General features: G+C 41.3%; 12 protein-coding genes across 21 annotated transcripts in view; 4 read left to right on the forward strand and 8 right to left on the reverse strand.

Annotated features, from left to right (window-relative positions):
* The window catches only part of LOC102787603 (endonuclease domain-containing 1 protein-like), a 1171-nt gene extending 885 nt beyond the window's left edge, over positions 1–286 (reverse strand). Inside the window, exon 1 of the mRNA XM_035912319.2 lies at positions 1–286. This exon is cut by the window's left edge and continues 14 nt beyond it. Coding sequence (XP_035768212.2) covers positions 1–286 — 286 coding nt within the window.
* A 5578-nt stretch (positions 287–5864) lies between these two features.
* On the forward strand, positions 5865–12437 carry LOC102787299 (zinc-binding protein A33-like). The gene is made up of 6 exons (XM_006781987.3): positions 5865–6469; positions 7194–7289; positions 9025–9258; positions 9431–9453; positions 9790–9905; positions 10601–12437. The coding sequence occupies exons 1-6, from the start codon at positions 5945–5947 to the stop codon at positions 11164–11166; spliced, it is 1560 nt and encodes a 519-aa protein (XP_006782050.2). The 5' UTR covers positions 5865–5944; the 3' UTR covers positions 11167–12437.
* A 4703-nt stretch (positions 12438–17140) lies between these two features.
* Positions 17141–30295, forward strand: LOC102787015 (calcium-binding protein 5-like). 2 transcript variants are annotated; one of them, XM_087829591.1, is made up of 8 exons: positions 17170–17221; positions 17761–18036; positions 26625–26816; positions 28098–28128; positions 28232–28366; positions 28461–28570; positions 29706–29853; positions 29930–30295. In XM_087829591.1, exons 1-8 carry the CDS (start codon positions 17189–17191, stop codon positions 29953–29955), a joined length of 951 nt encoding a protein of 316 aa, XP_087685717.1. In that variant the 5' UTR covers positions 17170–17188; the 3' UTR covers positions 29956–30295. The 2 variants fall into 2 exon arrangements, with proteins under 2 accessions (XP_087685714.1, XP_087685717.1); XM_087829588.1 differs by lacking the exon at positions 26625–26816 and having other exon boundaries at positions 17141–17221.
* Positions 30296–32199: 1904 nt separating this feature from the next.
* On the reverse strand, positions 32200–34024 carry crybb1l1 (crystallin, beta B1, like 1). Its single transcript, XM_006781385.3, has 6 exons — positions 33960–34024; positions 33674–33771; positions 33449–33567; positions 33236–33368; positions 32996–33138; positions 32200–32906 (listed from the first exon to the last, which is right to left on the reverse strand). The coding sequence occupies exons 2-6, from the start codon at positions 33764–33766 to the stop codon at positions 32735–32737; spliced, it is 660 nt and encodes a 219-aa protein (XP_006781448.1). The 5' UTR covers positions 33767–33771; positions 33960–34024; the 3' UTR covers positions 32200–32734.
* Positions 34025–35028: 1004 nt separating this feature from the next.
* Positions 35029–37404, forward strand: cryba1l1 (crystallin, beta A1, like 1). The gene is made up of 6 exons (XM_006781384.3): positions 35029–35093; positions 35461–35543; positions 35643–35761; positions 36110–36251; positions 36347–36489; positions 36708–37404. Exons 2-6 carry the CDS (start codon positions 35469–35471, stop codon positions 36853–36855), a joined length of 627 nt encoding a protein of 208 aa, XP_006781447.1. The 5' UTR covers positions 35029–35093; positions 35461–35468; the 3' UTR covers positions 36856–37404.
* A 1655-nt stretch (positions 37405–39059) lies between these two features.
* Positions 39060–46253, reverse strand: LOC102786707 (uncharacterized). Its single transcript, XM_087829600.1, has 6 exons — positions 46065–46253; positions 45419–45609; positions 44058–45319; positions 42823–43863; positions 41297–41401; positions 39060–40796 (listed from the first exon to the last, which is right to left on the reverse strand). Exons 2-6 carry the CDS (start codon positions 45573–45575, stop codon positions 39918–39920), a joined length of 3444 nt encoding a protein of 1147 aa, XP_087685726.1. The 5' UTR covers positions 45576–45609; positions 46065–46253; the 3' UTR covers positions 39060–39917.
* Positions 46254–51206: 4953 nt separating this feature from the next.
* On the reverse strand, positions 51207–68902 carry LOC102786405 (catenin delta-1-like). 7 transcript variants are annotated; one of them, XM_087850200.1, is made up of 22 exons: positions 68612–68902; positions 63226–63351; positions 61659–61822; positions 59525–59593; positions 59316–59435; positions 58943–59205; positions 58062–58343; positions 57721–57958; positions 57382–57604; positions 57022–57217; positions 56790–56907; positions 56511–56664; positions 56296–56313; positions 55947–56015; positions 55714–55841; positions 55394–55544; positions 55099–55291; positions 54732–54940; positions 54596–54637; positions 54427–54494; positions 54185–54239; positions 51207–52822 (listed from the first exon to the last, which is right to left on the reverse strand). In XM_087850200.1, exons 3-22 carry the CDS (start codon positions 61815–61817, stop codon positions 52764–52766), a joined length of 2814 nt encoding a protein of 937 aa, XP_087706326.1. In that variant the 5' UTR covers positions 61818–61822; positions 63226–63351; positions 68612–68902; the 3' UTR covers positions 51207–52763. The 7 variants fall into 7 exon arrangements, with proteins under 7 accessions (XP_087706326.1, XP_087706339.1, XP_087706329.1 ...); XM_087850213.1 differs by having other exon boundaries at positions 54137–54239; XM_087850203.1 differs by lacking the exon at positions 63226–63351.
* Positions 68903–69777: 875 nt separating this feature from the next.
* LOC102797884 (uncharacterized) lies at positions 69778–75647 on the reverse strand. Its single transcript, XM_006781383.3, has 4 exons — positions 75248–75647; positions 72592–72692; positions 72432–72510; positions 69778–72109 (listed from the first exon to the last, which is right to left on the reverse strand). Exons 1-4 carry the CDS (start codon positions 75540–75542, stop codon positions 71298–71300), a joined length of 1287 nt encoding a protein of 428 aa, XP_006781446.2. The 5' UTR covers positions 75543–75647; the 3' UTR covers positions 69778–71297.
* A 591-nt stretch (positions 75648–76238) lies between these two features.
* Positions 76239–79958, reverse strand: smtnl1 (smoothelin-like 1). Its single transcript, XM_006781382.2, has 5 exons — positions 79714–79958; positions 77815–78404; positions 77601–77715; positions 77333–77484; positions 76239–76964 (listed from the first exon to the last, which is right to left on the reverse strand). Exons 1-5 carry the CDS (start codon positions 79804–79806, stop codon positions 76580–76582), a joined length of 1335 nt encoding a protein of 444 aa, XP_006781445.2. The 5' UTR covers positions 79807–79958; the 3' UTR covers positions 76239–76579.
* Positions 79959–81404: 1446 nt separating this feature from the next.
* LOC148106192 (uncharacterized) lies at positions 81405–83060 on the reverse strand. Its single transcript, XM_087852000.1, has 6 exons — positions 83035–83060; positions 82899–82954; positions 82614–82841; positions 82471–82518; positions 82126–82299; positions 81405–82033 (listed from the first exon to the last, which is right to left on the reverse strand). Exons 1-6 carry the CDS (start codon positions 83058–83060, stop codon positions 81405–81407), a joined length of 1161 nt encoding a protein of 386 aa, XP_087708126.1.
* A 3357-nt stretch (positions 83061–86417) lies between these two features.
* LOC102797399 (uncharacterized) lies at positions 86418–87928 on the reverse strand. The gene is made up of 5 exons (XM_087852008.1): positions 87903–87928; positions 87770–87825; positions 87653–87700; positions 87139–87531; positions 86418–87046 (listed from the first exon to the last, which is right to left on the reverse strand). The coding sequence occupies exons 1-5, from the start codon at positions 87926–87928 to the stop codon at positions 86418–86420; spliced, it is 1152 nt and encodes a 383-aa protein (XP_087708134.1).
* A 7375-nt stretch (positions 87929–95303) lies between these two features.
* Positions 95304–110953, forward strand: slc43a3b (solute carrier family 43 member 3b). 3 transcript variants are annotated; one of them, XM_087850230.1, is made up of 14 exons: positions 95304–96087; positions 98957–99424; positions 99896–100162; positions 100283–100412; positions 101868–101914; positions 102017–102093; positions 103462–103554; positions 103645–103784; positions 104924–105030; positions 105153–105296; positions 105564–105671; positions 106067–106253; positions 107878–107998; positions 108087–110953. In XM_087850230.1, the coding sequence occupies exons 3-14, from the start codon at positions 99976–99978 to the stop codon at positions 108207–108209; spliced, it is 1464 nt and encodes a 487-aa protein (XP_087706356.1). In that variant the 5' UTR covers positions 95304–96087; positions 98957–99424; positions 99896–99975; the 3' UTR covers positions 108210–110953. The 3 variants fall into 3 exon arrangements, with proteins under 3 accessions (XP_087706356.1, XP_087706355.1, XP_087706359.1); XM_087850229.1 differs by lacking the exon at positions 95304–96087 and having other exon boundaries at positions 98871–99424; XM_087850233.1 differs by lacking the exons at positions 95304–96087; positions 98957–99424 and adding an exon at positions 99477–99528.
* Positions 110954–121896: the final 10943 nt, after the last annotated feature.

The raw sequence follows: 121896 nt of genomic DNA on the forward strand, positions 1-121896 counted from the left end.
TCCAAACGGATTTGGGTCGTTTGCCATCAGCAGGACTCAGTCTGTACGCAGAGAACAAAGGCACTCGATGCTGACGATCATACAGGCTGGCAAAGTGGTACTGGTTTCTATAGCGCTGGCATATTGGCTGATATCCTTGTGCCCTGACACCCTGTGGGGGAGTTTGATTATAGAAGAAATTAGGGCAGTGGGAGAAATCGTTGCCGATCTCGCCAACAACCAGGCTACAAAGAAGAAGTAGAAACAGAGCTCTGATGGAGGGTTTGAGCAAATTCCTTTGAGACATCTTCTGTAACAGATGAGCAGGTCAGCTGTAGATCAGAAACAGATTCTAGTAAGCAGACGAATCCCCGGAGTAAAATAATCCACAGTTGTTGTTTGTTAGTTCTGCATCTGCAATCTAACGCTGAGGTTTCCTCATTTATACCAAGAGCGCGGTAACAGTTCTTACCCACCCACATCGACGTTTACAATCAAACTTCCCCTGCTAACGAGCAGTCAGGCTCCCTTCTGAGAATCAAGTTTGCGTCACAGATTTAAAAAAAAATATCTTGGATTCTTTTCAAATTTTAATCATTTGGAAATTTCGTCAAGGTAAATGGATAAATTTGGACCTACACACTTGTAGGAACACCTTGAGTTCTACAAATCCTGGGATTTTATTTGTCACACTATGTCAGTCTGATGACACACAACATGCACGGATGATATTAGTTTTAAAAAGAGCAAAAAACGTGTGGTAAAGTCACAGGAACTGACATTGCCTTTCCTGTTTGTTGTCTCGTACAAGCTGATTTTTTTATCTTGAGTACACTTAGTCCAGAATTTTTAATGGCCAAGAGAATCTCCCTTATTACACTTTGTACCTAAAAAAAAGAAACATCATGGAAAACTTTGAGACGTGTATCTCGTTTGAGGCAGAGCGGTGTGACATGCGATGCTTTCCATAATGAAAATCAAACACTCGTTTCTGTTACCACTGTCCTAAACCAGCTCCAGCACATGTTTAATGCAGCATCAGGTGTTTATTGACAGTCATTTGACAAATTATGTATTTATTTAATCACATGCTGTCAAATATTTCTCTTTCTCTTTCTGTCTCATTGGTTTCGGTGTAATGCAGTTTTTCCTTCTGTCATCAAAACTGCGCTTGATGTCAGAACCAGTAGGATTCTGAAAGACAAAAAAAGATCCTCGCAGAGCTTCCCCGATTTCTCAATTGCCAAAATAGCAAATGTTTACTACCAGTATGTGGCTTCTTTATTTTGTTATGTGCTCAATTTGTGGGGGAATTCTCAATTTTAGTCAGTTTTTAATCAAACAAATTATGATTCACTACATTTAGGGATTGTCAGAATGCAGAAAAAGCAAAAAATATGAAAGAAACCATGATCACAGCAGAAAACTACAGATTAGATATTTTTCACACATCTAAATGAAACACATCCTGATACTTACGTGTGAAAGGAAAGTTTGTTTACTACAAGCTACTGGTTCTGTGTTGTAGTAATGGTTTTCTGTATGACTTTATCAGTATCTCACATCACTGTGGCGGAATTGTGGTTCACTCTTCTTTACAGCGTTGGTTGCAAAGAAGACGGCTTGTGTCCATCTGTTTAATCATGGACATCAATTTAAGGTCTGAAATTTCTCTGGGACATTGCAATATCTTGATGCTTTTGTTTTTCTGCCATTCTGTTGTAGATTTGCTGCTGTGCTTGGGATCATTGTTTTATTGCACGGCCCAGTCATCACAAAAATGGGTGCTTCCATGTTCTTTTAGAGGAAAGAGGCTTTCTCCTGATAGTCCTTCCAAACAAGACAAACTTGTTTATTCTTCTTCTAATGGTCATGACCTTTAAAATTTAACATGCTAAGTGAGGCCTGTAGAGTCTGAGAGCTTTTAGGTTTTCAGCAGTTTCGCATTGTTGCAAATTTTTGGAGTGAATTTGCTGGAATTTCCAATCTTGGGAAGATTATGGCATTGTGTTAACCAACATCTGAATGCTCTAAACCTCTGCTTTTATAGAGCCGGTCATACTGTCATGGTCGGACGGTCCTTCCCGGGGCGACCTGCCTGTGTGTATGTGTGTGTTTCTCTCTCTCTCCTCCTCCTCTGCTCAGTGGCTGACACACCTGCACCTAATTTGCCACTCAGCTGTCACTGATCATCCTTCGTTGTGGGCTGAGGTATTTAACTGTGTGTCCAGATGGCAGTCGACGCTGGATTGTACTTGAAGCTCGGTAGTAAAGAGTGTTTTTTGACTTGTAGCTTAGCTTTAGCCGGCTAGCCTCCTCACCTGGTGTTTTTGCTCATTTGTAGGAGGAAGAGATACAGAGCTGGAGGTTGGAGAGAAGGAGCCCGCGGGGTTAAGCTATTGGAGGAGAACACACACTTGGATATCACTTTGGAAACTCACCTGCGCACCACTGGGAGTTTGGAGAAGATCACTGTTGGACTTTGCACTTCACTTTGTGTTTTGAAACTGTTTTTTGGGCACTGTAAATAAACGCACTGTGTACTTTGCATCCAGAGCTCCGCGACTGAGTCCGTATTTTCCCATTACCCGTGACACATACTTGCATTTGATTAGCAGTGCCTGACAACTTCACTTTAAAAGTAGAAGGGGAGGCAAAACTTTCAGCTTCCTGGCCCTCTTCTGTGGAGCCAGCTCCCAGTTTGTATTCAGGAGGCAGAACCCCTCTCTACGTTTAAGATTAGTCTTAAAACTTTTCTTTTTGAAAAGATAGATTCTTCCCACTGTCGCCAACTGTTTGTGTGATTTGGTGCTATATAAATAAATTGAAATAATTAAATTACTTCTTACCCACTTAATTCCAGTAGTAAGGATGTATTTAATTTTTCACAGTACTGCACAGGTGAAAATATATTTACATAATAACTTAAACTGACTAAATGTATACATATTTAAGATTATGCATATTGAATACATATTACCTCTGGTTTTAGTAAGCCTGACCGCATATTACTTGGTATTATTCAGCCATCAAACCTCATGAAATTACTCTCTCACTATCTACAGCATTTGTGGGCATTGGGAAAATGTCATATTTACTGGTTTCAGTTTTCTATGATTTATAGGATTTTAAATGTGTGAAACACACTGCCTCTACATCTAGCCATGATTGATCTGTTTCTACAGAAATGCAGGATGTTACGGTGTAGTAAAAAATTAACACAGAACCCACACAAATGCAGAACAAAAACTATAAATGCCATATTTACTTTCACAGTGTTTATGGAGAAGTATACAAGTACAAGGACCGGTGTCTTTGTGGATCTAAAGAAAGCACATGACAGGGAGCTTAGAGCGGAACTGTGGGACTGCAGGAGGAAGTCAGGAGTGGCAGAGAAGTATGCGAGGCTGGTGTAGGACATGTATGAGGACAGCGAGACAGCGGTGAGGTGTGAGGTAGGAGTGAAATTTGGGGATGGCATTACATCAGGGAACTGACCTTCCTACTTAAGATGGTGATGGACAGGCTGACAGATGAAGTCTGGAGTCTGCTTTGACAACGGGTGTAGGGAGTAGTTGGAAGAGAGCCTAGGTGGAGGTATGCTCTGGAGAGGAGATGAATGAAAGTCAGTAAAAGCGAGACAGAATAGGTGTGTGTATAAGGAGACAGGTGTAATGGGGAAGCAGCAAAAACATAGATAAAAAAGATAAGTGATCCAAAGCTGTGGACAGTGCACAAGAGATGTGAAGAAAGGAGTGCAGGCAGGGTGGAGTGGGCTTCAGGTGTGATTTGTGGCATGATAGAAGAAAGACTGAAAGGGAGGATTTACAAGAAGGTAGGAAGACGTGCTATGATGTATGCTTTGGAGACTGTGGCACTAACAAAAAGACAGGTGGCAGATTTAAAGATGTTAAGATTTTCTCTGGATTAGAAAGGAGGGCATGCAGAGGACTGTTGTAGCAGATGGGGATGCTAGTGACAGGGTGAGATAATCTACTGTAGCGACCCCTAAAGGGAGAAGTGGAAAGAAGAAGAAGACTCACAAGCTGTTTGAGTTTTTGGGCACACAAAAGTTTAGACGTAATCTCACCTCGCTGAGAAACCCCTAAATAATCTTAGGAATGAGACCATTTGTTGAGAAAATGTTTTTAATATTCATGAGAAAACCACCAGAATGGAAAACTTGTTATAATATTTAATATATCGCCTCCCTCCCAAAATATTCTGATAGTTAATTTGCGAAATGGATACAGTTTACAACAAGCTGGTCTCAAATTTAGCGTCTGGAGGAAAAAATCCAGGAGAAAAGGAGCAAATACTGCATCAGTCCTTATCTTAAAAATGCACCTGGTAGACTGATCATCAGGGCCATCTAGTGAGCACTCAGAGGAACAACAGCAAGTGGCAGGATGACCTACATGACCCTGACATTAATCATGCAAAGTGTATAAAATTGACTGAGACTAATAAGGCTTTATTTGTATTAGCGTGTAATCCATGGACAGGCAGGGATATAATTTTAATTGAAGAATGCTGGCAAGAGTGGTTTTTTTTCTTGGTGTCAGCTACTTTCCCTTCCCTTTTTCCTTGCTCTGAGTCATGCTTTGCTGACTGGAAGGCTGTGTGTGTGTGTGTGTGTGTGTGTGTGTGAGTGTGTGTGTGTGTGTGTTCTTGGGGATAACCTGGAGAGGCAAGTTTAATTTAAAGCCCAATTAAAGGCCAAATTAAAAAGCCCTTATACATGTACGCTAATGCTCTCTTACATGAGTATTAACACAAATTTATTCAGTGTTGTCTATATTAAGTAGCTGCGCCTCTACAGTGTAATGCAGTCAAATCCATAAATGCCATGAATGGGACTTGATTACATCGACACTGTGAAAACATGTAGGGTAAAACCTGTGATGTATATGTGAAGAAGGAAACTCAAATGCATTACAACACTTCAAAACTTAGTTTCAATCTTCAAAAGCCTTTAAATGCTTTTGATTCTGTCTGAGATGGGTGTTGTTCCAAAAAGCGATCATCCGATTTCTAATGTTTCTGTATGTTTCCATGTTTAATGTCTCTACTTATATTTGTAAATAGACTGTGATCAATAGGATTTAAGAAGAGATTACACATAAAATATAGAAATTAGTAAAAGTATTTCTGCGTTAATGTAGCTACATTGTAATGAATCCAGCCCCTTTTGGCCACTTAAAACATCTTTATAGAGCTGTGATGTCATAATTGTTGCAATTTATGCTGCCTTCTTGGCAAGATCTTTAAAAAATCCTACATTTTTAATGTCAATAAAACTTTTTCGCTGGATAAATAAAGGATAAATAAAAGCAACTATGGCAAAAACTAATTGCAGATTTTACTTTATGACAGGAATGATGTTTCTGTCTCAAAATGACTCGATATGCTCAAAGAGAGATAGGTTTGCCATATATTTGTATGAGTTTATAAGCCAACAACTTATTCAGAGCTGTTTATATACGGGCAGTCGTTTTTTGGAAAATACGGGAAATCACTTTTTGGTTTGTGTCTTTTACCCTACTACACAGACGTTTCCGCTCACACGTTTCTGATTTATTTACTGTAAGTGTTTAATAATTTAAAAACTTATAAACCAACAAGTCAGCCAATTTGTTCCTGGTACAACCCCCTTTTAAAAATTCCGCGTATATTTCCTCGCACCAATAACGTGACCTTTCTTGTTACTGTTCTCTTCCTTCTAAGAAACCCTCTTTCGCTCAGGGCAATCGTAAACACACTGCGCCCTTTAATGGAGCCCTTCATCACGCCCAGCCGAGCCTGTTTCTACACGCCTTTGGTCGCTTCCGTGAAAAAAGTCGTACTGCTGTCAGCGTCAGACCACTCCCTCTCTGAATGTGAACGGAAGAGCAGTTTAGTCTTGTTTCCCCGTCACAGTGTTTCCCACAGACGTGTCTTCTGAGAAGTATGAGCGCAGTAGACGATGGCGGAGGCCAACGCGCTTGAAGAGCTACAGTCGGAGCTCACCTGCCCGGTGTGTTTGGAACTCTTCCATGATCCCGTGATCCTTGAGTGCGGGCACCACTTTTGCCAGGTGTGCATCATCCAGTGCTGGGAAGCTAAGGCGGACGAGCTCTCGAGTTGCCCGAAGTGTAGAAAGTCGTGCGCCCGGAAACTGCGACCCAACTCGCTCCTGTGCAACGTCGTGGATAGTGTGCGCAGAGCCCGCGCCATGGACGCGGCCGCGGGGATGTGCGTGTGGGACCACGAAGGTACGCTGGAGATGCCCGAGGACCGCGAGCGGGGTTCCAGCATGAGCAGCGTGGCCTCGTCCATCGGGCACTGGCCACGCCTGGGAATGGGTTTGGATATGTGCGAGGAGCACGAGGAGAAGCTGAAGCTCTACTGTGAGGACGACCAGCTTCCCATCTGCCTAGTGTGCGGGATGTCTCGAGACCACAAGAACCACAATGTCATCCCCATTACAGAGGCGTTTGAAAGCTACAGGGTACTGTTTTGTTATTGGCTCGTTTTTAAGGCTCCCGGTCTTCCAAAACCTTAAATCAGGCATATACAGACATTGTATTGAGATTTGACCAACATAATCACCAAATTTGAATTATTTTTCTACTGTATTTTTGCTCTATAGTGTAACAGCTGGAGCTTCTAGATAAAACAAGCAATCAGAGTTTCAAGGAGTGCCATACTTTACAATGCTTATTGGACACTCCTCTTATTGTACTACAGTACTGTAAGTTTCACAAGTATTCCTATAAGTCAAGTCAAAAGTACTTTTTTACTAAAAAACTCAATTGCTCTAATGTAGCAAGCAGGCTTTTCATAGATGTAGCAGTTGTGCTTTAAAGAGCACACTCCCTGTCTGCCCCAGGAGCCTTTGGGAATTTTTGTGCGTTACAGGAATTCAGCAGGCCTCTGTGAGCTTCACTACCTTTCAAACCTGGCAGCTGACCTTCATCACGTTGTTTGGCGACCCGCTCTGAGAGGCCTCTCTGTGTGTCTTAACATGTTTAAGCAGTGCTAAATTCCAGCTTTGTTAGATTTTTTGGGTCAGGGCGCTCAGTTGAGGATTGCCGGATGTATGACTCCCATTAAAGACGGGACGTTGTTCGGACTGACGCACGAATCAAATTAACTGTTGATTGAAGCGTAATCTGGTTTACATAACCTCTTCTCAACAAACGTTTTTATGTGATTATCTGTTTGTCCTGCAGGGTAAGCTGTCTGTGGCTCTGGAGAGGGTTCAGGTGCAGACAGAGGAGGCCACACTCTTCCAAAAACAGACCAATGAAAAGATCCTTCTCATTAAGGTATCACGTCTCTGTGTGCGCTGGCTGTTTCTTTGTGAAGCACTGTGAAAGAAAAACACGCCAGTGTGTTTGTCCTCTAAATATAACCAGAAATTCTAGCGGGCAGGCAACATTCTGACGCATTCCTCCACCTTTACCTGTCAAGACAGAGGGATGACTGGCGGTAGTAACGACTGGTGGTACTAACGACTGGTGCTGACACACCATGTTCTTACTCATCTTTTCTTTAGACGTGATGATGATCAGGAGCTCATCCTGGACTAAAAAGGGAGGATCATGAGCATTCATACACATCATTTTGTGTTTATCTTCGTCATGCGCTCTTCTGTCACAGGCTGTGCATGTGCCCTAACTGCTTCATGTCACACAGCTTGCAAGGGAACTCAGCTGATAGAGTTTCGACAGGCACAGGAAGAAGTTCACTGAAACGCACGCTGTGTGTGTTAAACAAACATATGAGGGTAGTGTTAGAGAATGCACCGGAGCATTTCTGCCGTGGCAGATAACTTCGTCTAGCTCTGCTCCAGGTTATCACAGACCGTTTCCTTTCCTATCTGTGTGTTTAAATGTGTCAGCGGGTGTATTTTCCTGTCTGTCTGTTTGACCCAGTTTACATGCAGATTCACAGATTTTTTTTCTTCACTTCTCCCTTTCTCTGTCAGTATGACAGGATGTGGTTGAGCAGAGGAAGTTTGTCAATTTTTCTTTTCTGTGTTAAAAATACAGACATACCTCTATCTATCTATCTATCTATCAATCGATCGATCTAGTAAAAACTTTTATATCTCAGTAAGATATAAGATATAATAATTTGTGCCACATATGACATAAAATGTATCGTCTCCTCATAACAAATACTGATTTTTCCTATTTGATGAACCACTTCTGGTCTGAATGGCCACAGTGTAAAGTTGTTGATTTAATCTGTTAAACATAAGATTGTAGTCATATTTCCAGAGAAGAAAAAAAACTATATTTTTTATTCAATAATAACAGTAAAATAGGACACTTCCGGTTTTAGTGTCACACCATTACAGTCAATGAGAAGTAAGTGTGTCCTCATTTTCACTGACACGCAACAGTTAAAAAAAAAACTTGTTAAATAATAATAACTCTCTAATAATAAACCCTATTAAAACAACAGTATGTAACAGAAATTTCAAATGTGACAAAATAAAACTGAACCCCACCGTTTGTCACAACATAGCTCGGTATTTTTCCACCCCAGGAAGAGCTTAAAAAGACTCAGAGATCGTTATCATACAAACTCTAAAGCAGTTAAGCATTTTGAAGACAGACTTGGTTTCTGTCAGCTTTAAGGGGCATTTTTGAGTCGTGCTATTGCTTTAACCTCCTAAGACCCGAACTCTTTCATGGCATGCATTTTTTTATTTCTTTTTGCTATTTGGGGGACGTGATTTAAAAACAAAGAGTTATCTTTTTATCTAATTTTGCTCTACAACGGCCAGAGATCCACATATGGGGACATTCGTTTTCAATTTCGATAGAACAGTGGCAGTATAATGTCCTCGTAAGAGATATCAGGCCCTTGTAGAGCAAAATGTAGTATTGTGGTCTAGACAACCCAAAATTGTATGTCCACATATGTGGACGCCAGGTCCGAGGAGGTTAAAAAAGAAAAAAAAGTTGTACAAATCAGCTGTGCTTTACCTATTGACTGGCAAAGTTATCTGAGTTCTTGCTCTTTGTGACCAAATTCCTCGCTGCATTTCAGGAGCGAGCGGGAGATTTGGAGGAGCTGGTCTCTGCAGAGTTTAGCCGTATGAGGGAGTTCCTCGTTGAGGAGGAGGAGCGCATAAAGGAAAAACTGCAGAAGCAGAAGGAGGAGAAGCTTCAGCAGCTTGAGGAGGCGCTCACTCAGTCCACGGAGCAGATCAGCCAACTGGAGATTACAGCCGATAAACTTCGGCTCAAACTTAGAGAAGAAGAAAATCCCGAGCAACTCAAGGTGAGAGAAGAAGAGGCGGGGCAGAGGAGAAGGATTTATGGATGAGCCACATATTTCTCATAATCTTTCAGTATACTTTGCTAATTATTGGAGCACATATAAAAGAATACTGAATAAAGAATGAATGAAAGTCACATGTTTGTAATCACAGGCCTGTTTTTATCTGTTTCAGGGGATCAAAGATTTTATTGGAGGGTGAGTACTACTGTAATCTTATCCAAGAAGTTCTGTCAGAGCTAATCAAATCTCATTTATCTCATCATGACTTTTGTCCAAAAGTCACAAGGCAATCACGTCCGTTTTGAGTTGTTTTCGAACAGAATGAGAGGTTGTGATTGTTCCAGCTAGAAACACATTACTGGTTCAAATTTCATTTTAAATGTGGAGAGTAAAGGTTTCGTTAGTTTCTTCTTAAATGAAGGTTACTTGTATTTAAATACTCCGAATATGCTATAAAACACAAGTTCACAAGCATATAGTTTTGGATGTTTCATAATCTTTAAAACGACTCTCTTTCCCTCTCCCTCTCAGGGCAGAGAGCTTGTTTGAGCGCCCTGCAGAGATGGCTGTGGACCTGCAATCTGGAGACTTTCTGGGACCTCTCCAGTACAGGATTTGGAGGAAAATGAGCTCAATTCTTCAGCCAGGTATAAAGATAACACACGTCATGCAAACCAAGGTCAAGAGAACAATAGTGCTCATTAGTCATTAACTGTCTAGTCTGGAAAAAACACTGACACAGTGCTTGTAGCCTCTAGTATCCTTCAAAAACCAAAACCACAGGCCTCAATACAACAAATCCAACTTCAAAGCCCCCGCAGAGCAACAGGAGGCCTTATACAACTGATTTCACAGACTCACCAATGCTTTTTATGACAAACAGTGGTGTGACATCAAAATTTGTTGGAATACTCCTTTAAAAAGATTTGGCTGCGTCTAGAAAAGACATATTTGTGGTTCAACTCATTGTTCAGTCTCGTTTCAGCCTGCTCTGACTGGCAGTGAGTTTCAAGCGTGACGCCATTTGTTCTCTGAACTTAACGTCTTTGTTACCGACACAAGTCGAGCGTACACATGCTTACCTTGGGTCCGTGATGACCTCAAACATCACCCCTGTAAAACCAGGCTGCTCTCCAGAAATTTATTTAATCTCTGGATACATCGGAGCCACGTTATTTATATTTAATTTGCGTCCATGTAGCTGATGCTCGTCTTACACTAATTGCGCAGGCTGGTATTCAGTATCTTGCTGAAGGTCACTCCAGAGGAGTTCGGGTGGTGTCAGTTCTTGTAAACATGTTTCACCTTCATTGGTTTGTCTCTGTTTTTCATGTCCTCCCAGCTGTGACACCTGTGACCCTTGACCCAGACACAGCCTACCCTTGTCTGTGGGTTTCCCCGTGTCGCACCAGCGTCCAGGTGGGAAAACTACAAGCGAACCTGCCCAACAACCCCGAGCGCTTCACCCGCTACAACATTGTCCTGGGCTCGGAAGCCTTCTCTTCAGGCAGACACTACTGGGAGGTGGAGGTAGGCTCTAAGACGGCGTGGGGACTGGGCGTGGCCACAGTTTCCGTCAACAGGAAAGATGAGATCAGCCTTTGCCCGGATGATGGTTTCTGGACGCTGGTGCTGAGGGACAGCGGAAATGGCACCAGCGAGTATGAAGCTTGCACTGACATAGAGGAGAACTTATTATATCCCTCCAAACCTCCGAAGAGAGTGGGGATATACCTGGACTACGGTCGTGGCCTAGTGTCGTTTTATGATGCTGGAGACATGAGCCACCTCTTCACATTCAATGATGCAAAATTCAAAGAGCCTGTTTTCCCCTACTTCAATCCCTGGCCGATCATCAACGGACACAACCGGGAGCCGCTCACCATAGTAACGCCACACTGGGGATAGATGGCCTTGTTTTTTCATCAGAGAACCGACACTGCGCATCAAACAGATTCAGGATCAAACTGCAGACTCGGCTGCTAATAACTTTAAGGGACTTGTCTCATTAGCATTCACACATCTGTCTTATTACAAGGACTTTTTAGGGGTATGACGACGGTCTTGTAAGGCTGTCAAGCTGTGGATGAAACATCAGAAGGACAAGAAAGGCGACACTTCAATCAATCTAGCTGCAAAAAAAGTACATGAAAAGATAATCAATGAACTGTTTAGCTAAAACCTAATCTGTTTGATCCATTATTCCTCTGTGTGCCACCGAGCTCCGTTGCTGTTTGACAAATACTGTTATAAACACAACCTGACACAGTCTTTTATTATGGTGAGCACACACACTGGTTTTATTCTCAGTCAGTCGAATGCACATCTTCCTGCTGATGGATATATTCAGCAGTGCACCAAATGCAGATTAATCTGCACCTAAACTAGTTCCAAACAGATGACTGTGTCTTCTTTTTGAGTAATTTTTGCTGAAACACAGACATTTAAAGAAAACATTTTTAACATTTTGTATTTTAACACAAGTTTTTATAACTATGATATCAAAACATGGTTTGTTTTGGCTTTTTTAACTGGATTTTCTAGCAAAGTTTTTAATGCTTTTTGTATTTTTTTTAAAGTACTTTACAAAAAGCACATCTACTGCTATCATTCAGCACATTGTTTGTGTTTCATCTAACAATGCAATACCAATTTTTTTAAGGTATTCAGTTGTTTTATCTCTGTGCCATTGAAAACATAATGGGTGTAGTATGTTATGACAGTATGAGTTCTGCAGTATGATTCATCCACCACCTTCATATTTGTCTAACACTAATCTGAAATGTAGTTTACTAATCGTCTGTTTGTATCCTCAGAGTTTAATGTTGTAAAGCAAACGTAATGTGAAGTGATAGTCACCAATGTCTGGATCAGGGGTCGGCAACCTGCGGCTTCGGAGCCGCATGCGGCTCTTTTGTCCTTATACTGCGGCTCCGCATGGTTTGGGAAAATAAATTAGAAGTATTTAGCTGAAGTGTATTTTATTTATGTTAGTTCTTTTTTAACTTGTAGTTCTAAATTGGAAAATTATTGTGATATTAAAATATAAAAATAAAATTATATTCTATTATTTTTTTCATGCTCAAAATAAGCGTCACACTCGCGGAAGCCGGTGTACCCGCCGAAACGCCGTGCATTTATCGAGACTTTCGACCCCAGGTAGGCCAGTTATGGATCTTCGGATCCACATTATGTCAGCAGCTGTTCTCAACCGTGAACTATGTTAAAAACAAACGCCGCTCACGCCTCACAGATGACAGCGTACAGTCCTGCGTAAAGATGAAAGCCCCGATTTGCAGATGCTGTGCGCAGAGGTTCAGGAGCAGAAGTCCCATTGTAAACATATCACGGCAGACCCGACGATGTTTGCATGAACACGCTTTTCAGCATCTCTTTATTGACCACTTTTCACACACGGTTGCTGACGCATACAGCCGGCTGTAACTTTTCAGCTCACAGCCCAACACATACCAACACAGCAGCACAGACGTAAAGGCGGCGAGGCGCGATTGCGGGTGCCGCTCAGGTGCGTCCCCCGCCCCTGCAGCAGCGCTGCAGACCACGCCCCGCCACACACATTAAGCAGGTAAAATACATATTTAGGGAGAATTTTGCAAATATCTATTTTTCATTTTTTAGCAGCATAGTGCTTTTTTCCAATTACTTTTTAAAAGTCAGGTCAAGGCTCCAAAAGCCCAAAGGCGATATAACAGTTTTTGTTTGCTACATGGATCATTTTAGTTCAGCTGGGCGTCTTTTAATTTTTGTTCTATTTCTTTAAGAGTTCAAAATGTGTTAATTACATAAATAAAATGTAATTTTCTCTGTAGCACTTCAAGGATTTCATAAGCAACACACCATAGTCGTTCAAACAAGGCATAAAGGTAAAAAACAATATATACAGTGTTATCTTCATTTTAGATGTCAAAAAGTATTTGTGGCTCCCAGTGTTTTCTTTTGCGTGGAAACCGAGTCCAAATGGTTCTTTCGGTGTTAAAGGTTGCTGACCCCTGGTCTAGATAGCTGACATGAGAGTTTTAGGGTATAATTAACGTTGATTGCACATGTAGTACCAGCAGAGGGCAGCCAAAGCTAACTTCGAATGAAGCAACTTTAAAGCATTTGTGCAACATATGAATGCCACCCTCGTGAAAATGCGACCCACTGGAAGCTGTTAGATGAAGATTTTAAAAATGATCAGCTCAGACAAATCAGAAATATGCTTCAAGTGGTAAAACATAAACTTAAATATAGAGAACTATCCACAGACTGTATAGGAAATATGGTTGACATCTGAAAGTGCCAGTATGAATGTGAGTCCGTTGCTTTTAAGAAGTGATGTATTATAATGTGTAATTTTAAACACTGCCACTGAAATACAGTGCTGTGCAAAAGTCTTGAGCCACCCCTTGATTGTTTATATTTTTCTAGGAATTTGGGGATTTAATGAAGAAGAAGGAAGGAAAAACCAAGTTTATACAGTTCTAACAAGATTGAAAGTCAACTTATGTCATAAAAATCTTTATTTTCTAACACAGCCTGAACTGTAGTAGGCCAGCCTTGTTGTAATTTCTTTAAGTAGTATTCAGGAACAGTTCTCCAGGCTTCCAGACATTCAGACCTCTTCTTTGGATGTTGACTGGATTTTTGTGTTGTTCTCTGTTGGGATGATCCCACACTGCTTCAGTTATATGCAGGTCAAGATGGGACTGCATCTTGACCTGCATTTACCATGTTTATCGTTCCATCAATTTTCACAAGATCTCTGAAACCTGAAAACCATGACAGAGCCAACGATGTGCTTTATGGGTGGCTGTAAACCAGGTCGACAATTAATTTGACCAAGGGGCTCCATGAGAAACTGGAACTGTTGTGGAGGGCTGCACCAGTGCAAAAGTACAGTTTCTCATGTGACCCACTTGGTAAAATGAAGTGTTCACGTCTGCTATAGATATTTACTGTTACCCTGCTTTCCTGATCTCCTCCGTACATATTGATAACAATCATTTGAAGGTCCAGAAGCATCTCTCTGGTCCTGTGTCATCTGCATCTACAGTTCTTCTGCTGTAGATGGTTTTTTGGCCCAATTTTCTCAATGTATTTAAGGACACACTGCACAGCATGCAGCGAGTTTGGTGCCATCATACTATTTTATGCCTGCCAAACTGTGATTTCTTTTGCAAATTAAAGAACAACGTGGTGTGTTTTTGTGACAATCTGCTTGTAACCAAGTGCCTTTAAGGACTGGGCTAAAACGGATCATTGAAAGACCTTCAGAAAGCTTGGAGAACTATCAGTAAGACTAAGACTATTGCTTAAACAAGATAGTGTGGCTCCTTGGAACCAAAATAAAAAGAAATTAAGGGAGTGATTCAAGCTTTTACACAGTGTTACATTCTTCAGTATTACATTATGATCAAAAACGAACACTGAAACTTCAAAACATTAAAGCAAGGATGAAAACTCACTGGAGAAGAAAGCTAAATGAAATAAAAGTGAATGAATAAAAAGACAGTCAATAGTTTCTGGTATAAAAACCTTTGTGGACTTTATTGTGATTATTTCTTTGTTGCTGATGTATCACAATATAACACAACAACCCTCAACCAGTGGAAACAAACGTCATTTTTGACACAAGCTCAACAAAAGCTGAACATTTGAGTCACAACATTGTGTTAATCAGTTGATTACCTGTATCCTACCCGTGGTTGAGTTTGGTGTTTACCTGTCACAGATACGCTCTGTGTTCTTCTTTCACTCTGCAGTTAAGCAAGGTTAATGAGTCCTCTCCTGCCAGTTGAGCAATTCGGTAATCTGTGACTACCATTACGACCAAATAAGTAATGAGAATTAGTCTGGCCTGAATAAAACGTACCTGTTCTGCCTGTTTAATCTCTGTGTGTCATCTGCATACATTGCCCACAGACTGCGGGACTGACCTGTCAGGGCTACGTACAGCCTTCAGTCGAACCCTTCTCTTCTCTAACTGTTCTGATCTGTAATTAGATATTATTACAGGCTGATCGACACGCAGTAACACAAGCCTTCACTTCTACATTACTGCTCAGCTGGCCCTCCCACTGCCATTCATCACATCTTTGAGTTTCTTTAAGGTCAGATAAGCCTGAGATGAAAGAAAATGAACAAAGACACACACACACACACATTTTTTCCCCTCTCGTCTCTTGTCCATTCATTCTTCATCTTTCCTCGATCAGATGACGTATCTGTTCCCAAAATATGAGCCGCTATTTTTAACCCTCAGTCGTGTAACTTGGCTTTTCTGTAATGGATCTCTTTTCTGCCTCCACTCAAGAATTTGTCTCTCCATCTTATCAATAATCAATGAGGAGAGGGGCTAAAGAAAGACAGCCGAAAGACAGGGTTAAGATGATTAATGGAAACCTCATTAGGAACTGGAGAGAAGTGAAGCTATACATTATCAGCGCGTCTGGAGAACGCACACGATCGGAGGTTAACTGGAGATGCGAGGGGCAGAGCGGCGATGGAGGGGGCTTTCAGGGGAGGCAGTTAGGAACAAAATAGGGGGGGGGGGGGGGGGGTGAGCTGCATCATCAGCTCAAAGCTGCTAGTGAAATGGACGGGGTTGATTGATGGGATTTATTTATAGAAAGCTGATGCTTTTAGTGGAATTAGTTGCTTTAGAAGACCAAAAGGCTATGGAGTTGTTTCTAGCGAGCTGAAAAGCACAACATTACATGCTTATGAGAACATTCGTGTCTAAAAATAGGGGTCAGTGGTTACATGTTCACCTGTGCATGCATGTGTGTGGGCTCAGCCATGCTTGGTGGATGAGATTATGCGTGCAGGTTTCCCTGAGGTGATGTGTTATTGCTCACTGAAAGCCTTTCATTATCGTATGGCTGCTGAGGTTGTTTTTTTTGTTTTTTGTTTTTTGCAACTCTTCATCTCTTTCTATCTCTCACTGTTTCTAAATGAATAGCTGACCTGGGCACTGCAGAAAAACATCCAATTTGTTTTACAACAAAGGCTTCAAATGTGACAAGGGGATTGAGGGCAGATAGATTGGGCGAAAGAGACGAGAAGAAGGAGAAGCACAGGGAGCGATGAGGATTATTGTCAGGGGGAAATGATGGTGATAAGAAAGAGAAAAAGATGGGGGGAAGAAGGATTCTGGGAAAAAGATTGAGATAAGATGGGAAAAGATGAGTGTAAACGACCAGGAAAACACGAGAGAATAACGAGATTACGGGGAAGGAAAGGCATGTTTTTATAAAGCCTGTGTTTGAGGTAGAGAACCCGGCAGAGAGGAGGGAAGTCTACCTGTGATGAAGGGGAAAAGGTGGAAAAAGGGGAGGAAGAGAAGGAGAGAGAGACGTCAACGCGCTACAGGTAGAAAACGCGAGGGAGCTAAAGTTCTGGAGGTATAGAGTGTCACCTAAATTATCTGGAGATAGCAAGTGGGGGCAGAGGTGCTGGAACTCAATCCCGGAGCCAAGACATCAGCTGATGATAAAAACCTCCTCACCTGAGAGAGATGGACAGAAGCTTGATGAAACTCTGAGGAAAACAACAGGAGGAAATACTTGGAAGGAAAGGAGGAAGCAGGAGAACATTTGAGCCGTAGCATTTTAACTCCTTTTGTGTTTCCCGGGACAAAGAGACAGCTGCAATCACTGCGTGAATGGGACTGAATTTTTAACACATTTTTTCAGAGTTTAAGAAAAGAAATCCGTCCAAGCTGACTTTTTTTTGAGGGGGAGTTTTATTACACTTAAGACATAAAGAGCTAGAGCAGAGGAGAGGAGAGGAGAGCAGGGGAGAGGGAAGCGAGAGGGTGAGGGAGGGGGAGGGCGAGCGACGAAGAGAGAGAGTGTGTGTGTTAGCCCGTGACACCGAGATGTTCATGATCATTCGAGAGCCGGCATCCGGGGCAGCCGCTGGAGCGATGAGCGTGCCACCGGAGAGGAGCGCGAAACAGGTGAGTGGGAGTGGGTGCGGATAGATATATATATAATTGTCTGTGTGTGTGCGTCCTTACATGCTGTGTGCCTATATCACATTTTATATTGTGCATGCTGAAGTTTTGTTTTGCCGAGAGAATGATAAGAGTCATTGATACAAAAGATGAACTGTTGATTTCTTGTGGAAAACACCTGTTACCCATATGTGACAACTTATTAAAGTTTTAAAACAAACTGGATTACTGTAAATGGGTTAAAGGATGTCTATGTAATAGGTTAAAAATAATCATTTTAAAAATATTTTATAATGCATGCATTTCATAACATTTTGACTTCTGCAAGTTGTGTATTGTTCTTATTTTGGCATCTTCCTTACAAAGTATGTTCATGTCACATCTTCCTAGACCAAATGTTATAAACTAAACATCTCACGTTTCAGACAGTGAACGCTGTGGCGCTGTATTTCATCTACAGTCTCAGTAGTATCGGTCATGCTTTATATTGATATAAGTTTGAGTGCACTGTTCTACTCTCCTCCACCCCTGCCTTCCCACAGGTGCAGGCTGCCATCAAGAAGAAGGTGGAGAAGCAAAAGAAGCGATCCAATGACCAGGGCGGGGGTGGTGGGGGTGGCGGAGACGCTCAAGCTGCTGCTCGCAATCAAAAATCCAAATTACCCCCGATGACGGCAGCAGAGGCGGGTGAGGACAGCGAAGCGCTGGAGGAACAGCTGGAGGAGTTGATGGAGGGACCGCGGAGGAGAGAGAAGGAGAAGGAGAAGGAAGAGGAGCCCGTCGACCTGCTGCCCATAGTGGACTCGGTGTTTGGACAGGTAGGAGTGTGTGTGTGTGTGTGTGTGAAGCTCATCTGTTTCATACTCTGCAGTGGACGTGTATGTGTGCGTTCTTGTGGGTATGTCTGACACTTTTGTTACTCTGTGTGTGTGTGTGTTAGAGTGTGTGCGAGGGAATAAATGTGTGTGCATGTGCATCAAGTTCTCTGGCTGATTGAATGTCTGGCTTCACAGAAAGCCTAAGCCTAAGCCTTCACTTCAAATTTAAAGGGTGACTGTGGTCCTGCTTTTGTAAAGTAGCGGTCTCTCTCGCAGCCCTGCTCTCTTTGATCTGGCAGTTCAGACAGACACAAAGCTAAATTCACAATGGCAAGGTGAACATTAACCATTTTGCCTTGTAGTTTAACCCTGGTGGAAAAAGCCAGAGCTGCAAAGCGCAATGAGTAGAAGGATGATAGCGTGAGTTTGAGACGATTTAAGCTCCTTTACTTTGGGAAACATTACCAAAGTGTAATCCGTAATAGATACCAGTAAAGTCAGCCAGAGATCTGATGGACACCCTATCGCTGCAGCCATTCTATCAGCTCCATATCGCATCACATCCCATCAATCACATGCTAAGAGGTGACACATGACACGGCACGGTAGGCCACACCATTACAGCGCTGTAACCCGAGGGCCAGACGCGTGGGCTCGCGGTGTGAGACAGCGGTTTGTGTGTGAAAATAAAATCAGAAGGGATTACACAGAAGTTAAATCCCTACCCGCTTCCTGCTGCCGACTTCAAGCATGGCTTGTGAGTCAGTCAGTATTTTCTTTTTTTCTTGACATGAAGAAAGAGTCATGTCCACCTCATCGCGTCAGCAAACTCTGAGGAGGGCGAGGATGAGTGGGGCTGAGGTTAGAAACAGGAAAGCAATGTAAAAATAAAAAAAATGTGATGTCAGTGGTGATGCAAGTGATCCAAATTAAGAGAGAGCAGCAAGTGAGTGGGAGAAAGCAGCCAGCAAAGTCGGAGAGAAGAGAAGCTTGAGTGCTCAAGTGCAACAATATGTAATATAGCCTCAGATCACGCTTGCTTACATAAAATAACCTGAGATTTTAACACCAGTGTTGAAGGAGCGACTTTAAGAGCTGTGAGTGAGTGCACCCTCGGGCCCTTGGTCACATGAATGTGATCTTGGTCAGAAACTGAATTTCTAAATGAATCTGAGCAGATGATTTATGTGAACAAATCCCAATTAAGAGTAATTTCCCCCTCACTAACCGAATAACAACTATCCATCAACAAGACGATATGCTCAACATGAATTTGATAACAATACATGAAAGCATCTGCTTATAAAAGCATGCCTAAAATATGCAAATGGTTGCAGAAAGTTGCTCTGCATGCACCGCAGCACAAATTGAACGTTAACTGACGTTGAACCTGCCGGCGTTCTAGTATGAAGTTCATGTGATGTAACCCAGCTCATGTGAGAACAAAACAGGTGACAGTCCAATGATTTCATGTGCGCGAGTGGGCACCATGTGCACACGGTGCAGCATCCTCACTTTAAACCAAACATTTCCTGCACTATGAATGTGTCTGAAGCATGAATTGTATATAAAAGATGGTTACACCATAGTAATAGTTAGTGAAGTCACATTTTTGAAACTTTGACTTCATCATTATCATCCTGTCAGCTTTTTTTAAAGCTAGCCGCCACATGAGAAGGGTGAATCACAAACGAAGGGACACGGCATTCTGTGACAACGAGCACACACCGCTTTATTGACATTGATGTTTTGGCTCTAATAAGAAACATCATGCACTTGAACTTTCCAAGTGAGATGATAAACTCATCAGAAAGTTTTCACTGAGGTCACAGACCAAGTGAGCTGCAGGTTTTATCGTCTAGACTTACAGTGCTGTTGACTTCATTTTGGAACCAAAGCAGTCGCCCTCTGCTGGCCATTAGAAATGAGGCAGGCTTAATAGACTTCTGCACTGGCCTCTATTTTAGACAGTCTTAAGTCTTAAGGGAGCTATACAAGTATACTTCCTTCCTTCCTTCCTTTTTTCATCCCTTCCTTCCTTCTATCCATTCTTCCTTTCCTCCTTTCTTCACTTTCTGTCTGTTCTGTCTCTTCTAGTGTTTCCCGTGTGTCTCGACAGCTCTCATTTCTGGAAACCCGCTGATGTACACCTGACACCAGATCACACTCACATCAGAGATCAAGAGTATGTTGAGTCCAAAACAAAAGACAGAGTCACGTTACCTGAGTATGGCACATCTCTATCACACACACAGCACACACGCACATATGCACGGCGTGTTAAGTTAAAAGTGTGTGTGCATTCAAATTAACCACAGACTGCAAGCATGACAGTCGCTGAGCGCTGATGTCCTGAGAAGAGCAACTTAAGAGTATTCAGGACCCAGGAACAGTGTGTGTGTGTGTGTGTGTGTGTGTGTGTGTGTGTGTGTGTGTGTGTGTGTGCGCCCACTTCTCAAGACCATCTCATTTACGTGATTAATTAAAACCATCAGTAAGAGAGACCCAACCTGGTAGTTGATCAGATTTAATGGTGTCTTCAGTTGCAATTACTGGTGTTAAGTTTTGTTTCAATGCGCAGCCAACAGAGTGAATCATGCTGGAGCTCACAGAAAGAAGTGATTAATCTGCTAATATTATGTGCTGAAAAGCTGATGCTCATATTTATCTATTAAATGTATGTATGTAAGTTTGAGGGTTGAATTGTTTATACTCTACTCAAGGTTTGTACTAATTTGTACTAATACTAATAGTCTGTACAAGGTTGGTACTTTCTGAAATATGTTTTCCATCTCAGACAGCTAAAAATGTAAAACTTAGAAATGACAGTTAATTAATTAATTATAATAATAATAATAATTAATTAATTGAGTCATTCATTGCAAATTAATTTTGATTTGTAAGTACAAATCAAAAATACAGAAAGTCTTGCACTGAAAGCTTTGCAAGCAAAATCACAGCACATCTGCACTATAAAGCGATGCTTGGGCTCCAGTTACAGCAGTGCTTGAAAGTTAGTGAACCCTTTAAAAGTTTGAATATTTCTGCATATTTATTTAATTAAAACTCAGTAGATCTTTGCACAGTTGAATGAAGTAAATGAAGAACATGATATGTGTTTATCAGACTTCTGATACCGACTGTCCACATGTCCTCACAGATGTGTAAAACTGGATCTTTCAATTAAAAAATAAACGACGTCTAATATTTTTGTCACATTTTATTATATTGACTTATTAAGGAGCCAAATCACAACAACAACCACCTAAAGGTGCATTATATTATAAAGGAAAAGACCCTATAAAAAACTCCCTTTTTATTGTTTTCTCCCTGTAGAACCCAGAACAACTGGTGTGTGTTTTAAGATATATTATATATTATAAGAACCACTGCACAGAAACGTGTACAAAACCCGCAACTGTGTTAAACAGTTTTCATGTGACCACCACTTTGATGAAAAGCTTTACATCCCAAACATCTCCTGTAGTGACTCACGCATGTACCTTTGTAAAATGAAATAATCTGTTTCTATCAAATCACATGAAAGCTCTTTGAGAGAAGTGATCTATCTTCATGCCACAAAAGCGTTCTTAAGCTGCAAACTTGTTGATTCCAGTGTTGGCCTTCCGTGTTTATCAATCACAATAAGAGTCTTATTGCAGAAAAAAAGGAAAACTAGAAATCTAGATTTTCATTTCTAATGTATGACTGATCAATCTGCCTAAAGTATCTCCTAAAAAATAAATAAACAAATTAAAAGTTGGTACTCTCCCAGACATCCACTGCTGCAGCTGGCAGGTGATACTGATGTCAGACCGGTCCTAAGGTGGCCTCTAGTGGTCACTGGAGCTTATTGCAATAGACAACGCATGCATGCAGAGTTGTCATTAGTTTTAGCTAGTGAGTTCAGGAACACAATGAGCACACACTCATTGTGCTCTAGTGCTCTATGTTCATGCTTTCCCGTAGCTGACTGAGAGTAGTGTTCATTCAACTGTACTTGTACATGTATCCACTGCTGTTTCTATAATTTTCTCCACCCCACACTGTATGTATCAATTAGGGTAACTAATAGCTAATAATAAACTGCTAACTGGGTGTATGATTTAGTACGGAAAAGTACAAGAGAGACAAATTTGGAGAATGAACAGCAAGAGCCAAAACTGGATGAGTTAAATCTACCTCCTGCAGTGTTTTACACACACACCCTATTAACCTCTTTTTCCTGACCCTTAGTCTTCACCCTAAAATCTAAAATTAAAAGAGTCCCCACAATGTGACTAAACAGAAAGATGAGTGACACACACAGAAGCACACACACACGAGCTGTGCCGTCCGTATGGATGCACTGTAGTAAGCAGCATGCCAAATCTGCTTTTGGAGAGATTTGCCGGCAGATGCTTTGTAAAAGCTCAGATGACCACTTAGCATTGCTCTCATAACCTCCACTTGAGATTTTAACTTTATGCCATTATAACTGACAGCTCAGCCAAAGTAGTCCATGGATGTAAGAGCTGAAGTTCAAATTGAAGTTCATTGTGCTTTTCAGTTCGACGTGAGCTGACGCATTTGAACGCCACCAGGGTCTCACTGTGAGTTGCATAAGCTGTCATTTTGTGAAGCATTACAGCTCACTTGTTGTATTTTTCCATCCATCCATCCATCCATCTTCATCCGCTTTATCCGGGGCCGGGTCGCGGGGGCAGCAGCCTAAGCAAAGAGGCCCAGACCTCCCTCTCCCCAGCCACCTCCTCTAGCTCATCCGGGGGAACACCAAGGCGTTCCCAGGCCAGCCGAGAGATATAATCTCTCCAGCGTGTCCTGGGTCTGCCCCGGGGCCTCCTCCCGGTGGGACATGCCTGGAACACCTCACCCAGGAGGCGCCCAGGGGGCATTCTTGTCAGATGCCCAAACCACCTCAGCTGGCTCCTTTCGATGTGGAGCAGCAGCGGCTCTACACTGAGCCCCTCCCGGATGGCCGAACTTCTCACCCTATCTCTAAGGGAGATGCCAGCCACCCTTCGGAGGAAGCTCATTTCCGCCGCTTGTATCCGCGATCTCGTTCTTTCGGTCACTACCCACAGCTCGTGGCCATAGGTGAGGGTAGGGACGTAGATCGACCGGTAAATTGAGAGCTTCGCTTTTACACTCAGCTCCCTCTTCACCACGACGGACCGGTGCAGCGTCTGCATTACTGCAGCTGCAGCCCCAATCCGTCTGTCGATCTCCGGCTCCCTTCTCCCATCACTCGCGAACAAGACCCCGAGATACTTGAACTCCTCCACTTGGGGCAGGACCTCATCCCCGACCCGGAGTGGGCACTCCACCCTTTTCCGGCTGAGAACCATGGCCTCAGATTTGGAGGTGCTGATCCTCATTCCCGCTGCTTCACACTCGGCTGCGAACCGTTCCAGTGCGAGCTGGAGGCCCTCACCCGATGAAGCCAACAGAACCACATCATCCGCAAAGATCAGAGATGAGAGATTTTTCCATTGGTTTCTAATTTAATTACCACATAATTGAAAAACACATCTAATACTTGTTGGAAAATGCTTCACAAGTCACAGCTAAGTCAACTTCTTATATTTTTCAAAAACGCAAACACTCAATTTTTCTTTTGTTACTTTAGCAGGTTTCATTTTTTCACTTTCACGTTTTACATTTGGTACACTTTGTACCCATTTTCGTGCTCTTATTGGGCCCATGAACTGAGTGTCACAGGGACCCTTAATAGCTTGAACATGTTTTACACATATATGACAAAGCAATGAAAACGTACATGTTATGTTTTGCATTAGCCCTCATGCTACATGTACAAATTACCACTGATAGAAGGGGATCACACTCTAAAACATCATAAATAAATCATAAATATAAAATAATAATAAATAACAACAAATGTAATAAATAAAGATTATTTTATTGTTGTAAATAAAATGCAGAGGGTTGGTGAGATAGAGGAGATTGCTAGGGACAGAGTGAAATGGAGGCAGATGATCCACTGTGGTGATGCCTAAAGGGAGAAGCCAAAAGAAGAACATCATATAGAGGCACCTTTTGCATTTATTGCATGTGTTGAATGCCACATGTTTGACATACATTGTTTATCCAGTGACTGTGGAGGTCATTTAAATATAGTGAACTCTGCCACATTCAAGAAATGACGAGTGGGTATTACATCAACAAGGCAATTTGCCCCAGAGCACTCACTCACGGGATATTTTCTCTTTCTTGGATCATTCTCTGTAAACTCTAGAAATGGTTGTGTGGGAAAATCCCAATACGTCAGCACCAACAACCATACCGCATTCCAAGTCACTAACATCACCTTTCTTCCTCATTCCAATGCTCAGTTTGAATTTCATCAGGTCGCCTCGACCATCTCTACATGCCTAAGAGTTGATGCCATGTGATTGGCTGATCAGATATTGTGTTAATGAGAAGCTGAAACGGTGTGCCTAATAAAGAGGCCAGTGAGCGTACACTGTTGATATTAGGTAACAGCTATAGCGCTCCTACTGGCAACAAGAGGTCAACCTGATGTGACAAACATCATCATATTTACATTCATTTTACATAATGTGTTCTTTAATACCACATAGTGCACACATGCAGTGATATGTAATCCACAAAAAGTCCAAGCCTTAAGACATCTAAAGTAATAAAACCCTCTGGTGTTCTTCACCTCTGATATTCATCTTTAGCCAAGAATTTGTTTTATATCTTGTTTTTAATATTTATGGTTTCAAATAGTGCATGCTCTATTTCCAGGCCAAGTTCAAATATTTAGATTCTTGTTTATCCACATGGGAAAGGTATGTCTGTTTCCGTTTCTTCCTTTGAATGTCTTTGATGTATTCTCTTCCCTTTTTTTTCTCTCTCTATCACCCTGTCCTCTTTAATCTGAAAGGGCATGGATTAATCCCGCTCCGTTCGTGTCCTCTTAATTCTCCCTTTAAAACTCTTCACACTGTAGATGAAGTCATTTGAATGCTCGTGCAACATGTTGACATGAGACAGAGAGAGAGAAAGGGGGGAGGGAAGACCGAGTGACAGAGAGGAATGAGGGGGGGATTAAAAGCACCGCCTGGAGAGGCGAGAGTGATGCTGTTTCTGTGGAGTGACACATAAGCGAGCTGTGTCCAGTGCGCTCCACTTCTGCTCAGTCATCTAGTTTGTTTTTGTTTTGAGAAGATCATTTGGTAACGTGTTCAGTTTGGTTTGGGTCAGCGGAGATGACCATGAATGGATGAGGGCCGTTCCTTTTTTTCCATCTCTGTTTTATCCAATGTGACGACTATTAACCAGAATGGGAAACTCAGAGGGATTTTTTAGCTTGTGAGCTTGAACTTGACTTTAGAAGTCCACAGAAAAAGAGCGCAGGGAAATAGGAACATAGAAAAGTGACAGGGGAGGTCTGGTAATGGGGAACAAACCATCTCTGAATGATAAAATGAAGAAGGTAAGTGTACTTTGTCTCCTCTTTGTTAGATTTGAACTCACTGCAGCTTAATCCTCTTGCTTGCACTCGCTGACTAAAGCTTTTTGCCTCCGTGACAACCGCAGCTTTCTTTGGATGTTGTCTCACTGCATCATTTTAATGATTGCATGTAAATAAAGAAAACAGGAAAAAAATATATTGTTGAAACTCTAACGCTTTCCTTTTTTTCCCCCACCAGTGAAACTGTTTCCTTTTATGGTAATTACAGGAAAGCTTAGTATACAGACTGCATCACTTAAAGTGCTATTTAAGGACACACTGTTTGTGTGCAGAAAATCGAAACATGCAAAAAATATGTAATTAAAGAGATCAAAATAATAGATTAAAGTAAGGCTAGATTAAAATTTAAAATCATATAAATTAATTTTACAAAAATGTATATTCTTTGTATTTGGATCTGTATTTATTTGTCCTTTTTATTTACTGTCCACACTTGTTTTAAAAAATACGTTTTTGTTCATTTATTGCTTATTTTTTAATTATCCCCCATTTAATAATCTTTTTTCAAGATTATTTATGCATTTTAAAGGATAAATAAATACATAACTTATATATATTAAAATCCATATATATATATATATATATATATATATATGTATATGATGAGCTTATCAATGCTTGCATTTATTTTAATAGTGATTTTAGATGCATGATTGCCATATTTATTTATTTAGCTTTTTTTACTGTTACTTGTAATGTTCACTGCTTCCTACTATTGTAGCCGTGTTACTTACTGACGTGTAGTTAAGCTGTCAGTCTTTACACTGGAGAATTAGCAAACTCACATCAGCTAGTGTCAGCAGTTTGAAGCTGCAGCAGCAGGATTGAGACTTATAGATTATTTTCAAGTCAAACTGGTTTCTCACAGTGAGGACTGAGGCTGATGAGGGCTTCCTGCAATAATGAGCAGCTGTATCTATCCTACAGTTCTGGCTTATTGCCTTTCCAACGTTTGCATGACTGTAGAAAAGCAGGGGTCTTACTTTGCCTCTGAAAAGATATTGACTTGCTTGATCAGTCGCACATTTGGTGTGACGGACAGTAAGTTTGGTGGTTTAACACCTGCTTTAACCATCTGCTTCCAAAGCGGGTGATACACTGGCGCTTCCATCGTAAGGTGAGGGCAATGAGCCAGCAGCTGGAGGGAGATGAGGATTTGGATGTAGAGGATAAACCGTTCAAGGAGTCCCTCGGTGCGCTGGTGAAGAACTGCAACATGCTGCACAACATCGTCGGCCCGGCCTGCATCTTCCTTAAACAGGGCTTTGCTAGGACGCTCGTATGTAACAGGAAGTCACAGAAGTGTGCACACTGTGTCCTACCACAGCCAAAGTGCAACTTTTTCCACTCGTGTCGATTCATCTTCATCCCCACATCGTGGCTGACCCTCCTGCTCTTTACCAGCTGTGTCATCCCCCCCCCCTGCATTAGTGGCTCGGGTCAGACAATTAAAATCCCCAGGCAACGGGCAAGCTTAAAGGGGTCAATCACTGAGAGATCATTGGAAAATCATTGACTGGCCTTGTGGAGCTTATTCGTGCCCTTGGTAAAGAAAGGATGCAGGCTTTTGTGTGAACTGTGAAACAATCACACTGATGACCTGTGGCCTTTGCGTCACTTCATATAGGTGAAGACAAAAATAAAATAAAATAATGGTCTAAACCTTTTTAGTGGATGTTTTTTTTAATTGGAATAAGAAAAATAATAGACTGCCCAAACAGGGACAACTGGAATAGAAAACTTCACATTAAAGTGGAAGTGCAACACTTCTGGGAACGTTTGGGAATTCTTGCTGGAAGGAATGCTAGCCACAACGTTGCTTTGCTCTACTTTTATTGTCAGGATTTCTTTTACTGTGTGAAAATGAGAATTTGATCAAAACAAATACAATCAAATAATAATTCAGGTTACACACACAAGCCTGAGTATGCATATATTTAGTGTACAGACACATACATCCGGACAGTGGACATCTTCCTAAAACTAAACCTCTGACATCTCCTAGTCTCTAGATGTTTGCAGCCTGGCATCCTCCAAAAAGTAATCTGGGTACTCACTGTAATCTATGGTGCAGGAATCCCTGCATACAATAATCAGATATACGGTTTAATCCATGTAGATGCCCTGGAGCTTTCTATCTAATGCAGCTTAGGGATTATTTTCAGCATTTCATTGATGTGCAACACCCTGGAGTTAAAAGAACATAAATATCATTGTGATGCATAGTTCTCAAAAAATGAATCTTTGTCCAAAAACATTGGCCAGACATCAAGACGTTGATTATACATAACAAAAAATATTTAACATTTCCTCTCATTATTCATCTTTTCTGTTTTGTTTCGCTTGGTGCTTCTGTTTTTCATCTGTGCTCTGTCTAGCATCACGTGTTAAGTGACACAAGCTGTATGTCTGTGTGCTTAGATTGTGCTCCTTAATGCCTGCGTCTACTTTTTATTGTCTTATTGCCAAACAAACGTTGTGAATATTTTTAGTATGAAAGGGGAAATCTATAACTGTGTGAAACATGAAGCTAATATGTGAAAACTTTCCCCCACGGCAGGACAGAGAGCTGCGGCCAGAGGAGATCGAAGGTGAGGTGATTTATCCGCTTTTTTTAGCTGTACATGCATTTGATATGATACCCGCCTTACCAGTAATAACACGTGTTTTGCGTGTGTGCGTGTGTCTTACCAGAGCTCCGTGAGGCATTTGTGGAGTTTGATAAGAATAAAGATGGCTACATCAGTCACAAAGACCTGGGCGAGTGTATGAGGACTATGGGATACATGCCCACAGAGATGGAGCTCATTGAACTGAGCCAGCAGATCTGTGAGTGCAGCAACAGCCTAAAATGCACGAGTCTGCAGAACAGAGTGGAAATAGATGGCAACTGTGCGTGTGTGTGTGTGTGTGTGTGTTTCAGGTGGAGGTAAAGTGGACTTTGAGGACTTTGTAGAGCTGATGGGACCCAAGATGCTGGCAGAGACAGCCGACATGATCGGCGTCAAAGAATTGCGAGATGCATTCAAAGAGGTCAAGAGACACATGCTGTCATTTACAACATAAAGACCTAAACATAAATTTAATTGTAGTGACTTTTTTTAACAGCAGCATTGGATTGTAGCATGTGACTTTGCTGCTATGAAAATATCAGCTGTGGGGGAGGCCTGTAAATCTGAATCCATTGGGAACGATAAACAAATAAGACTAAGCATAACCCTTCAAATATAAAAGAAGAAATAGAAGCGCGCAGGGAGTTTCTGGAATGAAACTTGGATAAAAATAATAATTTATTACTGTGCAGCTTGTTTATGGAACAAGTCAAGCTCATTTCTCCTTTGCAGACCTTCATTATGGGTTCAAATAAGCAGGCCGATCTTTGTAACCATAAGTGGGAGGTAGGCTTTTTTCACAGCAGATATTGTGACATTTCGTAGCAGAAAAATCACAGGTATGCATAGTTTAATGATGGCTGGATTCACTCAGGTTAGACCGTTTCAGGATCCTGGTATTGTGCATGCTCACTCAGTAGAATAGCAAACAGAGCCACTTCATTTTTTTTTTTACCTTTGAATAGTATACTGTATGTTAATGTGCATCAATTTACCGGATACATTAGATGTCAGCATGTCAGTTCATAGCAAAAATATTAAACTTCACCTTATGTCCCAAGGCAGGTCACATAAAACATAAAACAATAAGCAAAAACATACAGATACACAACACAAACCAACAAAAACAAACACATCAGTGTTTAATGACGCCTCCATTTTTCCTGCTATAGCAGGCCAAACAGGTGCGAAAGACTAAAATATATTCACATACAAAGAAACGAGAGCTATGAAGGTTAGGTTACAACAAATGAATCCAAAAAGAAACACAGTAAGTGCAAAACAAACGTCTGAGAGGAAAGAAACCTTCACTGTTTTTAGTTGTCATTTGACCTTTCGGAGCAGTTTTCTCATCATGTTAGTGGCTGACAAACCTACAACAATGCATGATGAATATTTCTGTTAAAAATGAAGATTTCCCAGATTATAATACCTTTATATTTTCTGTTATTAAAGTCACAAATGCATGAGTAAAACACAATAAATATAATAAGTAAATAATTGAAGAATATTGATAATTGTGCTTAAAAGGACTGTTTCTTTCTGTCTGTATCCAGTTTGACTCTAATGGTGATGGCCAGATCAGTTTAACGGAGCTGCGTGAGGCCATGAAGAAGCTGATGGGAGAACAAGTGACTAACAGAGAGATCAACGAGATCCTCAAAGACGCTGACCTGAACGGAGATGGCCTGGTGGACTTTGAAGGTGTGGGAAGGCCTTGATGACTGATAATGTTTATCGTCCTCTGTTTCCCTCTCACTTCTTTTCTCGTCTCTTTCAGAGTTTGTGCGAATGATGTCCCGCTGACCAGTCCACGTGTCAGACAGACATTATGCAACTGCTGGCTAAGCATCACACTACTCTGTAGTGGACATCCTTCATTTGCTCTTAAGAGCGTGCATCTCAAATTATATTTTTGTATTAAAAAGTAATGAAACAAAAAAACTGTTGTAGCTAACAAAGACTGCACATGTACGAATTTAAAGGTGTAATATGCACAGTAGATAAATATGTCAAACATATCAGCGGCTTCACATTTACGATTTTCAGTTTTTTAGATGTATTTTTATATGAGTGTTTGTTCCTCGAGTGTAAACGCTTGTTTGTAAAATCATAGACCTGTTTTTAATTAATAAAACATATATATAATGGACAAATTGTTCAATTATTATGACCTGATACATAATTAAAGACCCAGACTAGTTTGATGGACAATAAAGTACTAGAAGGACCAACTGCTACACATAAGGAGGATGACATGGATATAATATATTTTTAAAATGAACAACTTTTCTATATTTGTATTCATTAGTAATCTACATAACCAATCTTTAAGGAAATTAAGGTATTAAACAAAGATACACTGAGCTCTAAAATCTGTCGTGCTGTAAAGCATTTGGATTGCGGCTGATGGCAGCTATTACATGTTGTTTATGCCAAATTCTGATCATTCAAATGTTTCAGTAGACTCATCACACAGCTGACAGGTGTGGCACCTGGTGTGGTCTTCTGTTGCTGTGGACTGATTGCCCAGATATGCTCTTCTGTTGTCCTCAGGTCAAAAATGACCCGTAGGCGAATGGCAAACAAGTATATGGGAATCCCGAGGACAACACAAGGGTTAAGCGAGTTACTGTTGCCTTTCCTTCTAATCCGAAGCACTCTGGTCAGCCTCCTCTGACCTCTGGCATCAACAAGAGATTTTTTTTCCCAATGAACTGCTGCTCCCTGAATCTTTCCTGTTCTTTGAAGCATTTTCTGTAAACCCTAGAGACGGTTGTGTGGGAAAATCCCAGCAGATCAGCAGTTTCTGAAACACTCAGATCAGCCCGTCTGGCACCAACAACCAACAACCGTGCCACATTCAAGTCACTTAAATCAGCTTTCATCCTCATTCTGATGCTCGGTTTAAACTTCAGCACATCGTCCTGACCATGTCTACAGGCATAAATACATTAAGTTGCTGCCATGTGATTGGCTGGTTAGAAATTTGAACTAAAAGCAGTTGAACATTATATTTTAATTTCAACATTTAAATTTTTAATTGAATTTTATGCTTGGCGAGGTTAGAATTAACTAAAAACTAAAACTAGATGTAGAAAAAACTTTTTTTAATTAAAATATGAATAAATATAAAAATTTGGGGAAAAATTAAAACTAACTAAAACACTTTTGTTAACTTGAAAAGCTAAAGTTGAGTTAAAATAGAGAAACGATCCTTAGTTTCAGTATTTCTTAGTCACTGATGGACGCATTTATTGAGACTGCTTTCAAAAAGTTCTGCTTTTTTATTGTAATACCTTTGGTCATTTTCCCTAATCCTGCCTCTGACATATGCCCTGCAACTAAAAAGACTAAAATTAATGCTGAAAATACTAAATAAACAATTAAAAAAACAAGTAAAACAAAGCATTTTCAATAAAAACTAAACCAAAACAAGAAAATCCACTCTAGAAACTGAATTAAAAACAAAAACTCAAAACGAAATAAAATTAATAACTAAGTAGAAAATACAAAACTAGAAAATAAAAAACTGTGATAACTCTGGTAGATTCATCGCTATTAAGATGTTTTGGTTTGGGTTTTTTTTTTTTACCATATATAAAAGCAGTTTAAAGGAAATGAGTTTGTGTTTTATGTTCAGTTCAAAACAGAAATTTCGATGGGACCTCTTGTTATGCAGAGCCTGTGCACAATGCAGCAGTCACATGATCACATGTCTGAAACTGCTCTGCTGCCCAACTGACTTTTTTTCTATGCAACACAAAGCATTGTGCCACTGGGAGGTTTTTAAAGCTGAGTATGCAAAAGTTTAACAAACCCAAACCAAAAACAACATGAGTGTTTATTCAATGAATTTTTAACAACCATATGTTGACACTGAAAACTGTGATCGCACAGAAGAAACACTGGCTCGCATTATTAAAATAAAGAAAAATATATATTTTTAGTGTCCGGCTGTCCACATTTTTATCCATTTTTTTAAATAATGTGTTATTGATTTATATTGATTTAAGTGATTTCTATGTAATAAGTAACAACAACGACATCTTTGAAATCAAGATTTTCCTTTTTATTGAAAACTTGGCCAGGATTCTGTACAGCAGAGAGGGTGTGCAATGCACAGGGGCAGGAAGACGAGGGAGCAGGGGGCTCTAAGGACTCAGTTTCCCATGGTGCATCATACCCTGAGCTGAGAATCGTGTGTGTAAAACAGTAAGAGACACTCTGTTCCCTCTACTGTGTCTCAGAGGTCTGTGGAGGGGAATGAAGCGAGGGACTAAAAATAAAAATAAAAGAAGAAAAGGGAGGAAAGCAAAGCTCAGCCCATAGGGGAGAAAGAGAAGAGTAGAAACAGAGAGGAATGGAGGGTGGTCTGATGGTTTTGTGGTCCGGCTGGCCCTTCCACTGAGGTGTTTTCTCCAGTCAGGGGCAGACATAGATCCTCACCCTTCCCCTCACTGCATTAGATCAAAGACCTTTTTAAGGCACTAAGGTAAAGGCCTCAGACGTCTCTCCCCCTTTCCCGCTTCCTCCGCCCCTCTCCATCACCTCCGCTCTTTCTCTTTCTCTCCTTCCCTGAGCCTCACTTGCTGGCCATGGTGTAGCAGCCCTGTTGGTGCCACTGCATGTCACGGATACGCCTCACAGACTGGAACTGAGGATGGCGGGCGCCATATTCATTGAAGTGCCTGTATTCGCCCTTCTCCAGCAGGTACTGGCTGCCACGGTATCCAGGGAACTGGTATCCCACAAAGCTGGGAAAAAAAGATGAAACATGTCAATTGATTTGTTTTTTATGGCCTTTAAATTTGGTGTTTAAGCTCCACTGATACTTGACACTCACGTTCCACAGCTGACAATGATGCTGCCCACTCTGTCGGTGAAGCCATAGGAGAACAGGCTGGGGACGTCATCGTCCATGATCTCCATCTTGCGGCCCTTGTACTCTCCAACCTCATACAGGCAGATCTTGTGCTTCTCGGGGTCCTGGCACACGGGAAAATAGAGGGAGACAGAGGTTTTATTTAGAGGGGAGTCTAAAGAGGGAAAAAAGTGACGTTTTAAAGAAATAGAAGATTTTTACCATTCTGACGGGCCTGAAGGACAGCAGGTAGTCGTTCTTCTGGCAGTTGCTCCAGGAGTCCCAGCGGGGATACTCTCCCTTCTCCAGGATGTACATCTCACCGCAGAAGTTCATCTGCTCGAAGCCCACGAAGCTGCGGACGAGGAAGCGTCATGAAGCATCCAATCTCAATCTTAGATGCACAAACACAAGTGTATTTCATTTGACACTTACGGTCCACATTCAACACGCAGGGAGCGCACGCGGTCCATGCCCATCTCACACACATTCATGCACTCATTGCTGATTTCGATCATGCGACCCTGGAAGTTCTCCTGGTCGAACACGTACATCTGGAGGAAAGTAACACGTTAGAACAACATCAGCAAGGGTCTGTGATGTGAATTTTTTCAGCGTAGCCACTGTTATCTGTATCTGAAACAGGAGAGAACCACCCACCTTGTAGGACATCATTCCCATCTCTGACTTCTTGCTCTGGGCAGCCTTTCCGTCAGTCTGGGAAGAAGTCTTGGATTTATCTCCACTGGACATGATTACTGAGTGGAAAGAGAAACGGGAGAAGTAGGGAGAGATTGTTTATTCGTGTGATAAGTGCAGCCTTTCGTATTGCCACGAGATTGTTGAGGAACTCAAATAAATTAAAGGTAAAGGAAAGCTTAAACCTAATCTATGCCCTTTCCGCTTGCCGCTGGACCTCCTGCTGGCGTGTGAGCGTGTACCTTACCTGTGTGTGCGATGCCTGTGCCGAGCCTCACTCAGAGTGTGTGTGGCTCGGAGTGCGCCCCTCGCTTTTATACGCTGGCGCACATAGGAGAGGGATTATGGGAAGAGAAACAAACTCGCTGAGGTCAGAGACAAGAGACAAAAGAAACCCCACATCATCAGAGAGGGACGGACCAAGGGTGATGGGGATGGGCAGAGACAGAGGAGGACAGACACCAGCTGGAGCACAGACTGGCCAATTAAAAAGTAGTCAGGTTTAGATTTCAGACAGTTTAGTCTTCTGTCTCCCCTTGAATGCGTGAATTAAAATAAAACCAAGTTCCCCAGACCGTAGGAACAGAATGTATGAAGAGTAAAAATGTGTAAGCTGCTTTATAACCCTGACTGAAAACTATAAAACAGAGCAGCCCTTTAAATAAAGTGTCAGATGTGTATTTATGTTTTTTAAAGGTTCATTACTGTATGATGTATACGACCTTTTCATGTCCCACAGACAACAACTGGCAACATAACAACAGGCTGCACAATCTAACCTGACTTTGAATGAATAGGTGTTTAAACTGGGATGTAACTGGAAGGTACCAGTTACACTGTGTTGACTGGTAATTTAGGTCAAACTTCCTGATCATTAGGGTTAAGCAGCTTAGATTAGATGCCACTAATTAAACAAGAGAAAACGTAAACCTTTTCCACTTCCATTTCTGTACACTTGTTCACACCGACCCAGTTAAAACTTTATGCGTGGCTCTCTGCCGCGCCGTTAATCCCCACATTTTCCGCCCCGATCCAGACCCTTTGTGCGCGGGGCACGCGCTGGACTGCTGACCGGGGTCCGAACATACTGGAGAGCCTTTTGTTTCCGAGCCTCGGCAGCACTTTAGGATCTGCTGAGCTAGACGCTGGAGGGGGACAACAGCGTCCAGAGGCCACACAGCAGCTCCGGGGGCGCGCGTATGGTTACTGTGTCAAAACGGAGAGCTTGCATGGTCCGAAGCGTACGCGCGAACGCGCAGAAGTAGGCGCGCTCCCCGACCGTCGATATAAAACTGAAGCGCCAGGTTCTCTGAAAGCTCTACGCGAGGCAGGCGGTAGGCGCGTACCACTCCCGAGCTCTTCCAATAAAGTGCCATTCTAGGTAAGGCTGCATCTCTGCTTTCAGCTCAGCTCAGGGTCCGACAGACAGGTGGTGCTTTCACACAGAAACTGAAATCCAAAAGCACTTTGTGACACCTGTGAAACACTTCTATTGCTGTCAGTCAGATTGTAAAAAAATATATATATATTTGCTTTAAACGTGTGAATTAGCTGTTCATGGCCAGACCACCCTTCAAATGTCGTAGCTGTGCAGCATAAACGATGCAGAAGGTGGAGTTACTGTGAGCGCGAACACCAGCGTGTTTTTGTCTGATTATTTTAGCTAAATTATTATTTTTAATTATTACTATCTCTGACACTGTTTCACCAAAAACTTCCTGTTCTTTACTTTACATCCACACATCCAGGAGTAAAGATGTACAGAACTACAAGGTCCCCAATGATCCAGCCGCTGGTTACCTCAGGAATGGGCATGGCTCCTTTCTTCAAGGTAAACAAATGCTCGTGAGGAGGTGTATATGAAATGTTTTATTATAGCCTTCGGAGCAGCAGTATCTAAACTCCTCCCCACTTTGATCTGTCTCCACAGGTGACCGTGTTTGAGCAGGAGCACTTCCAGGGCAAGTGCCTGGAGTTCACCTCCGAGTGCTGCAACATCCAGGAGTGCGGACTGGACAACATCCGCTCCATCAGGGTTGAGAGCGGAGCGTAAGTCTCAAAACTCTCTTTGTTACTAATAACAAATAGATGAAAACAAAACCCAGTGGACCGGCACAGAGTTAAAGAAATATATATAGGCTTAATCCTCTTTTGATCACATCTATTCCAAACACTAAAAAACACTAAAAATTCTTGTAAAAAGAATACAAAGATGTGGGGTTTTTTTAATTGTAGCTCACCTGCAGTTGAAAAAAAAGTTGTTTCTTTACTGTAAATCTCACTTTGGAGACAAAAAGAAGAGCCGAGATTTTATCAGCAGTACAAAAACCTACATTACTGACCAAATCTTAAAGGGAGCATCATGTAAACTAGCCTCTCTGTGTCTCTTCTGTGAAGCTGGGTGGGTTTCGAGCACCATGATTTCCAGGGCCAGCAGTTCATCCTGGAGAGAGGAGAGTACCCCCACTGGGACGCTTACAGCGGCTCCATCTCCTACCACGTGGAGCGCCTCATGTCTCTGCGCCCCATCTATTGCGCCGTGAGTACACCCCGACTCTCTCAGGGTCCAACCACATCCTCCTTTTGAACCCTGAAATCTCAAACCTAACTCTTGGATTTCTCTGTCCTGTTCAGTCCCACCAGAGCAGTCGCATGCTCATTTTTGAGAAGGAGAACTTCTTGAGCCGCAGCGTGGAGATCTGTGATGACTACCCTTCTCTGCAGGCCATGGGATGGATGATGCCTGAAGTCGGCTCCATGCACGTGCAGTGTGGCGCGTAAGTTTCACCCTAAAAATTGACATGGGGATGGTACACCTAACCAAATATTCATCGCAGTCCCTATTTTGTGACCATTAAACATCATCTTCCTATAAAACTGTACTCTTTAAATAATTCAAATCCATCATCAGCACATATTATTCCCATTACTAAATCCTAATTCTGACAGCAGCTACTGAAAACTGACTCTGTTGTCCTCTCCATCTGTCCCACAGCTTTGTCTGCTACCAGTACCCTGGCTACAGAGGCCAGCAGTACATCATGGAGTGTGAGAGACACAGTGGAGACTACCAGCACTGGAGGAACTGGGGCTCCCACTGTCAGACCCCCCAGATCCAGTCCATCAGGCGCATCCAGCACTGAGAGGAGGACAGGCTGAGACTGAGGCCACGGCCCACGGACAGCAGCTCCCCTCAACTCCCGCCTCCTTTTACCCATACCCCCCTCCTCTCTATCTTCCTCTCTTCAATCCTTTCCTTCATCTTGACTTGAGCCGCGACAGCTGCCCCAACCCGACATCACCACTACTACTGATTTACAGCCAGAGTGTGATAAGAGACAATATCGCACTGTTAAAAGCACAGGGAAACACACGCTCCACACGCATACACACACCGACATAACTGACACACACACTGTGTCTTTTTACTTTGGTTTAGAGGTCGCTACACACCCGCACACAAGCACACACCTGCGCTGTACTCCCGCCTGAGCTCGGCGATGAGCGTAGGAGTTCAAACCGAGGGGAGACGAAGCTCCAACACGGTGCCATGTCCAGGAAAATCTCCCAGGCTGCAGTCCCTCACTGAGTGCAGCAGACTGTGATATGGTGCAGCTCAGATGTGTTTTGTTGCAGTTGTGTGTAGGAGGTTGGTCCACAGGTTGATAACTAATAAACTCATTTTCACTTCATGTATTCTTTTTTTTTTCATTATTTCAAATTCTGTATGTAATTAAATTTGAGCCTAAAGAAAAAAAATATGTGAATAAAGTGGGCTGCCCACTTCCCTCCCTTCCTTCTCTTCTAGTATGAAACACATCACCTGCAGGGCTGAAGTTTCTCTCAGCATCATGTTCAAATATAACATAAACCTTGATAGGACACAAAAACATACAACAGGAGTTCTCCTAGAAGTTTTTCATGCTAGTCATGCTGCGCTGCATTTATAAGTGTTTCTGCCAGACTAATTAAAAAACACACAGCAGAGGCAAGTGGAGAGAATGATGAATACTGAGGGTTTTTTAATCTGTGGAAGCTCTCAGTGACTGAGAGTCAAACAAAGTACATCTTAAGAAAATAAACAAACTAAATGAAAACAAAAAGATTGTTTTCCAATTGTTTTTTTTAAAAAAGTTGGTAAACTATGTAAAATATAACTAAAACCAGAATGCTATTATTTGAAAATCACATAAACCTATATTTTATTCACAATAGAATATGGAAAACATATTTTAACAACAACCTGTAAACATCTGGGAACTGAGGAGAGCAGTTGTTGGAGTTCTGGCAGAGAAATGTTGTTCTTGTTATTCTAGCAGCTTGACAGTCCTTCGTCTTCTTCATCGTATGCCAAATGTGTTCAGATGGTGACTGCAGGCAGGACTGTTCAGCTCCCAGACTCTTCTACTGTGAAGCCATGCTGTTTTAATATATGCAGTATGTGTTTTAGCATTGATTTGCTCAAACATGCAGCTTTTTTTTTTGGAAAAGATGTTTAGATGGGAGTACATGTTACTTTAAAACTTTTATATACCCTCCACCACTGACGGTGCCTTTCCAGATGTGCAAAGCTGCCAATTCCATAGGCACTGATGACACTGAAAACTGAGTGCTGATAACAAGCTGTATGTTCCTTTTCCTCTTTTGGATGAGGCATGTTTTAAAAAAAATAGTGTAGAGTTGTCCGACCTTAGAACAGCTTTCATTATAAGAGCTTTAACCTCGGAAACACTTTATGTCTGTCAAACTGTGTTTTTTATGGATTAGCAATTTGTGGCATCGCAGTCCGCTTATCCTTTTCAGGGTCGCGGGGGGCGCTGGAGCCTATCCCAGCTGTCATAGGGCGAGAGGCGGGGTACACCCTGGACAGGTCGCCAGTCTGTCGCAGGGCTAACACACAGGGACAGACAACCATTCGCACTCACATTCACTCGCACACTCATACCTAGTGGCAATTTAGATTTTCCAATTAACCTATCCCCACAAGCTGCATGTCTTTGGACGGTGGGAGGAAGCCGGAGTACCCGGAGAGAACCCACGCAAACACGGGGAGAACATGCAAACTCCACACAGAAAGACCCCGGCCTGATGTTGGAATTGAACTCAGGACCTTCTTGCTGTGCGGCAACAGTGCTAACCACCGTGCCACCGTGCTGCCCAAAGTATCCAAAAAAAACCCCTGACCTTCAGAAAGACTGAAGAACTATTGCTCAAGAGCACGTAAAAAAAATCACAAGAAGGTCTGGCTGATCGGAAGCTAAAAAAATAGGATTGGACTTTTGAGGCTTCTGTTGTTGTTTGTTGTTTCAGATCCACTTGCGCAGTAATAAGGTCACAAGCATCACAGAAAAATCTTTATTACAGGAAACAGATCCTTGAACCAAAAGTGCCACGGGGAACATTAGCAAACGAAAACAAACATAAAAACAAGGAGTGCTGAAAGTTTTCTGGAAATTTTTGGCAGAACAGAAGCTGACATACATGTATATATATATGACCAATCATATTTACAACTAACCGAGTTACGCTTCAGCGGGAAATCTACGTCGTAACTTACAACGTAACCTGACGTGCAGCTCTGGAAAAATGCAACTGCAGCTCAGGTCGACTCTGATCGCCGTGGAAGATTAAGTTGTGATGTCGATTTTCAGCTGAAGCATGATTAAGGCGTAATGCACGGTTACTGTCATATGTACAACTAATAAAACACGCTTTCTTTACATACAAAAACCTGATTTTTTTAAATGTATTTCCAATACTTCAGTTTAAAAAAAAACTTTGCTTAACTGTTACAAATGAGTAATATTAAACTTGTAACACATAAAATTCTTCAATTATGAACAATCCCAGCTGTCTCTATATACTCAGCCGAAGAGCTTAAAACTAAACATCTTCACACAAAAACACGTCCTTTTGTTCTGATTAAGCTCACAATGTTACGCATTAGGATGCAGGTCTTTCCTCACTGCTTGAAACAAACGACATATATTGCTCCGTTTATCCTAAACCCCGGTGGAATAGCAAAACAAACATCCTCGGTGTGATTGTCAGCATGTTTGCACGTGGACGTGAGCACAATACAGAGAGAAGACAAACATTCATGAACATCTACGTCGACCATTTGTCACCAGCCCTGAAATAGACGCAGTTAAATGAACCAATGTAAGAAATCACACGAACAGAAAAGAAGGGGGCATTAGAGGTGTTAATGAAAGTGCACCTCAGTCTGAACGTTTCCCTTGACAAGGTCTTTAATCACAGCGGTGAAAATCACTGATGAAGCGCTGTCTTTGTGTTCTCCGACTACATCAACGTCCAGCTCTCCTCCTTCTTCTTCCTCACCTTCTGAAGACTCTGTCCACGTGATGGTCACCGGTTCAGGGACGGGACTGGAGCCTCCAATCACATCGATGACCTCATCTTTGACAGCGTCCCCGCTTCCATTTGCAGACTGTGAGGGTGAAACAGAAGGCCGCAGGTCAGCGAACACAGCCGGCGCTGTTCTGCTCTGAGTCTGAATCTCTTCTTTTATCTCAACGTTTTCGTCGTCTCCATCCACATCGATGATCTCATCAGCGCTGCTCTGTACTTCCTCATCTGTCAGACTTCCCTCAGCTAGTCTGAGTTCACTCCACGGGAGATTTTCTTTTTCTTCTTGTAAACAGGCTCCGGTCAAAGAAACAGTCTCTACATCGATTGTCTCCTCAGGATCTGTGGCTGCAGGTTCAGAGGTGGGTGGCTGTGTCGGTGTCTCAAAGCAAGCCCTCTTGGCCACGGTGGCGTTATCACTCGTATCCTCGTCTGACTCTGCTCCCCTCTTCTGTCCCCTCCTCGTAGCCTCCCCCACCTCTTCGTGTGACTGTGCAGCCAACTCCTCCTCACGTCTCTCCTGGTTTTTCTCAAGTTGTTCATCCGCAACACAGAAATCTGCAGGCTGTGCCAGAATGGGTGGTTTTGAACACTCTCTGTTAGATGAACTGAGAGGGTCATTTTTCCTGGGTCTGCCCCTACGTCTGCGCCCTGATTGAACTGCTGAGGGTAGGCGTTTGGCTGTAAGTGGCTCCTCAAGGAAGGGTAAAGCATCCTGTAAAACAGATTCACCTTAATGAACTATAAAAGTACAAAACAATAGTCTAAACATGGAAAACACTGAAAGCAGTGCTACCCCTCAGCCTCCTATGGTATAAAGCTTTCCTTCTTAACTGACTGCATTCACAAGATTTTCAGAAAACTTGACCTATGACCTTGACTGTGAGGTCGAGGTTACAAAATCCGTACTCGTCCGAGACTTTTAGTAGATACACCACTGAGCCTTTTATGACTGAGTGGGGAAAAAATCCACGTGTGGTAACTTTAAATATCTGTCAGCATTCAAACGGTAGCAGTTGTCACAAACTGGCTCAAAGTAGCAGTATTTGGGATGCACCGTCTGGTAATCACGGAGTCTCACACACTCTGGATAAGTTGATCAGTTGATGGTTCATCCATAGAGCCTCACTGATTCCTTTAAATCTAAAGATAGATGAGCTCTTTAATCTAGTAAAAAAAAAAAGAAAGAAAGAAAGAAAAAAGCCTCATTCTTACCGGGATTTGTAGTTCCCTTACCCGGCTCCTGATCGGGTAGATCTTCAAGAAGCCGCCATGAGAATTCTTCCCTGTAGATGATATGTTTTTTGTTTCCTCAGGACCCTGAAAAAAACATATGCACATAAATTATATACAAACATACAGTACAAACAGAATAAATGGTTTGACTGATCTTAACACAAAGATTTAATCATGTTTTGCTGAGAGGAAGTATCCTGTGGATTTAACAGAAAACTTGGCGGTGTGGTCTCCAAGAAGATTCTCACTGGTAAGATAAGTCCTGGTGATACTTTCACTAGCAGTAAAGCACTCCATTAATAGCCTCTATCAAGATTAGTATATCATTTTTAACTAAGAGAGAGATTACCTGTGGAAAACCGGTTGGGTGATAACTTTGAGCTCAATTAAGACTGTAAGGGATATTTATGCTTACAGAACTTTTACAGTTTCAGTCAATCGATATGATGTTAAAGTCATCGGTGTGCTGGCGTCTTGTTCAAAAGATCAACATAAAATTTTCAAATATTGCTCATCATTAGTTAAAAAGAACAGACTACACGGGGGCAACTTACATATGTAACACTTCAGGGAAAAAAAGGGGCTCAGAATTAGTTGTTATTATATCACTACCCACCTACAGACATGAGAGTGACACACAAACACACACACACACAAAAAAAACACGTTACACGTAACGCAAAGCTATGAAAAAAAAAAGAAAGATGCAATTTGGTTGTATCTGGTAGAATCTGTGCGGATTTTTACAGCATTTTTAAGGTCTATGTCCTAATAGTATACAATTAAAGTTTAAACTTACTAGTTCATTATAAATGCAAAAACCTAGCTTCTGCTAAAGGTACTGTGTTTTTTAAGCATGCAGTAGTATAGCCATTCTTAAACAAGCAAAGCATCATGCAGGAGTTGAGGCTTTGGGTCTTAACTGGTTTGAATCTTCTATTAAATTTAGGATAGTTTTGATTTACACCGGAAAATAATCCCCTGCATCGGCAGCTTTGACATTTGGAGTTCCACAGGGATCTATCTGGGGGCCTATTTGTTTTCTTTATTATGCTCTGTGTAGGTCATATTACTCACCCGCACATTTCTTTTCATCGCTATGCAGATTTACCTTGGAATCAGGAAGATCGCTGACCCATAAGAAGGCTCAGTGAGTACATTTTGCACGTCCCACAGTTTCTTAGAGTTAAACAAATCCAAACCAGTGGAAATATTATTTGGCCATCCACTATAAACTGACAGTCTGAAGGATAATCTGGGCTCATTAACTCCTTTTATTAAAACACAGGTTAAAAACCTCCCAAATAATAATCATTGATTAATAATTTGGATAATCTCCCTGATATAGACAATGGACATATTAATGCAACCTTTTTGTTTTTTAAATGTGCTATAAAAATACAGTTTACTTACATATTTAATTACTGTTATTATTTACTTACTTAGCAGGTGACAGACGGCAAAATTAAACGATCTGCCAGTTAGTTATTTGAAATATTTCCCACCTTGCCTTTCAGATTCTGACAGATGTGTCGCGGCGTTGCCACTTTGACCGGCAGCAGTTCTCTCCTCTCCAGGTTCACCACAGGAATCTGCTTTAGCTGCTTCTCTTTTCTGGCATGAGGGTTTCTGTTCACCGCATCGTCTGGCTTCCTCACCTTCACCTTCTTCTTCTCTAGTGAGAACAGATAAGGCTTTTGCCTTCTTTTGTTCTGTCGTTTTGAAGTCGGTCTGGTTTCCTCTGTGTGTTTGGGGGAAACGGTGCGGCCAGCGTGGGCCTTGCGTGACTGTGAGCGGCTCTCTTGAGACTCATTTTCATCAATGTGCAGCTCAGGTGCTTGAGAGCACTCAATTCTGTGGGTGCTCCTTTGTAGTTGAGGCATGTAGGGGGTTGTAGTGTGATCTTTGTTTTTTTTGTAAGTGTTCATGAGAGTGTGAGGTTGGCAGGACTCCGTGGAGCTCACACCACTCGTCTCCATCTCCTCTCTTGCACGACAGCTTCCAACATGCTGCTCAAACGACTGCAGGAAGTGGTCCAGCATGTCACCCAGCTCTCCCTCGCACGGCTGCTCTAGAACTGGCACCACACCATTTGTAGAACTGGAGCGACCAGCTGCTCCTGCAACAGCTGCAACCTCAGTGGATTCATGGAGCTCAGAAGAAAGGCTCTGCGGTTTGTTTTGGGATGAGGTGATTTCAGAAGAGGCAGAGGCGCCAGTGTTGCTACCTGCTGGAAGGGGATGCTGAGCACGTGAAGCGCTGCCTTTGTTGTTTGGTAAAATATCGAGTCCCATCATCACTTCCTCCAGAAGACGATCGATCTGCTCAGGCTGCTCCTCGTGAGGTGGTGGAGCTGGGACAGGAAGACAGGATGGTGGAGAGGAGGCTGCAGGTGATGGCAGGTGGGGAGATTGAGAAGCCTGGAAGGAGTGGCTGGAGGTAGGTAGAGTATGTGCATTGGTAAACTGCATAGGTGTGGGAAAAAAGGAAGCCGATGTTGCTGTTTTGGCTCTGGACCTTCGTGGCCTGCGCACAGGAAGACTGCCCTGCAAACAAGGACAAGTCGATGTTTGAAAGAAGCAACAAATGTAACATCCTGTTTTAAATCTGAATCCTCATTTTTGGGTGTAAAAACCCTCAAAGGTTTAGTTTTGAGCTCCCAGACCCTATTTTCATTTAATATTTAATTACAGCTTTTGACACTTTATAGATGCCACAAACGGGACACTCATTCGCTTACCTGTTCAAACTGTTGCCCCGTATTTTTCCTTCCACGCTGAGTGGTGCTTCCTCCGACCTCACCAGACCGCAGCACATCTCCAACTTGGCTTAATGCCCACGCTATGCCCCGCCCTCTTCTCCTCTCACAGCGTGCACCCTTTTTCACAACCTCTCTGGTCTGCAGGCACAGCTTCCTCCCAGCAGCTCCGCCTCCCTGACCCGTCCTGGGCGTCCTCATGCCCCACCTGAGCAAGAACAACTTCTGCAACCTGCTCACCCCCACCTCCTGCACCATTTGAGTTAATCCTCCCCGACCACGCCCTCTCCCTCCTGCTCGTGGTCTCCCACGCTTCTCCTCGCCCCTCCTGGCACCTCCAACCCCGGACCTTCGCCTGCGGCCTGCTCTCCCCCCGCGGGGCTCCTCCTCATTGTCAGGGTTCAGAAAGTAGCTGATGAATCCTGGGATGTTGCCTTGAAACTGTTGAAACTGCTCTTCCTCCCATTCTTCCGCCACTGTGACATCTTGGTCAGCCCATCCGCTCTGGGGGTCGGCATTACAGATGGTTGTCTGGCTCATAAAATGAGGGAGGGATGGGGGGACAGATGTGTACGGCTGGGTCACAACAGCAACCGGTGTGCTTTCAGCTTCAGGTATAGAACCTAAGGGAGCAGAGGATATCTGAGGTGTTAGTTCATTTGGAGGGTAGAGGACAGACACAGGGCAAATCTGAGGGGGAACAAGTAGGGGGTCTGAGTGCTGTATACTCTGGAGAGCACTCATATCGATGGTCTCAAACGATACTGCTGGGTGAGCAGGTGGAGCTGTGTTTATCTGCAGCTCGTCTGTTTGAGTGCACACATCCTTCCCGCCATTTGACATCATCTCTTTCCACAGAAAAATGCTCCCATCCCTCACCTCTCTCCTCCACCTGCCCGGTCTCTCCTCACTCTCAAACATCAGAGGCTCCGTCTGCACTCCTATCTCGGCGCACTGCCCGACCCCATCCCTGCTTTTACACTCCTTTTTCGTCACCTCCACCAGCCCGTGGATGCCCAGGTTGGCCGCAGCAGAAATAGCCTGTTGCTTCTCCCTCTCACCCTCCCCAGCCATCTCTCCAGAGTATAGAAGCCTGACCAAGTGGAGCAAGGTGCAGGCACCCAGAGCCCGAAACTCCAAGAGGCGACTCTGCCCCGCAGCGGGAGTCGGTGTGGAGGACAGAGCGGAGGAGATGTGGGGGCTGATAGCTGACAGAATACAGCTGTGTGCGGGTATAGACACCCCTGCAAGACGGGGAGAAATGACAAAAACAAAAACTTTAAAAGCAAAACTAACACATGCAAAATTTTGTTTTGGGTTTTTTGTGTATGTGTGTCTCATACCTTCTGCCTTAAGCAGAGTGTCACAGAACTGGCTGCACTGTTGTTGTCGCTGCAGCTCAGTGAGGAGGAGGGTATCAAACCCTGGTTTTTGGTAGCACCACATTTCCCCATCCACTTCAGAAGGGGAGCAGAGAGGAGTGGAAACGGAAGGTGACATGTGTGTGGAGTGTGAAGCAAATATCCCTGCTCACCTGGACATTAGCACAATAAATGCTTCGATATTGTGGACAAAAACACACTTTTTGAGTTTGAAATTTTTACACATTAAAACAGAGATTTTTGAGGTCGAGCTTTCTTTCTCATTTATCAGCAGCTTTATAGTTTATTATTATGTATAGTGTGGATTAATGGGCAATTTTAAATATTTCTTGCAGCAATAAATAGTCTTTGAGCACATTTAAACTCGAGTCATGTGGGGCCAGCTCAAAGCCCGCGCGCTGGTTAATATCAGAGGACTAGCTAGCAGTGAACTCCAAACAGACAGAGAAAGGGGTTGTACTAGCTTAGTTAACATGTTACAGACCGCTAAACGTCTGTTCTAACATCACCTTCCAGCATATCTGGCCTGTTTTAACCACGCTCTCCCGGCTTGCTAATTAAAGCTGCTGTTAAAGTCGGGCATGTGACAGACACCTGGTTTACTCACCGTCTGCGGGCCTCAAAACTTTCTACAGATCCACTATCGAGGCACAAAATAAAAGCGTTTCTCTTTTAAAAAATAAATATACTTCACAAAATATATTTAACGGACAGCATTTTATTTGGCTGTTTTTTTGTCCGATTTTAGTGGGGTCAGCCGCAGGTCAACGTTGTCATCAGAGGAAACGGTGCAGTCTTCCGCTTCGCCGCTAGAGGGCGGCAGCGTCACCGCACAGACGCCACGGCCATCCCCCGAGGAAAAAAAAAAAACAGCCGGCCAAAGATACACAAACACATTACAAAGAGAGAGCATTCACTGCTGGCACCTCCGTCTTCGTCAAATGGCACCAGAAACTAGTGGAAGAGTAAGCGATAGATAGATAGATAGATAGATAGATAGATAGATAGATAGATAGATAGATAGATAGATAGATAGATAGATAGATAGATAGATAGATAGATAGATAGATAGATAGATAGATAGATAGATAGATAGATGTAGTTTTTTCAAATAGCAAAGTAATAGCAAATGTTAAATCCATCAAAATCACAATGTTTTTTAGTCGTTTTAGGAATTGAAAGCTTGGTAGTATTTTCTTTTCATTTTACAGTTAAATTAGATTGTATTATAGTTTAATTTGTTGAGTTAACTGCTTTATTATTAGTATTATAATTATTATCATAATAATATGAGTTTTGTAATATTCTGTTTGTGTTTTTGGCACACTTCTTTGCAGTAATAATAATAAGAATAAGAATAAGAATAAGAATAAGAATAAGAATAAGAATAATAAGAATACAATTCAACCACGGTTGATTACACTCTTTAACACATGGATTTGTTCAGTTGTTATTACATTACATGACATTTTAAAATGGCACAGACACACAATAAATAACAGTTAAAAGTTACCACTCAACTTTTTCACCATCTAATGTGAGCTAAACAATTTTTATGAGGGACCTTGACTAGTATGCATATCAATATAAAATTATTTTTATCCACCAGTAGGTTTTGGAGTAGGATGTAATCCTACATCTCTTGCTCTCTAAGCATATATTTATATATAGTGATAGCAATGAGTAATGAGTACAAGAGATGCATTTATAGGGGAAACACTCAGGGAGGGAATCATGAATATTTTCTACTTATGAACAGAGGAGCTGGATTTTAGTGGTGAGAGGTAGAAAAGTACATTAACTCCACTGGAAGGTTAAAGGATAGATTAATATTTTTTCAAGTCTACAAAGCATTTTCAGCTGTGAAAGGCTGAAGGTGACGGGGGACAAAATTTACACCTTTTACTTTGTCTAAAAAAATAAACTCTGCCGTTAAGATGAGGTCAAAATGAGGCTTCAGAAGCCTGAGTTAGACAATTCAAGCTGGTTTTGTTCAAACGTTACATTCTTTAGAGTAATAAATTCCCTCTAAGTGCTTCCTGGACAGTGTTTGCATAGAGCTGGGATAGTAACACAAATCAGGAAAAAGGAGACTACAGGACTGCGATGCTGGAACATCACTGTTTGACTTTTCCACCTCGGACGACTGACACTTTATTTAACGTACAGGAAAAGCACATGTGCTGTTCAGTGCAGAGAGAAAACCAGGCCAAGCATTTAAAATCATAAGAGCTTCACTCTACAGATCGCACAGACACATTTTCTGCTTTAAAAAAAATGTATAAAACTGGTAGTGATTTATACATTTTGAGCGCCATGCAAGAACCTTCAGTGCAAATAAAATCTTCCAAAAATTGTAAAAAATAATTGCAGTTTAAAAATGTTATATTTTTTTCACTTTTATTTGTTTCATAAGAGAAACAAAAGCTGAAGCACACTGAATATTTAAATGGATTTTAAAGAAACCTGATTCAGCTGCTGAAATAAAAATTTCATCCATTATATTTTATTTTAAGAGGGACAGAGGACCGGCAGAGAAATGTCTCCCACTCAAATATTAGTATGTGCTCCTTTAATCCAAGAGCAGCGTGTGGTCCCCCTGGTGTCCTTCTTTTCTACATTCCAGTTCACGTTGTGCTGTTGTCTCTGTGCACGTCAACATGGACTTCCTCAAATGACGAGGGGGTGATCATACCAAAAAGCTCGGTAGAGGACGTTGTGTCCACTCGTGGTGGAGTCGGTCGTGGCCAGCGCTCATTAAACTTGACAAAGAAGAGCGGGTCTTTGAAGGGCCCCCCGTAGATGATGGCTTGCATCAGGTAGACGAGAGCTACCACCATGAAACTGATGAGAAAGAAGGGGATGAAGGGCCTCAGGTGGTGCCACGCTACCCTGATCCCATATCCCAGGCCACCGAGCCCGCTCTGCCCACCAGTGTGGGTGGTGTGGCGGGAGGAATCTGGGTCTGGAGTATGTTCAGGGGACTCGTTATCCGAGTTCGAAGTGGATGGACCAGGGACGCTGAGTGTATCCATGAGCCAAATCAAAGCCGGTCCGTTGCTCTATCTGTTTGTATGGTCACGCATAGTCGTCCACAGATCACCTCTAGGGAGTATAAGGAAGGAAGCGTAAAGCCACACATAAAATCCCAGTGGTGCTGTGTCCCTGTGATGAATCCAGCTCTACATTCCTGTCTCGATCACGTACTGTATTCCCTTGGTCCTCCCAGTAGGTTTTTTTCCCCCTCCGATATGGTGTGCAGGAGTTAAATGCCGGTGCTTCTATCTGAGCGTTAGAGAGGAAACGAGGAACAGCGGAGGAGCCCTAAATAGAAATGACACCGAATGATAGGACACCATGAAGGAGAGGGGGAGAATCTGCTGCGTTTGGTGGTCTCAGGTTTAAAGAGCGGTGTGTGTGTGTCTGCACCAGCTGCACAGGTTGCAAGCATTACACACACGCAGTGAGTAACCCAGACAGGCGCACATCTGAGTCAGATAGCTGCTCGCAACAGCTGTGCAGTTAATTACAGCTCTAATATTAAAGCTGTAAGCAGGGAGTTCAGCTATAAACGTTGCTATAAGATTACCTTCATAAACTGGAAATTCTTTGAGATATTTACATGCAACTGTCCGGTTATATTGCCTTTCCTATCATGAATGAGGAGCCTGCTAATTTTGGCAAGGGAACTTCACAGGGCTCCGTGTCGAAAGTATGTCTTAAAGCAGCACTCACATGTCCACATATACATTTCAGGACTCATTTGTCACTGTGATTCTTTCCTTTATAGCTTTATAGCTGTGAACAAAGTCTAAGACCTTTGTAGCAGAAGATTTCTTTCATGATTCCTCCTTTCCTTGAGTAAATAAAAAGAATAAATCAATATGTATATAATAATTGAAGAGAAATGACTGTTGCTGCCCATCAATCTGGGAAGGCTCATCAGGTCATTTCCAAACAATTTAATAATTTATTCACAAGTGAGAAACATTAAAGAAAGCTGCCAATCCTCCCAGGAGCGGACGTCCCACGAGACTTAACTCAAGATCAGACCTTGCAGTGCTCTGAGAAACTGCAATAAAGCTCATCAAGAGCTACATCTTAAACTTCACAGGTCTCAGCATTTTAAATGTTAAAGCGATCCAAAGTATTCTAGAGTCAAATGTGAGTCTGCCTGTGCAGCAACTATAGCTTGGCACAAATTGACTAAGAACAGCAGTAAATCTACAACAGAATGGCTGAAAAGTAAAGAATCGAGTTGTTGCAAAAAAAAAAAGTAAAAAGTCCAAACCTCAGCATGACTGAAATTAAAAGAGCCGCGCATAAACGAACGCCTGCAAACCTCAATGAACTGAAGCAATGCTGTAAAGAAGAGCGGGCTAAAATTCTGTTACAGTGACGTGAGAGACAGATGAAGTCATACAGAAAACTACTTACTGCTGCTAAAGGTGGTTCTACAAGCTACTGAATCATGGAGCATGCTTAGGTTTTCACACACTGCTTCTGCAGTTTAGCTTCATTTTTGTTCAATTTCAGCAGTGATGGCTGTTTCTAGCTAATGTTAAGACCTGTTAAAGAAGATAAGTAGAAGTGAAAGAGGTTTTGCTTTATTTTTTTTAAAACCAAAATTCTCAAATTGCACATCAATCTGTCTTATACATTTCAGGATAAGGGGGCATTGGAGTCTAGCTCAGCTGCCCTTGGCTAATAGGCAGGATGCACTCTGAACAGGTTGCCAGTCTATTGTGGGGCTTTATACCTTTTACACGCTTAAACACTCAAATCAGGCCTAGTTCTCAAAACTTAAAATACATGTAGGCGTTTTTGGCACATCTCTCATAAATCATTAATCTGTAGCTTCCCTTGTAACAGGACTCTGTGGCTTTTAAAAGTGAAAATGACTGCTTAAGATTGAGAGATGAAAGCAGGAGTATTATGTGTATGCTGGTGTGCTTCAAACTGTTACAACTAAAAGTAAAGAGATTCAAGAATGAATAAATTGTTAAGTAGCTACTACAAAAAGCACGCGAACCTCCAGACTATAGAATAAACTCCCTCACGGTGCTAAAACACCACTAACATGCCCTCACTGGCTGTCTTCCTGCACCTTGTGTATTCAATTTAAGGTTAATTTTAATATTCCAAGCAGACGCATGCACATCATAGCTTAACTAATATCAAACTTTCACACCGACACCTGCTCATAGCCCTCGTGATCCAGCAGCTGCTTCTCAGCCAGCCCATGATGCATTTCAGATGCGCTGCATACTTGAAACACCTAAACACTGTCGTATCCACAGACAACCAACTGTGTATCTTTGACATGTTTGGAAGCTTCAGGACACTAGCCTCCTGTCAACATGCTGCTCTGTGTGTAACCGGAGGCAAACAGCAAAGCCGAGAACGTCAACGCTCGCCCGGCCTTCAGCTTTACTGTGGCGCTTGAAAGTTAGCTGGCTTTAATAAGGCTTCAGCACAAGACCTCAAACTGCTCGCGCCTTAAGTTAAGAGACAAACACGTTAATCTCCTAAATAAAAAGCATTTCCCAACTGAAAGCACAACTAATTAGATCTAAAGATGTGAGGGAGTGAATATCAAACACACCAACTATTAGCATTTGCCAAGAGTGAGGGGATGAAATTACACAGATGCATTTCCCCTCTTTAATTAGATGTTTATCCACACGATACAGGAGTCCTTCCTCACAGCCGCACACAGACACATCAATCACACGTTACCAAAGCTTGTCTAGGAAAAGATCTTTATTTATAAAAACAACCAGTTACATACGTCACTGAAAAAAGAAAAAACGAAAGCAACTTCTCAGAGCCAAGGCAGGTAATGAATGGTACATCATAATTTTACATGGATAGGCAACAGTACAAATATACTATGTGTGTGAAGAGTAAAAAACAAAACAAAACAAAAAAAGATGATTGGTCTCTTTTGCCTTTAAAACAACTCTGATGTAAAAGTGGAATTATAAAGTAGAACAAATTGCATAATGCTCTCATCCACCACTCCCATACATATAAACATCCAGAAAATAAAAAGAAACAGACACACAAAGAAATACAAAAAACAACAAAAAAACAAACCCAAAAACAAAATGTGCCTTCTGCCAGCCTCCCAGTTTAAATTACACCTGTATCTCTCCCAACATGTTAAAACTCGAGTCTCCTCTGAGTACAGAAGCCTCCCAAATGTTTTAATACAGACAAGCATGTATAAAAAACAGCTACAGAATTTTATATTTAAATTTCTTCCAAAAAGTCACTCCAGCTGGTCCAGAAGAAAAGAAAAAGAAAAAGAAAAGATGAACAGGCAGGTGTACAGGAATGGTTAAGGGCCTTCTGAAGCTGTATGTCGAAATATTTTAGTGGCTTAGTAGTGTTTGTTCACAGCTTCATCTCAGTACCAGGTCTGAAGTGTTGGCTGGTTTAGTTGGCTAAACCCAAACAGGAAAATCCAAAATAAAGCAGCTGAAATTCTCCTAAATGTTCCATGTGGGGAGGGACAAAAGGGAACAGAACAAGAACAGCTTCCTCACAGGAAGAGGAGCACACAATTAAAAAAAGAAAGAAAAAAAAAAGACAGCATGACTGATGGAAAAACGTGGTGTCATCTGGATCAACACACAATCATTCAAAAGGTCCATATTCATTTTCCATGTGCACACACGCCCACAGGTTTACTGTATGATAAATATACACACACCTGCCCTTTCTTGTCATCCCAACTGAGAGAAAATAACTCTAGACAGGAAAATAACTCCTATATAAACATTCTCAATCTACAGGGCGGGCTGTCGGTGTGTCCCAACCTCCCATTAATTAAATTAATGAGCCAAAACTACTGCAGTCACCCCCCTTTTCTTTTTATATACAGTATATACCCTACTTAAATGTCTAAATACAAACTTATCAGGGCCAATGTCAGGTGGCTGTAACATGACAATAAAATTGCCAAGAGGAGAAAAAAAAAAAAAAAAAAAGTTAACAGCATGAAAAAAGAAAAAAAAAAAAGCAAGCCGGAGGACAACACCAGAATCAAATGATTGTCAACAAAGGTGATTGCCTTTACAGAATAATTATAAGTTATAAACGGAATACATTTCTGCTGCTACAACTGAATTTGCACGTGTGTGTGTGTGTGTGTTGCTTGAAAGTCTTTGCCTGCAACACAACCACTTTCTTTGGAAGCCAACCCCCCCGCCCCCATGTTTTGATCCCATCTGTGTGGTGATAAGAGAGAGAAATGGGGAAAGGAAGGGGTGAGGAGAGGGAGAGTCTGGATCTTCTCTCCTCAGTAGCAGTGGTAGGGCAGGGACGGCCCAGTCTGGGTGATGCAAACTATCAGTTTTTCTGGAGGAAGAGACGAAAACACAATGATTTAAAAACAACAACAACAACAACAACAACAACAACAACAACAAAAAAAAAACAACAACCATAAGTACAAAAGATGTGTGGCTGATTTAGACATCAAACAAGGAGGCAACACAAAGACTTGTGTGGTATAAGTATGGCAATCTACACACTAGTGTTGTCACAGTAAACGACCTTTCAACAGGAGGCTACTATAATCACATTACTGTTTTAGTTTAGTTCAATTCGATTCTAGTTCCTGGCCTGCTGCCCTGCACATAAAACTATTCCATAATAAACTGAAGTCTATGCTGAAGTCAATCATCCATTAACGACTAAACAAGTGACTGGGCTGCTCTGTGTTTGATTTGTTACGTGTCTGAACTGTCAAACATGTTTATTTAAAACCCTCACCATTCCGGTCATGCAGTCAGGAACATTTTACAAAGTAATCCAAACAAAGCCGTTAAGAAATAGCACTTTTTACCACTGCTTTCCTCACAAACTCAAAGAAATCAATGAAACCCATTTCTATTCTTGGGTGTCTGTTATTGTAGTAGCCGACACAACCACAAGAGTGTGCTCTCTCACACAAATAACAACCCACAATGGTGGAATGGATCTCCGAAAAACCAGGCAAATATTTCACAACATGACAAAAGCATTAACGCTTCCCGACATTCTTAAATCCACTCCAGCAGCTGATTGTAAAGGACTTTGAGGGGGACAAAGATTAGAGTAGCTGTCACAGCAAAACTGCTTTGGGAATGATCAATTTCATCAGAATTGTTTTGATTTTCATGTGCCATTTCTTGCCAAGAACAACAAATGTGACCAGTAACTTTTTTGCATGGCATTTAACACCATAAATGCACGAAATGGGCCTGAAGTTTCATGCCATTTGTACCCAGTCCCATGAGATCATGTACAGCAAATGGGTAGAAAACTGACACCGAACTTTGGTTTTGTATTAAAAGGACTGTGAGTAACTTTTAAAACTGTGGTATTGTGACAACACTAATGCATAAACAGTTATTATTCTGAGGATCTAAATGTTATTATTTAATGATCAGCCGGGGTTCAGATTTACAATGACAGAGGACAATGCACAAGGAGCACCTAGCAGCATACTATACCAGCATGAATACACAACACATCAGGGTATCTCATATTTAAGCATCAGTACAACGACACCTCTGCCTGTTTTAGTTCACAATCAGACTTGGACCAGGTTTCACTCAGGTTTTCAGTTATTAGAGACAAAAAGGAGTTCATAAAGTTCATGCAGGAATAGAGGTCAGTTGGACATACCATGCTGTTACATGCAGAGGGGGGTAGAGGGGATGGGGGAGGGCTAACCATCGTAGGAGTCCAATAGAGGCAGGGAGCCCTTTCTGCCCCCATACACCCCTCGCTGAGAGAGGAGCCGAGAAAGACAGAGAAAGAAAGAAGGTGGACAGGAAGTGAGTGTGAGAAAATATGTGTCAGTAATCGTGAGGTTTTAAAAGGTTACAATCAGGAAATATTCAGAGCTGTGCAGGAGGTTAGGGATTAGTGTCATTAAGCCAGCAATCCAACATGTTAACAGTGACTTGAAGTACCGGTAAAGTGTCTGTGGTCTCATCCAGAGTGTGTCTCCTTTCTTTCTGGTCCAGTGTAGAGTAGGCCTCTGAAGGAAGATGAAAACAGGTTAAAATTTGCTAAAGATTTAATCTTGAGGCGGAACAAAACCCCCCAAAAACAAAAGAAATGTAAAAGAAATCTACTAACCAGGGCCAATGTCATTCAGGGGAATCATGTCCCTCTTTTCCCCTGACACAAAGAAAAACAATTCATGAGTCAAGCTGTAAAACTCTTCATAAATAACCCTCCTACAAAATTTAATGCAAATACTTTCTCTGCTCACCTCTGTCCAGGAGGGGTGTAGTGCTGTCTTCATAGGTGCCGTTAGCTCGAGTGCTCGGGCCGTTAGTGGTAGTGGTGCCTGGGTTAATGTTAACCATGAAGTCTGTCTTCTTCCAGCCGTCTTTCTCAAGAGGTCGGCGCAGTTCCTTGTGAGCCCAGACGAGCTGCAGAACCTGGCTCGCCCCCCGCACTTCGCGATCAGAGCGCTTGCTGCAAGATAACCAGAGATAAGGGTTGGAGCTGTTATCATGTCTGATGAGTTTTCTGTTATATAACACACACACGGCTTACACCGGTTAGAAAACAGCTACTTTTATACGACAAAAAACATACGCAAAGCACCTTTTCTACACTCAGAGAACACTTACCCATCTTTGTTGATTAGCACCAGGCTCTCTATGCCTCGTTTCTCTCGAAGGACCTTTGCTGGCTCCAATCTGTTGCCTAGCACCTCACTGAGCGTGCTCAGAACAGACACAACTGTCTCCTCGGATAGATTACGCCCAGACTGATTCTGGGCTCCAGGCAGGTTGGCCACAAGGTGAGGCACTGCATGCAAACCTGCAAGAGAAACTCTTACTCTTAACCCAAGTGCAATGAATGTTTAGAAAAAAATGACACAGACTAAGATAATAGATAACAGCTAAGAAGAAACAATCTTACCTAGCAGTTCACAGTTACGGTTGTCAATAGCAAGATTCCTCAATGCTCCAGACATTGCACGAACCACACGATCATTGCCATGAGCCAGCAGTTCTGCCATCATGGGGAGTCCCTGCTCATGACGCACCTTGGCCCTGATATACCGACCATACTGTATGAAAAGCACAAAGAATAGATCAACTTTAGTTGTCATCTAATAACATAAAAACAAAGACAGACCCAACTATTTAGGGTTCGTGCACTTTTAAAGTTCTAAATTAAACATTAGCCTTTTATAGCAGACAGCCAGCTCTGAATCACTGAAAAGAAATTATACTAACAGTCCACCGGCCAGCACACAGGTTCTGGATGGCGCCGGCAGCAGCCTCGAGCACTGATGGGTTCTGGCTCTCTTTGAGCAGTGACGTGTAAACACGAACCACTTCAGGCTGGAACAAAAGCTCATAACCTAAAGTTGGCACAGAGAGAGAGAGTTGTGTGCTTTTATAGTTGCTCAGGGAGCTTGTGTTCATATAAATCAAATCTGAAAGCGAAGCAGACACACAAACAGTACCTCTGGCAGGTGTCGTTCTCTTTGGAATATCAACCATATCTGCACTTCCATCATCTACATCCTTCTTTCCTGCAGAAAAAAAGAAAAAGAAACAGCAGATAAGACAGATATAGTGATGTTGGGAGGGGGGTATAACCATTTTCATATTCTCAGTCTTGTTATCTGGTCCAACATGCAACCAGTGGAACAAGCACCATCAGCATGCAATGCTATGTGTGATCATGCCTGTGGAATGCGTGTAAATTCAACGTTATTTCTCCAGGTGTTTCAATATGCATTAGTAAAATAATGTGATGAGAGGGATGGACAGCTTCGCAGGTTCGTGAGAACACCAAACGCAAACTCTTACCTTTGGAAAACCACTCATCTAAACAGAGCACAGAGAAAGGAAGAAGTGAAATAGGGTGGGAAGAAATAAGGAGGGAGAAAAGGAAAGGGGGAAACAGTAGTAGAGTGTGAAAAACAGGGAAAGGGTCTTCTGCCACCAAAAAGCTCAACCCCACCAGTAACTGCCACGCACTCAACCACAAATCTGACACAATGGAGTAGCTGTAAAACACCAACCTTTGCCTTTTCTAGAGCCAAAGCAGCCACCCTTACTGGCTGGAGCTGGGCCCTGGTTGACAGGTATGGCCTCTGCGTATTGTTCAGAGCCGGGGATTTCACGGTGAACCTGATAGGACAGATTCCTCAGAAGGCAGACGCAGTTCTCCACCAGCTATAGGAAGAAGGGATGAACGGGGACAAAAGGCTCAAACTCCAATTTTTATTTATTCATTTATTTTTTTAAAATCGCACAACTGTCTTGCGAAAAAAAGGGACAGTTATAAGTGAATTTTTAACCTTATTGTCCACATCTTTGCAGTTGATCTGTGACTGGACCATGTACATAAGTGAATCCACCAGCCCCGTGCATTCCCTCAGCTTTCGCCTGGCCTCGCTGCGTTCTGAACTCACATTCCTGAAGTAAAGGGAGAGACGTTAAGCACATAATTGCATGTTTTCTCCTTAAAATAAGCTTCCTTTTCTCCTTCTTCAACTTCCTCTGCTTTGCATCCATTGATCTCTTGCATACCTAAGGCAGCCAGCAGTGTTGGTCAAGGCGGTCTGCCACTCCATATGGCGTGGTTTGCAGCTTTCTTCTCCTCCTCCGCTGTTCCCTCTCTCCCAGCCTGAGTGTGGAACAATCACCTCATCAACTAGGGCATGCAGGGCGTGGTCCACAATCTCCATCTTAACCGAATCGTGGGATGAAAGGTTCCACAAGGTGCCTGGGATAATATAGAATGAATATTAGAATGAAATAAAGAGACAGTTGAGCCTTTAAAATAAGAAAATATAACCACCACACAAATCTTCTAAATAGTAGCAACATTTAAGAGCTACATATATTAAAAAGAACAAAAACCACAAGTATTTTAAATAACAGTGATACCTGTGATAGTGTCTGTGAGATCCTGGTTGTGCGTTTTCCTCAGTAATCTGACCAGAGCAGGTACGCCATCGCAGTTCTTGATGGCGATTTTGTTGTCTTGGTCTCGTCCATATGAAATATTCTTCAGAGCCCCGCAGGCTGAGTGGTGCACATCCTTACTAGGATGGTCCAGCATCGACACCAAAGCTGGGATGCCCTTTAGGCGGCGCACTTCTGATTTAACCTACAAACATAATTAGATACTTCCTTTAAAAAAAGAAATTAGCAGAAGAAACACTACAACTCAGCATACAAAGAAAGAGAGAACTACCAGAAACACAATTGCAGAGTTTGCTTTACCTTGTCGTTTTTGAATGTGAGGTGCTGGAGGAAGGCAGCAGCGTTGGTCTTGACAGGGTCCAGGCGGTAATTCAACATGGCGATAACCTCCGGAAGCTCTGGCTGTCTCCACGAAGTAGGAGGTTTTCTCAATGTGCTGTCCAGAGAAGCCATGCTTCCTCTCTCCATCGTCATCGGGACGGCCCAGGCGTATGGCTCAACGCTGCCTATGTCACTGTCCAAAGTGTCCTCGCAGCTCCTGTAAAAGTGGACGGAAGCATTTATCAAGAGTTTTTATTTATCAAATAAACTATGTAATGTTGTGAATTGACTTAGTGCAGAACAGTACGTTTTTATTTTACCTCAGTCTTCGTCTATCAATACCCCCAGGCCCCGGCCCCAGGCGTGGCATGGTACCATAGCCTCCAGGGTGCATGGGTGGAGGCCCCATTCCATATTCATCATATCCCATGCTACGTTGATCATCCTCCAAACCATAGTGACCGTGCCCATACCGCATCTCCATCGCAGAGCCCATGGCCCTAATTCCCCGACCCACCTGGGGCTGTGCTGCGTACGGGTCGAGCTGCTGGCGGCTCGGAGCCCGGTAGCCAGAGTCCAGAGTCCTGTAGCCATCCATTGGCCTGAGTAAAGAATGCAATTATGAAAGTGATGAGTCGGGTTAGTTTAATCCTTTCTTTTCCAAAGAAAAGACAGTGTTAGATTAGCAGATTAGCAGAGATAGGTGCTAATAATGTGGAACAGATCGACACGTGTTATCTGATGTCACATCTCGGCTTCTGCCTGACACCTCATGGTCTGAGGACAAATGCGGAACAGATGTTTATAGACTGGCTATACGTTACCATCATCTTATTATGGTGTCAAGTTCAAGGCCTGTCAACTATAAATTCTGCTCATGTCAGTTTCACACATGACTGAATGATTATTTAGAACATGCACTACAAAAAGCATGCTTTAAAAAAAAAAAAAAAAAAAAAAAAAAAAGGGGGGGGGGGGAATTATATTTAGCTTTGAATTATTGAGTGTGGAAAAACATGTCTATTAGTATTAACAAGGGCTAAAAAGTTAAATAATTAATGAGGCAAAACAGGAAGTTATTCCCCTGTATGCAATGATGGAAACTTCCGTTACACTGTGGCTTGTAAAGACGTGTATGCTTGAATGTAGGACAAAGCAGTCACCATTAAACGTCAAGACACTGTCCAGAAGCATCAATCACCTGTAACGATCATCCATGTGTGAACCCCTGCTCAGACTAGCGTAGGCCTCTGATGGCGGACCTCCGCGATAGTCATCGTAACCACCCACAGGACCATAGTGGTAGTTTCTGGGTACTGTAGCAGTGGGGTAGTCCATTCCACCAGGCTGCCTGTAAGGACGGTCCAATGTGGCGCTGTAGATGCCCATACCAGGCACTGACAAGCCCCCATCGATGGACAATGACTCAGTAGGCAGGACTGTGCGCGATTTCGGTTTCTTCATCTGTGGCATAGTGAGATCAGTCCAGTGTTTTAAAATGTTCATGGCTAAATTAAAATTTAATAACGTCTGATATCGTCAGTGAAAATGAAGCATGCGCTAGATTAACATACCCCATTGTCCATCCGCCGCGTGGTTCCTTCTTCGGAAAAGACTGAATGCACTTCCTGAGATTCATCCTCTGGCGTGTAGCTCTCATCTAGAGCGCCATGTGCAGGGTCCACCATCCTGTACTGTAGCAAAGACACCACACGTGTAAATATTTAAGCATAGATAAAAGAACATTATTTTTAAATGTGCTTAACTTTGTACAATCACATACCTGTGTGCCGTTTATATACGTGTCTGTCAGCTTCAGTCGTTCTATGTCTGCATCCCCTAAACGCCCGTTCTGGGATGAAAGAGGAAAACATGACTGTGAAATACACAGGAAAAAAAATTAAATATACTATTACACTGAAACAATATACAAGATTGAGGGTAAAGGCACAGTTCCCAGTAGTCTGTGCCGTCTACTTTTAACCACTCAGATGATATTACTGCTGCTGATGCACATTCAGTGCTGACCAAACCGTCCCTGCATGTTTATGGTCTGTGAATCACTGCCAGACACGAAGGAGGACATTTTGGAATGCAGCCAGTCATCCTCACACCTCGTTTCCTCCTGCACTAAACTCTTATATAATCAAAGGCTGTCACAGTGTACGACTTGGGACACTTTCTTTCTAAACCACAGTAACACTCTAGCAATGCAACTACCTCGGTTAGTGGCAATCACATGCAAGCGCAGCACAACTGAGCTATTTTGGAAGCGTTTCTCAGCAGCTGTTTAGCGTTTCAACACCGAGTTTCAGTATTACTGATACTGCTGACCAGAAAAATATTTAAAGACCTTTAACAATTTCTTCCACTTTGTTGCAATGCTACTGCGTTTTATTGTGTGCCCACAAGGAAGCAGGGCTGTGTTTTTGTTTTTTTAAAAAGCGATATGAAGATTGGAAGAGCAGACTGTGCATACACCGTAAAGGAAGCACAAACTTCCTCTAGAGCTGGTCCTTCCTTTAATACCATCTGATTTACAAACAACTCTGGTATGCATTTGAACCCATAATGGCAGAACAGATACTGTGTGCCTTTATCATAAAGCATTGACATCTATCACAAAGTTTTTGTAGCCTTCAGGCTTTCAAGGATTTTCATAAGACAAAACATGAGATCTAATCAATGTCAGCACGCCCTGAAAAAGGAAGGAAAACATTTAAGAACTGCTTACAGGAGTGTGCCAACATTTCTCCTCTACTGTAAAAGTGTGACTTGATCAAACAAACAAAAACAGGTCCATTATTTTCTAACTGCTCAAACTTGCTACTGTGATAGTTAAGCGCTATGGTAAAGAAAAATGGCACAAGATAACAGTGGGACCACATAAATTATTAGTCTGGAAAACAAAACAAGGGGGAGTCACAGCTAAACCTCTAAAAAGCTTTAAATAAATGTAAGAAAATAAATATACCTACTCATAATGATCCCTGTTTTTTAATTTATTTGAAAAAGAAAATGTAACGTCTTATAACATCTGCACAAAATCCATTATTGTCATTTAGCAATTCTGCCTCCATAAGTGCTCTCAGTTGTCAGATATAATGACAGCATCAGAGCTAAAATGTGTCAGTTAATGGCCAAAATGTATCCACTGTCATTTTGAAAAGCTATCCTAAGCCAACCTGTCAGCTTCCTGCCAAACCTGGAAGCTCTGGAGTAGCCATAACAATTTCTAACGTACAACACACAAATTTGCAAGTCTAATAGATACAACATGCAGCACCAACACACAGACAGTTAAGACTGATGCATACAGCAGAAATGAATATCGACTTTTAAACAGCTGTTCATCTAGTAGAGTTTAAAACAAATGAACACTGAGGATGCGACATGATCATAAAAGAAAATAATTTGTGATCTTAAAAAACAAAACAAAAACTTGGGGAAGAAAACTTGTTTAGAGGACTATGCAACACATGCACAATGCTGTGAAGGGATAAGAAAATGACTGAAATTCCACAGCAGGGGAGAATGAAAAATGAATGTGAGTCAGAGTGCGTCCGGTGAGTGACACTGTAGGCATGCTGATAGGTTTTGAAGGCATGTAATGATAAATTTGCAGATGAGAGTTAACGAGTCAGACATATGTTATCAGAGTCCGTAAAGAAAGATCTAAAAAAAAAAAAAAAAAGTTACAAGAATGACGCACAGAAACGCCCTTGCTGAGCAGTGGATGGGAGGAGGTGGTTCCAAGGAGATAAGGGATGAGTGATGGACGGATGAATGTCAAGAGACAAACGATGCATGAACTCACTCCAAGGGTTGGATGGAGGGAATAATGATCCATACAATCAAAGATGTAGAGGTGTTGAAATGACTCAAGATGGGAATATTTGGGTTCTTTGGGGAGTTACCTGTGTGTGAGGGAGGGGACGACCCAAGGTTGAGGGGCTAGTGGCGGGGAGGCCCACTCTCCTCCTCTCCTCCTCCAGCGCCCTGGTCAGCTGTTCAAACTGCACCTCCTGCTCCCTGACCGACTCCAGCAGAGCCGCTGCGCTCTCGCACTGCTCCATACACACTACACAGCCCCAAGGGGAGAGAAGGGGGCGTTACACACATGCATACAGCCCTAAAACAGGCTACAGCAGTGGGAGAGGGTGTATAACAAAAACACACTCTCCAAACAGAGTACAGCGAGATCCAGCTGATGCATGATTTGAATGGGGAGATGGTTATCCTCAGATCTTGTTTGGTAACTAAGACAGAGGTTTCTCAGAGAGCTACGGGATTTCACAAGAGTTCGCTTCATGATTTGGCTTCAGTGATGAAATTACAACGGTTAGCGTAAAGACACGCCTCCAACTGAACGTCAACCAGAGAACTTTCCTCCTGTAAAATTCTAGTGTATTGGGAGACTTCCTGTCATGTCCATTTCATTCATCCACCCCCCCCCCCCCCCCCCCAATGTCACAACTATGAGCAATATTTCCCACATATTCACACGTCATCAACAGCAACAGACAAGGATTCTACACACACAGGCAAAAAATAAAATAAAAATAAGGTGTTCCTCTTGCACTCTGTCACATTTCCAAGCACTTTGTGACAAATACAAGACAGAGCAGTTGATTCATTTTCCTTGTCAGTCACAGCCTATGGGGCTCAACTGAATGAGAGACTGTTTGGAAAACCAGTACCAGCGACTGGTCAGCCTGCAGGCAGAAAACTTTGTAACAGAGAACTTTTGCAAAATACAAAAAACAAAAAAAACAAAAAGAGATGAGTTGAGGAAAACTGATTTAAAAAAAAGATATATATATTTTTTGGCTAAAATAAATATATTTGCGTGGCCAACCAATTTAAATTCTGCGTGGGAAAATTTACTGTGTTCAAAGGATTAAAACAAGAAAAAAAAAAAAAACTGAAATCCCAACTTCACTGGTAAACTGCAGCAGAGAGGAAGTGGTAGCAGAGGTTTATAGCACTTAACCATAAAAGTTTGTTAAATCATAAAACGTGGATATGTAGTATTTTATCACAACATTACGTCAATGACTGCATGCAGTTTAATACACCATCATTCAATAAACTAAGATATCCTCTAAATTTTGACACTGTCCGATACCACACAGAAATAAGACGCCAAGAAAAGTTTTTAAAACATGTAGTATCTTTGTATCACAAGACATTTCATAGATAAAGTTTCAGATAAGAGCAGAGAGAAGCTAAATGCTGTCCTTGGATAAGTCACTCCCCCGCATATTCAAGTAGAATAATTTCTGGTGGTAAATAGAAAATCCTTTATATAAACAACCTTTACCCTTAGAGAATGAAGCTTTTTTTTACTAAAACAGGAAGCTGAACACCACAACTTACAACCTTTAACCCCAAAGAGAACTGCACACTTCTCCTTATGGGTTGACCACTAAAAATGCACCATCTGCCTTTAAGCTGGGTTTACAGAAAATCCAAAATACACACCTTAACCTGTGGGCAGGGTTTTGGTAGAAGAGGTGAGAGATCACACCAAGGTCAGAAGTGGCGCTTTAGTTGTTCATGTGTGGAAAGTGACCCAACCACCGAGCCCCAGAAGCAGGTAGAAATGGACTGCAGAGAAAGAAAAGAGGTGGAGGAAAGAGGACGAGAACTGTTTTAGTGAAGACGCATTGGCTTGAAAATCAGCAACGCAGTGAGAATACCATACAAGCGTGTCAACGGGGGTTGTTTGCGCACTCTGTGAGGAGGAAGGCACAGCAGGGAGACAGATATACAGTAGTTTCAGCCTTTGGACACACCCTGTATTTACTCAACATTTGGCCAGAGTATGGAGGCTAGCTGGGGAAAGTTGAACAACCTGCAGCTATTTCTAGATTGGATAACATCAATTTTCAGCATAAAGAGCTTAAGCAAAAGCAGGTTTTAGAGATTTAACATATGTTCTTCTTACCACCTCTTCTTTTTGCCCTTTTTTCATCCAAGCTTTTCTCTCTAATCAGTTTCCACCCTACCTGTAGCTCTGAGCATTAATCCACAAATCTCCTAACTGCCTTATATCCCCTCCCTCCATATCCTTTGTTATTGTACCTTAAAAATAAAAGAGACACTGTTATACCAGAGGCAAGCAACTGGATAGTGGAGACTCAGATCCTCTTATCTGGTGATACACCCTGTTCTGCAGCGGCCCAGCTCTTCATGAGGTGAATAAACCCGCTATTGCTACACACCTGCATGACCGGTTGGACGAGGTGGGGGGTGACTAAATTTCAGTCACGCTGTCTAGCGCACATGCACCAACACAGCTGAAAGTTTGAACAAGAAACAGGGCCCTGCATTTACACTTCAGATCGCAGGTGTAGAGCAAAGCACAAAGCAAGCATTGGGGCTCAAGATGTGATAATGAATGACTCATCGTTTGACTTTCATGACCCAGCATGAGTTTATAAAGAAAATTATTAAAAACAAAACTATTATCACACACTATTACCACACAGTAAGATCATTTTCTCAGTTTCAGTTTACCTAGTAAAATGACGGCTGCAGTGCCTGTCTGTTCCTGTACGAATTTCAAAATAATGAATAACAAAGCACACGACATTTAAAAAAAAAAAAAATAAATAAAATCCCAGAATGGGGTGTGTTCGGTATGGGAAAAGAGGGAGGGAAAGTGGGATGACCTGATGAGGAAACCAGGCGTGGCTTAAGTGTTTCCTAAGACAAAGGAATCCACGAGAACCAAAACCAGCATTTGCATGTGGGATAAGGCTGGCTGCCAGGAAGCGATATGATGTCACCTCATTGACTCACAGAGAGTCATAACCTCCTACCTGAGCAAATCACAAACTGCTGTCCTGTTACCCACATGCCTTTATATGGTCACAGCCCAGACAGGGCTGATTTCATCCTTTAGAGATTGAGATGGACAGACTTTTAAGAGCTGGAAACAAATAAAACAGATGGACTTGTAGGAAAGATGAGGGAATGAGAGGGTGAAGCTTGGGGGGGGGGGGGGGGTTGGGGGTGATAAGGAAAGGAGTGCTGAATCAAAGATAAAAGCTAATCTTGCATTCCTAGCATTGTCTCCTGCCAATTCAGCACAGCAGCCCACCCACTCATCCAGTGTGGAACGGGCTAAGCAGGACACTAGCTAATAATCACTCAGAGATCGGAGTTTACTGTGCTTTTGTGGCACTTCAAGGCAGGTTTACTGGTCACTGTGACCCAAACACAGCAAAGTAAACTAACCAAGTCTCTAAAGCTGCTCTGTTTCCATAGTTTTGTGATAAACCCGCATAGTCTCAATTCTTGGCTTGTTAAAATCATTAATATTATCATTACCCGTCTGTAGGCCATCTCATTGAACTAATGAGCACTAATGCCATTTGCACAAGATGAATTATAAACCATGATGGATATTTCTTGGCAGGCGAGAATGTGTGTGATATATACACTGTGTGTGAGCAAGTGTGTTATTGTGGTTTAACCACAGCCAGGAGGGAATTTGCAGCTGTCAGCCTGGGAGGCTGGAGGAACAATGAGAAGTTTGTGCAACTGAGAGCACGGGCGCAAGTGTGAAAAGGGTTTGGGAGCAAGAAAAAGATCATTGGACACATTTGACGGTGCACGCATCTGTGTTTATAATGTCACTCTTTACATGCGCATGGCTTCTGTCCTCCATCCGACTCTCTCTCTCACAGCTGTTAGTTTTGGCCTTGAAAGTCAGCGCAGTTTCGCTGAACAATGAAAACAATCAATGTCGTCCCACTGCCGCTCCGCTCCCCTTTCCCCTCATAGCCACTTCCTGAGAAACAGGATGTTATGAATTCGACATCAGAGCTGAGGAGAGGTCCGCAATGGCGTCTTTGGCTCACTATAAATCCTCTATCCCAATAGAACCAGTTGTACACAAACCTTGAAAACCTACCTAAAGTACACTTTCATAAACCACCAGCTGATGGTTGTCTTCTTCCATCAACAGAGTGTTTTGCTGCGGCGAAAATCCCCCATGGTCAATATGTTGATCACACGACCACAAGGCACTTCCCACCCTGCCAATATTGTTCTCCATTTACTGGTTTCTGTTCTTCTTTTGTTAACTTTGGGAACCAATTTTTATGAACCTGCATAGCTAAGTCATCGCAATTTATTTTAAAATAAGAAGTTACTAGAGCATTTTTTTTTCAATAGAAATCTGGGATAACATCAGAAAAACTCTGACACACTGACATTATCACAAGTTCCCTTTTCTAATGCTAAATGTGAGAAAGAAAGTGAGAAATCAGCATCACGGCTGCTCTAGCTACTGGAAATGATCTTATGAGTTAGCTGTCATTAGGTGTAAGGCCAGATCATGCACAGGGCAGCAAACACGTGGCCTGTCCGCACATCGTAAACTTTGGACGGTTACGTGCTCTGTTCTCACATGAGGTACATCAAACATTACTTTCACTTGAATCTCCTAGAGATTACAAGTACAAAGTCATTCATTTTAATCACAGTTATGCTTTTAAATAATACTAAAACAAGAAAATTATTGTTTTGCTTTCAGCACATTTTCTTTTATTTGGTCCCAAAAGTACCCCCTGCAACTACCTGAAAACTCAAAGTTTCTACTTTTTAAAAGTTTAATAATCCACTAACCAAAATCTGAGTAAGCAGACGTTGTAACTTTATAACTGAGCACTTCAGACTGGTTAAAAGACTAGTTCATGTCTGATGCAACCAAATTAAATGTTTGCGGTGACTGTTTGCAGGCTCCATCTAAAATCAGTCTATTTTTGGGCTGTTGATTCAAGAAGCAGAGTGGTCTAACCACTGAATCAGATCACAATCTTCTCTTGGGTTTCAGACATTGTGGTCTGACATTTAATATATATATAAAAAAAATAAACCCAGGAGTTTGATGTCAAAAACATATGCCCAGAAAGACCAACCTAAGAAAAAAGGTAAAGTGGCAGAGGAAACAAATGGAGCAACCCTGCATGTGGACTTCAGGTATGGAGTCACAACATGGACTTAAACACATTTTTAAAAAGTCTATGTAACTACAAAAACAAGTTTTCCTATTTTGTTCTTTAAAAGAGCCACACTGTTCCAAGTGGACCATGACAAGGAGAAGTAAAAGAGGTTCAACATGTCAAGTACCGTGCCTTGAGGTCAACTACAACATCTGATCGAACACTGACACACCACGAGTCAGACAGCTCCATCTGATTCTGCACCCATCAGTCAACGTGACTCACTCACTCCTGTCAGGGGATATCTGATCATACTCACATGTAAGCAACAATATAGCCTCTGTCCACTTAATTAAAATCTAGTCAGTAACAGAGGCACCTGCACCAGCTCCCACTGAAACAAGATATTCACTGCTGAAACGCACATCTGTTCACACATCTCAAAGTAACTAACTGCAATTTGCTCCCAAGTCAGTTTGATGCCACTGGTGGTAGTTTAAGCTGAGCATGGCTTGTAATGGGATTGAAGCTTTAGCCTCCTAATCCACTTACATCCTAACACACACACACACACACACACAGTTAACATGCACGCACGTAGATGGACACACACACACACACACACACACACACACTAGGCCCTTCGGGGATTAACCTGTACACCTCAAGAGAGCAGACACAATTGTAGTGTGTGTCGGCAGCACGCATCAACAATCAAACAAGGACTTGCAGACAGACTTATTAGTGGTGGCACCTGGAGCACATGAGTCAGCTATAGGTAAAGTGATAGGTACAGGAAGCCCGTGTAAAACACATTGTGTGCATTTGTGCCTTAATGAAACCAGTGTTTGTGAGTTCAGGCACACAAACAGGCTGACAGTTATCCCCACCCAGGCACTTTCCTAACAAAAACAAGTCCACACAGGACTCACACAACAGGTTCACAGGCTGACAAGCTAATAATCCCAGGATGTGTGGCAGGCTGCAAATGGAAGACCATTAACCTCAGAGAGTTCTGCAACATATACATACACGTCTAACCAAACAGGTTTCCAATTATGCTCCGGGACACGGGAGAGCTCCTAATCGTAATTACCGTCAAGCCTGTGCAATCTGCTCCCTTCTCCAGCTGAAAAATATGTATGCTACCCGCAGAAAGGAGGCATCAGCTGCAACGATAAGTAGGTCAAACCACAGTTAAGTGCAGATAGGCAAAAAAGAAAAAAAACGCTCGAGCATCACACTGCCATATCTGCTCGAACACCCCAAAACCTATCACCTGCAAGATCAGCTAACTGCTAGCACCCCTTCTGAAATCCCACGCAATGTTGGGAATTGATTTGCTAGCGTTAAGATAGCAGCGTGGGGCAGAAGCGACGCGGTGAGCTGGCACACGGAGACATAAATAAAAGGCGAACAAAGACCACGCATTTGACTTTGTAGTTGCGCTAGCGCTACAACACAAATAAATGACAACGCCGGAGATCAAATCAGCCCAAGTTGGCGTGAATGCTCGCTCAGCACCCGCATGACCTCGTTTGGCTGTCTTGCAACGTTAGCATCACAATAACCCACATAGCCGTCCCAGATCGCTGCCAAAAAATAGCCAGGCTAGCGTTAGGGTAGCAAAAACAGATTAGGCACGGGAATATTCGGTTAAAGCGTCCTTCACAGTCAGGTCTGAGGGCTTTCTTTGTTTTATCTCCTGGCACCAAAGGCTTGTTTGAGTCCTGCACGGCGAGCAATAGAGGGTCTCGATTTGAACTTTAAGTTAGCATCGTTAGCTAGCCGTGGAGAGTCGATGCTGTGACCACTCCTTGCCAGCGCTGCAGTGCACCCATAATTTGATGGAGGGGGGAAAACGCGACCCCCAGCACACGCAGCCATATGGTAACATTTACGAATTTACTCACCTGCTCTTGAAAAGCCTGCCCCTTCCAGACGGTCGGTTGGTTTTTTTTTTTTACTGTTTTCTGCCCTCTTTTTCCCCCTCCTTCTCCAGCTTCTGGGTCAAGCTCGTTAAAGACCGAGCGACATCACCGAGTTTTCTATCAAAAGAGAGGGCGGGATCAACGGCTACCGTAAAGACGCAGGCGCACACAAAATTCCTCCTCTCATACAGGTGTTTTTTACGAGGTAGGCGCAGTCGCTCAGTAGTCTGCTATCACAAAAGGGACAGAATTTAAAGTATCCCCTCCCAGATGAAACACTGGCTGGTATGAGAAAGACTATTACAACAAAACGGAAGTGAGGGATTTAAATTGTGATGTGGAATATAGAAGCTACCTCCCACCGCCTCCTATCTCCTCCCATTCATTCCCCTCAGTGGCCACACACACACACACACACTGATGTCATTTCATTGATTGCCCAAGAACAATAGTCTGGGAGGAAGCACCACTTTCATGGGGAAGTACAACAACAGCATTCCTCACCAAGTCGCCAAAACTACTGGTATTAAAAACCGCTATCAATGGCCATCGTGCACATGTTACGCATGCGCTTGGTCTGCTGGTAAACATGCTTCTTTACATGAATCATGCTTGACCACAGCTATTTAAAGGATTTAAGGCTCAATGCATGACTATACCTCTAAGGGTTTGTTTTTTATTTTTATTTTTACTATTTTGAATTTTAGAGTCTTTTTTAACACTTTGAGTCAAGTCTCTTTTTTTAATACAGTCTGACTTTCCAGAGCTTTCGGTAAAATCAAAGAAAAAAAATAAACAAACTAAAAACTCTTAAGCAATACTTAAGTGTGGGTAGGGTGGAAAGAGGAACAATGTGAGGAATTTCCCCCAGTTTCCTTGAGAGTCCCCCCACCCACAGTGATTCAGTGTGACCAGGCCTTAAGACATTGTAAGTGCTGGGGTGTGTGTGTGTGTGTGTGTGGGGGGGGGGGGCACAACACTGCACTCTAGAGGTGCGAAATGAAACTCTTCAGGCATCGAGTAAAAAAGCAACTATATTTATTCAGAATATCCACACTGGCTAGCATATTATTGCCCTATCTATCCAGGAAGTACAAAAAAGAGGAAAAAAGGAAAAAAGCTGCAAAAAATGACAACAGTAGAGGTAGTGCGTTTTTAAAGGAAATAATACACATGTAAAAACAACTGTTATAAGTAATGATTCATGTTTTTCGTTCTCAATTTGTTTGAAGTTCAGACTGAATTAAATCTTATTATTTGAGGAAGCTCGGCAGTTACTTAAAAGTATCCCTATAGTATATAAAAGCAGTTTTACATCAGTGGATTTGAACTAAGCCCGGTAACTTCAGGGTTAACCTTTATTCACTTCTTGCAGGTTGGACATCGCCATGGTAACTCGTGTTGCAGACCAGTGTGGGTTATATTTGAGATTAGAGATCAACAGGTATAAAATCACCACCTATCAGCTATCAGATCTTTAAACAGAATTGTGATATTGATGCATCTGTTAACTTACAGTCTGCATTTTTGGCCAGCTTTCTTTCCTGGCTTCAACTTGCTATATTATTAAAAACAGTAGGTGTTTTCCAGTCTTACTAACAAAAACACTTGAAGCATACACACAGTCCTACTGCTGCTTTGTCTGCAGAATCTGTGTTACTTTCAGTTTGTATTGTGTGTGTAACTGCTTCATAGTTTTCTAATACTACAGTTTGATCTTCTTGTGTAAAATCAGCCACTCTGCTGTCACTTATCCATCTTTGTGATTGGTCAGATTCTGCCAACACCACCTCTTTGATATGAACAGAGAGAGGAAATCCTAAGTTAGCCAGCTGATAGCCAGCTTCATGTGACTGCTTATCCTGATTACTAGTGTTAGAATAAGTGAATCCAGATAAAGGGAATAACCTGAGTATGCTCAACGTGCTTCCTAGAACAGAGTCTGGGGTCAGAAAACAGAAATTTAATAAATATCAGTTTGCTGCAGTGGGCAAACCATTGAGCTGGAATGCTTTATAACACTGTATTAAATGTGGTGCATAACTAAAATTCAGAAATGCTCAAATCTGGCCACAAACAGTCTTGTTGTGGTGCTTTATCGATACAGAAGTCTGCTATAAAATAGACTTTAACCCCTTAATGTGTAGCGTATCACATTTGACAGCAATTTCTGAGATTTCTAGTGTAATCTTCCCCCTGACAAACCTAAATAAACGAACGCAAAAAAAGAGCAAATATGAAACAAAATTAAACTCATATATGCAAATTAGTATTCAAATATTATATTTAAAAACTTGTCCGAATGTTTAATAATTTCATTAAACATTTTCTGGCAATTATTTTGTGGTCCAGGCTTTAAATGATAATTGATATCCCATTTTGAAATAACATAGACCAAAACAGAAGTAATCCACAGTCACCCACTGCTAACTGTGACATGGTTCTTTATTTCAGTGTCTTCATTTGAGGATCTGTTGTGCACGCTCGAGAATAGAAAGCCAGTTTTCCTATAGTTAAAAAATCTGAACAGCAATCATGCTTGTTTGTGTCAGCGTACCTGGAATCTACAAGTGCGCGTGATCCAAAACAGTTTTACACTGTGGCACAAATGACAGTAAAAGTGCTTCTAAACTGCAAAGTCTATCAAGTCTTTTGTAGTCCGTTGGGGTCAGAGCACCCCGTTGGTGTGTGTGATCATGTGTCTGCGAAGGTTGCTGGGGTTGTTGAAACTGGCTGTGCACTGACTGCAGGTGTACGGCTTCTCTCCGGAGTGTGTCCGCAGGTGGATCTTCAGACTGCCGTTCTGCGTGAAGCGTTTTCCACACTGCGCACATGCGTACGGCTTCTCGCCCGTGTGAATGCGCATGTGGATGCTAAGTGTGGTCTTGTTGACAAACGACTTGCCGCACAGAGAGCAAGGGACCGGAGACTCCCCGGTGTGACTCGCGCGATGTACGATGAGGTCTTCGCGGCTGTGGAAGCGCTCGCCACAGAAGTTGCAGTCCAGGGATTTGTTGGCGGTGTGAGAGAAGACGTTCTGCTGCTGTGGGAACTGGCTCATGTGGCTGGGGTGCCCCACTTGACCCTCAGTTACTACTAGTGGCGATTTCAATCCAGGGTTCAATGCTGTCGGAGCCATTTGTGTGGAATTATTTCTTTCAAGTTGGTTGTTTCTCACCAGTCCGGCACTGTTATCCTGTGTGACTCTCATTGGAGCTCTGTCACTTGCGCTGGTGGTGAAATTCAGGAGGTTGTCGTGGCCCACGTTGTGGTCGGACAGAGAGCTAAAAGCCTGAAGCTCAGACGCAGAGAAGAGGGTGTCACTTTCATCCTGTAGAGGCCCTTCGCCTCGGCCGTGAACGCACACGATTCTCAGCTCCTCGTTATCACCTGTCGAGCAAGAGGAACCAGCTGGCTCCAAATTCTGAGCTCCTGTTGCAACACCGCCCTGCAGACTGTGGTTTCTAAAGTCAACCTGATCTGAAAAGACAGAGAATAGCATCTTTAAAGGCCACTATGAAACAGAAGCGCTTAGGCCAGTCTTACTCAGCACTCATCAATGAGGAACTGCTTGTGTGTAATTTAGAAAGAGAGACTTTCTATCAGATGCTTGACGTCTGATCTACTTTCTTCCTCCTATTCTCGGCTTGCCTGGTTTAATTGTTTTTCAGCCCTAAGATAGAAGATAGACAACCTAGGCTTTTAGAATCTGTGTGCTGTAGTGACGACAAGTAAAGACATAAAATACAAATAAAAATAATAATTAATCAGCCCTTTAAGCTCACTTAAAAATCCTACTCACCACCAACATCTGGCCCACATCCACCCACATCATCCTCATCTTTGATTAGAATGACATCTGGACTCTCCACATCTGCACACTAGCACATTAAGGACAGCTATGCATGAGCAAACTAGATTTCAAACAGAGCTACTGCTATTCATTTATGGACTGCATGTACCTGCACTTGAGCTGCTGACGAGGTGGTCTTTTTCTCCGACTGCAGGACGATAGAAGCAGCTTCCCCACCCGCCTTTTGAGCCACTTGTGATTTGATGAGAACTGAAGAAGGAAAGGAAAGGAAAACACATTTTTATTATTCATTAATCTTTATTTAACCAGGAAGTGAAACTCCTTCGATTAAGAATGTCTTTTGCGAGAGTGTCCTGTCCCCAGATAAGCAGCAGCAACCTTTTTATTAGCATGAGAAACCACAGATTTGAACCCAGCACCCTACTACTTTGAGGGTAACTTAAATAACTGTGACCACAGATGGTGTTGATGTAGTCACAGAAGAGCAACAATCATACTTTTACTGTCCTCAAACCCACAACTGTTTTATTAGCTGTACTGTTGCACCACACTGGAAAGACTTGTGGTGGTTAGTTTTATTTAAAGCAATGTTAACTGCAATGCTAGTAAATGTATAAATCACTGAACTACAGGGCCACACTGAATATGCACGCTTCAAAGCATTTTTATTCGCTGACACTTATAGAGTGTGACAGGCCTGGTGGTGCAGTGGTCAGCATTGTCATCTCACAACAAGACGATGCTGCTTTGAATTCAGACTATGTGGAGTTTGTGTGTTCTTTCTGCGTGGGTTCTTTACAGGTACTCTAGCTTTCACCCACAGTCCAGAGATTAGATTCATTGTCACACCTGCAGTCTAAATGTGAAAGTTTTCCCTGCAACCCTGAACTAGATAAGCAGAAGAAACTATAAGCTTATAAAGTCTTTGAAATACAGAACAATTTTGCAGCACTATGCAGGTTCCTCATATTGTGCAGGCCAGAGTTATTACAGCTGATCATTTTTTAATATTTCTAATATTATTCCTTTTTTTGAGTTCATACCCTCAGTTCAGTTTGGTTTGATTTCTGGCGTGGCCAGAAAATGGTTAGTTTTTATAACTAGTTTCCGTGTTACTTTTACCTCAAGATTGATCAAAACCTGAACTTTTATTGCTATGTAAACACAGCACTTTTGAAGAGTTGAGTCACAGTCATTTAGACATCCTGGTCTCAACAAATATTTGCACCAAAGCCTTACTGCACAGTTTGTAATACCAAATATGGACAGGTCCTCTATATTTTTATTAAATATTTGATTTACTTTCAGTTAGCTATTTGTTCATCTGTTGGTATCAGTATTTATACGAGCTGAAAATGAAAGATTTTAAGAGTCAAGAACAGACGGGGGGGAGGCAACTTCCCTGTTGGTGTCACATGTGTTTGCTGAAACGAGCTGACAGGAATAAAATGAAGGAAGTTCAACACAGCCAGGTTTTCGTTGCATTAGCTGGCTCAATAACACCTAATACCCCCAGCGGAGATAACAAGCATCACAAAAGCGGGGTCTGTGTGCGCTCACATAAAAACAAGTGTTTCACATGTCATATGATTACTCTTCGCACAAAATGATCCTGATCAAAATGATGATGTGAGTGTCGCCTACTCCAGTCAAAGGATGTTAGATGATGATGATAAACTGGTGATAAAAAATACATTAATTAAGTGCCCTTGAGCTGACAGTTGTTGTGATTTGGAGCTATGCAAATAAGACTGAATTCAAAATTGAATTGAATTGCGTAAAAATAAAACTGTAAACTAAGAAAAGGGATTAATGCTGCAGAAAATTATTAATTAGGCAATCCAGACACTTTTGAGACACAGACAGCTCTGACTTTAAGCTTGATATAAAGTCTGTATGCTATTAATCAACCCTCAGATTCATGCAGAGCGTAAAACAGTCAATTAATAACACGAAATCTGTTTATGTTCTGTCTCTGCAAAAAAAACAAGTTGACATGTCGACACCAAATATGATATGGAACTTAAAACTCGGGGAATTAATGGCATTTCTCTACGGTCTCTGTGGTTTACGCCACTCAATTACCTGACAGTGAACACAATAAAAGTGACAAAACATTACTTTTTCTTTAAAAAAATGTCTATAAAGGAAATATAATATGAAAGATCATGTAAGACATTGATTTTTAATTAAACATATTAGTGATTTATGATAACATAGAATATGTCCATAAATAACCTGTGTACACAGAGAACTAGTAAGAGTCTTTGATTCTTTATGGGTTGATTTGATTGTGGTGAAGACTAAATGTATTTAAAGGGACAGACACATGTTCTGAGTTGAGGTTGGACTTGTTATAATTCAGCATCACATACTTTAAGCGGAAATTCCACTTAACAATTATTTTAGACTGAGGCTTTGAATAAGCCTATCGAAATGTGTCTTTGTTTATTTGTGTATTTGTTTATTTATTTATGTTTCGGTTTAGCTGACCATTATTAAGTTTAAGTAAGTGAGTGAATTCACATTTAATAAGCCGAATAAACTTTTATCACAATAAAAAACCCGCTGGTTCTGTTATCTGTGTCACATGACCAGGGCCAGCTGTGTCTGATGCGCGATAGTACTCGGCACATCTGCATTTTCATAATCAACTCGTTAAACTAGCTAGAACAGCTGTTTTATACGTTATTAGTTTGAAGTAACTAGCGGTGGGTATTTAATAGTTAGTTATATAAATGGCGGGGGCGGAGTGTTATTTGTTACTCGAGTATGAAGTACTTTTAAAGTGAAAGTATCGTTACCTTGTGGCTTAGCTCGTGGTTTGGTTATGTTTCCTCTGATGGGAGAAAAGCGGCTCGCTGGTCGATTAGTTCTGGTTTGTAGCCTGAGGGAGAAGAGCTCACTCCTCATAACCTTCATCCTCGTCCTCAGGTTTTCGTTTTCCTTCAAGCTCTGGGTTAAATGCAGACGTAGAGACGCCGAGCTCTCCGAGAACAGCTGGCTGATTTCTGCCACCGCCGCTTTCACCAGCACGTCCATAATGGACAAAAGCTGTGACTCCAGATTCAGGCTCCCCGGTGGCATGTTTGTGGACATGTTTCACTTTGCTGCCACCGAGATTTGTGTTGAAAAAAGGGCGCAACACGGTCAGTAGGTTAGCTTAACAAAAGAGACAACACAATGGCCTTCCTGGTAGCATGATGCTGATTACCGTAATACCCAGAAAGCAGGGACACTGGGAGGTGGGGGGTGATGCTTGGCTGGTGATGATGTTTGTTTGAAGAAAACAATTTCTGTAGTTTTGAAGGCAATTCTTGGTTGATATAGTTTTAGTTGCTCAACAGTTGGCTTTGTGGTATTAGTTTGTTTTGATACAGCGAATTTTTTCAATGGGTTTACATTTTAAAAAGGCCTTCCAGGAAAGAACATGTTATCTGGATGGTAGCATATGATCCTCCAGAATCTCTCCACATATTTAAACATAATGATGGCTTCACATGTGAGGGGGAGTTACCTCATCTAAATAGATTAATGTTTCCCCAGTACCATCACAGGAGTAATGATAGCTGTTCGCTTTCCGCTTTAGTTTGGGGGATGTGGGGGATGTATGATTAACAAAATCAATATTAAATTTTAATTGGATAGACCTACGCTTGGTCTCAGTCCCTCTTAAATAAGCTCTGGCCCAGAGAAACCTGCTTTGGGGTGTTGTTTACATTCAATTTAATGGAGGCCAGAAATAGTTTAACCTTTTCATGTGTATTATGAAAAAAGTAAATCCGTCACACACTCTTTCAAGGTTTTCTTATTTCACAAGCAGCTTTTTAATTCACGATCTTTGTTTCATTATTATTTTTTCATAGATACACAGCAATTTCTTGCTTTTCGTGCTCAGAACAACATAAAAAACAGCATATCCGTAAATGGAAAAAACACACACAGAAGTACATTTTCAAACACGCTGTAACTACGAGACATCATCATCACCAGTATTTTAGCTTTGAGTGATTTTTTGTTGTACCTCATTACTCCGACAGTAGTCAGTCCAACAATGCCAGACTAAGACTTGCTCCTTGTAGTACCATAAACAATCTTTTTTGGTCTTTTCAGTCTTTGTGTTTGCCAGTGTCTGTCTAAGACTCTGCCTCGACTGATGAACTCTGACCTTCCTCCACCTCACAGCTCTTTGATGGACTCCCCTCCTCATTAGTGCCCTCCATCTCTGTACCGTCTACTGGTTTATCCTCCTGACTGCTCATCGTCTCGTTCTCAGCAGACTCTTCCTCATCTTTCTCTGGCGACACCTCTCCTGCTGCATCGTCTCCTTTGTCCTTCTCTTCTTCCTCGTTACCAGCCTTCTCTTTCTCCTCCTTCTCTTTGTCCTTCCTCTCTTTCTCTATTTTGGAGAGGCTGTGGCACAGGGACTGGACATATGTGAACACACACATTGGGTCTGGGTTGTTACCCATCATGAGCATGTCACTCACTTCCAGCAGAGGGCAGCAGTCAGCCAAGGACCTGTCAGGGATACACAAAGTAGGGGAAAGGATAAAGTTGAGGTGACAAGGTGGCAGTCATTCATAGTAATATGAATAAGAGATTTCTAACCAGGTGCATTTACATTAACAGTGTTATTCCATACATTGTTTTCCTAAAAACTTTATTTTTTGGACAGCCAACATGCAGAATTTTATTTTAGTTACATTCTTTTCACAGCAGTTCTCCTTTTGTATTTTTCACCGTGACCTTGTTATATTATGTGCTGCATGTAAAGTTCAGACTCTTAAATATTGTAATTGTGTTATTCAGTCTTAGCCATTTTTATCTTTCACGTGTGATAATGTGCTGAACTGAACTGAGAGAAGAAAGAACGAAGAAATCCATACTCTGCAGTTTTGAAGGCCAGAGTGAAGTTTTTCTCCCTCTCCTCTGGCTTCAGTGAGCTGTATTCAAAAGCATCTGGAAAGAAACGATGAATCAGAGCGCAGAATGCCATCCCATTGCACCAGGATGACGAGAAGTTTTCTATGTTGATGCCCTAAAAAGATCAAGAGACAGACACATGGGAAGAGCATCTTAAATTAGGTCTTCTTTTACCTCTGGATCTAGAATGCGGATGTGTCGCATTAGATAAAGATTTAACGTTGAGCTCACCTCGTAGTTCCGTGTCTTGTTGCGACACCACTGAAGTATCTTCTGTTTGATTGAAGCTCCTGTAGCCACGGCAGCAGATGACTTCTGAATCTTGAAGTTGCGAGGCATTGGTGTCCTAGCAGTGTTGCAACACAGTTTCTGATTTAACCTCTTGAGGAACATTTTTAACTGTCACACTCTAATTTGAGGTACTAAGCATCATGTAGTTACTCACTCTGGTGCGCCCTTCTGGAACTTGGCGATGATGTCGTTTTTAGCAGACGCTCTTATGGAGCGTGCAGAGGGTCTTGGTCGAGAGAGAGAAGAGGAGGGTGGACCACTCTTTCTTTTGGGCTTTGCCTGCTTTTCTGTTTCTTTTGTCTTTCCTTTGTCCTTTGCATCTACCTCCGTCACTTGTTTTTTCTTCTCTGCCTCTTGTTCTTTCACATCTTTACCATCTTCCTTTTTCTCTTTCTCTTTGTCCTTCATGTCCTCTCCATCTTTTCCAGTCTCACTACTCTGGATCTCTGCCGCTTGCCCTCCTTTCTCGGTTTCTTCTGCCTCCTCCTCTTTATCTTTTCCTTCACGTTCAGAATCCTTCACCTCATCACCAGTAGATGCTTTTTCCTTATCTTGTGCAGCTGCTTCAGTATCACCTTCACCAGACTGTGACACAGTCTGAGGTTTCTTTGTGTCTCCTGACGTCTCCTTTTCTGCCTCTTCTGATACAGTATCTTCCTCAGCCTTATCCTCAGTCTCCATTACCCTCTGACCTTCTGCTCCTTCCCCCAAGTCTTTATTCTCCACCACCTCTGGCTCGCCGGCCTGTGCAAAAATAAATATGTGACCAACACTTGTAATACATGTCTGTGACAATAGTTCTATCACTTCTTAATTCTAGCCTTATACCAAGGCATCAAGACAAGGCAGAGTTTAAGGTGGAGTATTCAGTGTAAGTAACAGTGTAGGTTACACAGTAATTTTCTTTGCTATTTCCTTTCCCTGGGTTTGGGTGAAGAAGGGTATCCCATGTAGAATTTTGCCAGATCAGAGATCCAGATTTACCCGCTGTGGTGACCCCTTGTGAAGAAGGGAGAAGCTTCTTCATAGTCCTTTCCCTGTGGGGGCACTACATCACATGTCTTCTCTTCAGCATGACTCAGAGGATAGTCTTCCTCTTTTCTTTCAGTTATTTACATTTCTGATAACTATCTTCTTCTTTTCAGTCTTGTAAAGAGGATTTTTTTCTGTTTCTTTCATGAAAAAATGTATGAAGAATGAACAAAAGTTTATTGTGTTTTTTATTTTATTTATTTCAGATTTGTAATGCAAGCCATTAGTTCATTTGCTGTGTGTTGTATTTTTTTTTTTTTAGGTATTTCTTTCATTAACTCTGATTTGTATTTTTAAAATTATTCTTTGTGATTTTTCTGTGTTCTTCAGGTCTTGGTCTCGCTATGTGAAACGTTTGAGCTGTTTACATGAAAGCTGCTGTATAAATAAAGTGGACTTTCCACAAGTTACTCGAGGGATAACACAGTCCTTGTAATGTGAGACCTGGAGCTCTGGGATTTGTTGAGTATTATAAATATACACCTCAGAGTTGGAACTTTCAAGGGGAAAATTGGCCTTTTACAGTTTTAAAACCAATGATCTCACATCATATGTTAAAAATCCTCATATTAAAAAAAATGTAATGCATACATTATTATTTCCTATCATCATGATTAAATAGGCCCATGTACACTGTTGATTAATGACCTCCTGCAGGAACAGTCACACCAGGTCAGGCATCACAGCAGTGACTCATCAGTGGGAATAGGAAACTCCAACGTTGTATGTGTGGCTTAGTGTGTGTCATGTGCACTACTTTGCATAACTTGTGTGAGTGTGTATTTACGTGTGTATGTGTCATTCTTCAGCTAGTAGTAAGAACAGGTGTAGCAAATGCAGCCAACAACCCCTTCTCATGCTCTGCTGTCCCAACACAGCACCTGCTACAGCCACGAACACTCTCACTGCTTTTTCCCAATACAGAACATGATGGACAGTCATTGTGGGTGAATGTGAAAATGTTAATGAACATGTTAAATACATAAATAAATAAATACATAAATAAATAAATGATACAGACCTGGTTGCTGTTGTTGTTGGTGTCAGTGTGATTGGTTGATTCCGTGGAACCGGATGTGTCCTGTTTGGGTGATTCTCCATCCATGGTGTCCATAAATGTGTGTGTGTATCAGCTGGATTAGAGGTCAGATCAGACTTTGGTACACTAACGTTTTAATTCAGTCAAAGGTGAATCCTTTTCACAGGAGCCCCTCTTAATGTCTCTGTGTCCCACTACTCCTTTCTCCCCTTCTCAGCAACAGTGCCCTGAGTTTTAACACGTGTGTGTGTGTGTGTGTGTGTGTGTGTGTGTGTTGGTTTGTGAAAATCCGCCTTCACCCGACACCCCCGCCCTCTGCTTTGTAAGGATTCCTGTGCTTCTTTATCTGACCTTTTGGACAACACAGGTTCCCGAAATAGAGTTACAGTGACATAGGCTCAGTCCTTCAGGCCGGACAGCTGCGTCTGCTGTGGAAACCATGGTTGTATACACACACACACACACGCACTGAAACCATTAAATATGCTTTCTCTCTTTTAGCAAAATATAGACACAATTTAGCTACCACCTGTCCCGTTTATAAGCTCTTACTGTAAAGTGTGGTGATTTAGAGTACTGTACTGTAGGGATGCTTAAATTAATAAAATTAAAACCAACAGTTCAACATTTGGGAAATGTACTTATAGCAAAAGGTCAAGAAAAGGAAACATGAAACAAATCAGCATGAGTGGGCTATCTCAGCTCTGTTCATAGCAATAAAAACCACCTAAATATTTTTTTTTTTTTTTTTTAAATTACACACACACTTATTTTTTTGAAAAAAAAAAAAAATGTACTTGACAATAAATTTTTCAGCCCTGAAACCCAAATGTGACTTTTGAAGGCCTTTTCTTAGCAAATGTACATCATTTCCCTTACAGTAGGCTTTCTTTCTTGAGTGGACTCAAATGGTCCATGTATCATTTCGCTCTAAACTCACTGCAGTTCTCCTGTCAACACCTTGTACATCATGACTCAAATCACAGCTCTTCATCTAACGCAACCTGGATGTTTGTGAAAGGAGGAGCCATGTGGCAAAGGGAGGGGGAGTTCAGCTATTTATAGTTACCCTCCTATAATCTAGTAGATTACAGAATGTGTACGTATGTGGAGGATTCAAATTATTGTCTGTAGCATAGGTGAAAGGTTTCCCAGTGAATTCCCTTGTACTGCTCTTGTGTCCACATTTTTTGCAATCCCCACTGGGGAAAGTAAACCCTTCCAGTATTTTTATGTTAAATACTTGAAAGCTTATATAGGTTACTGCTAGTGTAAGATCCACCTTAACATATAGACCTACAACTTAGCACACTGGATGCCCTTCTTGACAGCCTGAGCAGGGTAAACTTGCTTATACCAGGCCATAAGTGGGAGTATCCACTTTTGGCCCACTACAGGTTGCCAACAGAAAACCCAAGTAGTTCCCTTAAGGTCATAAATCCCACATGGGCAGGTCTAAATTCAGGCGCTCAGTCGGTCTTTTAACAGATCATAAATTGAGCCCAGTAGTTACATTACACGCAATTTCTCCAACCTTAGTCGTTCCCACACCACCACTAATAAGAAAAGTGACCAGGAGTATTTCATAAGACTTTATTGATTAAACTTGTGCTCATGCCTTTGAGATTCAGCTAGTATTTTATCTGAAAGGAAAGAGGGAAAAGTTAGTACAGTTACAATATGCAGATTGTCACATGTAGGCATTTTAGGAAACATACCTGCTTAACACTTGTGTAGGAAGGAGCAGGTACTGTTTGTGCTCCAACCTGGTAATAACCTCCCACCACTGGACTGCTCACATACAAGCTGGGAGTCTGAAGGCTCTGAGCTGCTCCAACAGTCCCCACTGACTGTGCAAAGCCGGGGTAGGGGTAGTAGTGGTCTTTCAGGTAGTGAGTGCTGTGAGAGTAGTCTCGTCCCTGCTCGTAGTCCTGGCTGAAGTGACTGACTGTGCCCACAGGGTACTGGCCAGTCAGGAACAAGAAGTCAAAAGATGGATACGGACTACCCCACAGTCCACCCATTCCAAACTGTCCTGTGGCAAAGCCTGGGGATGCCAGTCCACCCGCAGCAGCAAAAGCCTCCATCGTAGCTGGGACAGTCCTGCGACCTAGTTCTTCTGTCTCCGACTGGTAGTCCCCAGCCTCAGCAGCCTTCTCATAGTGGGACAACTCTCCTGGTTGGTATGCAGGTACTGGTGGTAGAAGAGCACCAGGCTCATCAGCTGTGCCAGAGGCAAGGCTTTGAGGGTTGGGTGATGATTCCTCACTGAGCTTGGGAGGTGGGACAGCCCAGTTGATTTCTAAGGAAAGCAAAATTTAAGCCAAAGTTACCAAGGATTTGGGTCAGGAGATCCTAATGATTGCATTTATACTGCATCATCACACTAGGTACCAGCTGCAGGTTGAGAAGTTGCCCCAGTTTGTGCAGAGCCAGCTGTGCTTCCTCCTGCCTGAGCAGGAGCGGAGTAACTGGAGCCGGTGTATGGTGCTGCCACACTTTGAGCAGCATGTGAGAAACCAGGCTGCTGCACTGCGACACCTCCACTGTGAGCACGATAAGGCACAGCTACAGAGGAGGGGTATGGATAAGGTCCTCCCTGGCTTAGGGCAACATTACCACCAGCATATTGAGAGACACCAGGCTGCTGCACTGCAACCCCTCCATATTGAGCATTATAAGGTACAACCACAGAGGATGGGTATGCATAAGGTCCTCCCCGAGTCAAGGCAACATTACCTGCAGTGTTTGTGTTACTGCTACCGGGGGAAGCACCAACATTTGAACCTAGGAGAAAGCAGAATGCCTTTTTGTAATGGGAGCAATGCACATTTAAACTCATGAAATATTTCACTGGTTATAAGCTGCAGGCTGAACAGTACCCCCAGTTAATGTAGAGCCAGCTGTGTATCCACCGGCCTGAGTAGGTTGAGAAACACTGGAGCTGACATATGCTGGGACTAGAACCCCTCTGTATTGAGGGCTGTAGGGAACAAGTCCAGGAGTTAAGTTGGCTGAAGTTCCTCTTGGGTTTGAGGCAAGATTATCTGCAGTTTTCACATTAGTTATCCTGTATTGAGTGCTGGGATTGGAGCCTGGGTGAGAAAGAACTGAAATTAATGAAGATTTATCACAAAGTTTTGTATGTTTAGGAATGTTTCACCTACCTTTCTCAAGAGGAAGGCTGCATATATCCACAACCAGCAAGACAAAAAGGGAACCCCTGAAACCATTTGAAAACATGAATCACGTGCCTACAAAAAGTAATCAGTTGTAAAAAAGCCAACTACACTTGCCACATACCCAAGTGAGAGGCTTGCAGTCATCATTCTGAAGGCAACCAGTAGAACAATTGCCAAAGGTGAAGGGTTAAAAATGCTGCGAGAAAGCAGTCTTAACCAATCAGAGCTTAAAGAAGTAATGGAATACACCTGCTGGAAAGGTGACTCAAGCTTGAGTCAAAGATAACGAGTATCATAACAGAGGCTATCAACTGGTCTTCAACAATCAACAATTTCTATATGAAGACAGTGAGTCCAATCAGAGACATTATCAGATGATGAAAATAAAATGATGGTAAAATCTAGAAATAGTATGAAAAATAAAGATTTAAAATGCAACACTGATGCAAATAAGACAAGTGATTCATGTGGCAGAAATGTATAGGATAAAGTATAAGTATAAAAACATTTATACAATTTGTGCATCACATGTCACTGCAGTTGGGTTTTATTTATGGTGTTAGTAAGGTACTAAAGGTACAGCTTAACAGTGTGCACATATAAAACATATTTAGCCAACAGACGGTCTTTAGGGCACTTAAACATGCTGTAAATAAAGGAATCAGTGGAAACACTTTTAGACGGAAACTGTCTACATAACCTGGCTTAACCAGGTTAAGCGTTCAGCATAAGTTACCGCAGTGATTTCCCAGGTAAAAACAGAGCCACGTCTGTGACATGTAAAGCTTTGAGATCGACCTGCTTGCAGAGTCATTATTCTCACTTCATAGTTACACCTGTTAGGTGCGAGGAGCTGCTGAATATCCTACAACAATCTCAGATGGTGTAGACGTCGAATTCTGAAAATAACAAGAGTTCGTTTGCATTTGTTTTTGTTATTTGGATAGATGATTCCAATTTTGTGGAAATCTAAGCAGTTTTACGCTAATCATCAGTGCATCCAGTTCATCTCTCACTGTTCTGTTGACCTTTTCTGTGAGATGTGCGAACACTGAGCCAATACAACCCTTATTAGACTTCTAGCTTTTTGGACATTTCAGCGACATTATACATTTGTTAGGAAGAAATGTGCAATAAAAATGAAGTTTAATTAAAATTCACTTTAATGGGAAATAAAATAATTTGTCTCATGTAGGTCCTAAAACCATCTCTCATAAACAGAGCTTAAATCTCAATAATGTACAGCTGTTGTTCACAATAACAACAATAACAACAATAAACAACGAAACTGCTTAAAATGAATTACTATATATATATATTTTTTTAACATAGTGACCCTTATAAAAACCATCAAATGCCACAAGTGCAGATAATAGTACCTCAGAACAGATTAAGACCAACTACTGTTACAAAGTACTTTCACATGAAAATATAGGTGAAATAGAATAAGGTTAACCGACCCCTGCTCTTGAGCAGCACATGGGGATGGGGAAAAAGGGAAGATCTCTTATAATAATTTAGTTCAGTGAATATATGAACAGCTCCAAAACCAGACCCTACATTTGCTGTTGGCTCACTCCGAACAGCATACAGACAGAAGCAGCAGTTCACAACAAGTGACTCATGGTAGTCTTTGTAAGGTAAGCCCTACAATATGAGAGCAATAACCTCAAGGATCATATCATCCCATGTGGTAAAATACTTGGCAAAAGTAGGGAGGACAAACGTCCTTTTAACAGGAATACACAAAGAGAAATAGACGCCTGCTACGACTAGCTAGGATGCTACAGAACAGTGAGACGCAGCAATGAAGAGCAAAGAAAAAGCCAGACAACACACGATACACAAAGAAGACTGGGGTTTGGACTGAAGTGAGAAACAAGTAAACAAACAAATAACAAACCCTACAAAAACCACAAATCAAAAACATACACCTCCAGAGCCCGAGATACCTGACAAGGCAAACAACTGCCTTGGTGGAGCTGAAAAGGTGAGCTTTAACACAAATCTTAAAAATAAAGAGTCTGTCTATGTGCCAATAAAATAAATCATTCATTTACAGTTACAGTGGTGAATAATCATATTTAATATTTACAAAGTTTCAAATATTGAGGGCACTATGTGTGAAAGTCATCTCTATGAGCCAGTGTTCAAACTGTTTTTTGTTGTTGCTCATTTCCATATTATCTCAATGACAACTGATATCATTGATACGGCCATCTCATGGCACACGTCTATGGCTGTGAGTTCAGAAGAAGCCCCACCCAAACGCTGTTCAAAGCTTTTGCATGCTAGAGGCAGCCAGTCCAAAGGAAATTAATTTCAAGGGAGGGGGAAGGGAACTGAAATTTCTTGTTGCAGACAGGAAATGAACTTGAGAGGTGCACCAAGACCACTATAATAAAAAAATAAGGATTATTTTAAACTGCATCATGCAAAGCTACTCTAGTAATCCACAAATAAAGATGGAACTAGAAATCAGCAAAATAGTCTTCCTCTTTGTTTTGGTCTTATGTGGCCTGCAGTTCATAAATGGTGGTTAATGGGAAAAGTGGAGCTGTAATGCACAGCTGCTGTTAGTCTTTCACATGGAGCTGAGGACATCAAGTCGAGAGAGTAGAAAGGACTGGATTTATAAATGCTGTTAACACCTGTGCGAAAGTGTCTGCAAATCATTGACGACAAACTGTTGCATGTTCATTTGACATGCTGGTTACAGAAATCACAGCATTCATCTGTGCGACAAGTTTGTGTCGAGGAGAGTTATTAAAACTTGATTTATTGGCCACTTGGGGGCAGCATAATATAAACATTGACACCACCTTATAACTCAGATGCAGGAACATTATGCAATACAAATGTTCATGTTTGTTTTTATGCCAACAGAATCTGAAACTTGCAAGCCAGTCACATGCCACAAATTTTACATTTCCTCACTTTAAGACCGGAAAAGGAACTACTGGTATGGCAAACTAGTAAAATGAATTCAGTGTAGTCTGACCCCCAACATGACACATGTCTTAGTTATGTAAAGTGCTTTAATTTCTGTGGGAAATTAGATACCTAGAATTATTAGCTTGTCTTTATCATGCCAATTAGTTGATCAGGGTTTTAAAAATTTGTGTGAGTCTGCCCAAGTTTGGAAATCCTTGGGGCTTTCCACTAGGGTCTTGCTTTTTGTATCAGAGACCGAAAATATAGACCACTGAACCATTAAGTATCCAAGGCTGACTACAGAAATTGGCATTTAGCCACAGACATGTGAACAGGCACTAGAGCCTTGCTGGAGTAGCAAGGAAGGGTGGGTGTGTGTAAAGCTTCATTACCATTCACTACAGAGGAGACTGAAGTCACCGTTTCAAAACACTGAAAACCAAGTTTATTGTATCACATGGAGTCATTCCTATTGCAGCATTAACCAGTTCATCGTTTTGCCCAGTTCAGTAAGCTGATTGGATTCAGCTAGTATTTTATCTGAAAGACAAGAGGGAAGTGTAAGTACAATTACAACATGCAGTTGTGGTAAAATTTAGACATTAGGAAACATACCTGCTTAACACCTGTGTAGGAAGGAGCAGGTACTGTTTGTGCTCCAACCTGGTAATAACCTCCCACCACTGGACTGCTCACATACAAGCTGGGAGTCTGAAGGCTCTGAGCTGCTCCAACAGCCCCCACTGACTGTGCAAAGCCGGGGTAGGGGTAGTGGTGGTCTTTCAGGTAGTGAGTGCTGTGAGAGTAGTCTCGTCCCTGCTCGTAGTCCTGGCTGAAGTGACTGACTGTGCCCACAGGGTACTGGCCAGTCAGGAACAAGAAGTCAAAAGATGGATACGGACTACCCCACAGTCCACCCATTCCAAACCGTCCTGTGGCAAAGCCTGGGGATGCCAGTCCACCCGCAGCAGCAAAAGCCTCCATCGTAGCTGGGACAGTCCTGCGACCTAGTTCTTCTGTCTCCGACTGGTAGTCCCCAGCCTCAGCAGCCTTCTCATAGTGGGACAACTCTCCTGGTTGGTATGCAGGTACTGGTGGTAGAAGAGCACCAGGCTCATCAGCTGTGCCAGAGGCAAGGCTTTGAGGGTTGGGTGATGATTCCTCACCGAGCTTGGGAGGTGGGACAGCCCAGTTGATTTCTAAGGAAAGCAAAATTTAAGCCAAAGTTACCAAAGATTTGGGTCAGGAGATCCTAATGATTGCATTTATACTGCATCATCACACTAGGTACCAGCTGCAGGTTGAGAAGTTGCCCCAGTCTGTGCAGAGCCAGCTGTGCTTCCTCCTGCCTGAGCAGGAGCGGAGTAACTGGAGCCGGTGTATGGTGCTGCCACACTTTGAGCAGCATGTGAGAAACCAGGCTGCTGCACTGCGACACCTCCACTGGGAGCACGATAAGGCACAGCTACAGAGGAGGGGTATGGATAAGGTCCTCCCTGGCTTAGGGCAACATTACCACCAGCATATTGAGAGACACCAGGCTGCTGCACTGCAACCCCTCCATATTGAGCATTATAAGGTACAACCACAGAGGATGGGTATGCATAAGGTCCTCCCCGAGTCAAGGCAACATTACCTGCAGTGTTTGTGTTACTGCTACCGGGGGAAGCACCAACATTTGAACCTAGGAGAAAGCAGAATGCCTTTTTGTAATGGGAGCAATGCACATTTAAACTCGTGAAATATTTCACTGGTTATAAGCTGCAGGCTGAACAGTACCCCCAGTTAATGTGGGGCAACATTACCTGCAGTGTTTGTGTTACCTCTCCGGTAAGGAGTGCCTGGATAATAGCCTGAGGGAGAAGGAAACATTAATAGAAGTTAAGCAATACAGTTTGTATATATGGAAAAGTTTCACCTACCTTTCTCAAGAGGAAGGCTGCATATATCCACAATCAGCAAGACAAGGACTGAACCCCTAAAAAATTTGTAAAAGATCATTAAGTAACTATAATAGGCCAGAAGATCAGAAATTAAAATACACTTGCCACATACCCAAAGAAGTAATCTGCTGTCATCATTCTGAAAGCTACCAGCAATAAAGTTGTCTGAGGTGAAGGCTTATAAATGCTGCCAGAGAGCAGTCTTAACCAATCAGAGCCTAATGACTAAAAAAGAAACACCTGCCTGAAAAGTGAATCGCACTTCAGCGTAAACTGCTCAGGTGTTTGAATGAAGATAACACATTTTAATTTGTGTTTGTTCTTTTTCTTGTTGTTGTTGATGATGATTATATTTTTTGTTGAAAGCAAATGCAACTTTAATCCAACCATTAATGCACCTTTTTCTCCTCTCACTGCTCTGTTGATCTTTGTTGTGAATTGAGGCACAGCATCACCTTTGATCAGATTTCTAGTCTGTTTGAAAATTTCAGCGTCAATATAAAAAATGTAAAACAAAACACAAAGAATGTATCACAGTATCACACCAATGTAGTACTAGTGATGGAGGGAGGGGAAGAAATCCCTTTCAATAACTATTCACTGAGAGGACCAGAGAATTGGAGTTAGAGTGAGAATGATAAAAGAAGTAAACAACTACACGCAAACAAAAAGATTGACCAGTAAAAACATTCAGCTATGGAGCCGGAAACAGCTGGAGAACGGGGAAGAAAAGAACACATAAACACCAAGAGGATGTTTCAGCATCACAGTACATTACAATGTATGTCAGTGGAAGAAGTACTCAGCTATAGTTAGAGATAGAGGGGAAATGATCAAATGTGGTTTCAGGCAATTATCTGACTCGTTTTCTTAAGTGAAAGTAGGTCGTTCAAGAAGAAGTAAACATGTCAGTATCAAAAACGCAAGAAATGATTTGTTGTTTTTGTTTTTATTCTTAATTTATGTATTCATTTATCCAGTTTTCCCACACTTTTGATGGATCTCATGCAAACCAGTGAGGCTTTATTCTTATTTACATGTAATCCTATATCCTATAATCCTGAGGAACACAATATTGTTACGTTTTATTCAGCGCTTTTTTTTTTCTCCTATGGTCACACGGTGGCGCAAAAGGACCATAGGCACACTTCATGAGCTAGCGTATATCAAACATAGCTATTAGTTCATCATGAGACAGATGAATAGTACAAGGAGTCGAATTTAGTGAAGACGAGCAAATGCAAGTTTTAATAAGTATTTAAAGTTTTTCTAATTAAAATATTGGATTCTTTTTAAGAAATTATTTTTTGTAGAGGATTTAGACCTGAGCAAAGACCAGAGCTGGGAGCAGCAAACCAGCTAGTACTCATATACTAAGAGGGTGTGTGAGAGCGCAGAATCCTCCCGAGTCCTTTCTCCGGGCTGCTTTCATGTTACAGGACGAACAATGTGTGGATTTAATGGACAATGGGATCGCTGCAGGAGATCACAATATCACGTAAGTGTACATCCCCTCTTACAAAGACTTCAGACAAAGCTGCGGACTAAAAATAGACTCGAAGCTGTTTTCTAATGAGGACAGGCCTGCCTGCAGTTTTGTGTGCACACAAACAGAGCATCAACATCATACGTGTCTGGCTGTGCAGACACTGCACCGAGCAGCAGTGACACTGTAATAGATTACAGCTTAAAAAAACACACTGACGCCTCTTGTATTTTTTAGGCGCATACAGCAAATAAAAAGAGTAAGAGCTAATTAGTAGAATCACATGCAACTACACTCATTGTTTTAAATGTAACGATTTTTAAAGTTGACCTAATCTATGTGATGATGTGGTCAGACTTATGTGACGTCAGTGCCTTTGGAGGTTGCGTGGTTGCTTGTGCCAGAGCACAAACAAACCATTAGCACTTTGTTGATGTCAGAGGTCAGAGGTGAACGGTCATTCTGATGTGATGTGATTGGAGGGTAACAGTAATGCAAATAAACAGTGGTTATAAAGCAAGTCATGCAGAACCTTGAAGCAGGAGCAGAAGATCACAACAGGTACCACTCCTTTCACCTAAGAACAGAAAACTGAAGCTCAACAAAACTGAATAGTACCTATAGTAGATTGGAAAAACATTGCCTGGTCTGATGACTATCAATTTCTGCTGCAACATTTGGACTACCAAGTAAGCATTGTTTAAACACCTGAACGCTATTGCTGACCATGTCCATCCCTTTATGACCACAGTGTTCGCATCAGAAGATGGGTACACTGTGGTCATAAAGGGATCCAGCAGGATAACTCACCATTTAAGAAATTCACTGTACTCAAATGGCCTATAAAGCCACCAAATCTTATCCAAAAGAGCATTTTTCAGATGTGGTTCTATGTAGGAGTGCATCATGGATGTGCAGCAGACAATTCTGCTGCAACTGTGTGATGATGTTATGTAAATATGAACCAAAATCTCTGAGCAGGGATTCCAGCACCTTGTACCACAAAGAATTAAGGTAGTTCTGTAGGCAAAAGGTACTAGCATAGTGTAACTAATAAAGTGACGGTGTGTGAATGTATGTGTGCTTAAAGAATAGTTTCCTAATTTTGCAAGTCTGTCTTAAAACAACACCCATTTCCTGTTGTCACAAACAAAAAGGGCGACTATTGCTACTTTGCTCTTCCTGCTGTTATCGTTCTGGCTTTTAAGATATGAGGCCAAGATATCTGTGTCCAAGTCTATATCAGTATTATTGATTGGGACAAAATCCACAGCTCCCTCTCTTTATTGTTGAATGTTTATCTGAAGAATGTGGTTGTGGTCTTAAAAGGAATTTAAAAAATGAAATTAGAAGATTCTTTACCGTCCTATAAACTTTCGGTAACTTCATTTTTATGCATCAACTACATCATCGATCATGTGTGTGGAAGGGTTTTCTTGGTGTTCAGATATGTCCACCGAGTTAAACTAAAAATGATTAGCATCAATTATGCATATATGAGTGCTTTGTTGTCAGTAAACAGATTGTTATTTAGAGCGTTTTAGCATCTTTCGAACTCTTTAAAACCTGATAGGAGTAACTCTTGAAGCTGTTTTCTGAACTGAGCAGTTTCTGTCATGTTTCAGGCTTGCTTATAAAAAAAAGTCTGGGTCTGCATCAGAATTTAGCCTCTGCAACTAGCCTTGGAAAATCCCAGAAACGGAAATCTTTCATCTTTAGTGATTTATACTGAAGTGTGAAAATTCATCATTAAAGGTGGGCGGGGGAATGTTGTCAGATGTCATCTTTATGGGGGAAAGAGTTAAAAACGTCTGTTCTTTAACTTTTAAACATTAACTAGGTCTGTGTTTGTCCGTTTGCCAAAGGTCACATGGTCATTGATTCATTCATACCAGTGAACCTTCACATTCAGTCGTAGGTACTCTCATTCACTTCAATTTTGACTCCCTCGCATGCAATAACAAAGATTTGGCCTCTTGGTGTGAAAAAGTGAAGCTGTTTCAACTGTGCAGGAGTCTATGACAACATTACCCTGATGCTCACTTGATTTACGAACTCAGTAGATACTTTCCTGATTGGTTACGGCTTCAGTCGATAGTTTTAAGTCTTATTTACTACAACATGATCATCATTTTTTTTTACAGCACAGTGGAAAATAAAGCAGATTGTGCTTTAGGTTCAAGCTCACTTGTTATTGAGAAGTTGTCGCCATATCAACAGTCAGATCCACCCCCTGACTCGTGACTGATGGTTCTTAAAAACATCCTGGTGGCAGGCAAAATGCCAAACTTCAGATTTCAGAAGTCACAAACAAATGTCACACCTGTTCAGTTGAGAAGCTTCCTCATCCAACCTGACAGCCGCACACTGTGCAAGCCAAAACTCGCCAGCATTTTTGAACAGTACACATAAGCTAAAGAATAAAACTGTAAATCTTGTGACAAAATCCTATGTTTAGAATTTTTGTCACCAGCTAATCTCATAAGTCACATGTGGCACTAACTTTTTCTTTTACCTAAACTTTTTCAGAAAGAGGAAGTAGTGAGTGTGATGTCCCGTGGTTTCTCTATTTGGGGATCGAATTTTAAAGAAATATAAATTCGATGACATGTGACAATTTCCTGTCCAACGGTTTGCTGATGTTGGCACTTATCAGACTGGCACGAATGAAGAGTGTATTTGACTGCCTGTTATGCAATACAGCACACACACACACACACAGATTTCCATCACGTCTGAGGATTGATCATTTTCTGCAGAAGACTCACACTAAAATACTGATTTATGCATGTATGTATGTTTATATCCAATCACATGAATAATCATATACATGCATGTGTTTTCATATCAGGACACTCATTTACTTTTCCTAAAGCTCATAACCCTAAAGGCAACCATAATGACACCTGCACCTGGTTCGATTCATAATCAGACAAATTTCTAAGCTTCCAGATACACTCAAAAAGCTTCAGCATCACTTTTATGAAGCACATTATTACCAAAGTCCTCTTTGGTGATCTGATCTTATAGTGAAATGCATCCTTGTCCTTTTTTTTGCAGACTCAGATGAAAATCTAGCTTTGTTGTAGCCTAGCTTACAACAAAAACTGTAACAAAATCCATTCATCAATACCTGTAAAGTTGTTGATTGGTGTTTGGTGGTAAAAGTTTGCAGTGACAGTAGGAGAGACCTTGACTCCCTATGAGGCCCTCACCTGACTCCAGTCACTCACGTTTTGTGATGTGCATGATCCTGTTTAAACAAACCAAAAGACAACAACAAAAACCAATGAGTGAAAAATCAGAGGATTTAAAGTTCTGTGAGTGAAAAAGAGGAAGAGGAGAAAAAAGCTAGAGCAGACAGTGGTGAGTGGAGCAGATAATAATGAATAAATATAATGCAAAATAATTAAATGCTGCTGCCTTAACTTTGGCAGGGGCTTGGGAAGCGTATCTGTAACCGGAAGGTCGCCGGTTCGATCCCCGGGCTCTCTGTCCTGGTCGTTGTGTCCTTCGGCAAGACACTCTACCCTGCCGCCTACTGGTGTTGGCCAGAGGGGCCGATGGCACTTCTGTCAGTCTGCTCCAGGGCAGCTGTGGCTACAACCGTAGCTTGCCTCCACCAGTGTGTGAATGTGAGAGTGAATGAATAATGGCATTGTAAAGCGCTTTGGGTGCCTTGAAAAGCGCTATATAAATCCAATCCATTATTATTATTAACTTTTGGGGAGTGACACTTGAATAACATAACTTCTGGTCGGACAACATTATTTCTTTTGTTTACTTTGCCAGTTAACATTAACTTAGCTGGCAGTCAGTCGAGCACACATGGCCAGGAGTCAGAGTTGATACAGTGGCAGTTGTCTGAAGGTCAGTGCTGCTTACTGTGCCTTTCCGGATTGTGGATCTTCCTCCCAGCTAGATGTTTGGTTACATTTACAAGGAACTGGAAATGTTAGTGTTGCCTTTCGTCTGTTTTTAACTCTTCCAGTCACTCTGGAGAGAGGAGCTTCTCATCTTTAAAACTCAAAAAAACCTCCAAAATCTGCCTCAGGTCAACCATGTTTTTGGGTCTTGAGAAAATAACAGTGGGCAGGCCAAAGGCTGTAAGCAGCACTGGTCGAATCAACGCTCAATGGATGTTGATGTGGGTTTAGTTCTTTAAGAGAACTTTTTAATGTTAAGATTACTATGTGTATTTTTTGATGCTATTTGATATTTTTATTGCCAATCGAGTGCCAGCCTGTTATACTGTCCTGTGAATGCTGGCTGTTTTTAAGAAGAGCGCAGTTTACCTGCATAGGCGAGCCCGCCCAGTGTCATCCTCAGCCATGCTAGCTACCACGACTGCTGCAGAAGCACTAAACTACTTTTAACTGAATAATTATAACTGAGCTCACTTTTGTCAGCAATATGGATGTTTACGTTTTTCATTACCAAATTGTATTAATTATTGTAACTTAGTGTTAAAGTGTATCAGTAGACTTCAGCTGAAGGGCCACAGTGACTTTACTGGGTGAACTTCGACCCGTGAGGCCCATCCATAACTAAATAATAAAATTTCATCACTCCTCAAGACCAGTCCAGTTCTTGTGTAATTTGGCATACCTCATCCTTTTTTTGACATTTCCCTTATTTAAAAATGGCTCTGTGACAGCTGCTCCTCTACTGAGACCATTTCTGATTAATAATAATAATAATAATGGATTGGATTTATATAGCGCTTTTCAAGGCACCCAAAGCGCTTTACAATGCCACTATTCATTCACTCTCACATTCACACACTGGTGGAGGCAAGCTACAGTTGTAGCCACAGCTGCCCTGGGGCAGACTGACAGAAGGTCAAAAAAAACCTGTTCTCATCTTTCTGGCCTCTTTAATCATCTTGAAATTACAATGTCAGAAAAAGAAAAAGTGTTCTAAAAAATCTGGTGAGAAGCGAGGCTGCCATATTGCGCCATCGCCTCTGGGCAACACCAGTAGGCGGTAGGGTAAAGTGTCTTGCCCAAGGACACAATGACCAGGACAGAGAGCCCGGGGATTGAACTGGTGACCTTCTGGTTACAGATAGATTTCATGGACTAGACTGGACTGAAAATGAGCGAAAAAGCAGCAAATGTTCAAAGAAGAACTTCCAGAAAGCCTTGGAAACTATTATTCAAGACTAATTTAAACAATTACGAGAAATTCTGGCTTAAATTATAAAGAAATTAGCGTTGGCTCAAGAACTTTGCACAGCACTATATTAGCTCATGTAGCATGTCTCAAAATGCTGGGATGGGTCAATAAAAGGCTGGACACTGGACACAGCAAGCCAGCTGTCAGCTGCTTTGAATTGTGGTTGCAGTGAGCCAGCATATAATGGAGGGCCTAGGAGAAAAGGTACGCACCAAATACATTTAGTTTGTGTGTCATGGATATGACTGGGATTCATGCCAAACAATGATAACTGTGGTGTTTGTACTCCCTTAATCATTTGTGAGGTAGAGGTAGAAACTTGATCTGTCTCTCATTGGTGAGGTTTGAGCCACAGCGGCAGAACAGAAATGTGAAAGTCAACGGAAATGTGCCCTTGTTCTCGTTTTGCATCATCATCCTTCGAGTGAATAAAATGTACGCTGGCACATCATTCTTTACTTGTTACACTCACTTCCTGTGTATCATGTCACCTAGGGTCACTATTAGAGTTGGAGTCCACTTTGACTACCGGGGTGTTTACTATAGTGACTCTGGACTGTGACCTGAAAGAGGTCATGTGCTTTAAGACCTTTGGTCATCTTTCCAGTGAGGCTATAGCTCCACTTGCATGCACATAGAAAGCTTTGGTTTCAGGAAGTGTGCTCAAGCTTGTTGCGTGTCAAGCCATGAGTGTGTGAGCTGTGTCTTGTGATGAGTAGTGATGATGATATATATGTGTTTTTATAGTAATACTTCCATTTACATCTCTGCCCTCTCATAACACCCTCTTTAATTTGCTGTAGCAGCAGAAACCCATTGATACAAAAACAATAAGGTAATAAGAATGACCTTAAACAGTATGTTTTGTAACTGACATAGATCACACAACAATATGTGCTGTGTTTTCTCGTTTGCTTTAGCAACAGTGACATCCTGGCATCCCACACCCAAAAATGCAAATACAAACAAATCACATGTTGGTGAAATTAAATTACTTTATTTGTTTGTTGTAATGTCACTGTCGCCATTTTCCATCCTTCCCAACAACCTCAAACTAAAGGAAACTGACAGAAAATCAATCACCATCTGGTTATAATCAATCATCTCTGGAGTCTGAGTGCAGGCTGTCTCAGTGACTGTAGGGGACCAAGCAGGCAAAGCTGTGCTGTTGAAAAAGTGGGTTTTATTTAAATCAAAATTAAATAAAAGCATCAAAAATAATATTTCATGCAAGACATATAAATTTAGCAAATAAATAGGGCAAACTAAATAAACACTGCTCATAAATTACTGCTTACAAAACCTCACTTTAACAAAGAGAGCTAAAACACAGGAGAGCACCATGAACCTAGAGTAGTGGAGCAAACCATTATGGATGCAAAGGGGAAAAATCACAGGGATAACAACTAAACTCACCACAAAGAAAATCCATGAACGCCACAGGTATGACAACAAATGGTTTGGTCCATTCGCCTCTGTATTTCAAACAGCTCTTCCCTCAGCCACCTGCTTTGAGTAACCATGAAGACCTGGAGCAGCCGAAGTTTAATGCAAGCAACTGAGAAAGAGTGATTTGTGCAATTTGTATGAAACTCAGTGTTGTGTCGAAAAATGGTTGAATCAAAATAATCAGGTAAGCTAGTTATCTCTTATAACTGCACATTAGCTTTAAAGTCGTAACAAGGCTGTGAAACGTCAAACCTGTATGAGGGATTTAGGTGAGTGCAGAGAATGACCAGATGTTACTGAACTTGTTCCAGTGGTGTTTTTTTTTTTATATATAACTTTGATCATGCAAACCTTTTTGATAGAGGGACCTAAAGAATATTTGGATGCTAAAAACAAAGGCCCATCCTTGAAGCTATAATATGGAATTTTGTCTCATGTATTAGAAACCAACCACATATTTTGAAGGTTCACCTTCACCGTAGAAGATGAATTATTTAATAGGTGAAGGATATCAATCTAGCCATTATGTTCAGCTTGTCTAATTCAGGGTTGCAGGGTGAATGGAACATATCTCTAGCCTAGAGTCGGGGTACACCGCTCTAATCACAGGGCTAAGGCTCATTTACCAATTTAGAACTACCAGCAATATAATTTTTTTTAAAAAGAAAGAAAGCTAACGAGCAGCAGCTGGATCTAAATCCAGAACTGTCCAGAACAAAAACTGGGATGTGTAATAATGTGTTTTATGACTGACTTGGGCTGTAAGCCGGAATATCTGCAAAATGGTACGCTGTCGGATGAAAGCACTTCTGATTTGAAAGGAGCGTGACACTTTTTTTTTTTGACCGTGCAATGTGGTCCACTAGCATATGCGTTGTGCCAGAGTTCACACTGAGGAATCGAGCACTGTGGAATATTTGGATGTAATGAACAGAATTATGTGAGACAGAAAGCACTCCAACAAACCTGAACTTGGTCAGAATCTTTGAATAGTCCTTTACAGCAGCGGTCCCCAACCTTTTTTGCGCCACGGACCGGTTTATGCCCGCAATATTTTGACAGACCGGCCTTTAAAGTGTCGCGGATAAATACAACAAAATAAAACTAGTACCGGTACCGAAAAAAAGTATTCATAACACACGTGAAAAGATCCAGGAAAACCGAGTTAATTATAAAAACGAGAACAAAATAACGCTAAAAACCCTGAAAACCATACATTTCACACCCGAGCCTCAACTCTCACGGCCCGGTACCAAATGTTACCTCCGTCCGTGGCCCGGGGGTGGGGGACGCTGCTTTACAGGACTGAGCACGTCTTATTCAGGTGAGTGAGTGGGTCAGGCAAGTTTTACAGGTTTTTCTCATGTTGTCTTCCTAAAAGGGGAAAATGCAAATCCGAGCAAGGGATACTAAATAAGCAAGTTTGTAATATTTATGGTTTCAAGTGGCCTGAAGGACTTTGCTATTAGTGGACTACTACAGGATATGGCAATGACTGAGGGTGGAGACCAAGCTTAAATATGTTAACTGGAAATGAGGTGCATCAGCCCACTCCTGAGGACACCAAGCCACTGCTGCAGACTCGTTAGTTTCATACACACTTACAGGGGAGAGACTGTGAGAAAGTCAAACTGATTAAACGTGATCATATTCTATTATGTAGTTTATTAAAGTGAAACTTAAAAAAGTCACATTGGCTAAGAATCATACTTTTGTTTTGAAACTTGATACATACTAATCACTCCCCATGTTTCTCATAATGCAACTGAGAGTATCTTCAGTAGGAACTTTTTTTTAACCCTGGAGAACCCATGGGGTCAGAGCCGACCCCATGGGTTTTCTAGGGAAACCATGGGGTCAAATTTGGAATGAATAAACCTTCTGAAAAGTAAGTTTGTGACAATATTTATTTTTCACATTTTTGGCAAAGATGAGAATTTCTGAAAGTCTGATTCATTTATTTCTTACCAATAGCCTATGAATCATTCAACAGTTAAGATGAACCTAACTCAAGGGATGAAGCAGTGTTGCTTACACATAACGGACAACTTGGCATGAACCAGCTTTAAATTGTAACTTTAAGCACTTTGTTTTTGGAACTGGCTGTTAGTAACACAATGTATTTCCATTTCTATCTTTATAATCTATAAAAAGTGCCAAAGAGAACAGGTTGATAGACAAAAAATAGTATTTTGACCCAACAGGATGATTCCCAAAGTGCTATTAGCCAAAACCCTGGAATATTTAAGCGTGGTGTGCAATCTTTAGAAACTAGACAAGCTGAAGACGGGTTTTTAAGTCTGCCAATAGTCTTCCATCTGTCACTAGTATCAATTGAATTCTATTTTATTTATATAGAAGAACAGTAGTTTCTACCAAACTACAGAGAAAACCTCAACAATCAGATGACCCAACGAGGATGCACTTGGCAACAGTAGGAAGGAAAAACTCCCTCTTAACAGGAAGAAACCTCCAGCAGAATCAGGCTAGTGGAGGGGAAGTCATCTGCCGCGACCAGTTGGGTGTAAGGGAGGAAGACTGGATAAAAGGACAGGCTGTGGAAGAGAGCCAGAGATGAATGACTAATGATTAAATGCAGAGTGAGTGGGAAAAGGAACGTTTTAAGCCTAATCTTAAAAGTAGAGGTGTCTGTACCCTAAATTCAAACTGAGGGCCATCTACGAACATAGCAGAGGCTTTTGGCCTGGAATCTTTCAGTGTGGTGTGCAGCTTTCTTTGACTCTTCTTTTAATGAGTCAGACAGTATCAAACACTGCAGGCACTTTACTCTTGACTCATTTCACTCCATTGTAACAAGTTATTAGAGTAGTGAAATCTTTCTGTTCTGACTATCCGTGCTTTTTTTTTTTTTTTTTCTCTTCCCCCTCAGCGTCACCATTTGACTTTGCGTTCTTGTTGGATGAAGTTTTTTTTTTTTTTTTTGGGGGGGGGGGGGGATTTGCATGCAAAGTTAATCCCTTATGTAGAAGCCTTATTTTAACCCTCTCCTCCTTTTAATTTTAGCGAGGGGCTAATTATGCATTGTTTCTCAGCAGCCTGGAGCACCGTGGAGAGTCATGAGTTACTGCAGCATCCTTTTTACAGCCTGTCAAGGAGAGAAAACCTATCACACGTCTTCTTTTTTTTTTCCACGTGCACCAGCTGTGACAAAGAGGGTTCCACACGGCACTCACGGTTTTTGTTTTTTTTCCCCCCTCCCCTGTCTGAGTCACATGATCTTTTGGCTAAACTGTCTTAGCCTCCCAGCATCCACATCTGTACTTTCTCCCACAGTGTATGTGGCTCTGCTATCTGGCCGGCTATACGTGCGCAAGTGTTTGTTTTCTTTAGCCACTAGCACCGCAAAGAATATTTTCTCTCCTATAGAGCAGAGAGGAGAAAAAACCAGAGGGAGGGAACTGATGAGGAAGAGGAAGGAAGAGCTGTTCTATATAAAGCAAGCGCGAGAGGCTCAAGCTTGTGGTTTAAGAGCATTTGTGGAGACGCTTGGAGGCTGAACTGTGAGTACAAGACAGTAATGAACTGGAAATCATTTTAACTGAACAGCGGAGCGTTTTGTTTATGTGGAATACGTCCTCTTTGTGGCAACACGAAGTTAATCTTGGTAAGAATAACTTCTTTTTGTGTAACCTAATGAATTTATGCAATATGCGTCTCTGGAGAAACTTGAGCAGGGCATTTTATGTCCAGATGTTTTCAGTTACAGCTCTTACGCAGCTGAAAAGGTTTTGATTTAAGGCGTTCCGTTTTGGGTTTTTTCCTTTTCTTGTAGTCTTTCCCTTTCAATTTGGAAGGGATGGAGAAACAGGAAAGGTGGGTTAAGTAATAGCTTGGCATGCAGAAACAGGCCTGGAATGGAAACAAACCACGACTGCTAGACAAAATAAATGACTGCTGTTAAATGGTGACATCGTTCTTATTTTTCTTTAAACATAAGAATAAAATGCAGTGTTATGGTTTGGTTCTTTTAGCAGGTGCTGTGAATGAAGCCCCCTCTGAATTTGTACAAGTTTGTGACGTACTTCTGAGTGTGAGCTGAGCCTGTGCGACCATGCCAGGGTCTGGGAGCGGTGTATCGGTGCAGCGCTGCCTCACCTTCACCACAGGTCTGGTGGAGTGCCTGTGTTTCGCTGGAGCCGTGTTTGGTTGGGCTTCGCTTGTGTTTGTCCTCAAGGAAGAAGGCTACTTCAGCTCTCTGTGTGTCAACGGCACAGGAGTCAATGGAACACACGTTTTAGGTTAGTGTGATGTTCTCACCTTCACAACTTTGAGCAACAAAATAAACTTGAAAATGGCTGAAGGATGGAAATGAATCAATCACCTGTTGCTTCTGTCTTTTCTAACTTTTATTTCTGCAGATTGCACCGAACAGGATGAACAGTTCTCGCTTATTTTTACCATTGCGTCTTTTATGAACAACTTTCTGACGCTGCCGAATGGTTTCCTTTTTGACCGGTTTGGTACTACAGTGACTCGGCTCTACGGAATGTAAGTCCAGCACCTTAAATAGTCAAATAATCATTCTAATCAAGAACATTCATATGAAAAATGTACTCGTATGTGGCACTAAAAGCCCAACAATCATGTTAAGAGAAATGAAGTGGTAAACTATTAAAGAGCACCAATAAGATGTCATAACTTTTGAGCAACAACTACACAGTGCAAATTTAAATTAGTTTTTCCTCGAGATGTGATGGTTTATTGAAATTCTGCAGGTAATTCTAACATATCCTGCCCACAAATAAAATGGACTTAAAAAAAACAAAACAAAAAAACCCCTCCTAACTGCAAAGGTCGTCTGTTTTTTAGGTAAACAGGCATTTTGACTAAAATGTTATCCCAGATTTTCCTGACAATTCCAGAGGAAGGATCCACTCCTTAATAGGACTTTTGCAAAACGTCTGGTCCTTACTCTCATGTTGAATTTCAAGAGTTAAAGTTGGTGGTTAGATGTTTTTATAGCTTCTGTTTTTGAGAGTCCACTTTTAAATTCCATTATCTAGAAAACTACTTGAGAATTTTTTTAGGGAAGATATCAGGAATTATTGCGCTGCAAATGTGGACTTTCAGGCCCATAACTCAGATTACCACAGAATGATGGATGCATGAATTTCCTGAAATACTTGGATATCCGATCTGACAGCAGATTTGGAGGCTTGGAGGAACCACAGTTTTTCAGCTTCTCACATGTTAGGGACGTAAATAAAACAGTCCAAATTAGGCGACTGGTGTCACAAATATTAACATCTGAATTTGACCCCACGACCTAAATCGAAATGAGCATTATTTTTCTATCTGTCTGATCTTTGAGTTTCCTCGTGATTTCTAACAAAAACTCACATTAATGTGCGATAGCCAAAGATTGTTTGTGAAAGTAGAGTAAGGGGAATTATTTTCTTCTGCTGCCAGAGATGCTGTCTAAAGTTCAATCAAATGTCAGATTTAGCGGGGAAGGCAAGAAAATGGAAAGACGGTTAATCACAGAGTAATGTTTTCTTTTCTCCTCCAGATGCTCAGAATCCAACACTAAGCTGTCCTCCCTCCTCAAAGTTAATCATGTAATAGAACACCAGACATACCTCTGCAGGGTTCTGCCCCAGATATCTAAATCCACAATAACAGACTGGCACTGAACAGATCCATATGTTTCCAGTTAAACAGGGTGGGGTGAAAATAAATAGCCAAGAAATGCTAGTAGTTCTATAAGAGGCACCAAGTGCAGATGAGGATGCTTAGGCCAAGAAAAGGAAATTAAAGCTCTCCAAACAGCACCAGAAGCACATTTACTTGGTTGTGAGTGATGGTGTGTTAATGTAACGCATCTCAAAACAACCAGTTTGCCAAAGTGCTGTACAGTTATTAGGACACTAATGATCAAGAATTCATCAAATTGTTTTAGCAAATTGTGTGGCACAAATAACAAATGATACTTTTCAATTGCAGATTTCTTTACACCATAGGTACAGTGATGGTGGCCTTTTCTACTTCAGGTGAGAGTTCTCAAATAAAGATCAGAGTAAATAAATATAAATATCAACATGAACACAAATGTTACAGCTGTTATGGTTTTTTTTTTTCTTTCTCCTTTTTAGTTCTGGCCATCCTGCTCTTCCCAGCTCTCGCCCTCCTGGCTGTGGGTGGCATCTTATTTCTGATGACCAACATGCAGGTACTGGATCAGTTTAAGATTACTGCTGCGACATAAGGCAGTTTTAATTAATTTTATTATACATAAAAAAACCTCTTATATATTTTTCTAGAATGTCGGTTTGATCATTTTCCTGTTTGGGAAAGTAAAATTTTTTTAGACCTGTCCCATTTTAAACCTTTAAACCTCTCGACTTCTGAAATGCGCTTTTGCATGTGAGCTCTGTGTGTAGATCACCTGAAAGAGCTGGAAAGACACATGATTACAACTTGCTAACTGACTCATCTATGGCCCACTTTGTCAGTAAAGCACCGTGTGACCTTTTATGATCTGAGTGTTCTGTGAATGTAAGACGTTCCACTCTTTCCTCAGGCTATCAGCAAACTGCAACAAAGCCAAACCACCTTCACCACACTTTTTTGTTTTTGCACAAATCCCTCTTGGGGAGGCCACGATGATTTAAGAATTTGAACCACATTCTACATTCCCCCTTGAGCAAGACCTACAGCCAAGTGTTTGGACAGTGACAGGTTTTGTAGTTTTGCCTCTGTACACTGGATTTTTAAATCGAACAACTTGGGTGTCATTTGATGTGCAGACTTTCAGCTCCAAACCTAACTGACAAACATTAAGCTGTCTCAAGGTTCAGGAGATGGAGCGGTGTTTATGCTGTAGCTCACTGCTGAAAGGCAGCTGCATTTTTCACATTTGGTTTGACTTTGACACGATTTTCACTAAAATTACGTCGGCTCGAGCTGTTATCTACCATAGCGCAGAATTTAAAAATAATCTTCAGCTGTGCACACTTGACTCCTAACTGAAAAACTGAACCAAGTTTATCTATTCTCCCCTCCCTTTGTGGGGAAAATAGATAAACTTGGTACAAATATTGAATTTGCATTTGGTCGCTGTTCACAGGAACTCTCAGTACAAGAGACGTAATCGCCTTCAGTTGTATCTATAAGTGAAAGCAAAAACTTTAGGTATGCCCAAATCTGCAGACCGCTACATTGTTTATAGACTAGGAAAGGAGGAATGCTGAAGCCAGCTCAGCAAAACTAAAAGACCGCAGATGATTGCACTGGTTAATAACACGAGGTCTGGGAGAGCATCTAGACCGCAAGAGACTTTTATCCAACAAATACTCAAATTGAAAATTTTTGAGCATCTGAGAATTGAAATCTATAAAGAGGCTGTAATTTTTAAATCAATTTGTTAAACCTCTTTAATTAAAGCTTAAAGTCTGTGCTTCAGAGGCTACGTGACAATGTGTGTTTCTATCCAGTAACTTACAATAGACAACAGAAAGATGAATGCAGAGGGGACCAATATCAACTAAGAATTTTAAAGAGAGCCCCCACAATAACATTTAATTCAATTTTCCTAAAGGTAGGAAACCTGTTTGGCTCACGTCGCTCCACCATCATCACTCTTTATAACGGGGCCTTTGATTCTTCCTCAGCACTCTTCCTCGTCATCAAGGTGAGAAACATTTACACACAAAAGAATCAGCAGGATATATTGATGCTGTCTCATGTAGCAATGATCACCACCACATCCCTTCTCTTGCAGCTGTTGCATGAACGTGGCATCGCTCTTCGCTCCTCCTTCCTGTTTCTGTCCACCTGCAGCATCATTCACCTGCTCAGGACTTTCTTCTTGCTGCCTCGGAAATTGATTCCATACCCGCTGCCGGATAACTACACATATGGGTATGAATCCACGGCAGACGTCACAGACGAGTCTGCACTTCAAGTACAAAGTGTATTTTTTTTCTAAAATGACAAAGGACCATAAGGAGAGGAGGGATGCGCAGTTTTAATCAGTGGGAATGCTGGATAGAAAGCACCTGGATGCAGAAAAAGTGTGACTGGGTGAATCAGAAATGTTATGTAGTGCATTTCTGCTTGAGCTTTATGCAAGGACCAGTCAGTTTACGTTTACATACTAATGTGTTTGGAAAGTGCCAAATGTACCTTGCAGCGTGGTTGCTAAAATAAAAACTGCAGTGAAGATGCATGAAATGATCATGCATGAGTTTAATTTTACTTTGATTAGTTTGTCTTGTGTTTGTGTTGCTGCCAATGAACAAAACCTGGAGTGGACAAGGAGGGCAGAGCTAGTGCGAGGAGAGTGCCATAGCTAATTCAAAAAGAGGAATCAGTGTAGCACTGTGGTCAGAATAGTTTCCTCATAGAGAGTTCCTGTTTTCATAGGAAACAGATCAAACATGCATCCAGTGCTTACTAAGAAAGCTCTTACTCAGTAAGCTGAGTAAGAGAGCTCTTTACAGCCAATGATGACAAAGGCCCAGTGATGAGGACATCAGTTGTATTAAAATCAACAGAACAGTTAAACCTCAGTATGAGGACAGCTTTTTTTTAATGCACTAGAGTCCCCGCCAATATAAACACAAAGTCTAAAACTGATCATAAGAGCAGAAATGTTATAATTGTGCATTATTTTTCCTCACTTGTAGCTCAAAAGGTAAAAACGTTTGTCTGCTGATTGACATGCAGACTAGAGGTGCCAGGAATCAAACCACCAAACCTCCAAAGTATCCTTGAGCAATATACTGAACCCCAAATTGATGCATCTGTCTGAGAGTGAATGCTAGGTCAAAGGACTTAGAGGAAAAAATGACTTGTGTGTATTTGTGTTAGTGGCTGAATGAGGTTTGTAATAAGAAAATGCTTTGAATGCTCAACCTTTACCTCTTTTTTTCACACATCTCCATGCAAACATCCTGCAAAATTTAAAATTACAATAAACTCAATTCGTAAAGTAAATGTAAAACAACTCGCTCGGTCTATTCTGTGTGCCGTTGACCCCACTGTGACTTTGACCTCAGGATAACCTGTGGTAAATCGGACAATCGTATTGGTGAGGTGGCGGAAAACGGAGATGCACAGAAGGTGGAGGAAGTGCCGCTCAACAAGGATGCATCTGCAAAGCAAGGTCTGTGCCCAACTTGGAAAGAAAAAGAATGAACCAATCATACACAGTACACTTATCCACTGTGATTTTTACCTATCTCTTTGCCTTCTTTCCTCATCTCTGCGATCTCCCGTCTCTCTCAGAGAAGAGTTTCCGTGACTGTTTGCTGTCCAGGTTCTTCATGTGGCATCTGCTTTGGCTGTCAGTGATGCAGCTCAGGCATTACCTGTTCATTGGCACCCTAAACCCCATGCTGCAGAGGCTCACAGCTGGAGAGTCCTCACTGGGTAATCGCACAAACACCACATCACTCCGTCTCAGCTCTAAGCACTTGAATGTAATTTTACTAAATCAACATGCGTTGGGTACTTTGAAAATGCATCAGTGTCTAAATTCTGCTTCATTAATAAACTGGCTTATCTTACTCTCTGAAGTTACACAGTAAGTGCAGTGATTTACAAACTAAAACTCGATGTTTTTGATGCCTATTGAACTTTCGTGTCTCATTTTTTGGTGGACTCTGCCTTTTATCCATCTTGTTTGTGTCCTTGCAGTGAGTCAGTACACCAATGCCTTTGCGATCACCCAGCTATGTGGCGTGCTGTGTGCTCCCTGGAACGGCCTCATTATGGACAGACACAAGGGCAAACCACGAGCTGAAGGTAACACCATGACTCTAATACTGATGTAGAATAAAAGACAACACCTCCCATCCCTGTGTGGATTGACTAATTTTCATGAATTCATTCAGTGATGGGTTTACATGAAATGCTGTCATGGTTTAGTTTTTGTGCATGCTATTTAAACTAGTCTTTTTATACCTTGTTTGAAGTTTTGTTTAAGTTTTACTTTCTTCTCCCCTATCATTAGTCTGAAATAAAGGAAACTTGCATACAGTATATAAAGATTTGTCTGGGAACTCGGAGAACACAATCTGCAAAGCTTTGTCCACTTTAATCTTCGGTCTCATCTGAAGAGTCTGAGACCCTCAGGCTGGCTGCAGATTCATAAAGAGCGACATGCTCTCTTCAATCTTAAGTCATTATTGTGTTTGTAGGGGAGAGCGAGCAGGAGGTGGACCTGCGGGCGACGGTGCTTTCTCTCTTCCTGACGGCCCTGCAGTGCCTGTTGTTTTCCATTTGTGCCTCCACCCCATACCTGCCTCTTCAGTACCTCACCTTCGTCCTGCAGGTGCTCAACCGCTCCTTCCTCTATGGCGGCAACGCGGCCTTCATCAGTGTGGCGTGAGTATCAAACATGCGCGCTAATCAATGAATAGTTTATCTTTCACAGCACTCTTTCAACACAACTGTAACTCCACGAAATATTTCTGATATTTAATGAAACACAAAAGATAAGAAATCTGTGGTTTAAAAAAGATAACACATAAAACATATTTTAGTGATGACGCTCATCCATCAAAACAGTGAAAAAACAATAACAAAAGAGAAACTTATCAGAAAGAATTGTTTTTGATGAGGCATCTAATTTTTTCTTGTTTGTTTTTAAATAAGCCAGCCTCTATATACACATGTGCATAGAGGCAGGCAGGTTTACACACTGGTCTTTAAAAATGTTTATAGAGGTGAGCATTACCCAGCATTTCCTCTTTAGATCACTAGATGGCAGTATATAACAGCTGTGTTTATAACATGAAGCATTTCATTTATCCAAATTTGGGATATGCTTTTGCTACAGCAGTTAAAATGAAGTCAAACACAGCAGATTAAAATAAATTATTTTAGTAAGTAGAGTAATGCCTAAAAGCGAAATCTTACAAAATAGCTAGTCAGTTCGTATTTTGGAAACTTCTGGGATTTTTTTTGGCAACCTCTGGCTTACAAAGGTTGGACAAAGAAAGAGAAAAGTCAAAGGAGCTTGCAAAGAAAAGCGTCTGGACTTCTTTAAGTTACTTGAAGACGTTTCACCTCTCATCCGAGAAGCTTCTTCAGTTAACTTAAGTAACTTAAAGAGTAACTTAAGTAACTTAGCTCAAGTAACTTAAAGTCAAGACGCTTTTCTTTGCAAGCTCCTTTGACTACGATGACCTGGATGACTGAGAACCTTCACAGACAAGAAAGAGAAAACATCCATTGTGTTTCAGTTCTCTGGGTGAAAATTAATAAAAATTAGTAACCCCAGGCGTGTAAATGGACTTCTAGATCATAAGAGGAGAAAAGTAATTCAAATACCTCAAACCTCTTGCCACGGCCAAAGTACTCAGAAGAGCATCTCAGCAGCAGCAGAAGACCACGCAGTGGCCTCTCCTGTCAGCTAAGAACAGGAAGCTGAGGCTGCAGTTTACAATAGAAGAACACAAGACTGGAAAAACATTGAGTCTAAACTCTTGAAGTCAGAATTAGATGTAAACCACATGAAAGCATGGATCAGCAGCTCAGGCTGGTGGTGGATTTTCTTGGCAGACTTTGGGCCCTTTAGTACCAGTTTAGCATCATTTAAATACCTTGTTAGTAGTATAAATCTAAATTTAAAAAATTAATGTATTTAAAAAAAACAAATATATTAAATACTTCTTAATCAACAAAAGTGAAGTCAGCAGAACAAATAATGCATTGTAGGAAGCTGCTGCATGAGTAATAAGTGCTCAGTCTGTACGGAGGGTGACCAGGATGGTCTATAAGTTTGTTCAGTGACATCATCTCTACCACAGCTTCATATTTTCAAATGCATCAAAGGGTCTTTAATGTCAGCTTCTGACAAGTAAATGTATACAAATGCTCTTAGACTGCATGTAAATATAGTATACTTGTAATAAATAATTATTTCCACATTATTGCTGCCTGTCCTGGTTAAATAATTCTTGTGTGATCTCCTTCCTCCTTACTTTCTCGCTCTGTGTCTGTTTAGTTTCCCATCCTGCCACTTTGGGAAGCTGTATGGTCTGGTCATGGCTCTGTCTGCGGTGTTTTCGCTGCTGCAGTATCCCTGCTTTGCTCTGGTTAAAGTCTTGGATGGGGATCCGTTATACGTAAATACATTTTTATGATCTATCCTTGCTCCTTATCTCATCCTTTCTCTTCTTACATCTTCATCATTTTCTCTCCAAATTTTTCCAGGTGAACATTGGTCTGACATTGCTCAGCCTGCTGGCCTTCATCCACCCCCTCTCAGTCTACCTGCACTGTCGAAGTGTTTCCTCCCAGCGGGTCAAGAATAAAGCCATGACGCAGTCTTCTTAAAGTCTGTACAGTGACTCATTCTTATAAGTTTACTACCAGTGAGAATTACCTCTTCAACTTGTTTCATGTGGTTAAAGTGCTATTTCCACATTCCTGACAGGAAGTATTTGTTGTTTGCTCTTCAGGCTCTGTACTAAAATAATGATAGATGCTGGTTTTTCTTTTTCTTTGAGGATCACCAAAGTTTGCATCTTATATTAGTGAGATCTCCTCCTAATCAATGACTGTGCTTATATAATTATATGGGGCTTTACTTTCACTGCACTAATAATCTGCTTGTCTGCATTTTGGTGTTATTGCCTGTTTTTCCTTTGCAGATGTTCATTTTAATAATTTCCCCAGCTACTGATTTGTCCAAATTGTGTTGTTTTTTTTTTTTGTTTTTTTTCACACTCACATTATTCTCACTTTATATTAACACACACCTCCACACCAGTGCAAATGTAGCTGTAGACCAGCACTGAATCAGCAACCGAACCTTACACATCATCTGTCAAACACAGTTCTTTGAATATTCATAAAAACCATCTCAAATGTACTTAAAACAAAACTGCTGCTCGGCCCGTTTTATTGAAGTTTGCATTGTTTTGCTTTAGATTGAATCTACTGAAAGACAGAGCCTGAAGAACAACAAAAAGCATTCAGATACTAACTTTATTGGCTGTTCTTTTTTCTTCTTTTTTTTTTAACGTACCATAAGTTGGCTGTAAATGCATTTCAGATTGCAAAGTGTGCATTCGCAAAGCTTTGTGCATGTCCAGTGCAAATATGACTGTATCTGTCATAGAAAAGATTCTGCTCTGCAGCTTTTTAACTCCCTTTTGCGATTTCAGAGTTTAAGCAGGCTCTGAGCTGCTGTCTCTGAAGCATGTAAACAAACCGATGGTGCTAATGTGCCCTTTTCTCTAACCCTGCTTTACCGTCCGTTTCTGTAATCATGCTGGCTGCCCTAATAATATATGTGCAAAAACTATGACATGTCTTGTTTTAATGCACTTTTATTATTACGTCCTTTTTTTTTTCTTTTCTTTTTTTCAAACAATTGCCAGATTGTTGGCAAGATACTGAAGGTATGCATGGATTTGCATAAAAACTCAAACTAAATGAAGTTACAAAGTCTTCTATGAAGTTACTATAAAAGTAAGGATTCCATGAAATTGGGGGAGATTATAATTTTGCAAGTGCACATCAGATTGAAACAAGGTGAAATATAATTTTTATTTTCCAGAGCAAATATGAAAGTAACTTGGGTCCAGATGAAGTCTTGGATCCAGGGGCTCTGTTCACACATTGTATGGAGAGAATTCCAGCCTTGGCAGAGAAATGCTTTCAACAAATACACTGCATTTGTTTTTTTTTTTGTTTTTTTTTTGTTTTTTTTTTAATATATTGTGTCATTGCTCCAGTATGAACATCTTCAACTTCTCTCTCTCCTATACGTGTTTTTTACCTCTAAAGAGTAAAGGACCAACAGTGTGGCTATAGGGAGAACATAAGGGACATTTGGGAACAAAAGCAATAATTTTAAGCTTGTTCTTGGCTTTGAGCTATTTATTTAAGGAATGTCTTGACAGTACGTCAATAACTTGGTTGATGAGGGAAGTGGAGAGTATAAAAACTTCTTTGCCATCTGCTGGCTTCAGTGCACACGGTACAAACTGCACTGACATCATGACAATAATCAACAGTAAGGGATGCTTGTTTGCGTCGAGGATGTGAATTCTCAGGTGTTCAGTGTGGAGGAGCGTGGTTTCTTATTTCTTTTCTTTTTTTTCTTTAAATGTACTGTACCTGGTAATGTTGACATGTGAAGGATGTTAAAGGGAAAGTCTCCTATAGTGTTTGTTTCAGACTCTAAGTATTTTTCTGAAGTGCCAAGTGTTAAGAGGTAGTAATAATATTGAAATTTGCATGTAAACAGTACTGTGCAAAAGTGTTTACCCATCGCTCGTTTCTTTATATATTGCAAGCTCTTCTTTCAATATCGGCTGCCTTTTGCTCCATTCTCTGTCAAGATGATCCCACACTGCTTCATAGTGAGGTTCAGGCTCTGGGAAGGTCAGTGACTGACAGTGCTCGACTGTGCCTTTTTGTTTTTTCACTTTATCAGGTATGCTTTTACTGCACTGCCAGTGTGCTTGGAATCTTTGTTTGGCTGAAAAACAAAGATGTTTTCCAGATGTATCGCACATAGGAATAAAATGGATTTACATTTTTCTATGTTCAAAATTTCACAAATCATGACAACATTTCACCATGCCGAGATGTGCCAAGTTTTTACCTAATAACGCTAGGGTTTCCTTGTTGGTGCAAATTACTTTTTTTTTATTTATTTTTTTATATAAATATACCTTATCAAACCATTATCTTGAGCATTTTATTTGTAGGGTAGACTGCTCAAAGCCACCTTTAAAATAAATAAATCTGAGCTCTTGGAAGCAAAATCTAAAGAAACTACTCTAGACTTTGCACTGTCTTGACCTACAAACTTGTTGTTGTTGTTTTTCAGCAACAAAAAGATACAAGTCTTTTGATATTATCTATAGTGTAGTAAAGGGAATTCATATTAGCCTTGAATGCAGTTTCAGTTTTTAACAGGTGAAACTGTTATGTCCTCATGTGCAGGTGCCAAAGATATAGAAAGTGCAATTATGATGTAAAGAAACCTATGAGACATGTCCAGTATATGTATATTTTACATGCACATATCCAATACTATATTTCAATAAATGTGACAATTAGTGGCTTTTTGTCCTTTTTGATTTATTGAGTGTTTTGTCTGTTGCTTGAATACTTGACCAAATGATGTATTATTGCAACATGTTTCTAAAGGGGGGTGTGTGGGGGTGTGTGTGTGCATTTTATATAATGATACATTATTTATGATTTAAAGCAACAAATAAACCATTAGATATATTAAATGAATAATTGAAGACCATCACTGAAGATAATTGGCACCTGCTCAGCCAGGTTTGGTTTATTTATGGTGATGAAGACTGGTTCATTGTGTGACCTTAGTCTTTTTTTAGTTTGAAAAACTAAACTTGCTGCCATCATTGTGGGTGAGTTGTATGGGAGAAAGGACCATCTACCAGGATAGGAGGCTTTTGTTCCACATATTTTTCTCTTTTAATTTGACAGATGTTGCGTGCTCCCCATCTCTATGGCACTGAAAGGCTAAGGAGGTGGAATTGCCATGTGTAAAAACATGAAGTATTGAGGCTTTTCACATGCGATCGCTCTGTGGTTGCCTGACAGCAAAAGGGTCATTATGTGTTTCAGCTGCAAAGCATGCTACCTTAATTCGCTTGTCACTGCTGTGCACTTGAGGAAAGAGAGCTGCAAAGTTGCTGTTCTGTTTATAAAACTCATGATGCATTAAACAGCTTTATAAACTGAATATTAGATCTTCAGTTTGCTGCTGCAGAATTAAAGACTAACATTAGGAAATCCATCAAACTCAAGACTACACACCTGGAAAGAATGCTGTTAGTCCAAACAGAAGACAAGTGAAGGGTTTTAACATGAAATGAGACAGATTCTTACAGTATATAGTAACTATTTGTGCATAGAATAGGATTTTGGCTTTTTGTGCACATTTTTCATTTATTTTTTTACATTTTTATTTTTAAATCTCTAATTCACTTTTTCTTCCTGTCCATGTGCTGCTGTATGTAACAAGTGAATTTCCCAGTTTGGGATTAAATAAAGGACAGCACGGTGGCACGGTGGTTAGCACTGTTGCCGCACAGCAAGAAGGTCCTAAGTTCAATTCCAACATCAGGCCGGGTCTTTCTGTGTGGAGTTTGCATGTTCTCCCCGTGTTTGTGTGGGTTCCCTCCGGGTACTCCGGCTTCCTCCCACCGTCCAAAGACATGCAGCTTGTGGGGATAGGTTAATTGGATAATCCAAATTGCCACTAGGTGTGAATGTGAGTGTGAATGCTTGTCTGTCCCTGTGTGTTAGCCCTGCGACAGACTGGCGACCTGTCCAGGGTGTACCCCGCCTCTCGCCCTATGACAGCTGGGATAGGCTCCAGCGCCCCCCGCGACCCTGAAAAGGATAAGCGGAAGCGAATGGATGGATGGATTAAATAAAATCTGCCTATTCTGCTAATTTAAAACATCAAAGCTAACAGGCTTTAACCAGTTTGTGTGTAAGAACTTTTATGAATCCTTGGCTTCAAACTGCCTCTGTTTGGATGAGATGCATCCAGAAATTCGGGACGTGCTCAAAATATGTGACCAGCACAATATATGACAGAACAGCATAAAATAGAATTACAAATGGTGAGCTCATCAGACCTGTAAGGGTAGACCGTACATTACCTGCTGCCAGCACGCATCCTGAAGCCCCGAGGATACTGTCAGAGGTCAAACGGCAGGGTGAGCAATGTAGTTGCCATCTTTAGAAGAAGGTGGTGCATGTTTGCATGAAACAAACCAGAAAAGTCCTCAGATTCTATAAGCTGTATCATTTCATGTTCGTAAAACATTGTTGGATGTGAGTTTGTTAATGTCAGAGAAGTGTTGTGCTCAATCTGTGGAAAACAGATCTGATATCACTTCACACCTGCAGGATTCACGGCAGCCTTGGAGGACAGCATGACTTCTCCAGTCATACGCATACTGTTGGCAGTCCAGGTGGCAGTTGCCATGTTTTTGTGGGAAGTGTTGAGGAGATTTCAGATGGGGAAGAATACTTGGGGAAAATCTCTGGCACCTGAAATAACAGGGACACTCCCCCACACCTGCTGTGCCCCGAAATTAAAAATAAAACTTGATGCAACTGAACAAAGTCTTTCACATCAAGTGTGTGTGTGTGTGTGTGTGTCTGTGTGCGCACACGCAGTGTGTATGCACATGGTGACAGGTTCTTCCCTTGCATCCATGCATCTGCGTCATTGATGATCACATCCTCAGCATCTCGCCAAATTAAAAATACAGACTTGTATAAATGAGTGACAGAAATAGGAGCGAGGGCGGGAAGAGTGGAAGATAAAAATAAGGTTGTCTATTAATGAGGTGAATTGTGTGTCTGTGTTAATGTGTGTGTGTGCATTTTAATCAATATGAATATGTTCTCGAGACACAGGATGTCTTATATGAACACACAGATTTAATAGGTGACCTCAAGCTGTGCCAACTAAATTGTGTCGCTCTCTGTGATTGGTCCAACAAGAGAAAAACATGTTAAGGCCTCACATTGTCAGCCTTTATGTGCTGTCTCCCATCTGCTATGGCAGCTAATAGGAAAACAGTTTATGCCTAAAACTGAATGAATAAGTGTCTCATCAGGCTCCATCATCTACTCTGAGCTTATTGATGCTCAGTTTAGAGTTGCAGCACTAAACAAACAAACTGTTCAAGGCTGTGAGGTCCCAGGTCTCTTAATGGGACATCAGACATGGCCAAAAAATGACGGATGCCTCCGTTTACATACTCTTTAAAGTGATGGAAAGTACATTTATTTAAGTGCTGCACTAAAATAGATTGTTGAGGCTCTTGTGGTCAGGGGCGGATCTACGGGCATAGCATGGGGTGACAAGTGCCATCATATAATGATCTCATGCCACCCTAGTTTTGCTTATCACAGTGCTATTTATTAAAAAAAGCTAGCATTAACACTTTGAGCCTGGCTACAATTAACCTGAATATAAATTCTAAAAGTGAATATACTGCATGACTGATGTAGGATGACATAGCAACAAGCTGCAGCCAGGCTGAGTCTTTTATTTTATTTTTTAATTTTATTGATAGACCACTAAAATCTATATATATGGTTAAAAAATCTATATACATGATGATCTTTTCTGAATACTGTTGACATGTTTAGTGCAGGAAGAAACAATAAAAAGGGCATTTTCTTTAAAAAAAAAAAAAAAAGTGCAAAAAAAAAGAAGAGGAAAAAAATGACACCCCTTTCCTATTGGTGTCGTCCAATAAAAAATGATATGGCAACATGTGGGATTTGGTTATTTAGGAAGAGGGTAAATTAAGAGTGGCGGCAGCGAGAGCTTGGAAGAGAGAGAGAGAGAGAGAGCAATATCGACAGCGAGTTTTGAGATGTGAGAGATTTGTGATGTGTAGTGATAGGTTTGTAGCTTGAACCTATTCGCTGGAATGTTGAAGACAATATAATTACACAGCAAAGCAATACACGAGTAGGCAAAGTTCTTCATGTTTCTCGTGCACGGGAGAGAACCGGACAAACGCCGTTCCTTCGCTTGACCCCAGTTGCTCTCGTCCGCTCCCCCGTAACACTGCTCTTTTATTGAGGTTACATGAATATGCATAGGTTCATTAACATACAACGTATACATACAAACAAAGAGTACCTTGCCTGTGTGTGTGTGTGTGTGTGTGTGACCCCATAAATGACTTCCCTAAACCTGCTGGTCTGGAAGTCCAACAGTTCATCTAAACAAAAGGCACTTAGCCTAAAACAAATATAGATACGTTTATCAAACCATAAAACAATAAGAGAAGGTACGACCTCTCCCATGCTCCCAGAGTGTGGGTGTGGATGCCAGAACACTCTGGAATGCGCACAAAGCCTTTGCAGACTATTAAGGATCACACATCCTATCACTACACAATCGATTATACACATCTACCAATCTAAAACTAATTATAAAACTCTAAGCATATATAAGTTGATATTTCTAAGCATAAATGACAATCAACATTACAAAACCTAACATGTAGAGTGTTTGGAGTGTGTAGTTAGTGGGTTGTGTTGTCTTGTGTGGTGCATTCGTTGTTTTGTTTTGTGTGCCAGTGAGGGTACCAGTGAATGTCACAGTACCTGCCAAAAAGCCACCAAAGGCAACGTAAACACTGTCTCCAGGTGGAAACCAGGAGGAGCGATACACCTCCTGTTGTTTAGGCCTCTGTCTGTGCACCTCTGTCTTGTAGTGGACAAACTAATTTTGTGTGTCATGTGTGGCATCTTATTGTGACAGCCGATTGTTCTCTAATTTTAGTTTTACCTTGTGACTTACCTTGTTTCCTTTTTTACTTTCTCACACTCGTTGACTCTGGAGTTTGTCCCTTAATTGAACTCACCTGGAACACATTATATAAGGACTGCACTCACTTTCAGCTCACTCTTTTCACTCCCAGGGGCAGCAGCTGAGGTGTGTTTGGTTTGTTCTTCTGAGCTTAAACCTTTATTCTTAAGTGAGTGACTTGCAATCCAACCTTGTATTCTCTTGCAAAGTTTAGCAGTCCATGTGTGTCTTCCTTTAAGTTAAGCACTGATAACAATGAAATAAACCAGGGGCGATTTTAGCCCATTTTTGGGGGTGCTTCAGCACCCCCAAAATGAATCAAAGCACCCCCAAAGATTTCTTACTTTTTTTTGACAATATTTGCTGTTTGTGTGACACACTACTAAAAATATAAAAAGCATACAGTACTGTACTTGTTTGAGACGTAATATTTTAACAACAAAAGTATAGATAACCTCCCCCTTACCCAAAATGGTTTGTTCCAGCTCGCCTCTCCTCTCCTCTGGCTCTAGCGCTCTTTCTGCCAGAGCGATGGTGGCTGAGACGCAGCGGAGCGGAGGTGTAAGTGCCTGGCTTAAAACAGGACATATTAGCTGCATTTAACCTTCAGTTAATCTTTATATAGTTAGGTAGGAGTCAGACCATGTTTCTTTTTTAGCTGAAAAGCATTACACCAGGTGTAACCTGTAGTGTTGAAAACTATGATGTTTGCTACCCTACAATCCGTCCTGCTCTGTAGTAAAATCAGCGACATCTGACCGTCCTGTTGCTCCCATTGAGATGTATATAGCCTATTTAAAATCTAAAACTTTAAATTGTCCGTAGCCTACTGTTGTTACCACTGTCCTGTTTGAAATGGATACTAACTAGCTAACTGACTGGATGCCCATTAACCTTATAACTCCTACTGTCTGTGTGTGCGTGTGTGTGTGTGTGTGTGTGTGTGTTTATGTACACAGAGACAGCCAGGTTCATAATGGATATAAGGAAGTTTCAATATTTATATCTTTTATTGGTTGTTCATGTGGTTTGGTTATTTGCCTTTTGGTTGAAAGTAGACTGAGAGAGGACTTTTTTATTAGTGATCTTAATAGTATTTTTTTCATATTAATGTAATTTTTCATCTAATTGAATACAATCTATTTGTGTATGATTGTCAGTCCGAAGAGGGAGAGAGGGAAGAGGGGAACATGAGGAGAAAGTACAAGGTCAGGAAGAACAAGGTCAGGTAGGAAAACAGACAGGGAACAGTGACAGGCACAACAGAAACTGTTAAACTGACAAAGACAAAAAATCTGATTTTACTCACACAATCTGGAAGTTGTTTTCTCCCTATATTAAAGTTGCTATACAGAATCTGCAAAACAAACTGGGTTGAAACATTTTTGACCCTCTTTAACAACATTCCAACATAACATTATAATTGATCGGGGAGATTAAAATTAATTATATATTTTTATGTGGTTCAGCCACAACTTTACTAAAACCTCAGCCAGTAATAGGTAGGCCAACTTTTGGAACGTCCAGTTGTCTGTATGACTGCCACAGTACATGCATCACATTTGCACACTATCAGAAAGTGCCAAACAGCCCTGGTGGAGTGAGGAGCTGTAAAGAGAAGCAGATGCTTTGTTTATATTCTAAAAATGTTTTAAGCTTGTTTCAAAGATTCTGTACAGCAGCTTTAAATGTTTTCCAAAAGCACACATACACTTCTCAGTGTTTCTCAAACCTTTTACAGTGTGTACCACCTGATAAAAATGTCAAGCTCTCCTAAGTACCACTATGAAAGCATTAAACTCATAAATCTTACAACCCAAAATTAGTATTATTAAATTAGTAAAATTAGTATCTGCAATAAAGATTTTTTCATACATTGTATACATTCTACCACAGGCAAAGTTGCCTCCTTTTTTATAGTTTTTATTAATATTTTGTAATAATTTTTTCTGTTTTGGGAGTGTTTTTTATGTATCTGTATTATATTATACATACACATTAAAAGTGAATCTCTGTCCAAAAAATGCACTCAGTTTACTTTTTACTCACTATGAGCATCATTCATTATTCTCCCCCAGTAATTAAGGTTAGGATATGTATTTTTTTTAATTCCAATCCATTCTTCTTTTGCAGCATTTAAATAACCTTGATCAGATTTGATGGTTTTGTTACAGACTTTTCAAAAGTGTTTTGATTTTCTTTCACAAATGTGGGGATTAAATTGTGTTAAAATGTACAAAACAGTGATGTCATGTTTTGTGACCCAGGCACAGAGAGACTTGATGAATTTAAGAATCTTGTGATTTAATAAAGAAATTTGCAGACTTGCACAGAGATGGCAAAATTATGATGACTGATAATGGAGACGAAGACAACAGATGATGAGGACATGGAGGAACAGGGGTTTAAATGCACCAAAGTGACAGAGAGAACTTGGGACAAGATTTAAGGATGCAGGGACTGACAGAGACAGATTTATCTTGCCTGGCTGTGCAGCTCTCTGGGTGCTCAGCACCCCCAAAGCTCTGATCCTAGAATCGCCCCTGAAATAAACCCAGATATACTGCAACTAATTGATGGCTGTTTTCTTTGCATTCTGACCAGATGAGATGGTGACAACAATTTTGACCTTCCTTTGAACCTCCTACTTAACATTGTTCTTTAGGAAGTTTAAAGGAAGGTTTAAAAAACTGTTATTTTTTTGGCGAAAAATGTGTTAATGACAATGCAGATTTCTGGCATTTTGTGTGAATTTAAGCAACAATTTGATTATTTCTAACTAAAAAAGACAGTAAAACTTAAGTTAGATCACCCCATGTTGTATAGCTTTCTGGATTTTATACTTAATGGGCTACATAATTATTTATTATAGACTGTACGTACATAAAGTTCAAATTCACATTATATGCAACTGAAATGTTTTATCTGGGCTAAAGAACATAAGAAAGTTACGGACTAAATTTATATGAAACATGTATACCTACAGCATTTTGATGTATTTTATCCATATATAATACATATTAAAGAATTCCTATTACCCACATATGTGAAAAAAAATGGCTTTGATTTTGCCACCCTGTTTGATTTTCAAACCACCTTAAGAAAAATTCTCTAGATCCGCCTCTGCTATGGTCATATTATTGCTGATAATGGCACCACGGTAGGACTGATATCAAACGATGAAACAGCATACAGGGAGGAGGTCAGGCCCCTCACAGACTGCTGCTATCAGAATATTCTGAAGTTAAGCTTTACAAGAACTGAGGAATTGATAACCGACCTCAGGAAGCACACTGAGCCCTCTACCCTTTGCACAAATAAGTAGGAAGCAGGGAGCTTTAAGTTCCTTGGGGTTCATATCTTGCTTGGCCTCATGTAGAACACACACGTCTCTCATCAGGTGGTGAAGGCCCGACAGAGGCTTTAATTCTTGAGGAGGTTAAAGCACACTTACCTCCATCATCACCTGCTGACCAGCTTCTATTGGCTGCATGGTGAGATTTACCAGCATCACAGGAGAGAATAGAAGTGGCCTGCAATGAGTGGTGAAGGTGGTAGAGTGCGTTACCAACACCACCCTCCCACACTAATTGACTCCAAAGGAAAGCACCCCAAACGTCACTCATTCTTCCCCCTCTTCTCTGGTGAGAGATTCAAATCAATCTGATCTAAAACCAATAGTTTCTTCCCAGTGATAAAAAGCACAATCTCTTCCCCCATTCCCAAGACTGAATTAACAAACTCTTTCACTACATTTGTATTTTGCATTGTTACGTTCCCCTGAGGGGTCTAGGCGGTGAGGGGGAAGTAACAAAAAGTCAGAAAAACGAGACAAGAAGGCATGAGGGTAAATTAAAGAGTTTTATTAAAGCAGCTCAACTAAAAGAGACGGACAAGCCGCTATCACCATTTAAGAAAAACAAAACTCAGGCGTTGGTCAATAAAGTCAAACATAAGCCAAAAAGAAAGAGAGCAGCTCACTAGCTGTAACCACTCACATGGCACTCTGGCCCAGAGCTCACCTTTCCCTGGGATTAAATACTTTTAATTACTGATGTGAGTCAGCTGTGTAAAAGGGAAAGGTGGCACCTCAGGCAGAAGAGGTGGTGGGACATGCCCACACAGGCACCTTCAGGAGGAGGCCCTGCTAGGGCCGTAACAGCATTGTTATCGTGTACATATTACCTCACTGTATTTACCTTTATTTCCATTTATTTTATAAATAATAATACCAGTAATACCATGGGCTATTTGTCTTTTGCTGTTGAAGGAGTTTTGAAGCTTTAGTGAACCATGACAATAAAGATCTATTCTGTTCTGTGGTAGATAGAGTAGGAAACATATAAGCTTACATACATAGACTGTGATTATTACAGTATGATACTATGACACATTATATTTTCACACACCAGTCCAATCTGACATTGCATTTGGTGCTCAATTGATCTGTCAAATGTATAAATACATGTGACTGTGAGATTTGTATAGAATATTTGTATATGCCACCTAGTTCAGAGGGTCAATGTGAGATTAGAAATTCTATCAAAAATGAAATTATTCAACAATTGTCTGAAATTCAGCCAGTTCTGTTGATTTTAATTATAATGACCAACACATTTGGTAAAATGATGACCTCAGAAAAAGAGATTCAACAATGAAGCAAGTAACAAACTACAATATTAACAAGTTGGACAAAAGTAAGCAAACCCATATGGGGCATAAATTATTTTTACCACATATGTCGATGACGACAGCACAGTTTTTACAGAAAAAGGAGATCCGAGCCTCACTTTCCCCTCATAGGTTGTCCTGTCTCTCTTGTGATGTCACTGACAGCAGATGTCCTTAATATGGTCATATCAGGCGTACAGCACTGGCAGTGAGCACAGCAGCCCCACCCACCTGCTGTTCAAATCTTTTGTTTGTGAGAGGCATTCAGTCTACAGAAAAGTTGGCTTACAGGAAGAGGAGCTTAAAAAGACTTGTTTCAAGACAGTTGTTGAATTGAAGAGCTTCAAAAAGACTGAGCATGAGATCAATTAGTTTTGTTATGAGGTTTAAATCATGCTTACTGCCATCCAAGGATAAAAATGTGATGTGAATGTTGAGAGTATAATGGTTCTCTTTAATGTATATTTAATCTGAAGTTGCTGATTACTTGAATTGTATGCGTTTCCATTACATGCATTATATATTATGCAGAATATGTATTTCCATGAACAGTATGCCTCTGTACAAAACTACAAAGGCATTTAAATCAAACAGCACACTCGAGGTGTGATTTGAAAGTGTTTGACTTCAATTTTTAGTAGGTCGCAACTAGGAACAAGCAAAGGCTCAACTAATCTCAGTGACCCCAACAAAAAAAAACACACCCCAGTTTCAGTTTGCCACTAAGAATCATTTCTTGTTAGAAACTCTTGTTCCTTTTCCTGCAAAAAAGGAACAAAAAGATGGAAGGAGTCAGGGTCCAGCCACACCGTGGGCCAAAGGATTTTGTCTCCCAAAATGAATGAAGAACAAAAACTAAAACTATCGAATAAAACTGCAAAATATAAACAAAAACCAAGAGATATCAGTGCAAGTGAGGGAGGCAATCATTACAAACAAAAGAGACAGGAGTGGTCTACTCAACAATCTTGTTCAATAAATAAAGACAAGATCACTCACTGGTCATCTCACTAAGATCCAAAGTTCTGAAAGGCCACAGAAGAGAACTAAAGTGCAGATGCACAAATGTATTTCCTTGCTTGAAAAAACTTCACAACATAGAGAGCAGTCGAGTAGAAGAAGGTGTATCATTATCAGAGTCTGCAATCAAGAGACTCCCACATGAATGTAAATACAGGCGGTCTACAAAAAGGTGCAAGCCACTGGTTACACTCAAGAATAAGAGGGCCAGACTGGCCTTGGCTAACAAATATCTCAAAAAGTGACTGCTGGTACATGTAGCAGGATGAATTGTGACGTATAAAGGGATGTACTCAGATTCAGCCAGTTGATGTAGAACTGATCTGACAGAGCTTTAGAGTGCAAAAGCATGTCTGAGTGCATATTACAAAAGCATCCTAAGAGCTTCTCAAGGTGAAGAAAGGTGATAGTTTTTGATAACCAAGTTATTCACCTGATCTCCTAAAGAAGAGGCGTATTGCGTGCCACAGTTTGTGTCTGCCTTGTTTTAAATATAATCATTGTGGCCTAAACCTCATGCTTTTGGATCTAAAAGAGTGAGAAGTTATCACCTAACAGCTTTGTGAAGCTGAATGAAAACAAATTCCTTAAGATTTTCTGCAAAGGCTTAAACAGAGGTTTTTAAACCAGAGTAATAAAAGTAAAAGTAATTACTTATGTTTGTATGAGATGAAGTCGTGATTTTGGCCTGTTGCATGTCCACATACTTTTAATGTTAAAGAGGACCACTTTCCACTTCAGTTATCAGTGACTAAAGCACACTTTACACAACTACACTTTAGATTTCTCTTATTTTGCATCTCCCAGTTTTGCAATGAATTTGGTTTCAGATACATCACGTTGATTACACAACTAAACATGAACTTTACACGCTGAAGCTTCTCCACTGACACCGAAACAAAATATCAAATGATTCATTGTCTCGTTAGCTAAGTCTTGTCAGACCTTTTCTGTCCCAAAAGACACCCACATATTGTCTGATTC

This window comes from Neolamprologus brichardi, chromosome 2 (genome assembly GCF_056152115.1).
Source record: "Neolamprologus brichardi isolate AB-2024 chromosome 2, ASM5615211v1, whole genome shotgun sequence".
NCBI classification, from domain to species: Eukaryota; Metazoa; Chordata; class Actinopteri; order Cichliformes; family Cichlidae; genus Neolamprologus; species Neolamprologus brichardi.

Bases quoted from the DNA above. Each gene is read 5' to 3' on its own strand.
- cryba1l1 (XM_006781384.3), top strand. From the start codon at position 35,469: ATGTACAGAACTACAAGGTCCCCAATGATCCAGCCGCTGGTTACCTCA. The intron at 36,252-36,346 runs GTGAGTACACCC...TGTCCTGTTCAG, and splicing joins TGCGCCCCATCTATTGCGCC to TCCCACCAGAGCAGTCGCAT. The intron at 36,490-36,707 runs GTAAGTTTCACC...TCTGTCCCACAG, and splicing joins ATGCACGTGCAGTGTGGCGC to CTTTGTCTGCTACCAGTACC.
- LOC102797399 (XM_087852008.1), bottom strand. From the start codon at position 87,928: ATGATGACAGCAGATTACTTCTTTGG. The intron at 87,826-87,902 runs GTATGTGGCAAG...CAAATTTTTTAG, and splicing joins ACAGCAGATTACTTCTTTGG to GGGTTCAGTCCTTGTCTTGC. The intron at 87,701-87,769 runs GTAGGTGAAACT...CTTCTCCCTCAG, and splicing joins CAGCCTTCCTCTTGAGAAAG to GCTATTATCCAGGCACTCCT.
- crybb1l1 (XM_006781385.3), bottom strand. From the start codon at position 33,766: ATGTCCAGTGGAGATAAATCCAAGACTTCTTCCCAGACTGACGGAAAG. The intron at 33,568-33,673 runs GTGGGTGGTTCT...ACTTTCCTCCAG, and splicing joins TGGGAATGATGTCCTACAAG to ATGTACGTGTTCGACCAGGA. The intron at 33,369-33,448 runs GTAAGTGTCAAA...CCTCGTCCGCAG, and splicing joins CTGCGTGTTGAATGTGGACC to CTTCGTGGGCTTCGAGCAGA.
- LOC148106192 (XM_087852000.1), bottom strand. From the start codon at position 83,060: ATGATGACTGCAAGCCTCTCACTTGG. The intron at 82,955-83,034 runs GTATGTGGCAAG...AAATGGTTTCAG, and splicing joins ACTGCAAGCCTCTCACTTGG to GGGTTCCCTTTTTGTCTTGC. The intron at 82,300-82,470 runs GTAATGTTGCCT...CCTCCTCTGTAG, and splicing joins CAGTAACACAAACACTGCAG to CTGTGCCTTATCGTGCTCAC.
- LOC102787015 (XM_087829591.1), top strand. From the start codon at position 17,189: ATGAGCGTGCCACCGGAGAGGAGCGCGAAACAG. The intron at 28,129-28,231 runs GTGAGGTGATTT...GTGTCTTACCAG, and splicing joins GCGGCCAGAGGAGATCGAAG to AGCTCCGTGAGGCATTTGTG. The intron at 28,571-29,705 runs GTCAAGAGACAC...GTCTGTATCCAG, and splicing joins TGCGAGATGCATTCAAAGAG to TTTGACTCTAATGGTGATGG.
- LOC102797884 (XM_006781383.3), bottom strand. From the start codon at position 75,542: ATGTCCACAAACATGCCACCGGGGAGCCTGAATCTGGAGTCACAGCTT. The intron at 72,511-72,591 runs GTACATGCAGTC...TTAATGTGCTAG, and splicing joins CGTCAGCAGCTCAAGTGCAG to TGTGCAGATGTGGAGAGTCC. The intron at 72,110-72,431 runs GTGAGTAGGATT...CTGTCTTTTCAG, and splicing joins ATGTGGGCCAGATGTTGGTG to ATCAGGTTGACTTTAGAAAC.
- LOC102786405 (XM_087850203.1), bottom strand. From the start codon at position 61,817: ATGGAGCAGTGCGAGAGCGCAGCGGCTCTGCTGGAGTCGGTCAGGGAG. The intron at 55,292-55,393 runs GTAAGATTGTTT...TTTCTCTTGCAG, and splicing joins CCGTAACTGTGAACTGCTAG to GTTTGCATGCAGTGCCTCAC. The intron at 54,495-54,595 runs GTTAGTAGATTT...ATCTTCCTTCAG, and splicing joins CCTGAATGACATTGGCCCTG to AGGCCTACTCTACACTGGAC.
- smtnl1 (XM_006781382.2), bottom strand. From the start codon at position 79,806: ATGGACACCATGGATGGAGAATCACCCAAACAGGACACATCCGGTTCC. The intron at 78,405-79,713 runs GTCTGTATCATT...ATTTTTGCACAG, and splicing joins CCAACAACAACAGCAACCAG to GCCGGCGAGCCAGAGGTGGT. The intron at 76,965-77,332 runs GTATGGATTTCT...TATCCCTGACAG, and splicing joins CTGGCCTTCAAAACTGCAGA to GTCCTTGGCTGACTGCTGCC.
- slc43a3b (XM_087850230.1), top strand. From the start codon at position 99,976: ATGCCAGGGTCTGGGAGCGGTGTATCGGTGCAGCGCTGCCTCACCTTC. The intron at 100,413-101,867 runs GTAAGTCCAGCA...TTTCAATTGCAG, and splicing joins GTGACTCGGCTCTACGGAAT to ATTTCTTTACACCATAGGTA. The intron at 101,915-102,016 runs GTGAGAGTTCTC...TCTCCTTTTTAG, and splicing joins GGTGGCCTTTTCTACTTCAG to TTCTGGCCATCCTGCTCTTC.
- LOC102787299 (XM_006781987.3), top strand. From the start codon at position 5,945: ATGGCGGAGGCCAACGCGCTTGAAGAGCTACAGTCGGAGCTCACCTGC. The intron at 6,470-7,193 runs GTACTGTTTTGT...TTTGTCCTGCAG, and splicing joins AGGCGTTTGAAAGCTACAGG to GGTAAGCTGTCTGTGGCTCT. The intron at 7,290-9,024 runs GTATCACGTCTC...GCTGCATTTCAG, and splicing joins AAAAGATCCTTCTCATTAAG to GAGCGAGCGGGAGATTTGGA.
- LOC102786707 (XM_087829600.1), bottom strand. From the start codon at position 45,575: ATGTCACCTTCCGTTTCCACTCCTCTCTGCTCCCCTTCTGAAGTGGAT. The intron at 43,864-44,057 runs GTAAGCGAATGA...CCTTGTTTGCAG, and splicing joins CGGGGCAACAGTTTGAACAG to GGCAGTCTTCCTGTGCGCAG. The intron at 41,402-42,822 runs GTGGGAAATATT...TGTTTTTTTCAG, and splicing joins GTCAGAATCTGAAAGGCAAG to GGTCCTGAGGAAACAAAAAA.